Genomic DNA, 118865 nt, shown 5'->3' on the forward strand with positions numbered 1-118865 from the left:
AAAGACAACCTGGAGAGAGCATTAGTTTGTTTATTTATATTGACTGACTGATGGGTTGATCTTTCAAGACAGGGTTTCTCTGTGTAGTTCTGGATATCCTGGAACTCACTCTGTAGACCAGGCTAGCCTTGAACTCAGAGATCCACCTGTCTCTGCCTCACGATGGCTAGAATTAAAGGCCTGAGCTACCACTGCCCAGCTAGCTTATTTTTCATATCTTCCTCAGTGTCAATCCCAAGGCTCACTGGGCCTCGGCATCCCCTGGTTTCCTCTTCAGTGATCCACCTGATGGAGCAGAAGTGATTGATAAGGGGACATTTGTGATCTCTTTGTTCTTATCAGGGCCAACCCTAACTTCCTAGATTCCTGTGTCTTCCAGACACTTAACCCCCAATCTCTCCATATTGTTCTTTTTCTTGTTTTCTTTTTCTTCGTTTCTATTTTTTGAGCCCTCTGCCTATGGAGCCATTCTTTCATTATTTATTTTAAGACAGCATCTCTCTATATAGCTCTGGTGATCTGGGATTTGCTATGTAGACCTCGTTGGCCTTGAACCCTGAGATCTGTCTGCCTCTGCCACTTGTGTAATAGCATGAAATGTATGGCTCCCCCCCTTCCCTTTTAAAATTACATCTATGTGGCTCCAAGTTCATACATGAACATAGAGAAATTAGGGGACAACGTGCAGGAATGAGTTCTCTCCTTCTACTGTGTGAGTCTCAGGGATTGATCTCAGGTCCTTAAGGATTAGCAGCAAGCCCCTTTAACCAATGATCCATCTCACTGACCCATCTCTAGTACCTGTTTTATTTGTCTAAGTTTATTTTATGTGTTATGAGCATTTTACCTACATGTATGTATGTGTGCCACATGTGTGTTTGGGGCCCATGGGTGGTTTAGAAGATGGTGTTAGATCTTCCTGAAGTTATGGATGGTTCTAAAACCACCATGTGGGTTCTGGAAACCCAACCCAGGTCCTCAGCAATAAATGCTTTAGTCATAAGCAATGTCTCCAGTCACTTCTGATGCTTCTCAATTGAGAGAGCATTAAGGGGGAGGAAAAAAATGTTCTGGTTTAGGTTCTCCTGGCTAGTGGTACTTAGTTCCTCTTGCCTTTCCTCTCATCTCAGCTCCACTAAATGGGTCTTTGTCTGCAGACCCAAGATCTGATGGAGACCTCATCCCTTCCTGACGTCACTCAGCAAGCTCCACCTGAGATGCAACAACGAGGTATGTTAGGTGGTAAAGTATGTGCTTCCCCTTTGCAAGCTCTGAGTTTGACCCCCCCAAACAGCAACAATGTAATATAGAATTGCTGAGGCTTGGGCTAGCTAGCTGCAGGGCTGGCTGGCAGATGGGCCTGCTCCCTTGTTCATCACGTTGCTAAGAATCTGCAAGCTTCCCAGCAGAGGTGAAGGATGCTGAGCGGGTTTTGGCTGCCAAGCTTTTGGAGGAAGCTCTGCAGAAAAGATATCTCCTGATTCACAGGGGGTGGAACCCTCAAGAAATCTTGGGGTGCTACCTAGCAACAGCCTTGGAGGAAGGGAGGGAGAGGAGAGAGGGAGGGGCTTGGGCATGTCTGCTCCCACTGGAGCCGAGAGAACAGGCTGTTCCTACTGCCTCCTTGGCAACCAAAATCCAAGCTGGAGGGGAGGGGGCTGGCAGAGAGAGGCCCTTGGAGGGTCTGTAACTATTTCACTTGGGCTGGCCTTCAGGTTTTTCCAGAAGGTGAAGGAGCACCTTGAATCAGAGATAAGGGGATAGGAGGGAACCAGTTAATTGGGGGGCGGGGTAGTAGTACAGGGCAAAGAGAGAACAGGAGTTGGGGATAAACTGAATTTGAGAAGAACTAGAAGCTTCAGGAAACAGGTGGGCAGGAGGAGCAGGTGGTAAGAGGGATAACGCAACACTAGGTCAGGGGCTGTAAGCCCAGACCTGGACTGGATCCTAGCATCTGGTGAGATGCCAGCTCTGGAGGCAGCACGCCCTTCCCTTTGCCCTTGTCCAGGTCTGTTATCAGTCCATATTGGGAACTCAAGGAAAAGTGGAGATGGTGAACTTTTGTCTTTTAAAAGCCCACTGTGCCCCACTCTGTCTCTGGCAGGGGCTGGTTGAAGATGGGCTTGTAAGCGTTTCATTCTCAAGAACTCTCCTAGAATTCAAGGACATGATCTTTGTCTTTAGAGCCTTACTTCAAGACAGATGTGGTAGAGAATGATGGAATGGACTAAGCATGACTTTAATGCCAGAACTCAGCACCCAGGAGGCAGAGGCAGAGGCAGAGGCAGAGGCAGGAGGATCACAGGTTCCAGTCTGACAGGGTTCCATGGTAAGTTAGTAGCAAGACCCTGTCTTTAAAACAGACAGACAAACAAGCAAACAAACAGACATACCAACAAGTAAAATGAAACAAACAACCCTGCAGACCATGAAGAGAGATGTACCACCTTAGTGCCCTGGGTTTTCTCAATCCTTGTCCTAGTCCAAATTACTACTGAACCACAGCCTCCGAGTCCTGCCTAGTTGAGGCTGAATACAATTGTATTTCTCATACCTTGGGATTATCCCTTAGATCCTCTGGTACCCCGATCCCAAGAGACTACTTCTGTGTGAGCATAGACCCTGAACCCGTACCACCGCCTTGCTCCCCAGGGTTTCAACCAAATTTGATTATTGTCGACGTGGCTTCGATTGGCAGACAGCCACCCTGGTTGCCTCTGTGCACTGAGAGCACCCTGCAGCCTCCTGCTCTAAACTACAGCTGTTGCATGCCCACTGGGAGCCGGGACTGAGCAGGTTCATTTACTGTTTGCTGACTCCACACACTGCAGCCTCAATTCCCCACTGCAGCTGCCACTGTACAGTGCAGGCTTCTTTCAACCACGGTGTGTGTCCCTCAGTCTCCCTTCCCATCACCAGGAACCGTAGGCTTCCCCTTCTCTTTCCGTGTGTATCAGGAACCCCACGAGAGGCATTCTCCCTTCTCTTCATCCCTTGCAAACCCTTAAAACCTCTTGTAAGAGAAGTGACTCCGCTGGCTCGGGATGTAGGTGGCCGGGACTAGGATGAGCAAGGGCAGCCCAACTTGGATAGACTGTTGGTCAGCATCCCACTCAGCTAATGATTCTATCCAGTCTGAACTGAACGGTTAGAAGAGCAGCTCCCCTGACACACTCTTTGGCTCCTCCCCAAGAGCAGGCTGTGGAGGCAGGGCTCCGCCCTGGGAGTCGTGGGAAGGCTATGGCCCCCGCTGGTAAAACTGGGCTAATGACAGCGGGGGAACCGGCGGGGCCAGAGGGGGTGCTAGGGTAATTAGACCTCTGCCTGGCGGTAGTAGATCCTGAGATGAAAGGGGCTCTGGCGTCACTGACAGGGTTTAATGTCCATGAATGCAGGTGTGTGTGTGTGTGTGTGTGTGTGTGTGTGCACGCGTGTGTGTGCGTGCGTGCGAGTGTGTGTGTGCGCGCGCTAGTGTGTGTGTGTGTGTGTGTGTGTGTGTGTGTGTGTCTCTCGCACGTGCATGCGCGTGCGCGCGCAGGGGTCCGGAACTGGCATGGAGACCTCTCCTTTGAGAAAACGAGTCCACCTATTTGCAGCCACTGTGCTCCTTAGGTTGGCCCTTGAACCATCTGGATTTTGATGGTACAAACAAGAAAGGAAATACAACCTCAGTGAAGCTGGGAGGGAGATAAGGGGCTGTAGCGAGTCTTGTCCGCCCCCATTCCCTAAGCTTAGCATAGGAGTGTACTGTTGGGGAATGGCTGGTGGGCAGTGAATAGAAAGAGAGCGTCTATGGAGAACAGAGACGTGTGCAAGAGGAGGCAGTGGATCTAGCATTAATGTTAGAAACGAGAGAGGAGGCACAATGTGGAACCAGCCTCCAAAAGGGCTGGAAAACAGGATGATTGAAGTTAGGAGGATTTCAGAAGTAACCTGTGCAACCCTTGGATTTTGAGCTCTTACCCTGGAAGCTGTAATTTGTTCAAGGTCACACAGGAGAGTTGCTCCGAAAGAAGGGACCCGAACTCTGAAACAAACTACCCTTAGCGTTTGGTATCTGGAATTCTGGATTTATAAGGTGCAGAGATATCCTTGGTTCTTCCCCTACCCTAGGGTGCAAACTCAATCCCCCCCCCAATCTCCCCGCGAGTGAAAGCTATTATATTTGAAAATGACATCTTTCTCAAAACGTGTCACCGATCGACGCTCCTGGACTGAGTCGCGGGGAGGGGGAAAAGGGAGGGGGGCGAGTCTGAGCCTGGTAGGGCCCAAGGCTTCGGGGCGGCCGGCCAGGGTCCTCCGAGCGGTGGGGGGCAAGGGGCGGGGACCGGCGGCTGCGAGGCGGCCTGCAGGGAGCAGCCGCGAGCCGGCCGGGCGCGCGGAGCTGGAGCCCCAGCCGGAGCGGGGCGGGGGAGGGAGGAGCCAGAGCGGCCGCCGCCTCTGCCGGAGGAGCCGCGGGGCCGCCACACTCGCCCCCCGCCCCCCCGTGCTCACTCGCACTCACACCCCGGCGCTGGAGGCGGGCGGCCCGGGCCCCACCGGCCCCCCATGGACGCCCCCGGCACGGGGCGCTGAGACCCCCGCGTCGTTGCTCAGCTCGGTCCAGCGCGCCAAGCCGAGGTAAGGAGGAGGGAGCGAGGGGGCATTAATATGCAAATGCATCGCGATTGATTATGCAAAGCCGCGGGTCTCTGGCCAGCTCGGAGGCGGGCTGGGGGCGCCCAAGGGGTTCCCGCCACCGACCTCAGCCTTTCCCGGCGCCCGGGTGACCCTGTCACAGTCCCAGAGCTAGCCACTTACACCCTGGGGAAGGAAGGTGCTGTTAAGTGGTCGGTGGGCCTCGGGGTTCGCCCGCGGAGATGGCGTTTGGGCCTCCCCTTCGAGGGCCCGCCCCGGCCTCTGTCCGGCCGGTCTGCTGCGCATTCCCGGGATGGGCCCCGCTGCCTGCCGAGGCTCCCCCGCCCGCCGCGCCGCGGTTTGTTTACGGTGTGCCAGAAGCCTGTCGTGTTCCCCCCAACTCCCCCCCCCACAGCCAAAGAGACCGAATAGCCTTTGCAAAGCTGCCTCTAGCTACCGAGGGCAATGTGGGTGCGGCAGGGTGTGTGTGGGGGCTTGCATGGGCTGGGGGAGAGAGAAGCCCCCCTCCTCTCCCCACCTCTCCAGTTGAGCATGGCTTTCTGGTTGCAACACTCCTAATTGCAAAAACGCGGCGGGTGGGGTGGGGGGGGGAGTGTGAGCGTGTAGTAGTGGGGGTGTACTTGATGGTCCCTGGATGATTAGGAGAATTGCTGGCCTGTGGTTGAGAAAGAGATAGAAATGGACCCGTGTTGTTGTGTGTGCATGCTCCCCCTGTTTCCCTCCCTTTGCAACGTGTCTCTGGTGCCTCTTTTCTGTCTTGGGCCCTCCCTTGTCCAGTGTGAAAAAGGCCTGGGAAGATGTCAGAGGCAATGGAGAGAGCCACCCATTTTAGGGACTGGAGGGGGAGCACACAGAAGGAAAGCCAGGGAGACGGGAGCCTGCCCCTGAATGCTGGCTCTGGACCCAGGAGGGGGAGGGGATGAAGGGGGCCATTGTCCAAGATGAAGGGGGAGGCAAAGGTGACATGCAGACACAGATATGCCTACACAGACAGCCACATGCACACCCGGGGACAACCAGGCAGATTCAAGGACAGGAGCTGCTGGACACACCCACATGGGGACAAGGGAAGAGGCAGGCCGCCACTGCATAGTGGAGCTCCTGGGGTGGGACACACCCACGGGAGACCAAGAGCAGAGCAGAGAGACGGCCTGTGCACATACCCACGCAAAGGTTCACAGGGAGATGCTGTCACACACAGGGGTAAGGAGGAGTCGCTGTCACCCACACGGAGAAAGTCACTATCGAATGCATGCATGCATGCACACACAGCAATTGCACACAGCCTCACAATCATAAAAGACTTTTATCATTCAGAAGCACACACATGTTCACGTGTGCCCAGTCATGCAGCCATCATTGCTTGCCACGACAGTCACCGTCACCCAGGCAAACAGAAAAAAAAAAAAAAAAAAAAAAACGCAGCTACACATCAGCACGTTTGTACACAACTTGGCAACAAGTCTTTTCCTGGATTCGGCTGTGGGGCTGAGGTTCTGTACACAATAAAATCTCTGCTACCGAGAAAATCAAATCCATCTGTATTAAAAGACTTTTCTGCACAATGGTGCAGAGCATGCATTCCTGATAAAATAGCCTCATTACTGTCACTTGCCATACCCACCCAGTTACTAGATGGCAAGCTCCTTAAGACATGGGAGAATCTCTAGAAGAGCCTGGATCCCACCCAGAGCCTAGCACAGTATGTGCTCTGTAAACACTTGCTAATTGATTGACTGTGGGAACTCTAGGCGCAGGTGCACTTTTTTTACACCTAGTCTCACAGGTGCAGGGGACACTCACAGGGTGCCTTCTGAAGTCACAGGTCCCACCTGGCAGTGTCCAGATGACCCTGGAGAAAAGACACACTTTGGCTGGGGCAGGAATGTTCTTAAATGCACGTAATCACAGACTTTTCTCTTTGACTTCTTTTCTATCTTTTAGGCTCAGGCACTGTGTAGCAATGGGCTCCCCCCCCTTAGAGGGACAGAGAAAGGGGAGCAAAGTGGATGTAAGGGGGTTCCAGAGGGCCGAGTCATGGGTCTGCAGCAGTGACTTCTAGCAGCTGGGTTTGTCCTGGTTGCTCGGGAGGGGTGTCTGGGGAAGAGTTGGGAGTGGCTCTCTGGCCCTCTCCTTCCTAGCCTATAAGCCAGCCTGGACCTGGCTGCCTCTGCTTGGGGTTATTTGGCTGGGCCTTTCTTGGGGACCCTTAGTTGTCCCCAGCTGAGTGCTTGCCTCCCACTGCGAATCCGCCCCTTTTCTCACCTCTGGCCCTCCTGTCCAAACTTGGAAGCTTTCCTTAGGAGGCTGGCGAGTGGCTGAGTGAGTGAGGTGTATTTTTGACTTGGAATCTCTCTCTAACTCTGTCTCTCTCTGTCGCTGTCTTGGGGTGTCTGGCTCTTGTTGTTTCTCTGCCAGTTTGTAAAGCTCCTTCCTGCCCTGTGCTCATCTCCGTTGTTACCACAGCCTCTTTTCTCAGAGCTGGCAGCAACATTCTTCATACTTTTCCAGTTGTTAATACTCAAATTCAGGCCCTCTGGCCCGCCCAGCCTTCCTCTGGGGTCAATGGGAGGCTGGGGGGGTGGAGGTGCTCAGCTGGCTGCTCAGGACATCCTGCGCTTCCTCAACACTGCAGCTGTGGCTGGCTAGCAAATTTTGGGGGCTGGGAATGGAGAGGGAAGGGGACTAGGCTACTTCATTCAGGAGACCTTAGTCAATTCAGTGGGAGCACCTTAGGTTCAAGCTACTGTTCTTTAAGGAGCCTGTGAAGAGGCTCCTCCCCTAACTGGAAAACCATGCCCCCCACCTAGTGCAGTGGCAGGAGCTGGCAGAACCTAGCTGTGTCTGGATTAGAACTCGGGGCCTTTCTTCACATCCTTAGCAGCTGAGACCCACCTCAGAGATGTCCCAACAGCTGTATCTTCATGCTTGGTTCTGAGGGTTTAGACTGTGCTAATTTTTTTGGGGGGGAGACCGTAGCCCACACATGAGAACAGAAAGGGTAGCTCTTTCAGGGAGGGACGTTGAACAGAGGCTATTGGCACAGGAGACCCAAAGCCTGTGGGACAATGCATGGGGGGAGGGGAGGGACTAACATGCCTGGCTATGCTTCTAGCCTTGGCCGGCTTGGATAAGGATGTCTTAGTAATGATTCTCTCATAGACCTCAACAGAAAGATAAACTGGGGTTTGTCACAGGGGCTACATAACCAGATGAAAGGACAAGGAATCCTTATTCTAGCAGGACATATTGCAGGGTTTATGTCGTCACGGTTAAAAGTGGGGTTTTGTTGTTCAATTTGGAGTTCAACAGCCTAGGCTTGAACCCTAAATGCCTCCTGCTAATTGTGAAACCTTGGGAAGACTTTAATTTCCTTCTTGCCTTATCTGTAAACTAGAGATGATAACTATCTACCTCATTTAGCTTTTGACATTTATTGATGTTAAAATGTATTAAATGCTTGGGATGCTGAGTCAGGAGGATCAAGGCCAGTCTCACCTACATAGAGAACTGAAGGCTAGCCTGGGCTACATGATGCATTGTCTGGAACAGACACGTATACACTGCTTTAAAAGTGCCCCGTTCCTAACGGGGGTGTAGCTTTCTAGCACTGGCTGGAAAGGCTGGGGAAGACTAGGAGTTCTCAGCCAGCCTCAGATCTAAAGTGAGACTTCCCAACCCCCACAAAGCCTATGTTATTCATGCCTGGAGACCCTGGGGTTTCTGATAGAAGTTGGGTAGAGGTGTAGGTCTCTGGGAATAGTGAGGGTCCAGCCACCTCACCTTCTGGATCACCTCTCTTGTTCACAGGTTTTTTTTTTTTTTTCCTCTCTGCCCCCACCTCCTCTGACCCCTCACCTTTTAACTTAAAAGGAGCCCTTGGCATCTCAGCCCAGGACACACCTCCTCTGATAAGGGCACGTGCATCACATCTCTCTTGGGACAAACCTCATGCAATGAGAGACACAGAGAGAAAGAGAAAGAGAGCACAAACATGAACAAAGGCAGGGTGGGCTCCGTCAGCCTAGGAACTTGAGGAAGAGTGCAGCTCCCTTCTTCCTCCTTGGAGTCCCATCACCCCAGCTACCTACCAGGACCTAATCCTGGCTCACAGATGCCAGATTCCTCTGTATACAGTGTCCACTAGTAAAAGGTAGTGGCAGAGAGGAAACTGACCAACATGTAGCACCTGGAGATCCTGGATCTGTTCTGGTGTCCTTTACTTGGCTGTGGGTCTAAGGATCAGGATCCTCTTTCCCACAAGCCCCATTTATTCAGCCCCTGCTCTTCAAGGTTAAGTAAGGACAATGAACGGGCAGTGTCTGTTAGTAGATTTACTTGGAGCCTTTGGTGTAAGAGAGGATCTCAATTCCAGATCTCATGGCTACCGAGGCACTTAGGGGAACTTCGGAGCCTCCTGAGAGGAGGCAGGTGTGGTGTGTGGACAGAATACTGGCTGGGAGTTGGGGGCTGGGTTCCTGCCATTTACCAGTTGTATAACTTGGGGCCTGGCTTTTTTATTATGTATTACCTGCTTAGGGTAAGGATCAAGAACATACTATTGGACATAAGGCTATAGGTTGCTAGCACAACACTTGCCTGGCATGCATGAGATCCTAAGCCTGATTCCCTAGCACCACAGGAAGAAAAGACAAGACAAATAAGGCAAGATGTTAGTTAGCATGTTCAATCTGTATCGCTGCCTGGCATGGTAAGCTGTTCCTCTGGATTTCTCTCTCTCCTCCCCAGGCTGAGGATGCACGTGCCACCAGGAACCAGAGACAGTTCCGTCTCTCACTGAGACATCTGTGGCTCTCGTGCAACAGGACACGTGTCATGTCCTTTTGCCTGCCGGGCAAGAGCCGAGGGTACCAATAGGGACCTCCTTCCTGTTTGTTAGAGAGGTCAGAAGTTCACAGGTAGACTGGGAGACAAAATGGATATTATTGTACACAGAAATACTGCCCTGTCCCTTTGCTTTGGAGGTGGGCATTCGACCTGGAGAGCAGGGAGTTGGGGTTTACAGTTAGTGCCAGGGGCGCAGCCACACCCACTCAGCAATGGCAAAGAGTGGTGGTTTGAGCCAAGCAGCCACCCACCTTCTCCTTTTCCTCCCCCTCCCCTTCCTCCTGTGAGGAATTGATGAGCTCCTGGCTCTGAAGCCCTGGCTGCCTCTTTCATTTTCTCTTTTACCAGGCATGGGGAGGAGGAGGGGATAAGCTTTGGTGACTATCTGCATTTTCATACACATCAGTGAGTGGGCGTGTTGTGCATGCATCCATGTGAGAGTGTTTTGTGCATGTGTGGGCTGGGTAGGGCTCTGAATATCTCCTGGAACGGGTACTGGAGCCCTGCAGTTCTGCGCATGCGGGGTGAATGTGTGAGCCTGCACGTGTCCATGTGTGTGCCTGAGACTCAGCTGCATTTGCTGTTCTCTCTCTCTCTCTCCACCCCTTCCATTCTCTCCTTTCTTCCTTTTCCATTCTTTTCTTCCCCTCTGTGTCTCCTATCCTGCTCTCTGCCTCCCTCCCTCTGTCTCTGCCAGTTCTGACTGGGTGGGGGCTAGCTCTTGCCTCCCTGGGGTGCCTAGAAGAACATCCTGTCTTTTTTTTTCCCCCTACACCATTCTTTCCCTTCCGAGGTGACACTTTCTGTGGCTGGCAGACAATTTCTTCTGCTTTAGAGGAGTAGAGGGCAGGAGCACACCCAAGCCCTGTGCCCATGATGCCATCTGCTGCAAGTGCCTTGGCCCCATGACACCCATGCCTCCAGCGTTCAGCTGCCCCAGCTCCCAGCTCCAATTACCCTGTCTGCTGGGGGTAGAGTGGGGAGCATATGCTATGCCCAGTTTTATTGATGGGGGGGAGTTGCTTCTAACTCTGCTTTCTTGGAGACTTGGATCTCTGGCCGCTTTTTCTGAGTGGAAGGGGTTGGGGAAGGGGTCTGAAAAATCTGTGGAGGCTGGGTATACACACCCATCCATCACTTAAGAGTGTGGAGGCTGGGCATGACCAGGGAGGTGACTCTAGACTTAGCACCCTTGATACTTTATAGAGTTAGCCTGGGCTAGGGGAAGGGAGAAGAAGCAGGTGGGTAAGGCTATAAGAGAGTGGATGGGAAGCAGTGTCTTTGATGTTAATACTGGGCATCTGGCCCAAGACAGGCTACTGTTTATGTCTTTCTGTCTTTGACCTGCAGGGGGGAATTTCCTGTTATATTCTTTGTGGTGGTGGCGGTGGTGGTGGTGGGGGGGGGGGCAGGGAGGATCCTTTGTTTAAGCAACCAGTCTTCCCGGCATGCACATCCCCCATCCAATCTCCCACTCCCTGGCATTAAGGCCTCCAGCAGCTAGGAAATCTGACTTCTGGGTTATTGCTCTGAAGGTCTAGAATCCCAGACAAGATCTTGCTGCATCTCTGGGTCCCCTCCCCCACACCTATCTATAAAGCTGTGCCTAAGTCTGTGTGTTCTCTGACACATCACACCTGCCAAATAATCCCTGCCTTCCCTCCTTCAGTCTCTCCTGGCACTGGGATAGCTGAGAATTGGGTGGGGCAATCCTGCCCAGTCATTACCTGAGAACAGAGCAGGATAGAGGGTCTGTGAAGGAGGGATAGGCCCCAGCCCCGGGAGGCATCTGTCTCAAAGCATAGGGTGTGTGTTGCTACCACAGGTCCTCGATGTTCATAGATGCCCCCTAACCACTTTTAAGCTTGGTGGCTACTTGTGGGAACCCACGTTGGCACGGGGCACGTCTGCACACAGATGCCTATTTGCCTGTGCATGCCCGTGTATGTTTAGGGCTATAGTGGCTGCCCCGGCCTCTCCACATTACCCTTGATGATTCCATTGTATGGAGTCAGGACATCTATGTAGGATGATTGGGTCTGGGGGGGGGTTCTTCCACCCGCCCATCCTAGTAGCAAGCAGAGGGGAAGGGGAGAGGGGGGGTGTGAACCTACCCACAGCACTATTAATAGCCCACATGCCAGGCCACCAAGAACCAGCTGTCACCGTGGAAACCATTTCTACTCCTCCCCCAGCCTCCATTGGGTGGGACTTAGGCAGGGCAGAAGCACCCCCCCACCCATCTTTCTTTGTTGTTTCCCATTCTCCCTTTGTCTCTCTCTTCCATCGGCCTCTCCTTCCTCTGTTCTTCCCATCTCACTCCTTCCTCTCCCATCTTCCTTCTCCTTGCTCTCTTCTTTCTTGCCCCCTACTTCCTTGACACCCCTGGCTCTACCCACATCCTCCCTTGCCTCTTCTCTTTGTTCTTCCCTCTGCATTTTTCTTTCCCTCTTTGCCCATCATTCCCATTGCCTATCTCTTCCTCCCTTTTCTCCCCTCTTTATAGTAAGCACCCTACTATGTAAGTGTGTGTGTGTGTGTGTGTGTGTGTGTGTGGTGTGGGGTGTGTGTGTGTGTGTGCACGTGAAGGATGGCTGTGCTTTCTTCAAAGCCTTAAGGACAAAGTTCAGGGGCCCCGGGAAGGTAGAGCCAAAGCCAGGTACAGACACTCAGAGGTGTGCATACTACTTGCTAGACGGCTAGGGGACAGGCCCTGCTGGCAGCCTCAGGATTCCTTTGGGGGTATCCCAGGGATCCATAGACCTACAGAGTAGGACAGGCAGCAGTGGGAACCTGGCACGGTGCCCATGGATGCCGCATTGGCTTCTTGTCCCCATCCCCTCATTGCAGAATCACTTAAACTTAATGAAATGCTTCCCCCTCTATGGGCAGCTTGCCCGCGCTGCCACCCAATGGCTCTTATCTAACTAAGAAAGAGTGGGTTGCTAGGCCAACGGGCAGGTGGGGCTTGCTGTCCAGTTGTCCATCTGAGTGCCTGAACCCCGTAGCTCTGCCCCCTCTGTCTCTTTGGGTCTGAGCTCTCCACCTCCCCCTGCAAAAGAGGTACCAGACATGAGGGGGGGTGTTAAGCTGGACTCCAGAAAGGGGAGAGAGGCTGCTCTTCAGGGTCGTTATCTTTGACTTAACATGGACTAACATGGTTCATGCCTTCCTCTATACTGGGCCTCTGCCTGGGCTCTGTGTAGCCTCAGAGGTCCACTATGTCCTTAGAGAGGTTTTCAGGTGTCCCCAGGGGTTCTAGACTCTTGCTAGGGGCCAAGCAAATGCCTTAAGAAGTGAAGCTAGCACCTTGACTCTCTTCTGATGCCAGGAGATAACCATAACCTGGGCTACACCACCTGGCACTGGGGCACATTCAGCTCAGCACAGAGGTAGGGCAGACAAGGACCCTGCCCCTCCCACTGTGGGCACGTGCAAGCCGTTGGCAGTGCCCAGACACATTTGGAGTTAAGGCTGGGCCAGGGAGGAGAGAGGGGAAATAAACAGGGTGGCTTAGATTGGCACTGCCCCAAGTCTGCCTTGTAGCAACTGGTAGCGGTGGGATACGGGGGGTGGGGGGAGGAGGGCACTTCCAGAGCTATGGCCTGAGGCAGGAGCGTCCCATGCCACTGGCTCTTGCTGGGGTTCCCTGCCAGGCCCTGCCCACAGCTGCTAATACCCATTCCTACACACCCCACACCCCAGCATTCTTTGCCTGCCCCCAAGGCCTGTTCCCCAGGGCTGCCCCTCTCTCTGCTTGCCCACTCCTGGGTCTGCCTCCTCCCTTCCCTGGGGGCGCTTGGGCCTCCGGCTGGCGAGTGGATTTTTCCAGCTTCTGTAAACAAGAGATGGCAGTGTGCCAGGCGGGCAGGAGACAGGCGGGGGCAGCACCGCAGCCAGGGTGTGCCAAGCACTGAGGTACGGTGGGGAGAGGGGGTGCAGGGAGGGAGACACCCAGACCCAAAGCAAGAGAGAAAGAGAAAGATTCAGACAGATTGACTAAAGGAAGCTTTACTAGGCAGAGAGAGCAATGGGAGACAGAACAGTCTCTATTGTCCAGCCCCCAGAATGTTCCTTACTGTTGCCCCTCTGTATTAGCTAAGAGCAGTAGGCCTCAGTGCCCAGCCCTGGGCATCCCCACCCACTTCTTCTCCTCCCCCACCTCCACCCCTTAGGGCTGGCTATGCCATTATAAATTTATAACAGGAATTTCTCCACAAGCCAAGAAAAACTTGACCTACTTTCTTGCCGGCTCCCTGGGCTAAGTCTCCCCGCTCAACCCCCCCCCCGACTCCTGTCCAGCCCCCAGTGCCCAGTCCTAGCCTGGGGGTGTCAGAGACAGAATGGGCCCCTTTCCTGTGCTCCTCCTATTTTCTCCACCCAGGGGTTGCCTGAGTGCAGAGGCCTGTCCTGCTGCCCTGCCTCTACCCAATGCCCTGCCTTATCTCCACCTTCTCCTCTCGCCCCAACTCCTTATCAACTCAAGGGGGTGGGGCAGGGGGCCCAAGGCAAGGTCTCTGGTACAGCAGCCACGTGATGGAGTTGTACGTGGGAGCTGTACCCTTTGTCCCCCTCCCTTATGCTGGCACCTGCCTATGTGCATACATACAACCTAGGCCTGTAACAGGGTCACAGTGGGCAGCTCAGAGGAACTGGAGGTGGGGGCTTGGTCTAGCACTACCTTAGCTCCTTGTAGCAGAGTAAGGCTTGCTTTAGAGACAGGCTGTGACGTTTGTTATCCCCAAGCCACCTGCTTCGTAGCTGCATGAACTTGAGGGAATCGCCAAACTTTCTGAGATTCAGTTTCCCCATCTGGAAAGCTCATTTTATTATTTATTTTAATGTTATACTATTTTGTTTTTGAGACAGAGGGTCACTGTATAGCCCAGACTTGCCTTGGATTTGTAACAGTCCTCCTGTCTTGGCCTCCTGAGTACTGGGACCATAGGCATACATCATTAAATCTGGGTCTATCTGGGGGAAGAAGGTTTTTGTTTTTTTTTAAAGACAGGGTCCTAGCTCAGACTGGTCTTAAACTTACTCTGTGGCTGAAAATGACCCTGAATTTCTAATCCTCCTGTCTCCAGCTCTTAATGGCATAGAAACAGGAGGGCACAGGCCTGCAACAGGATTACAGTGGGCAGAGGAATTGAGGAGGAGGCTTGATCTAGCACTTGGTTTAATGACACACATGCCTGGCCCTTCCGTCCGCAGAGTTCCTGTGTCCCCTTCAGAAGGCACAAATCTGTTCATTCAACATCTGCACGTGATATTTCCTTTCTCTTTCTCCCGTCCTGGTGAATGGCAGCTGATCAGCTAAGTCAGCTAATTCTGATCCTTAAACTGGACAGTGGGATTTGGGACTTGGTGTGAGAGATTTAAAAAACCCTTAAAGGGGCAAGGCATGGTGGTACAGTAGTCCAGAAGCAGAAGCAGGTGGATTTCTGTGAGTTCTACAACAGCCTGGTCTATATAGTGAGTTCCAGGTCGACTAGAGCTATGTAGTAAGGCCTAGACTCAAAAAACAAAAAAAAAAAAAAAAAAAAAAACCAAAAAACAAAACAAAACACCCCAAATCTTCAAAGGGGCAGGAACTGGGGTTTCATTAATGCATAGGAAGCTGAGAGTCAGTTCCCATTTGCTTCTGTTGCTCCTTCAAGACACTAGCGTGGGGCAGAGAATAAGCTAGAGGGAGAGCTCTGGCCCAGCGTGCACAGCTCTGGCCCAGCATGGACAATTCCCAGACTGCCCGTCCCCAAAAGACACTAACGTGAACTTTCATAATTCCTATATGCTGTGCCTCTGCCCCACCTTGCCTTTGTGGGGACTCCTAAGCCTGTGAGGCAAACTACCTGTCTCTGCTCCCCTCTTGCCCTATAACACTGATGAATCCTAAGGGATCCTGGTTAAAGGGTGCTAACAATGGCTAATGTTTAATAGGCGCTCGTAAAGGGCCAGGCATTTGTTTGAATGTGAGAATCCAGACTTGTTGCCTGCTGCATAGATGACCTCATTCTCTCCCTTATCCCTCCCTGTGTCTGGGGCCTACCTTGTAGCTCTCCAGCTGCACCTTCGATATGAGGTTACTCTCGTCCTGTTTCTATAACTCCCCTCCGTCCCCGCTGTCTCCTTGCTACAGGCCCTGAAAGCTACTAAATACCTCCACAAACCTTACTCCCTGACGTACCTTTCTTACCCCACCTCTCTCTTCTCTCCACAGGTATCTCCAGGCAGGACAAGTCTCTGAAGACTTCCCAGCCCCTCACCCAGTACCATTTACCAAGCCAGCTGGCCCCCAGCTCTCCCACCTGCCACTCCCCGGCCCCTCCCACCACCAGCCCTCCCGTCTTTTTGGGGCGCAGGGCATGGTGTGAAAGGCCGAGTACTGAGGGGATAATATGGGTGCTGTCCCCTAGGGCCTGGGTGGCGGGGGGTGGGTGGCCTGTGGGCGTGGGGGGGGCACTGTGCCCACCCCAGTCTCTTGGCGTGCTGGAGGTCATCCTGGATGGAATTGAAGTGAATGGAACAGAAGCCAAGCAAGGTGGAGTGTGGGTCAGACCCAGAGGAGAACAGGTAACGAGGGGGCCTGACAACCTGGTAGTACCTACTCATAGCAACAGACACGGATAGCTCTCTCTGGGTAAAAGAGGGCTGGTCTCTGTTTTAGACACTGACTTTTAGGCACCCCTGGAAATGGACATGAGGCCAACAAGCCTGCTGCCTGCCTTAGTGTAGGGGTCGAGGGCAAGTTCATATGTCGCTGGGAATTAGGCACTCAGGTTGAGGGATGCTCATTTCGAAGGAGGAAGTGGTAGGAAACAGTTATGACAGGCAGCAGACATGCGGCCCCTTCCTTGGCAGTGCTGGACCGTCTTAATGACCCCCCCCACGTTGTCTCCTCCCCACTGTTACTCTCACTTGAGCATGTGTGATCTCAATGGCCTTGCCGTTTTGTCCTTCCCAGTCCACTCACCGCCTTACCACAAATAAGCGTGTCTTCCACAAGCCATGGTGCATGTAACATAACATTTCCGGGTACAGGCACCAATAACTATTGGTCACAGCCCACACTTATTTTTGGAATCTATCGGAAACCCCACACACTCTTCCTTGTTCATGGTCAAAGGCGGGTACTACCATTCAGCTCCTCCCAGGAAGTGGAAGTACACATCGGCTATGAAAGCTCTGCTTCCACACGGACGAGGCGGTGTCTCCTTGTTCACACAGCCAGGGAGAGGTTACTGCCCGTTTGCACTGCCTTACATCAGTTTAGGGGGTCTCTGCTTTCCCTGTCTGCTCCAAGTGGCACAGAGCTCTGTTCCATTTGGCATGGTATCCCAAGATCAGGGTACATCCTGTGCCTATGGCCAGGGAAATAATGGGGGTGGGGTGCTCTGGGGAGCAGTGTAGCTAACCGTTGTCTAGGAGATCAGATCCTGAGCCAGAAGGCCCGGAGGCTTGGCCAAGCAAAGCCCTTGTGCCCAAGACCGGTACCCAAGACTTTTGGAGGGTCAGAAATAGTAGATGGGATTTTGTGGTTGTGTAAGTGGGGCACTGGGTAAGAAAGCCCCTTCCCCCAAAGCCCTTGTTTATGCTTAGACTTATGGGACTGTTCTCACTGTAACTGCCACTTGGCTGTCCTGTATTTCCCTGCTCACACTTTTGGGAGAGCCTGCTCTTAGGTCTTGTAAAAAGGTAGAAATGAAGTTCCTAGTCCCTCAGAGCTGAGGCACCTCTTCTCCTAGCCCTCCCCTCCCCCATGGCTATGTGCCACCTTGTGGCTGTGAGTGGCACTGCACCCAAAGGCTCTGAGGCTGGTGATAGCCAAAGCCTCCTGCTCAACTTGAACCGAAGTGGTCTGAATTTCCCCGCCCTCAACACTACCAGAAGGCCTGAGGCAAGCCTGACCTTCCAGCCTTGTAGGAACCAGACAGGGGTAATCCCCAGGGTGTGTGAAGCACTAGGCTGTCTGTGACCATGACCCTGGCCAAGGTCACTGTGTCAGTGTATTGGGAACTGTATCAGGCCTTAGGAGGAGGGGCCCTGGAACATGGCACACACGGGCGGTTGTAGAAGGTTATACAATCATTGCATGAGTAGAGGCTTATGTAACCCATGTGTACTGAGGTTACGTAACACATATGTGGAAAACCTGGCAACATATATGTGCAGTGGCTGAGAGTCACTAAAAATATCTAGCATGGAGAAGCTCAGGGCCCTTTTCCTGCTGATTCCAGCATGGCACCCCAGTGTATGAAAGGCCTCTCGGCTGATTTGTTAAACAGAGGCTGTGAACAGGGCCATTCTAATATTTTCAGTCAGCATGGGTTATTTAGCATGTGCACATGACCTAAAAATTGAGCAACATATTCACATGGGAAGAGAGGGGCGGTGCCACTAGATGCCTGTCCAGAGCCTTCTATAGCACATGGGCACGTACCAGAAGTCATAGGATACATGTGAGAATGCCCAGAAAATTGCATGAGATTGTAGCTCCCGGAGCTTATTACCATACTTGGGTTTATACTGAAGGCTGCATAGTTATTCACATGCGTGGGTGCCGTTTCACGCATATATATGTTTGAAAGGTTACATAGCTTTAAGAATATTCTAAGGAGTGGAGCACATCAGCATATTTGGCATATATTAAAGGCTTAACTGTGTGAACGCCCCATAGATTGTGGCTGGAATGTATATGTGTGTATGTGTGCCTTACAGCAGTGCCTTCATGTGAGGGGTATCTGTGTGTTAGGAGACTTTGAATATTGCTTGTATCTGAGGTGTTTGTGTGTATGTGTGTGTGTGTGTTTATGTGTGTGTGTGTGTTTTGGGGTCTTATAGCAATACTTTGTCTGTGAGGGTGCTGGGGCTCGCTCTCAAATATGGTTTTGGCCCCATCAAAGCCCCTTATCTCTCCCATGCAGCTACCAGATAGCTAGACCCTTTCCGAGCTTTGTCAGCTGATATGGGGTGGGAGGTAGAATAAGAGCATAAGATGGGGAGAGCCAGGCCTGCAGGGGAAGGGTGGAATTCTCTTAGGTGAGAAGGGACTGCCCAGAGGCTACTCTGTGACTCTGCCCACTTTGCCCCATGCAGTGCCAGGTCACCAGATGGAAAGCGAAAAAGAAAGAACGGCCAATGTCCCCTGAAAAGCAGCATGTCAGGTGAGCCTGTCTACGCATGCCCCTCCGCCCACCTCACCCCCAAAGGAGCACACTTGGCCTCCTCCAAGCCTAGGCCCGGACCTCCAGTGTCTCTGGAGGGAACAGCCTACAGAACCTGGGTTGGATTTGTTTGGGGGCAGAGTGAGATTGGTGATTCAAAATCTATTCTAGTCTTTGAGGAGGACATAGGTCAGGAAGGGCCTCTTTGACCCTCTCTCATGGCCTTCTTCTCATCAAAGGTTCCACCAGCCTCAGAGCATCTGTTCTCCAAAGATGGGGTGCTTATTCCCCCAATCCCTTCTGCTATTCTAGCACTTAGATGTAACATAGAAGAAAAAAAAAAAACAAACAAACAAAAAAAAAAAAAAAAGGACCCCACCTTGGCCAAGTACAAGGTACCTACCTGCAGTTAGGCTGTTTAGGATACTGACATAGAAGGGTAGCTTGAACAGGAGTTTAAGTCCTGCCTGAGCAACATAGTAAGATCCAGGCTCAAAAATAACCACATGGAAGTGGGCCGGGTCCCTGAATGGACAGTCAGAAGAACAACTTCCATTATATATATGGAAAGAGATGGACAATCCCCACCCCTTCCTTTCTGGACCCTTAGAGTTTTTCCTTTCTACTTTGAGATAAGGAACCACGGTGCCAGGCTGGGAGATGAAGGAGAAAGGTAAAGTTGGGTGGGTACAGTATAAAAGCTTCTCCACTGGGCTCCACCCCATGCCCACTGCCTCCACCTTTTCCCCCTCCCAGGGTATATCCCTAGTTACCTGGACAAAGACGAGCAGTGTGTCGTGTGTGGGGACAAGGCCACCGGTTATCACTACCGCTGTATCACTTGTGAGGGCTGCAAGGTATGGACGAGCCATCTCCTGTCCCTCTCCCATTGCCCGACTTCCTCTGAGTCTCACACCTGGCGTAATTCAGTCTCTATAAGCATGGAACCCCGGGAGTGCCTGTTATATCCTTTTTCTTTTGCATTTCTCCGGTCACTTGTCCATTCCTAACCCTTGCTGTGACACACTCATATGCCATGTGTCTAACCTCTCTGAGCCTCCATTTCTTCGTTGATAAGACGGGGGTGATTGTGCTGCCTTCAGCATAGAGTTAACAAGCAAATTAAACGAGCTAATTTACCTGGCACGGCTTTAGATAACTGCAGAGGGGTGGGGAAAGGGTACCGCAGAGGTAAGAATCACGGATGACTATGGTTGCCTTTAACACAGTGCTGAACACTTAAGAGCACAAAGGGTCAGACATCATTCATCCTTAGTGTGTTAGGAATAAGGGGTGTGAAGCTAAGTGTACTGCACACCTGGGAGACTGAGGCATGAAGATCATGAGTTCAAGGTCACCCTGGGATATATGGTTGGTTCTAGACCAGCCTCAGCCACACATGAAGACCTTGTATCAAGAAAAGAATGCCCACCACAGTAGCACACACCTTTAATCCCAGCACCCTCCGAGGCGTAGGCAGCCTGAGGCCAGTGGGCTGAAGCCAACCTGATCTACATAGTGAATTCCAAGCAATCCAAGAGTACACAGTGAGCCCCAGTCTCAAAAATAACTAAAAAAGAGTGGGGGACACAGTGTGCATTGTACTCTCAAACTACTTGCAGTCTTCCAAACAATGTGCAAACAGGATCAGTGTTGTTCAGAACATAAGTGATGGAGGTTGGGGAGTTGGCCCTATGGGGAAAGTGCTTGCTGCACAAGCATGAAGTTGAAAGTTCTAACCCCCCAGCTTCCACATAAAAAGCCAAGCATGGCAGCATACCTGTCTGTAATCCAAAACTGTGAGGCAGAAACAGGAAAATGACCCGGGCCTCCTGGCTAGCCAGTCTACCTTGTCAGTAAGCCCCATAGAGAGACTCTGTGTCACATACAAAATGAGAAAGGTCCAAAAGGTGGGGAACTGTCGAAGGGGATCCTAGGTGTTGACCTCTGGCCTCCGCATGCACATGTACACACACTTGTGTTCATGCACAAGCACATATACTATATACTGAAAATTCCTGAGCCACCTGCAGTAGGAATTATACTACAGATTCCCAAACTGCATGCATACCCTACTTAATCCAAACCTTACTGTGCCAGAGCCCAGGAATCTGCTTTTTACAGGAGTCTCCCAGGTGCTCCCAATGTATCTGAAAAGGTTGAACCGTGCTGAAGGGTCATGATGGGGAAATAGAAGAGAAGATGGCCAAAGGTTCTTTTTAGCAGAGGATCAAAGGCCACAGACTTGGAAAAGCCTATTAAATTCAACCTGTTTCAACCTGTATGGTTTTTCCAGGACCACCACCTTCTGTAGGTACAGGTCTTTCCAGAAATAGATAATTTAAAAGTGAGACCAGGCATGGTGGTGCATGCCTACAGTCCCAGATTCAGAAGATGGAGCAAAAGGGTTAGAAGTTCAAGGCCATCCTAAACCAAACAGTGATCTTAAGGCTAGCCTGGATTAGGTAAAACCCAGGGGTCATGGCACACACTTTTAATTCCAGCATTTGGGAGGTAGTGGTAGGCAGTTTGAGTTTGAGGTTAGACTGGGCTACAGAGTGAGTTCTGGACAGCCAAGGCTACACAGAAAAACCCTGTCTCAGAAACCAAAACCAAAACAAATCCAAAAAATCTTTCAAACTAACACACAAAGGCGCGCGCGCGTGCGCGCACACACACACACACACACACACAGTGTAGAAGCTTAAAGTTTCTCTCAATGCCAGCCAAACCAAAAACCAGTCGAGATCCCAAGTTTCATGTCTGTGTTCCTGGAAATAATAGTAGCAGCGTAGCAAAGAGCAAAAGAGCAAGGCTCCCCAGCTTCAAGAAGATCTAGGTCCCGGGGAAACAGGCTCCAAAGACAGAGGTGCCTTTCTCCACTTCGAGAGCTTGCTTTCGGAAGTTTAGAATGAAGTCCGGCAGTCTGTATCTTGGCCCAATAACTTTAATTCACCCCAGATCTGGACTCTCAGACCTCAGTGTCTTCTAGAGAAGGCCCAGTTTTGACATCGAGGTAAAATGTAACATGCACGAAAGGCACATGCCATGTGCCCATCCTAAAGTAAGGTTCAGCAGGTATTAGAACTCACCTTGCAATCATCCTGATTCCTCCAGTGTTTCCTTTAAGACAAAGACTAAAGCAGCAGGAGGTGGGGGGTGGGCAGTTTACAACCTATACTAATGTCCCCACTCAATGCATTCTTTTGAATACTGATCTTCCTATTTTATAAATTGCATCTGCACAGATAACAGGCAAAATAGCATCTTTGAGAATGCTTTTGGGATCAGCATTGCCTTTAGAGTCATTAAGCAAAACAGGCAAGGTATTAATTGGACTTTCTAGGGCTGGCAATGTAATGTTGTTGGTTGACTGCTTCCTTCAAGTTCACAAAGCCTGGGTCCCATCCCCAGTACCACACAGACCAGCTGTGGTAGCACATGCCTGCAATCCTGCCATTCCAGAGGTCAGAAGCTCAAGGTCATACTTGGCTACAGATCGAGTCTGAACTCAGCCTAGGCTGTGTGAGGCTGTCTGTCTTGAAAAAATATATAATACTTTTTCTTTGGCTGGTTGGTTTTGGTTTTCTCTGTATTGTTTTGGCTGTCCTGGAACTTGCTTTGTAGACCAGGCTGGCTTCAAACTCACAAGAGATTCACCTGCCTCTGCCTCCTGAGTGCTGAGATTAAAGGCCTGTGCCACCACCACCCTGCATAATACATGTAAAAAAATTATTTAAAGTAGACTTCTAAGGCCTCATCACACCCAGGGAAGCCCAATGCTGGCTACCACACTCACTGTTCTTACTTCTGCCGCTACAGACTTTCTTCATCCCTCTGCAGCCTGAGGGTAAGGACATGGGTTTTTCAGGTCTTTTGGCCTGGCAGGGTCCAGCAATCCTGGGCCCACAGTGACATGAGGATGCCAGGTGACACTTGCTTCCCTTGCCCCACCCCCACTCAGTAAACTGTGTAGTTGGCTCAGGAGAGGAAGTCTTAATGATGAACCCTGCTCTACATGCCTCCGCCCTAGGGCTTCTTCCGCCGCACAATCCAGAAGAATCTCCATCCCACCTATTCCTGCAAATATGACAGCTGCTGTGTCATCGACAAGATCACCCGGAATCAGTGTCAGCTGTGCCGATTCAAGAAGTGCATCGCCGTGGGCATGGCCATGGACTGTAAGAGGCACCCATGGGGTAGCGGAGTTGGGCAGCTATGACAGGGTTGAGTGCAGGGCAGAGTGGTAGCCAGTCCAGGTCAAAATGATTCTAAAGTCTTGATCCCAAATCCTTTGGGATCATTCATTCCAAAGGAGATAGAAATCCTGTGTAATTTTTTTTTTTTTAAGATTAATTTATTTGATGTATGTGAGTACTCTATATGTACACCTGCAAACCAGCAGAGGGCATCAGATCCCATTACAGATGGTTGTGGGTCACCATGTGGTTGCTGGGATTCGAACTCAGGACCTCTAGAAGAACAGACAGTGCTCCTGACCACTGAGCCATCTCTCCAGCCTCTCCTCTGTTGTCTTGATGCATCTTGCCATTTAAAGACTTTAGAGAGGGAGTTGTTGTGTAAAAAGTCCTGTGTACCCAACTTAGCAGGGTTCCTGCTTCCCAGGGAAGGCACATGCAAATGAGGAGGGGCTCTTTCCTCAACTGTAGTTGGTTAGCAGGGTCAGCTAACAAGTCCCCATAGCTCAAACCAGCACCTTTTATTCCTTGGATCAGCCTAGAGTTGACTTGGTCCCAGTGATTAAACATGGTTTATATTGTGCCACTCTATTGCTAAGTGATTTGGGAAGTCACTTGACCTTTGATTTAGGATGAGTAATTTCAGAGCATTGGAAGGGGTTTGCCATGCAAAGTGTTTTTTTTTTTTTTTTTTTTTTTTTCCGTTATCAGTGGTTCTAGATGATTCAAAGCGGGTGGCCAAACGCAAGCTGATTGAGCAGAACCGGGAGAGGCGGCGAAAGGAAGAGATGATCCGCTCGCTGCAGCAGCGACCAGAACCCACTCCTGAAGAGTGGGATCTGATCCATGTTGCTACAGAGGCCCATCGCAGCACCAACGCCCAGGGCAGCCATTGGAAACAGAGGCGAAAATTCCTGGTAAGAAGGCATGCCTATTGAGAACCCAGAGGCTCGCCTCTCTTGGAAACCTCCTTGGTTTACTCCAGCCCAAAGCTGGTACTCTGTACTTGTTGGAAGTTCAGATTTTGTATATCTATACATATGCCTTTGCTTTCTGGGGCCTGCCTGTTCCATCTAATGGGATGCTCCATGAGAACTGGGTCTAATCCTCTGAATTCCAGGGCAGAGCTAATCCACAGGGACTGAGATACATAGTCATATAACAGTATTTTGGGACACCTGCAGGGCTCCAGGTGTTGTGTTCAACCCTCACCAAACTGACTGCCAAGCGGATGATCAGTTTGGAAGGAGATGGACCAACAGGGCCTAGTTCCCTGGTTGAAGATGCTAAGGGATGGAAAATGTGCTAATCCGTTACCCAACACTGGGCAGATGTGTTTGCAAAGGACTAGGTGTGTGACTCTGGCCATACCACTCAGCTGTGGGAGGCCTCTGAGAAGTGCTGCTGCTTCTGTTTTTCCATGAGATTTGTGCCAAGGACTGAAAGGAGCTATGCGGAGCGGGCAGCCTGGTGTCATTCTTTCTGTCATTATGGCTGTGTTTTGTTATAATTTAGTAACTAACTGTTCACACCCTTATCAACATTAGTAAGTCTGAAACGCTGGCTCTGGTCTGTCCTCTCTCCCCAAAGTTGAAGCCTTGAGGCAGAGACAGCTATACTGCAGGCCCTGCTAGGATTACCCCCACCCCCCAAGCTACCTTGGAGCTCCCCCTGGTGGGGAGGGAGTCTCCGTGAGGGGTTAAAAGGGGTCTGCAGCCCCAGCTGACCCTCATCTTTCCCTCTAGCCGGATGACATTGGCCAGTCCCCCATTGTCTCCATGCCAGACGGAGACAAGGTAGACCTAGAGGCCTTCAGCGAGTTTACCAAGATCATCACCCCGGCCATCACCCGCGTGGTGGACTTTGCCAAAAAACTGCCCATGTTCTCCGAGGTGAGTGTCAGATGGGAAGAGAGACTTGCTAGAGGAAACCTAGGGTCACTCCCCAGGTCACAGAGCCTCACTGAGTATTCCTCCGATGCTCTTTGGACAGGAGGGGTGATTCTTGTAGACCTTGAGATTCAGCACATGAGAGTGCGCGCACACGAGCACACACTCACACACACACACACACACACTCCTAGAGTGACCATTCTGCCTCCAGGCAGCATGACTCATCTCTTCATTCTGCTAACTAGAAACAGGCTGCTGTAGTAACTGCAGGACCTTGGCCAAGTTACCTTCGAGCTCTGTACCTCAGTTTCTGAAGGGGGTTGGGAGAATGATGGGCCACGCCCTTAGGCATAGCTGTGAGGTTTAAGTGCACTGGCACATGGGCAGGCAGAGCCCAGCACAAGGTGGGGGAGGTCGTGGGGCACCGGGAGGATGTACTGAAGTGGTCTGTGGTCCTGCTGTTCCACAGCTGCCTTGCGAAGACCAGATCATCCTCCTGAAGGGCTGCTGCATGGAGATCATGTCCCTGCGGGCAGCTGTCCGCTATGACCCTGAGAGCGATACCCTGACCCTGAGTGGGGAGATGGCGGTTAAGCGGGAGCAGCTCAAGAATGGTGGCTTGGGTGTAGTCTCTGACGCCATCTTTGAACTGGGCAAGTCACTCTCTGCCTTTAACCTGGATGACACGGAAGTGGCTCTACTGCAGGCTGTGCTGCTAATGTCAACAGGTATCTTGCTGCGGCTGAGAGAGGTGCCGGAGGTTCACAGGGCTCTTGCTTGCCTCTCTCTTTAATTTTGCATAGGTTTGGTCTCGTCCCTTCCCTCCCAGGCTCACTCCCTGTAACCCAGACCATCCTCTGCCCTGCTAGCCTATTTTATTTTCTTTGCCCTCATGTTTGGTCTCCAGACTTACTTATTGCCTCTGACTACCAACCCTTTCTCAGCCCGTTCCTCCTGTTTCTAGCTTCCCTTTCCTCTCTGCCATTCCTCAGTTTCTCTATCTTCCTTATGGACTGTTTCATATCTCCAGTCTAGGCCCTCAGTGTCCCCCCCTGAGCCTCAGTCACCCCCTCCTGCTAGGTGGTTGCTACTACCCACAACCCTAAGTGTCACTTTCTTCCCCTCGTCCCTCCCAGTGTCTTTGCCTCCATTCCTTCATGCCATCCCCCTGTTTTCCCCTGCAACTGTCCTAGACCCTCTTGCGCTCACGCCTCATGCCTTTTCTCCCCGTAGACCGCTCCGGCCTGCTGTGTGTGGACAAGATCGAGAAGAGTCAGGAGGCCTACCTGCTGGCATTTGAGCACTACGTCAACCACCGCAAACACAACATTCCGCACTTCTGGCCCAAGCTGCTGATGAAGGTGACTGACCTCCGCATGATCGGGGCCTGCCACGCCAGCCGCTTCCTCCACATGAAAGTCGAGTGCCCCACCGAACTCTTCCCCCCACTCTTCCTGGAGGTCTTTGAGGATCAGGAAGTCTAAAGCCTCAGGCGGCCAGAGGGTGTGCGGAGCTGGTGGGGAGGAGCCTGGAGAGAAGGGACAGAGCTGGGGGCTGAGGGAAAACCCCCATCTCTTCTCTCCTTCCTCCCATCTTTGGATAGATGCAGCTCCCATACACCCCTGCACTGCCCAGTTCCCCTCAGAACCTCTGGTCCTTGGACAGGGCGACAAATGAACTTGCTATGAAAGGTTGAGTGGGAGGCTGGGACCCAAGTTCTAGAGTCTCTGGGGCCCCAACCTCTAAGAAAGTAGGGGAAGGGAAAAAAGACTGAGAGGGACAAGTCATCTTGACTATAGGGTCAGGAGGAATGAGGAATAGGGGCAGGTGTCCTTACCCCTATACACACAGGAGAGCCCTGCCAAGTTCCTTGGCCTAGATTTCCCTTCAGGCCACAGGTCTCTACTTCCCCAATTACCTGGGTCCTGGGTGCAAAGAACAGCTTGGCTTGGCTTGGCTTGGCTTAGCTCCTCCCCTGGAGGCTAAACATGGTAGTCATCCTAACTGCACTTTGGAAACCAAGCAAGGGGAGAATATAAATGAAGAAAAACTAGACAGAAAAAAAAAAAAAAAACAAAAGCAAAAAGACAAAAAAGAGCGTTAGAGAGAGAGAGCGAGAGAGCGAGAGAGAAGATATTAAGTTATTAGCTGAGGCTGGCCCAAGGGGAAGGATCCCCCCACACCCTTCCCACGCCCATGCACTTTGAGAGCTGCCCTTCAGACCCCCAGAGAGAAATGCCCCCAGCAGACCTACACAGGTAGGGCTGCTGCTCAGAGCTGTGAGAGGACACAACAGGGTCCCAGCACCCCACCCCACCCCTACCCTCGTGCCCCTTTGGCACCGCACCCCAGTACTTCTGCTCTCTGCCACTTGTGCCCGCTGAGTTCCATCTACCTCTCACGCTGGATGCCAGCTGGCCCCTCACCAGCCTGCCCTGTTGCCCACACAGCTCCCCTTTCAAGTGCCCAGCCCCAGGGGCCTCCTGTCCCCCTCCTCCTAGACCTTGGCACCCACACAGGAAAAAACTGTGGCCTGGGCTCCTTCCCTCTTCATAGCCTGCAGTATTAGCTACAATCCAGATGCTGCTGTGTGGGGGGTGGGGTGGACATGTGTGTCTCCCAGAACCTCCACCCCTGTGGGACTCTTGTTTCCTGTCTGTCTTGGGGCTCCCTTTGCTCTCCTTACTGACTCCCACTTGATGCACTAGCCCAGACGTAGGGCAGGCAGGCATGCAGTGGGGGTGTTTCTGTCAGTGGCACTTAGTTGGGGCCCAGGGGAGGAAGCAGTTGGCTCTCCTCCCGTTTTCTTTAAAGCTCTTTAGGCCAGCCACCCCTCTGCCCCTGGGAACCCTCTTCCCTCTTCTTTTCTAATTCAGGGACTTTGGCTTGAGCCACCTCCCACCCTCTGGTGAGGAGTGCTCTGTTGGTCTGCACTTGGGTGAGCTGCCCCCCCTCCTGCTCCTCCTCCCTTTGGCTAACAGCCCACTCCTCTGCAGAGACAGGGAGGGAGGAGGTGGCCCTCCCATCGTGGAAGGGAAGGGAGGAGAAGGAGGAACAGAGCAGACCAGTGGCCCTGGGCTCAGGGCTGCATGTCGGCAGGGATGGATGGGTGGACATAGATGCCCCCCGGAAGCCATGGGGAATGGGGCAGGGGGCGGGGGAGGGGTGCCAGGGCTTCCTGCGCTTTGCACTATTGGGGCAAAAATGTCTTAAGCAGTGGGGAACCTGCCACCCCACTCTGTCCCTCAGCCTGCCACAGCCCCTACACACACACACACACACACACACACACACACACACACACACACACAGAGAAGGCAATGCTTTGCTGTTCCCAGGGCAGCGTCCTCTGCCACTGTTCAGGTATTCCAACTGGGCAGAGGGCCTGGAGGAGCTTCTCCTGTCACCTGTGCATGTGCCTGCCCCACCCCTTGGGGGCCCCTGGGCCACTTGTGCTATCTTTGTCTCTATCTTTTTTCTCTCTCCTGGGGTACTGATTTCTGTATTCCTCCAGTCCCATGATAATACTCTTATACCCCCCCCCATACCTGGGGGCTCCATGGAGTTCCTGACCTGCCTGCTGTTTCCCTCCTTCCCCTGACCACCTTTCCCCTCCCCCTCCGTTCCCATTCTCAGCCTTAGGCATGGCCTTTTACAGGCACTTGGGAATTCCCCTTTCCCCCAATCATATGAGCTGTGAGCCCCTTGCCCTCAACCCTTCCCCTTCCCCTCAGTGATGTGGAGTGTATGTGTGTGTTCCTACGTGTGAATGTATGAATGAGTACACGTTGTGGGCGGAGCCAGAGAGACTCAGGAGTGCCACGCACCTGCTCTAGAGAGGCAGCTGTCCCAGTCCCTGCTGTGGAAGTGGGGGACAGGGCCCTCTCCTGGGGGCCATTGGTGCTAATGGGGGGATGGCCTTGGCATGGGTGCTTAGCATGCCTTCCCCCAATGTTGGCCCGGGGCACTAGGGCAGGCCGGGTGGGGCAGCAGGTGCAGTATTGATGGGAGGGATGGGTTACTGGGAGAAGGTTGGGGGGGGCCAGGCCAGGACAAGGGGGTGCCAGAGCCATGACCACTACCCTGCCCTACCACTGCCTCTCCATCTCAGTATTCCCCCCACCCCCATCATTTATAACACACATACCTCATCCAGCCTCCTCCCTGCTCAGACTTGGGGAGGGTGGGGGAGGAGCCCCTACCCCTTCCCCGGGTGGTGGGTCTACAGGGCTGGGAGAGGGCAGGGCGTGTGACACAGACACCGTCCATAAGGGGGAAATTACTTCCTGCCCTAGGAACTCCAGGGTGGAGGAGGGGGACACTACCCAGAGGCGCTACTGAATGTATGAGAAGCTGGTGCTGGGGTGGGGGGAGGGGGTTGTGGCTAGAAACAGGGAAGGAGATAGGTCCTTTCCCCAGAGATGGGTGGGACTGGTAGGGGTGACTTGAGGGGTTCCTACTCCTGCCCCACAGTTGACAATCAGTATGTCTGCTATGTGCGATTTTTCACCCCGTTGTGTTTTGGGTCAGGATTTTAAAGAAAGATATTTTTATGGTAATTGTTGCTCGTCTATTTTACTATATATTTATGTAATAAATATATGATGAAAATAACCCCCTTGGACACCCCCCTTTAGACTTGCGTGCTGTTTCCCCATATTCTCCCATCTGCTGGCAGAGTACCCACCCCACAAGCTGACCAGATGGAGAGGTGTCCCCCCCCCCAGCCTTGGCAGTAGTCCCCCCACCCCCATTCCCCAAACGAGCACACATCACAGAAGCCAGCTCAGCTGTGAACTATTGGATTTGAGACAGGAACAGAACAAATCGAGGGGCCAGAGGAGGGTGGGAGAGCAAGAGTGGTTTAAATAGGGGAGGAAGGGAGCATGGGGGTGGAGGGAAGAGTTATTTACAAGAAGGCTCAGGGGGCCAGAGGCTCATCTTGGAATATTTTATAACAATATAAATAAGATTCTGGTTTGCTTTTCCTTTTCGTCTCGTAAAGGAGAGAGAAGTGCAGAGTTCGATTCTGTACAAGGGGGCAGCGGCAGAAGGCCGGCCGGGCGGGTCACTGGGCGTCCACCCGGAAGGACAGCAGCTTCTCGGAATGCATGTTGTTCAGGGTCCGCAGGTCCGGCAGCTTGAGCAGCAGCTTGGTGAAGCGGGAAGTCTCCGAGGGCCGGTTCTTCAGCACCAGAGCCCGAAGAGCCCGCAGCAGCGTCTCCTGGAGCTGCTCCACCGAAGCGGAATTCTCCATTCCCGAGCGGTCTGTGGGGAAGACGACTGCAGTGAGGCAGGCTCCCTGAGCTCCTCTTCCTCTGACGAGGACACGGAGGTCTGCGAGGACCTGGCAGGCAAGGCAGCCTCTCCCTGAGGCCCCTTGGAGGGCGACGGGGAAGGAGAAGGGGGGCGCTACTCCTCCCCGGGCCTCTGCCCAAGAGCAGGGCACGCCCACATGCTGGGAGCAAGGCCACAGGCTGGCCACCTCCCACTCAAGACCACCCTCCTACCCTGAGCATGCCACACGTGGCCAAGCTCCCTTGTTATTTGCTCTGTAGTTCCCTCTGCCTGGGATGCCCTTCCCCGCCCCCCATGCCTGGCAAATATCTTGTCCCTCTGAGGCCCCACTCAAGTGTCACCTCCTTCCCCAGCTCTCCCAGGCAGAAATAGTTGTCTGTGCTTACTTGATTCATGATTCTTCTGTGACACTTCTCGCTGTTTTATAATTAGTCGGGCATGAGTCTGTTTCCCAAGCTAGACTGTGTCTGAATCATGTCTGTAGCCCAGTGCCCAGTACCGGGCCTGGCATAGAGTAGGTACTCCATAAAAGGTATGTTGAATTGAACTGCGTGTGCCTCCTCCAGGGTCAGGTGAGAGCTTGGCTTACCTGCAGAGACAAGTACCACTGCCGTGAAAAGGCCTAGCTCCTCCTCGGTAAGCGCCAGGGAGTTGAGCTTCTCGCTGAAATCAAACATGGCATTGAGCAGGTCGCCCATGCCCATTGCACCGAGCTCCTGCAGACTGTAGGTTGTGCGGCTCAGGAACATCACTGTCTGGTCCTTCACGTTAAACAAGGACGCAAAGCGCACCATCAGCACCTGAAGTGAGGACAGTCATTTTGAGTGAGGTGGGAGGGGCGTTTTGCCAAAAGACCCCTAGAGCCTGCTGACAACTTTGAGGGGTGTTTCCTTAGATGGCTGGTAAGGAGGTCAGTCTCTGAATGGTCAGTGAGGCATTCAGGTGAAAGTACCCCCTACTTCTGGAGTGTATTTAACCAAGGGTCATTAGCTCCCGTCTAGAGGAGAGTGTTGTCTTAGGTTACTCCGATGCTGTGAGTTTGGAGTCACCAGTTTAGAAGATAGAAGTCCCGGAGATGGTGGTGGTAAGAGTTCCACCTCTTCAGTCAGAGAAATAATACAGTGCCAAGGACTCTGGGAACCCCTTCCTTCCCACCCTAGTCACACTATTCTACTGGGGCCTTCCCATAGTCAAGGACAGAGAACATAAAGTACCGCTCACCTCAAAGGTGCCAGCCTTAAGCAGGGTCACCTGGTCATGCTGAGAAAGGTCACGGAAGCCGGGGATGTGTTTGGCAAATTCTACCACCTCCCTCACGGCAGGTGTGAAGCTCATGGAGAAGTCTTCCCAGATCTCCTGCACAGTCCTGCCACTGCGCCCATGCGGATACATGTTCATGGGACATGCCTAGGGGGAAAATGGAGTAAGGAGGGGCATGTTAGCCAGGTGGGCTCCCCAGTGGGACTGGCTCCAAGTACTGTCTGGGCTAAGAGCTATGGCCCTTGAGAACGGGTCTCTCACTTAAAACAGTAATCAGGTGCCAATTGGTGATTAAGGATTCCCAAGCAGAACCCAGACTTCAAGATAGAATGTCCTTTCCTGGGCAGAAGGTAACCCCACCCTCAGCCTCCAGGAACACTGGCTGTCTTTCTCTAGGCCCAACTTCCCAGGCCCCCTCCCTCTCTCCACACTGGTCCTCACCAGCAGAACATTCTTGGTGCTGCCTTGCCGTAGACTGTTGGCAGGTGCCTCGCCTTCTGGGGCAGAGTATACATGGGTGGGGCACAGGCGATGCCCATTGCTGTTAGGTTGGTGGCAACTGTGGTGGGCAGGGCCAGAAGCCCAGGTAGGAGGGTAGGAGGAGGGACTCTGGCGTAGACCATTCAATGCTTCATTGTGACGCTGAGCCGCCAAAAGGTTGTTGTCGTTGGGGGTAGACGGGCATTCCTGACTCTCCCAGCGGTGTGGGGTAGTAGCGGATGGGCTACCTGATGCATGATTGGCATTGAAGTTGCCAGGTGAGGTGCCTAACTTGTCGTGAGCATAGGTGAAGATTTCTCGATGGGCCCTGGCCACCTGGGATATCACATCCTCCACGGTAGGCTCAGGGCTGGGGGATCGGGGTGGTGTCAACTGTTGTGGGAACTGAGAGAAGCCCACCAAAGGTGTGGGGGCTGGTGCAGGAGGTGGTGAGGGACCCATGGAGCCTGAGGTGGGGTGCGGGGTAGGTGAGGTCTCTAGAGGGCACAGGCTGCTCAGCTGGTTGTTGGCCAAGTTCATGGCGCTCTGCATCTCGGCAAGCATCCGTTGCTTCTCTCTCTTGGGGATGCGCCCAAAACGTACAGCTGCAACAGGGTGAGAACAGTGTCAGGAAGTTCTGACATACTCACGTGCCTCCCTTCCTTCCTCCTGAAAGGGCAAGACCCTAAAAGCCCGTGGTTCCACTTGAAAACTGAAACCAGCAAGGCCACACCCATTCAGAGGGTTATGAGAGGAGGTTGACCAGGGGGGTGAATGGGAGAAGAGTGTGTGTCTGCCTAAGAGGTTAACACCTGAGCATCCTCTATGTAAATGACATCCACAGCACCATATGTCTCAACTTAAGGCTTTTCTTACATGGAGAGATTAAGGCAGAAGCTGGGTGGAAGGAACTGGGGTGAGGAGACATGGGATACTGCCTTACCGTCTCTAGACATGCCAACGGAGAGACATTTCTTGAAACGACATTGCTGGCAGCGGTTTCGATTGATGCGAACAATGGAGCAGTTCTCATTTTTCAAACACCGTTTGTACTGGATATTCTGTTGGATGCTCCGGCGAAAAAAGCCCTGGAAGACAGGCGCGACTAGTGAACGTCTTCATCTAAGCTGAGCCTGTACATCACCTGCCCAGGTCCTCGACCCCAAGCCGCCTCACCTTGCAGCCCTCACAGGCATGCACGCCATAGTGGAAGCCCGAGGCCACGTCCCCACACACTTTACACAGCAGTACCATGCCGTTCAACTCTGTGGGAAGAGACAGGCAGGGGGTAAGCAGAGAGGCCAGAGTCGCCTGAGATATGCACTTTGTCCAGGCTGAAGATTCTAGGAGGGGAAAGCTGAGGGGCTCTCATGTCTACGCAACTGGTCTGGACTGGACTGGAGCTAGTACAACTCTTAAGAGAAATCCCAAAGGCCAGAACAGACCCCAAGAGTAACTGTCAGATGGAAACCAACTGAGTCCCAGCTCACTTCCTTTCCCCTATATCAGCTGGGCATTTACTTACTGGTAATGTTGCTGGTGCCCTTGCTGGGGGACACTCGGCTACTGTCTTCCATGGCCACTTGTAGACTTCCTGGGGGGCTCCCATTATAGAAGGAGGAGGAGGAAGAGGATGACGATGATGCAGAAGAAGGGGAGCTATCATCACTGAGGCTGGGTGGCACATTGCCAAAAGAGCGGGCAGGGTCCTGGGTGAGGGAGCCAGTGGGTGACGGTGGGAAGTATGTGGGACATCCTTGAGTCAGGGACTGGAAGCTGCCATTGGAGCTGTCACTATAGAGGGACTCTGGGCTGGTCCGGCTGGGGGAGGAGCCACTGGAGCCAATGTAGGTGATAACACCACCTAACAAGAGATCACAAAGGGAGGGTATCAACCATCATGTCTGCCCTTCAAGAATACCATGTGACCATCTCCAAAACACTATTAGACCCCCCCCCCAGCCTTGGAGTAATATGCAATTCTCCCACATATACTTAATATATAGCATGGTTGGTCAACCTAGTCATCATAAGAAACTCTCCCTCACATACTAATGATAACCCAAGGGCATTTCTTTACACAGTACATTCAGATTCTGGTTTTGGTGGGAGGTGTAACTCCGTCTGGCATCTCATACTCGGGAACCGCTGGCCTAGCTGCTTTCTGGGGGAACAGCAGCAGCAGCTAGGGACGTAGGGATGAGAGGGGCAGCTGACAGCCACTCATAAGCAAAAACAAACAAAACTCGCCACTAGTTCTACACCAAGACCTGGTGATGGAGCCCCACAGCATGAAGGGTAGCTAGCCCAGAGTAAAGGAAAGAGAGGTGTAAAAACATAAGACAGTCACCTTCCTGTCAAACCCAGACATATTCTCATAGAATACTGAAGGGAAGGACTCTGTTCAGCCTGGTTCTGGCCTCCCAAGAGATGAGTCACAATGACTCTGACTGAGTCCAAGAGACTTAGAAATATGATACAGAGATAAGACTTAGATGAGTTCCAGGAGGTGGGAGGGAAAAACCAACTGTCCAGCCTGGGGATTTAGGAATTCCCCTTTCAGGTCTCAGCCAGGTGATAACTTTAGCTCTGTAGCCACTGGGTGACTTTGTCCCTCTGGTTACACTGCTGGCCAGGGGATTCTGCTCCCATGGTATTCGCAGGAGCAAACGGCGACTTGTCTGCCACACCTCTGCTAGCCTGCCATGGGTGGGGTGGGGGTAAGGGGAGGAACCCAGACACGTGTGTGAGCTGACACATGCCATGCCACCAAGTCTACAGAAGCACATGTCTTGCTCACCCACTGACACACACTAAACTAGGCAGGGCAACCTTAAAATAGATCAAGGTTGGTCAGGGTGAACCCTGCCTGTTAAATAGTTGCAGAATGGCTAAGGTTTCACAGCTGGGTTGGAGGATGGGTTATTTATGCCGACCTAAATGAACTTGACCTAGTTTATCCTGGAAGAGGGCATGAGAAAGTCACTCAAGAAGTCTTCCAACTTTGAAGTAAGGGGCACTGCTCAAAAGACCCAAGTTCTACATCTAGATCTGTAATCACCACCAAATGGCTTTCCAACATGGAGTAAATCAACCCTTCTCTCTTGGTCTCAGTTTTCCTATGAGGGTAAAAACAAACAAACAAACAAAAACAAACAAACAAACAAACAAAAAAAACCGGAGCCATGCAAAGTAATATTGGTGTCAACTTTGATTCCAAGGTGTTCATGTTTTTTGGGTGTTGGGAGAAGACATTCACAGCAGGCAAAGAGAAACTTGGGTAACAGTAAAACTTTGGGCATGGACATGGGTTAGTTGGGTCTGAATGCAGAAATTTGATGTAGATACGGTTAGAATAAAGGGGAATAAGAATGATCTGGTGTGAGGTTTCGCTGGGACACAAACTTGAGGTCAAACAAGTCAGGGGTGCCCCATCTTACTCAAGTCTCGGTCATAGAGGGTAAAAGGGCCAGGCAGTCTGAGAGGAAAAGAAGCCAGGCGGGGGCGGTGAGTCAGCCCAGCTTCACCCAGATCTAGGCAGAGAAGGGCGGGGCGGGAGCCTGGCCCTCAGCTGGCCTCACGTCCCCGCTCCACGTGTGCCCCTCGCACGTGGCACCCCAACGAGGAACCCCGGAACTCGAAGCACCGCCTTCTCCGCTTCCCTTGGGCTCCAGCAAGACCCCGCCCTCGCCCCGCCCCTCCCAGGCGTCCAGGGTCGAAGGCTGGCCCTAAAACCAAGCTGGGCTGGGACAACAGAGGGGAGGAGAGAAAGCAACACGCGTTGCTCGGGCAACTTGAGGGGCGGAGCTCATTATGTAACCAGGCCGGGAGGCAAAGACCAATGGGATAGCGGCCACGGCTTCTACTGAATGAAAACAAATGCAGCACGTGGGCCCGGCTCTGCAGCCATGTGAGCCCTCCCCAGGCTAAGTCGCTGTGGGTGCCCTGCCTAGAGATGAGTCCCAAGCACCCGACTCCTCAGATGGAGCTCCCCACTGCCACTGAGGATTCCCCTGCAAGGTCTGACCCATTCCCTCAAACCCACCAGCCGGGATCACCCCGCTGCTTCCCAGACTCCCTGGCAGTAGGCTAGAACTGGAGGAAAAGGAAAAGAGACAGGCAGGCATACTACAGCTGCAAGAAGTGGGCAAATGGGGCCGTTTCCGGAGATTGCTTCAAAACGCTGAGTCTCCCTAAACTCTTCCACTTGCCACTGGTATCCACCCTCCATTTCATCTGTCCTCGGACTCGGAAGAACCCAGAGGGGTGGTAGTGATTCGTTCTAGGCACATTGTACTGGCCAGAATAACCCTCTCTAGAGATCTTACCTAGTGGCTTTCATCTCAGCACAGTAATAAACACCGGCCAGAGGGAATCCCCAATCCCTAACAAAGTTCTTCATAAGCCATGGATGGAAATGGAGACAGTGACAGAGCAAAGATAAGAATCTCAGTACCTGTGTTGTTGTTGGAGTCCAGGGTCGTCATGTCTTCACCAGCTGAAAGCGGTCATTCAAACTGGACCTTGACACAAACTGGAGGTTGTGATGACCGCTCTCGCCCCCTGGGCAATGGCTGAAGGAGACGAGGGAAACCCGCAGTACACAATCAGGATTCCAGGCACCGAGCAGTAAGGTCTTGGGGTGGCTATACTGCAGCCCTCCAGAAGGGTAGGACGCTGAGGCAACCGAGATCTGATTTGCATGGGAAGAGCAGACAGAGTGTTTGTGAAGAATCAGCCTGCAGTAGTTCTGGCTATAGGGTAGCAAGGAGAGTCGGGTCTCTGCAGTGCACCGGATGCCACTCCTGAAGGCTCCGCAGCGAAGCAGGGTAATGAATCTGGAGCTCCGGGTGCAAACGTCCCAAAGGAAGATAAGCTGCAACCAGGAAGTAAGTAGATGATGGAGAAATGAGGCACCCAGACGCAAAGAGAGACGTGTGCCCTGCTACGTTTCCTCAGCAGTAATATTTCACTCTGCCAATCTCAACCGCCTTTTGCCCGAGCCTTTCCCTGGGACAGAGGGCTCTGCGCAGGCGCCAGCAGCCCAGGGTTCCCGGGCCGCACGCGGCACTGGAGCAGGTACCATGTGATTCCAGGGAGCGCCTCGTGCCCCAGTGACACACTTTTCCAGCAGCGGGCACGTTGAACTCTATGCGTCTGCGCACCGCCAAGATTGTTGGGATTTGTAGTCTACTGACAATGTAGGCGGAGTGTGCATGGTCCCCTTCTCTGCTTTGCAAAAGCGGGGAGGAGCTGAAAAGTGGACAGGGGTGGGGTTTTCTGAAGAGTCAGGGTGGCGTGTGTGGAAAGCCTTGTATGGCAAGGGCATGTGAATTCCTGGGGAGGGCCTGGCAAGCTTTACTGCTCCGTGGAAGATCAAAGCGAAAAGGCCCTTTCTGCAAACCTAACAAACGTGAGAGCTTCACGTGATTGCAGAACTGACCTCATCCAGAGGTTATTGGTGACAAGGGGAAGAAAGACAAGCTGGGGTGGGAGATTTCCCTTAAGTCAAGAACTTAAGCAGGTTTTTGCTATGGTGACAAGGTGGGCGACAAACAGTGTGAAGACCTTTCCCTTCTACACCCTAACCTCACCCCACCCCCGCAGGTGGCACAGCACCGGGGATATCCCTAGGGACTCCCTGTTTGCTTATGTGACACCACACTGCCCACTCAAGTGACTTTGGGGTGAGTCATTTCCCTTTGTCGGAGAAATAAAAAGGCGAACAGAGGGAAAGTGCTTTGAGGTCCTAATGTAGAGAGGGGTCTTCTCCCTGAAGGGCTTTATGACAGCAGCAGAAGTCCACAGTTTAGAAAGGACATGAGGATTATTTAAATCCCCCTCCCACTGGCAGGGTGTGGTGGCTCAGGCCAGCAATCACCGTACTTGAAAGACTGAGGCAGGAGGACTGCTATGAATTTAAGACAGGCTTGAGCTGCATAGCAAGACCCTACTAAGCGAGGAGGGGTGAGAATCTTCCCTCCTCTTACTGAAGAAGAAAAGGAACTGCTTGTTTCTTATGAACGTCCCAGAGACTACGATAGATGAACAGATGAGATACTTTGCATCTCTTTCATAGCAGCGGTTGTCTCAGGAGGGAAACACTAGGGTCTGGGGAAGAGGTCTGTCCTCCAGGGCTTGGGTTGTGAAGAGAGATGAAAGCCTCTTCAAGCAGTCACGCGAGCCTTAGCCACCTGCTTCTCTCTCCGAGTCCTTCGTAATCCTAGCGCTTGGGGCTTGGGGGTGTCTTTTTTATTTCCTCTTACCTGAAGCCTTTCTCTATTTGCTCTTAGGAAGCTCCAGAGAAATACTGAAATCCTGGGAAGCAAGGCAGCTCCCTGGGAAGCAGAGAAAAGCATATAGGACACTGGCTACTTGGGAAAACTGAGCCAGGAGGACCACTTTGGGGCCAGGGATTTGAGACTTAAACAACGAGACCCTCACCTCAAAGCTGAAGTGAGGGCCACCAAGGGAAAAGAAAGCTGAAAGTTAAACCCAGTGATCTTGACTGGGTAGTACGCTTTACCACTGACCATCTGAAGGTTAGACTTTGACTCTGTTCCCTCGTACCTAACAGGCTTGGAATAGAGAGGAAGCAAGCTTTTCTCTGGCTGCCCTGGCCCTTGGGTCCAAAGCTAGGAAGCTGTTGCGGAGCATCATGGGAGGAACTAGGCGGAGCTAGGACAAACAAGACCAGAGGCTTTTCAGGAAAAACTTGGTTTTAAAGTCAGCCTCCGCTCCCTCTCCCTCCTCCTAGCCAACTGTGTGGAGGGAGAGCTGGAAGGTGAGCTGCTCTGTCCTTGGCTGCCTGCTCTTTGAGACCTTTCTGATTGGCTCAGAGCCAGAGGACTCCCACCTAGGGAAGACTGCTCAAAATTCAAAATCGGTGCCTTGGTGCTGTCCACCCCGCCTAGGCCCAGTATTCCCTCTAACGTAGCTCTCTCCCCTGCTTTCTTTAGTTGCTCTGGGTCTCCCCAAGGCCCACAGCTCTGTTTGCAACGGTGGTGGTCCTGCCCACGTCCTCTTGCTTGGTATGTTTTTATACCAGGGAAGGGCCAGAGATCAAGACTCCCTCCTGGAGTTCGCAGCCAGTGAAAAGTGGGAACCAGAGCCAAAATTCATTCAGCCTGACCCTGCTCTTGGCAAGGAGCAAGGTTGTTTTGTAGTCTGTGTGAGGTATGAAGGCAGAGGCTGGGAGGAAGGGAAGGAGGGGCCATTACATCGGACCCCTGTTTCCTCTCCACTTCATATAGAGCTCCTCCTTTTGTTCCTGACAAAAAGGGTTGGTTTGCTTGTTTTTTTTTTTTTTAATCTTATTTTTGAAATAAGGTTTACTTCTGTTGGCTGGCCTTGCATTCTTAATCTTTCTGCTTTCTAGCCCCCCAAGTGCTGGAGTTACAGACGTGTTACATATATACCGAGTCAAAGATGTGTCTTTGGAGACTCCTTTTGTAGTAGGTACAGCGATATGAGCCCACTTCCCACTCTCTGTCTTTTTTGTTGTGTTCCAGGGAGTAAAATGGAAAGGTAAGGGCTTTTCTTAGCTCTAGAAAGTTCTAATCTGTAAACTGTGTTTCTTTCTCTATCAGGAGCTTCTGGAAGAAGAGCAGAGGAACCAGGGAACCATGGCCACTGAAGGAATGTGTCAAAGGGGGTTGGAGGATGGTGACTAGAGTAGCTGTGTGCCCTCTCTTTGACTTAAAACGTGGCTTAAGACAACAGGTGTAGGGGCTCGGGAGATGGTTCAGCAGTTAAGAGCCATTGCTGCTCCAGTTTCCAACACTCACATGGCATCCGTAACACCAGCTCCCAAGAGAATCTGGTAGATTTTTCTGGCCTCTATGAGCGCCAGGGTCACACATGCATGCAGGCGAAATACCCATACACATAAGATAAAAATTAAGTTAAATAAAAAGAAAACAAGACGACAGATGTAGTTCAACATACCTTATATCCAGTATGATGGTGGCTGACCATGCCTGGGGAAGGAGGATTACTGTGCGTTCAAAGTGAGCCTGGGTTAGAATTAGAGTTCCAGGCCACCAATTCTTGGAGATAGCATGAGACTTGTCTCAATCAATCGATTAATCATCAATCTCTACAAAAACAACCACGCGGCATCCTTCCCCTCCCACTAGCCAGACATTCTAGTTTAACACACATATACACATATACAAACTCATAGAGACACACACACACATACAGACACACAAGAGATCAGCTTCAAATCCTAGCACTTGGTAAAGCACACCCCTGCATCCATATTGTGAGCAATTCCCCTTGGTTTTCTTTGAAAAGTCTGGGATTCTGAGAAGTGACCTCACTGTTTAGAGGCTTTGTTGTATCCCCTGTGTGTTTGTGTTTTCAACTGTGTCCTTAGTTTTCCCAGGAAGCTTTGAACTGGAAAAGACATCAGATGGAAAAGCAGGGGTGGGGATAATAGCTCAGCGGTTAGGAACACTAGCTGCTCTCCCAGAGCACCTGGTTTCAGTCCCCAGCACTCACACGGTGACTCACAACTGAGTGTAACTCCAGTTCCTGAGGACCTGATGCTCCCGTTCTGCTTTCCTCGGTCACCAGACATGTATTTGCTGCACAAACAGACAGACAAAACACACACCTAAAATAAAAATTTAAAAATGAAATAGAAACTGGGTGGCGATGGCACATATCTTTAATCCCAGCACTTGGGAGGCAGAGGCAGGGGGATCTCTGAGTTGGATGCCAGAGTGAGTTCCAGGACAGCCAGGGCTACCCAGAGAAATCGTGTCTTGAAAAAAAAAAGTTTTTAAAAAAGAAAAATAGAAAAAGGAAAGATCAAGGACTCTAAGCTCTGGCTAGTGCTCCTCTGTATACGTCTGAGGGGCTAGGGCCTTATGGTCATGAATATAAACACTTTTACATGTGCATGTGTGCACTGAGAGTGCATGGCCGGGTGGGTGTATGATCCAGGATCTATTCTCTTTGACAGTAGGTTGTTCTGGGTAACAGGACAACACCCAGTGCAGATCTCCAGTGGCCTAAATCACAGACTGTTTGACTGAGTGACTGAGGGTGGGTCCTGAATGAAAATAGGTCAGGCTTCAGTAGGTGCCTTCCCATCCCCCTCCTTTCTCACCAAGGACTCAGTGCCCAGGGTAAAAACCTGTTGGCCCAGGTGATGCAAACCTGGAATGCCCCTGAATCAGGGAACCAGCCATTTACCTACAAGAGAGGCTAATTTCCTGCCTTTCTGGATCATTTTTCTAGTTCTAAAAAGCTAGCTAGTTTTTCCTAACCCACCCAAAATCTTACCATTGGGGAAGGACCTTAAGACCTGAGGGACAAAGTCTGAATTAATTCGTTACTATGAAAACATAAGGAAAGAGAAGATAAGGCAAGAGCCAGACCTGACTGAGTTCAATGGATGGATTTGTCCACCCGTACCCGATCACAATTCTTTCCACGAAAATCAGACAGTAAATTTCATATTAAGTACCAACTGTATGTATGTCATGCACTAAGAGCCTTATAAACATGATCTCTGTTGGTTTTCACAGCTTTCCAGGGCAGTAGGTCACGTTCTTATATACTGGAGATCAGGAAACCGAGACATGGAGATATTTATTAACCTGGCCAGGGTGCCAGAAGGAACTCTGTTTTGAAGCTGTATTTACAGCACACTACCAAAGAAGGACACAGTTAACAGGTTATTGGAAGCGTGAAGTTCCCTAGCCTCAGTTGGAACAGCCACTCTGTGTCACTGTCAGTAAGCAAGGTGACATTCAGTGCCAGGCCTGAAGAAGAAATTCAACTAGCAAGATCTCCCGTCCCAGGGAGAACGGATGCTGAAGGGGATGTATCCCAAACAAAGACGGTGCTTCCCAGAACCTTTCCTCTGACTCCAGCATTTCCTCCTTCCCTTTAACTCTTTCTTCATCCTGCATCTCCATCCTCTGATTGTACAGGGTAGGAACTGCCCAGAGTAGGATGCAAAAACCAAACCAACCAGCAATTAAAAACATACAAAAATTTTTTTTTTTCTTGTGGGCTGCTCCAGAAGTGAGGGACTCAAGCTCTGAGTTATGACGTCCACCTCTGGTGATGAATGGAAACAAAGGCTGATAGGCCAGCGCCCTCAGAGACCTTTGCTGCTTCCTTCCAGGGATGTGTTAAAACTGGGCTTAGCTCCAGGCGTGGTTGCCTTTGATCCTAGCTTGGGAGGTAGAGGTAGGTGGGGTTGTGTGAGTTCCAGCCCATCGAGGTCTGTACAGTGAGTTCTAAGCCAGTCAATGAGACCCTTTCCTAATGAATTAAATAAACAAATATATATGTAAATGAGTGAATGAGCTGGGGTTTGCTGGAAGTCTGGAAGGCCATTTAAGACAGAAGTTGTGACATGACCCTAAAGGAAAGATAATCTAGCTTTCCCATTTATCTGCCTGAGACATGTGTACCTTTAAAGCCACCATCCAGGATCAATGATTCCTTACTGCTCTGGGAACTCAAAAGAGGGTCACCTTCTCTGAGCCCAGGATCTAAGTCACAACACAGGATCATGGAAGTGGCATGGAGTGTCCTTGGCAGTGTAAGAGAAACCCCAGCTGACCCTTTATCTGGTAAAGAGTCTGTCTTTCCAGCTGGGGAGACCATTGTATCTAGCATAGGTTCTGCTGTTGTCTCCTAACCTGCTGTTCCATTGCTGTAGCCCACTGGGATACAATCTTCTAAGCCCCTGCTCCCTGGCAATCCTTGAGTTGAGCCACTGTGGACTGAGGTGCAGAGAAACCTGTGAGGTGTATATGTGTGAGGAGGCAGGGTGCCTCTGTGCCTTCCTCATCTCAGTTCTAAGCTGCACCTCAAACCCTCTGTGGATCCAGTGTCTCCTATTCTTTGGGCCTCTGCAGATCTCTGTGCAGCTGCTTAGGGGAGCCAGACACTCATGACAGTCCTCGTGAGAAGGATGGACTTCGGAGAAACTGGGGCCTGGGCAAGCATTGGGGGCCATGTGTAGCTTCTGGGAGGCTTACATAAACACTGGCTGGGATGAGGAGGGAAAGGAGGGTGCAGTGGGCTGCGCGCGGGGGGGGGGGGGCGGTGGTGAAAAAAAAGCAACCCCTGCCCTGCCAGCTCAGCTTGTGTGGAAGGAAAGAGTAAGGCTCACGTTCCCCGTCCTCCTCCCCTGGTTGCAGCTGTTGGTTGGAAGGTCTTCAGTATGGTGGGGGAGGGAGTCAGGGGAAGGAGGGAGAGGATGCTACTCAACAAATTTAGGATCCTTCCCACTCTTCTAAATGGGGGGAGGGGACAGGGTTTGATGAGATTTTCAATGCGGCAGGAAGGAGCTTTGGCTCATTAGAATGCACAGTTTGCACCCTGGGGGAAAAAAAATCTGTGCTGGTTGCAAAAATGCAGACGTGTGTAGGGGCCCAGTGGAGAGATTTGAAAAATGAAAAAAAATAAATAAATAAAAATAAATAAAAAATAAAAAGCGCCAGCTCTGCAATGCAGAAGCTGCAAAGTTTTTTGGTGTGGGAGGAAATGTGGGTCGCTCTCATTTCATTTGCTTGTTCCTGCTAACCTACTGTCCGCCTGACTCCAGGAGTCTTACACTGCAGTGCAGAAACAGGGTCACCGGTGGGCAGGGGGCAGGAGCTGTGGGCTGGAAGTAGGGGCTCTGGGGTTACAGTGCTTGTGAGTTGTGAACGGGGATGGGGGGTGGGAGGAGGGGGGTGGGGGGATGTTTTAGTGAGGGATGAAAGCTAAACTTGTCTTTTACCCCGTTGTTGCTTGCTCTTCTGGAGACCGGTGTGACAGCCTTTCTAGTTCTCCAGCTCCTCACCACAGACTAGCAAAGGGACTTCCCCTTCCAATCCACCAGACCCACAGACCCCCGCTGCAAACACATTCCGGTCCCCGGCTCGTAAATCGCTGAATTCTCCTTGTTCTAATCTTGGAATGGGCACAAGCTGCACGAATGTGTGACATCGTCCTTCCTAGAAAGAGGGGACAGGGAAACCTAGTTGGGGGAGCCCAGGCTGCAGAAAAAAAGCAAGTCTCAGCTTGAAGGCTGGGATGAGAGATGCTGTGCTCCCGATTTAGAGAGACCCTTTATCATTTAGGGGATTTGGGCTCTGGTAGGGTGTAAATGCCATAGGGCTGTTTGGGTGGTGAGCATGCTGGAGTAACCGGGCTTACTAGCTGTTGACTGGAGTACCGGTGGCTCAGGAAAGAGACAAAAAGGACATAAACTGAAAACAGGGCGGCAGATAACAAGGCGGCCCAGTGGCCTTTCCCTTCTTCCCCCTTCCTTCCCTCCTGTTCCTCCGGCCACTGGAGGACAGGGCCGAGAGTGTTTGTGCTGTCTTGAAGCTCACGCGGGCTGCCCGGGTCACATGGCCCGGGCATGTGCAGCCTGCTCCATTTCTACCACAACAACTCGCTCATAAACAGCCCGGCTGTTGCGGCGGTGGCGGCGGAGACATGTGCAAGCGAGGGGGTGGGGCACGTGGCCCTGCCCGAGCCAAGGGAAGGACTGGATTGCTCAGCGCTGCCTCCACCCCTGCCGGCACTGGGCTGCCTAGCCACAGGAAATTCCTAGTGCTCCCTCGCGGTAGCAAAACATGTTTTGGGGGAAGTGACTTTCAGTAAGTATGGAGTCCATGGACTGAATAAAAAGAGCACGGATAATGAGTGGGAGATTGACCTGCCTGCCCTTGGCTCGTGTGGTGGAAGGTCTGCGCTCAGGATCCTCCCCGCTTCCTTCCTCGTGTATAAAATTGAGGCCAATCAGGTCTTCAAGGTGAACACTGAGGTGAGCGACTGGGATTCGCCGAGGTGATGATTCTCAGACCAGTAATGGAGATTGTCTGCATTACACGGGACCCTATGGGAAATGCAAATTCTTAGGCTCACCTGAGCCTCACTGAGGCAAACTGGGGACAGCTCTGGAAACCGGTTTAGGACACCCACCAGAGGGGTGGAGAGAATGGAAGGGAAACACAGCTTGACGTCCGAGTTCTCTCCAGGAGATACAGCCATGGTCTGGGGATATTTTTACCTTTCTTCAATGTGGGGCAACATCTCTGACTTGTCAGAAAGCATATCAGATTTAGTTAGACTCTGTGCAGAACCCATTTAACAGAGTGCCTCCTGGGTGCCCGGATTCTGCTAATGAGGGCAAATGGCCACTAGTAGTAGGATGCTACTGTTTCTGTCTTCTCGGGAGTTAAAAGTACTCTCAGGGGAAGAATGAAGCAAAGAGAAGACTCGCTCCTTCCACCATTTTCCCTCCCCCACCTCCTCACATCCTTGTTCCCCATTAAAACAACTAATTTGGGGACTGAAGATGCCCCTCAGCGTAGACATAGCTGTGGGTTAAAGTCTCAACACTGAGACCAGATGAGGTGGCAGATACCATAGGACCAGTCTTGGTGGAGCACATCTTTAACCCCTGCACTCAGCAGTGAAGGTCCGTGGATCTCTGAATCTGAGGCCAGCCCACTCCACACAGTGGGACTTTATCTCAAAAACAAACACAAAACAAACAAACAAACAAAATGAACACCCCCACCCCCACCCCAAAGAAAAGCCTATCAAGGGCTGGAGAGACGGCTCAGTGGTTAAGAGCACTGACTGCTCTTCCAGAGGTCCTGAGTTCAATCCCCAGCAACCACATGGTGGCTCACAACCATCTGTAATGGGATCTGATGCCCTCTTCTGGTGTGTCTGAAGACAGTTATAGTGTACTTATAAAATAAATAAATAAATAAATCTTTTTTAAAAAATCTGCATGTCTGATAATTAAAAGAGGAAAACGTATCATGACTGTGACTAATCAGTATTTTTTGAAACTAGAAATAGAAATTGGTCCCACATTTATTTCTATTATTTTATGTCTATGGGTGCTTGGGCTGCTTGTCTATCTAATGGCTGGTGTTTGTAAAGTCAGAAAAGCACTGGATCTCCTAGAAATGTAGGAATTAGAGGTGGGTGGGAATTGAATCCCAGTCCTCTGGAAGAGCAACAAGTACTTATAACTGCTGAGCCATCTCTCTAACCCTTGCCGCAGCCCCCTCCCCTTCCATCTTCATCATTATCATCTTCTTCCTCCTCTGCCTGGGGACTCAGAGGTAGTTATAGCCATAGGCCCTTGATTCCTCTGTGTAACACTAGAATAATGAGCTTACATTTACCCAAATTCATATTACTTAGATCTGCAGGGTAAGGGCGGGAAGAAGGCAAGGAAAGGGATAAGAGTGTTGGACGTTCCCTGGGTAAAATGAGTTTAACAGATAACAAGCAGGAAAGGGTTTTCAATAGGACAGGGTGGGGGCAGAGGCGGTCGACTCCAGTTTCCCTCCATGACCCCAACCCTGTGGCCGGAGGAAGTAGAGGGTCTCTAAGATAAATCCCAGAGGCTCCTGAGGACTGAAGGCTGAGCCTGCCAACTGACTGAAGAATAGAGGACAGGCACCAGAACCAGAGTCCCCTTACATAGGCAAGGAAAGCAAGAAGGTAGCCAAGAACGGGAGTGTGCCCAAGCCTCTTCTGGCTCTCCCCCCAGCATGGCTAGCTCACAGGCTCCAGCTCCTGTTACAGTCTCAGCTCTGACCAAGTGCCTCCTGCTTTCTCCCTTTCTTTTCTTCTTTAGATTTCTTTTAGCGGGAAGGGGGTGAGACAGGGTTTCTCTGTGCAGCTTTGACTGCCCTGGAACTTACTCTGTAGTTCAAGCTGACCTTACTCTCAGAAATCCACCTGCTCCTGCCTCCCAAATTCTTGGAATAAAGGCATGCACCAAAACCACCACCACTACCCGGCTTTGCTTTATTTTCTGCGCGATATATTTTTGTCTGAATCTCACGGAGCTCTTCCTTTGGCTTCTCTGCAAGACTTCCTCTGGGCCTGAAAGGCTCTCAGCCCAAGGAGCAGACAGCCCTGCAGGCTCAGCTGCAGTGACCTACATTGGCTCTCCCCTAGGCCCAGGGTGTGGGGGCTGAAGTTTCCAGAGAGGAACTTGGGAATCTGGCACAGGTCTATAAATGATGACGTCAGGCAGACTGGCTGCAAAAGCCGCACTGGCCATCTGTGAGGCAGGGGGCGCCACCAGACTGCATTATCAGAAGATTCTCCACCCACAAATGCAAAAGCATTTTGAGCGGTTAGCCCCTTTAGTAGGACAGAGAGGTCCTTGTCAGGCTTGGACGCTCTCCACGATATCTGAAAGTGGTTTTTGGGGACTCCTCATTCTTGCTGAACACATCCCAGTCAGCTACATCGGGCTGCAAAGATTTCCTTGGTCTTGATCTGGATGTGTGAGTTCAGATTTCAGCTGATTTATTTCAGGGAAATGAAGGCCGAGTCAAGGTCAGGTACTCAGAAATCGGCTTACTCCTGTGTTTAACTATATAGAGACTTTAGACTCAAGGTTCCGAGAAGAAACTTGAGGGGATGAATTGCCATTAATAACTGCTGGCGTGAGACCCTGACAACTGAATCCCTCCTTCCAGCAACGCGTTCCTGGGGCAGGGAAGGCAGGTCCCGAAATAGGTGCCTCGCCTACCACTGTGAGCCACAGTGCACCCGCCCCCAGATTGTAGATGTTTTTACCCAGGCTAGGAAATCCTATTGAGGTGGGGGAAGGAAATTAGATTGTGGTCACAAAGAGAGACTTCAGAGCCTTTTACTTAGCAGCGAGAGGGGGTGGGGGTGGGAGGAAGGCAGACTCTGCAAGACTGGGTGGCTCTGTGTCCAAAGGGCTACCCCTTGCCAAGCTCCACCCCAAAGCCCAGGAAGTCCACGGCTTGGCACCTAGCCGAGGCAGAGCATTCCTCAACCTTCTGACCAGCTGTGGGATGGTTCCCACAGGAGGATGGGGGAGGGGAAGGGAACTAGCCAAGGAAGAAGTGACCGTAGTGTGGAGGGGAGAGGGAAGAAGGTCGAGAGTGAGTCTCCAGTGCCACGGGTTCCCTCCAGCAGCGAAGGGTCTGCAGCCTAAGAGCAGAGGTCTTATTCAGGGTCATCCCTGACGTTCTAAGTTGTCCTCCACCAGCTACTTTAGGTTGCTTGTGTTCTCTCCCTTACTCTAGTTGAGCTTGGGCGCCCCCGAGTGGTTAACAGCAGAACTGCAGCTGGGCTGGCGGGGAGGAGCTCACTGGGTCTCCCTTTGCCCTGACCTCTTTACCCTCCCTTTTCCTCATCCCAAACTCTGGTCTCTGGAAATAGCACCCGGTAACTGGAGCGTTGACAGATGCTGAGTTATAGGAGAGCAAGTGGCACAGCCAGAGTTTTCAGTCTTCTGACTTGATCGATTTGATGCTCCAGACACCTACTTGTAGCTCTTGGGCTATGAGTCCTGTGACCTTCGAACCACAAACAGCCTCACAAACACGTTTGTTTGTTTATTGGGGGGGGGGGAGAAAAATAGGGAGAGAGGGGGAGGGGAGCGCGAGAGTTAGTGGTACCTGCAGAGGCCAGAAGAAGGCATTGGATCCCCCTGGAACTGGTGTTACAGATGGTCATTAGCCACCATGTGGGACTCGTCCTCTGGAAGATCAACCAATTTTTGGGTCCTCTCTGCCCCCAAACTTTCTTTCTTTCTTTTTAAAGATTTACACACCAGAAGAGAGCATCAGATCCCATGACACATGGCTGTGAGTCACCATGTGGTTGCTGGGAATTGAACTCAGCACCTCTGGAAGAGCAGTCAGTGCTCTTAACCGCTGAGCCATCTCTCCAGCCCTGCTCCCAAACTTTCTACTTTAACTTCTCCCCGAGCTGGGATTGGAGTAGGCGGTACCACTACGTCAGTCTGCTGAATTCAAGAGAGAGAGACCTCAAATCAGGTTCAAGAATCCCATTCCACTATTTTAAATTTTATTAACTTATTTTTTGAGACAGTTTCTCTCTCCAGTTCTGGCTGTCCTGGAACTCCATAAGCAGGCCAGGCTGTCCTCAAACAGATGTGTATGCCTTTCCAGTGTTGGAATTAAAAGCAATGGTCCAGGGGCTGGAGAGATGGCTTAGTGGTTAAGAGCACTGACTGCTCTTCCAGAGGTTCTGAGTTCAAATCCCAGCAACCACATGGTGGCTCACAACCATCTGTAATGGGATCTGATGCCCTCTTCTAGTGTGTCTGAAGACAGCTACAGTATACTTATAAATAAATCTTTAAAAAAAAAAAAAAAAAAAAAAAAAGCAATGGTTCACACTGCTGAGCCATGGGCTAATTTTTGCTGCTTACCTTCTCCTCCTCCTTCCAACACCGTCTTCTGGGGCTCTCTCCATTCAGTGTGCTCCTAATGCTGAACAAGGGATACTGTTTTAGAAACCTGTTAGCTTGACCAGTCTAACTAAAGCTCACATAGAGAGAATTACTTAGAGTGTTGTCGTGGAAGGCCATTTTGGAACAGTTCACCCAATACAGAGAGGTGCTGTGCCCATGACCCAACACCATGAAGTCTAAGGAAAGTTGGGGTAAAAGTTTGCATCCAGAAAAAGAAAAGTAACTACCTCCACACCAAGACAGTTTCATTGATGCTAGCTCTCTCTTGGATTTGTCCCTTAAAGATTGAATGTAGGGACTGGAAAGATGGTTCAGTGATGTAACGGGAGAGAAGAGCACTGGCTGCTCTTCCAGAGGTCCTAAGTTCGATTCCCAGCAACCACATGGTGGCTCACAACCATCTGCCAAGGGATCTGATGCCCTCTTCTGGTGTGTAGGAAGACAGTGTACTCACATGAAATAAATAAATCTTTAAAAAAAAAATTGAATGTAGGGGCTCTGGCTATGTTACCACTGATCTACGTTCCTAGCCCTTTTACTATTTTTAAATAGTGTGGTGGCTACATGACCCAGACAGCCCTGTATGTTGCTACCCTCTTCAGCCTCTCGAGCTGGGATTACAAGTGTTACTATACCTGAAAATAAAGTTATTTTTGGTTTTGTTATTTTGGTTGGTCTGGAACTTGCTAAGTAAACCAAGCTGGCGTCGAACTCAGAAGATTCCCCTGCCTTTGCCCTCTGACCGCTCTGCAACGCGGGCCCCAATCCTTCAGGTCATTAACCAGAGAACTGTGCGGTATAAAGTCATTTTAAGATGAAGCAGCGACATTATCACAGAGCGCCTAGCTCAATAATTCCCCCGAGCCCAGGCTGCTGTCCCAAAGTCACCCTCAAGGGGGCACTTTTGTTCAGGGGCTAACGGATGCTAGCTAAGTGGGAGCCTGAGGAAGGAAACACAACAATTGACCACGTGTTAGAGGTTGCTCTCGCAGGGGTTGCTGGGACAGGGAAGGGAGGTCCACGTGGAGTGGGAGGGACACACTGAAAGTTTTGGCGGGGCGGTCTGAAAGTGTGTGTATGGGGGGAGGGGGGAGTGTAGAAAACACACACACCACAAAAATTTGAGTTGTGATCTTATTGTAAAAGGAACTGAAAAAAGCAGGTGGGTGTACCCGTCCTTGCTTGGAGAGGCCCAGAACATGCCGGAACGGATGGCAGGGCTGCTGGCAGAAAGTGCCCTGAACCCCGCAGACCTCAGGCGGAAACTTCTAGCTCCGTACTGGTTGGTGGCCTAGCCTTCAAGGTAGCGAGCACGGCCGTGTGGGACTAGGCTAATGTCATCCACGGAACTCCGGTTTTTATTTACCTTTCTGAGCGCCTCGGAAAGCCGCCCAGGAGAATCCTCTCCCTGGAGAGAAGCCAAGACAGACGGCCGCTTTTTTAAACTACCAAGTTCTGCCCCTTGTTAGCAGCCTCGCTGTCAAAAAATGGAAGAGACCGGAAAGATGAGCTGCTCTAGTTTTCCTTATTTGGGGGCTGTGGTGGAGGTGGGTGTGGCAACTAGGAAAACCAAGCCGCGGGCAGGTAAAATGGTTTGCCAAATGCTTTTTTCACGCCACGGGGATGCCCTTCAAAAAATGGAGAGAATAGGAACGGAATCCAGCAACTCCATAAACCTGCGCGGGACGGTGAGAGACTGGTATTAATTAACCCTCTCCAAACTTGCAGCTACTAGGCAAAGTGCTTAGCATCCCACTACTGATAAAATAGTTTGGGGATTCGACTTAATGGGTATTAAGCACTGTTTCTTGTAAGTTTCCTCACAACGGACTCCACCTAGTTTTTTGTTGTTTTGGGACAGGGTTTGAAATTGTAGCCCAGGCTGGCCTAGAACCCATTTTGTTCTAGGACGAACTCATTCCTTCTCTGGCCCTAGCCTCCTGGGGCTGAGATTAGGGGCATGCCCTACCACACTTCTCCTGACCTTTACACTTTGAAACCTACTTCCTTATGTTTTTTGGTTCAGGAGACACCACAGCTTAAAAGTTGGTTTAGAAGCAAGAGTTTGAATGAAAGGACTTCTTTGCCTGGCCTGGAGGCTCATCCTGTAGCCCTTTGGGAGGCTGAGGAAGGTCACAAAGAATTTGAGGTTAGTCTGGGCCACAGAATCACACCCTTTCTCAAAAAAGGTCCAAAAGTCAAAATCCAAAAATAAAGACCTCAGTTTCTGGTGTTTTATGTCTTGGAGTTGAACTTAGATGAGAAAACCAATCCAAAGATTTCCAGTCTTGGCTTTGAGGGGGGAAGGTATGTATATCTACACTGAATTTGTAGATTTTGGATTTTAGAGCTGAAGTCTCCAGAAAGGGGGCAAAAAAAGAAGTTAGGGACTGATGTAGGATTACAAGCCTGTTATTCTGCTGATAATGTCATTTAGAAGGCACTAACATCAGTTAGTTTACTGGCCTACTTCACTTGTTTAGGGTGGTGGATTGGAAGTTCACTGTCAGGGTCAGTGTAAGCTACACACTAGTTAGACTATCTTGAAAGAGTAAAAATCAGTAAGGCACACAGCTGAGTAGTAAAGCATGAAGTCCTGGATTCAATGTCTAGTACCACCATGAAAAGTACTTTTTAACAAGCACAAAATAGCTCTCACACACTTCGGACCTATGATTTGGGTACTAGACAGCACTTACATTCATATTTTATCCTAGATTGACTCCAGGTCAGGCTATGTGCCTCAGATCAGGAGTGGACAGCTAGAAGAAATCTAACTCAGCATTTTTTTGTCTGTTTGGGTTTTTGTTTGTTTGTTTTAAAGGTTTATTTTATGTGAGTACACTGTCACTGTCTTCAGACACGCCAGAAGAGGGGCATCGGGTCCCATTACATAGGGTTGTGAGCCACCATGTGGTTGGTGCTCTTAACCACTGAGCCATCTCTCCAGCCCCCATTTTGTTTTTTTTTTTTTTTTAATTAACAGACTTACTATGTACCCTAGCTGGCTTAGTGCCCTTGCTTCCACCTCCTGTGTTAGGAATATATGTACTTTCAGGCCTGGTGACCCAACACCTTTTGGTATGTCTCACAAACTAAGAATTGTTTCCAGGACTCTGGAGATAGAGACAGGCAGATAGATCACTGTGAGTTACTATTCTGATCTAACTGGTTTCAGGACAGGCTAGATTGTGAGGCACTGTCACAACCAAATAAAAAACATGTAATAGTTGCACTTCTTTACATATTTTCTGTGTGTGGGTATTTCCCTGCATGCATATATGCGTGTGCCTTGTGCATGCCTGGTATCATGGATCCCCAGGAACTGGAGTTACAGTTATAAGCACCATGTGGGTGATAGGAATTGAACCCTGGCCTTTGAAGGAGCAGCCAGTGCTCTTAAGTGCTGAGCCATCTCCTCAGCCCATTTTAAAGATAAGATTGAAAATTGTTAGAAATGGGGCTGGGGAGTAGCTGGGTTGGTGAGTATTTGCCTAGCAACAGTGAAACCCTGGGTAAGAATTTCAACACTGATTCTATTTGGCCAGTGGTGAATGCACACAATGGTAAATGTCTATAATCCAGCACCCTAGAGATAGATGCTGGTAAAAGTTCAAGGTCCTTCCCCGCTGCACTGTAATTAGAGGCAACCAGGAAGAGATAAATATACATGAGAGACCTCATCTTAAAACTCCAAACAAAATTATTAGGAATACAAATTTCATACAATAAAGTTATATTGGAAAATGACCACGTACACATCATTCACTGGGGCTGCTTATGCACCGCAGTAGTAGCACCAAAGCTGGAGGGGTGGGGGAACCTTAAAGTCATTCAAGCCTAAAATAGTCACTGGCCCTTTAAGAGTGGGTAGGAAGTAGGCTTAGCCTAGGAGGATAGTGCACTGCCTGTAATCTCAGCACTCAGGAGGTGGCAGCAGGAAGATTAGGAGTTCAAAGCCAGCTTGTATACTCAAGACCTAGTCTCAAGAAAAAACAGAGACGAACCCCCACCTCCCAGGAAGGAGGGAACCCACAAAACCAAAGCAGAGCTTGTCAATCATTAGGTCTAGGGTGGGACCTGGAAATCTTGCGCATCCAAGTTTTCAAGTGATGCTAATAATGCTGGTTTAGGTTGGTGTGCACGTGGGGGGGGGGGGCTGTCACAGCATTCTGTGGTAGTCACATATTTTGGTGGAGTTGCTTCCCTCTTTCCACCTGTCCCTGTGTCCTGAGAATTTACCTCAGGTGGCCAGGCTTGCTTGACAAGCACCTGTGTCTGTTGAGCCAGCCCCATGACATCCTCTATGGTCAGTTCAGGCTACAGCCTTGGCTTCTCTTTTTCCATATTTACATTCATTTTACTTATGTCTGGCTTGCATACCTTCACAGTGAGAGGGAAGGTCAGGAGACAGGGCTGCTATCTCCCTCTATCATGTCCTGGTCCTCAGGCTTCTTCACATTTCCCTTAGCCTCTGAGGACCTCGAAGCAGTCCTTTTGTTATGTGACACTGAAGGTTGAACCTAGGATTTTGTGGATGCTTAGGTACACTAAAGCACTAACCACTACAATGTCCTATCATTCTGTAACCCGGGAAGTCTCCCAAAATAGCTGGGATTACTTGCTTTTCAGACACAGGCCTTTGACCTCTGCTTACTCTCTCCTTCCTGTAGTTTCTCTCTACATCCCTAGGGCACTGGTACCTTACATTAACCCATTCATGGACTCACACCTCAACTAACAGCCTTCAAGACGGCACTTTGTAACAGGTATGGGTGTCGACACAGAGAACATTAAGTGATCTATAGAATTCACTGTGGTAGTTGAGGATAATGCAGGACAAAGTATGTATCTGATGATGATTAAATCCTGCAGAGAAAATAAGAGGCCAGCAGAGGAGGTGTTTAAAAGATGACATTTGGTAAAAAGAGCCAAAGGCGTGAGGCAGTCCTGTGGGTGGCTGATGAAGAGCCATTTACATAGAGAACAGCAAATGTAGGGACCTGGACAGACAGGCACAGGAGGCAAGTATGGCCGGAGACAGAAGGAAAGCAAGAGTTCTGAAGTCCACAGCACTGGGAAGGGCCAGATCCTTCAGGCCATTGCAATGGCTGCCTTTAATCCACGTGATCTTCTATTATCTTAAATCTATCAGAATCACTAGAGATGCCCAGGGAAGACCTAGGCAGGGGTCAAACCTGAGACTAATGACAAGCTTTTCATAATTAAAACAGTAAATAGAAAAGGAGAGGTTGCAGCTTACATTAAGGTGGAGTTACGGAGAAGATACAAAGTGTATTACTTTTGGATTTTTATTTTTTGTTTTTTAATCTTATGTGCTCTGCTGCATATGTATCTGCCTTCCTGAAGAGGGCATCAGATCTCCTTATAGATGGTTGTGAGCCACCAAGTGGCTGCTGGGAATTGAACTCATGACCTTTGGAAGAGCAGCCAGTGCTCTTAACTGCTGAGCCCACTTTGGATTTTTAAAGCAAGGTAGTCTTCCTGGATACAGGGAAGTAGGATTTAGGCACCGAGTCAAAAGCTTGAGTTTGAAATGCATATCAGACATCCAGTTGGACATATTACAGATAGTTGGAAATAGGATTTTAGGTAAGAGTTCAACAAGCCACAAATCTGGGAGGTTTCGGTGTATGTCAACTGGTAGTGAGGTGGTTGTCTTCACACTGAAAAAGACCACATTCTTACTGCCTTCCAGTGCAGCTCTGAGGCTGGCCTGAAGGACAGGAGCTAGGACTGGGACTCCCACACCCATTAAGCTTTTTAGTGTTTTATGTTTAGAGTCCACAAGGCAGAAGCAGTTCCTAATGCAGATTTCACATTGGGCCTGGTGTTCTACGTGTACAATTTATTACTTACTTATACAGACAAGATCTGCTTGCTTGCTTATTATTTATTTATTTAGACAAGGTATATGAATCCTGGTCCTGGAACTTGCTATATGGACCAGGAACTCACAAATTCTCCTGTCTCTGCCTCACAAGTACTGGGATGAAATTAAAGGTGTGCACCACTATCGCTATAAAATCTTTAAAAAAAACACTTCAAACAGATAAACAACTAATTGATCTACAACAATGTCCATGTTTTTCCATAGGGAATTATGACACACAGGCACCATGAACCTAATGAAATGGCAAAGTGCTCAAACTGTAGGCCCTAAAGAACGCTTAGTCCTAATACAAACATACATCTCTCCGTAGATTTCCTGAACCTTCTTCCAGAAGATGCTAGTAGCCTTAGAAGGCTGGAGACATGGCCGCTGGGAAACAACTGCCAGTAGTTGGCAGTCCTTCACCCCAAGGTTGTGGTTACAACTCCCTGGGCAGCAGACATCATGGATTTTGCTGCTTCTGGGAACCAGAGGTTCCTCCACTTATTTCTGTGCTGGATCCCTTAGAGACAAAGAACTTCATTTGTTTCCCAAATCATGTGGGACCCGCCAGGGAGCTTAGAGGGTGGAAGCTTTGACTTCGACTCCATGAAACAGCCGCATGCTCCGTGGGGGCCTGGGTCCGAGCTGGTCCCGAAGGCGCGCGGGGCTCCGGCGTGGGCCAGGCGCGTTGCCAGGTTGCCCGGGAAGGGCCACCCAACGAAGGCCGGCTCAGCAGAGCGGTCGGTGCGCGACCGCGAGGGGCGGGCGCATCTACCTCCTTCCTTCCTCCCCAACCCCGTTCTCTCGCACTTGGTTTGTCCGGGGATCCTCTGCATTTCCCAGCCATCGGCGGCCGCCCTCGCTCTTCTTCCCTCCCCAGCCCGCCCCTGCCTCGGCAGCCCACCTTCGCCCGCTCCAGCGTCCGCGCCCTCGTCCCGGACCTCCCCTCGCGGGCCCCCGCGCCTCGGTCCCCTCCCCCTCGTGGCGGCCCCTTTCACAATAGCGCTACCCGCCTCCCTCCACTCGGCTCCCGGTTCGCTCCCGCCCGCTGCCCGCTCGGCGCATGCGCGCTCCGGTCGGCGGCGGCTGCGGCGGCTCCGTTTTTTTTTAAAGGGAAACGCAGAGGAGCTGAGGGTGACTGTGGGGGAGGGGGACCCGGAGCCGCGGAGACCCCCGGGGGAGGCGGCAGACCCCCCCTCCCGGAGTAGGAGGGCTCTGGGCGGACCGGTCCCTCCCACCCCCTCCCGAGGAGGAGCAAGGGGGGGTGGAAATGGAGGCTCGGGGCGGCTGAGGCGAGCTCCGGGGCGGGGGGCCGGGGCGGGGAAGGGGGGTGCGGGGTGGGGAGACGAGGCGGGCCCGGCCGGGCCAGGGGGGGCCGAAGCGAGCTCCGGGGATGAGCTCGGGGGCGGCTGGGTGCGAGCTCCTGCCTCTGCGGCGAAGGAGACGGTGGCGGCAGCAGAGGCGGCGGCGAGGCCACCATGGGTCGGCGGCGGGCCTCAGTCGCGGCCTCCACTTCTCCGCTCGCCGGCGGGATGGCGCCCGGGCCTCGGAGAAGCCGCGTTAGCGGAGGCCTGCGGCCGCTCTGCTAAGACGAGCCCGCCAAACTCCCCTCCCCCTCCTCCGTCCTCGACCCCCCGCACCTCGCCCCTTCCCCACCCCCTCCTCCGTCTCGGTCCCCCGCGCCGCTCCGGACCACTATGACCATGAGATCCGCAGTGTTCAAGGCGGCCGCGGCCCCTGCCGGCGGCAACCCCGAGCAGCGACTGGACTACGAGCGGGCTGCGGCGCTGGGCGGGCCTGAGGACGAGTCCGGGGCGGCCGAAGCCCACTTCCTCCCCCGGCATCGTAAGCTCAAGGAGCCGGGGCCCCCGCTGGCTTCTTCCCAGGGCGGGAGCCCCGCGCCCTCTCCAGCCGGCTGCGGCGGCGGCAAGGGTCGGGGCTTGTTACTCCCGGCCGGCGCGGCCCCCGGGCAGCAGGAAGAGAGCTGGGGCGGTTCGGTGCCCTTGCCCTGTCCGCCCCCAGCTACCAAACAAGCCGGCATCGGCGGGGAGCCAGTCGCAGCCGGCGCTGGCTGCAGCCCCCGGCCCAAGTATCAGGCGGTGCTGCCCATTCAGACGGGCTCTCTCGTGGCGGCGGCCAAAGAGCCTACGCCCTGGGCTGGGGACAAGGGTGGGGCGGCTCCCCCAGCTGCCACCGCTTCGGACCCGGCGGGACCCCCACCACTACCTCTGCCCGGGCCGCCACCCCTCGCGCCCACCGCCACTGCCGGGACCCTGGCGGCCAGTGAGGGCAGATGGAAGAGTATAAGGAAGAGCCCTCTCGGGGGTGGCGGCGGCTCGGGAGCCTCCAGTCAGGCCGCCTGCCTCAAACAGATCCTTCTGCTGCAATTGGACCTCATCGAACAGCAGCAGCAGCAGTTGCAGGCCAAGGAAAAGGAGATCGAGGAGCTGAAGTCCGAGAGAGACACGGTACGGGAGGGGTTAATCTGCATTAGGGACGGGGAGTGAGCTCTGCGCATGCTCGGGGGAAGGGGACTGTAGGAGGCAGAGGTCCCCGCTCGGTTAGGGTTAGAGGAAGCTGGCCACCAGCGAAGGAGTGCCTTAGATGTTGGGTCGTTAGGAGCCTGGCGTCACTGACACGTTGGGTCGGAGGGACGGGTTAAAGGGCAACCTGTGTGTGTGTGTGTGGGGGGGGTGGTGATGGGAGGCTTCGGTTGCCAAAGGGTTAATTTAAAATGACAGCCCCATACTTGTGGGAAAGACGTTTAGAGTGGGAAAAGACCTGATTTATGAGGGGTTAAAAATGATAGGGTGGGGTACAGATCTGGTGGCTCTGTGAAAAGGGCTGTATTAAAGCACTGTTGGATTGGCAGTGCATAGTAGAGGACATAACAGCTGTTGCCTTTACCACCTCTGCAGCATCTTTAGACAGGAGGGTTGTCACAGGTCCTTTGGTTGGTAGAGGGTAAAGATGGTTTACATGGAGTCCTATTTCAGCTTTCCTAAAGGAGAATCACTGCTCTTGATTTCAGAGAGTTTGTAGTAGGAAATCTGAGTTATAAAACACTACCCACTGACCAAGTCTCTTGAATAAGCTGGCAGGTTTTGAGACATAAGCTTATTCGATGTATTCTGTAAATCCCTCCACCTCCCAAACCTGTTTTTGAACCTAGAAGTCGTTTGTTATTTCTTTGTACTTGTGGGGAACATGACTACATAGCTTGTTTGCACTGCAGCAGCAGCCTCAGGCACATCCATGTTAAGCATACTCCCTCACACATCAGGACACCAGGGTGGTGGGATTACAGTGCTAACGTACCTTTTAGCTACCTAAAAATAAACATGGTGTCTCCGGTTGTGCTCAGGCTCTGATCTCTCTTTCACTCTCTGCTGTCCTGGCTCCTCACTGTGGTGCTCAGTGCACCAAAGGCCGAGCACGGGAGCAGAAGAGCTATTCATTTTGTTTGCTTTCGGAATGAGTCGCCATCAGGCGCCCGTTTCACTGGAGACTGCCTTCTGCAAGGTGGACTGAGAGCTGGGACAGGTCTTGTTGAAATACCTCAGTGTTGATTTGTGGAAGTTTGAACATAGAGGTAGCACTGCTCAGCACTGTGCTGCAGTCTGGGGTGCGATGGTACTGTAATTACAACACAACATAGCCTTCCTTTGATGGGAGGGGGTGGGAAGAGAAAGACCAGTAAAGGAGAAGAAATGAAGACTGTGTCACCCACAGAGCATGGTTAAGTAATGCTAAGGCTGTGAATCAGAGCAAAGATGAAGTGAGTGGCTGAGGGGATGCTGCTGCTGCTGGAGGGTTTTGCTGAGTTCCTGTGGTGATAACTCCATAGGCTTTTCAAGGTAGGGAAAAGTGGAGTTATGTACTACAGTTCCAGCTGCTTAAGCTCTGTTCCAGTTAGTGCTCAGCTCTGCTCAGATCTATGCAGCGGATGTAATGAGAACAGCAGTGACATCAGTAACCAAGGCAAAGTCCTTGTGGTGTGGTGTAAGTAGCACAGTTGTCACCTTTTTATCAGTTTCTGATGACAATAGACATCCATTGTTTGATTTCTGTGGTTCTCTTTAATTAGAATTAATATAATTTTAATAAATACCCAAATAAGACATTTTCCTGTTATCTCCAACACAAAGCAGACTATATATGTCATATGTGTTGGGATTATATTACTGATGTCAATTATAATTATTCCAGTGTAGTATGTTTTAGAAGTATTCCCTCAAATAGGCACACAAAACATTTTGATGTGATACTGCTATCCCTAGGGACACTGTGAGCTTTTGATTCGTCACTGTGCTGTTTAAACATTCCACTGTATCTAGAGTTTTGGAGTGAACATAGAGCAGATAGAATTTGGACAACCGCAGGACACCTTAAAAGAACCCAGGGCTGAGAATGTAGCTCAGTGGTGCTTAAGAGTGATTGCCAGGCATACTCGGGAGGCTCTGGCTCTATTCCTAGCACCCATACAACAGTGAGGAACAGATTAAAAGTTAAATTGAGGGACTCCCAAGAGACTTGGAGCCACATGGCTGGCTATAGCAGAGGCCTTGTCTTTAAAAGGCACTCTGACCCCACCCAGTGGGGAGGATCTTTTTTCAGAAGAATGATCTTCAAATTGCCCCACCCCTTTTACCATCCAGACTAACTCCTACAATTAATTGTCTTTTGTCTTTATTGGGTTTAAGGGAAGCTATTCAGAGTCATGCCTGCCAATCCAGAGTAAAAGTTGAATTGGTAGGCCCATAGCAACATGCAGAAGACTGCTGATTCCTGGATGGGGCTAAGTACCAACTTCTGTGTATAAGTCTGCATCTTGTCACTTCCTTTTAGCTCCTTGCTCGGATTGAACGTATGGAAAGGCGGATGCAGCTGGTAAAGAGGGATAATGAGAAGGAAAGGCACAAGCTGTTTCAGGGCTATGAAACTGAAGAGAGAGAGGAAACAGAGTTGTCTGAGAAAATTAAACTGGAGCGCCAGCCGGAGCTTTGCGAGACATCCCAGGCTCTGCCTTCCAAGCCTTTCTCATGTGGCCGGAGTGGAAAGGGACACAAAAGGTGTGCTGATGACTTTTTTAACTGAACAAGATAAGGAACTACTAATGGTGACAGAATATGGGCCTGGGATTCATGGGTTGGCTTTATAGCAACCATAGCCTGAGTTGAGAAGTCAGTCTGTTGTATTGGGGCATAGGCACTCACCCTGTAATCACAGCACTTCGGATGCTGAGGCAAGAGGTTTGTTGTGTGTTCAAGGCCAGCCTAGCAATAGAGAACCTGATTTTTACTTGTCTTGAAACATTTTTCTGGCCACAGTACTAAAAACAGAATGCTCGGTATATCTTAAAGAGAATAGAATATTCTTAAGCATGAATGCTTCTTGCTTCTTTACCAAGGCTTGTTCTGCATACTTTCAAGCATGGCACTTGCTGCCCATGGCTTTCAGATGAACAGTAGATATTTAAGTACCTGGCTACCTCTCTTGCCCTCAAATATATTCAAATCAAATTTTATTTGAAATCAATTAATTTTTATAACGTTTTCTTTCCTACCTAATAGGAAAACCCCATTTGGAAATACAGAAAGAAAGACTCCTGTTAAAAAGCTGGCTCCTGAATTTTCAAAAGTCAAAACAAAAACTCCTAAGCACTCTCCCATTAAAGAGGAACCCTGTGGTTCCATATCAGAAACTGTTTGTAAACGTGAATTGAGGAGCCAAGAAACCCCAGAAAAGCCCCGGTCTTCAGTGGATACCCCACCAAGACTCTCGACTCCCCAAAAGGGACCCAGCACCCATCCCAAGGAGAAAGCCTTCTCAAGTGAGATGGAAGATTTGCCGTACCTTTCCACCACAGAAATGTATTTGTGTCGTTGGCACCAGCCTCCCCCATCACCGTTACCATTACGGGAATCCTCTCCAAAGAAGGAGGAGACTGTAGCAAGTAAGGCATAGAGAACACTTGCTCTTATACCCTAGTGGTGGCGGTCAAGCTAACAAGTGTCAAATGCCTTTGGCATTTTTTAAAAAGTGCAATCAATAAAGCAGAGTTCTGTCAAGAATGAGTAAGTTAACAGCCAGAGACAGACACTGTGCAGGCATTGCAAATAGATGGAATTACAGCAAAATGTGCTCAATGTATGTGTCTGCTTACAACACTGGGAGATGTGTTTGCCAGTAAGTTGCTCATCACAAGAGCACCAGACTTGGGGGTGTAATCTCCGGCAGCTCGCATGCCCTCTGAAAGAAGGGTTTTCTGTGCTGTGAAATGCACAGAACTTACACTGTGCCGTGCACGACTGTTCCTGCAATTGATATTGTGTGAAACCTGGGAGGGTGGTCTTTGGGTGCTCTCAGGGGCCAATGGTTATTTTTGGTTGGGAGCCAGCTTGGGGTGGGGAATTTCACCTGGGCCTCCGCTCTCTAACTACATAAACATTTATCTGTATCTCTCTGTCCCGGTCTGGGGGCAGGAGGAATCTGCCAAAGACCAACAGTCTTCCTTTACTGCACCTCACTTGGTTCTGAGATGTGGAGAGTTCACTTGGATTGCAGTAGCCCATTGGTTGTTCATATATTTAAATAAAATGGTCTACAAACTATTTTTCAAACAATAAGGACTATCTTGGGATATCTGAGCTGCTTGGGGAGGGTGTGGGGTTTGGGGACTTGGTCTTTATTTCTGTTTATTTCTTAATGGCTTCCACAGAGATGATCCCCATCTTCCATATGAACCAGTAACTATGTGTGTTCAATTGTGTTATATTAGTCTATGACAGACATTGTGGGTGCTCTTGGGTAATGGTGGGGAGAGCTTTCTTAGCTAGAGCCATAGACCTAAGTTTCTACCCCTATGCCTTCCTATAGCAGGTGTGGGAATGGGAATCCACTCCAATAAGATATGAGCATTCTCCAGGCTTTGTCTGGCTGTTGTGACAAATCCAAGTGGGGAAGATGGATAAACGATCTAACCTTTAGGTCTCACACGTGAGGACACAAGACAGATCAGGGTCCTGATCTAGATTGAGATACTTACTGTTGTTTCAGTCAGTTGAACAGGTTCATCTTAATAGTTAATTTTTGCTGTTCTAGCAATGCTGTGTAACAATTTAGGAGAAACCATGAAGCAACTTCCCATCCGGAATTAGGAAATGGCTTGGTCTGGAGTTATTTTTTTGTGACTGGCTGTTTTTGAAAACCCTGTCTACTCTAGTAGAGCAAGTTCCAAACACATCTGAGATTGTGGGCATAACACCATGAGGGGGTGTGACTGGGAGATCCCAGTCTCTTGAGCCTGAGTTATGCATAAGTGTGTGAGTCCTTCTGTTACTGATGCTCCTATCTCAAGAAGAAGTCTCAATGACTGATTCTAAGGAAGCCAAAGTCTTTGTGCATGTTGTTCAGGGTGGACCAGCAAGGTAGTTTGTTTGGAGGGAGGAGGAAACTGTTTAAGAAGACTACATATGTAAGTTCTGAGAACACTGATCTATTTATTTGAAAAATAGGGTCAACTTTTACTCACCTGCCATGTTCTGAGTTTAAGGTTTGATATCCTTGGCCATCAACTGTTGCAGGGAAACCACCCTAAATAATGAAGAAAAGAAGTCGTCTCAGTGTAAAAAAAAAAAAGTGGTGGGCTTATTTTCTTTTCTTTTGTCCGTTGTTCCCTCTTCCCCTTCCCCAGAGAATTTCTCAAAAGAACAACTCAGAAAGCAAAATGGCTTCCCAGTGAGCGCATCAGAGAGGATCCTCTCCTCCATTTTGGGTGTGGGCTTTTTTTCTTTTTACACTGAGATGATTCTTCTTTCCTACATTATTTAGGGTGTCTGATGCCATCAAGTGTTGCAGGAGAAACTTCAGTCTTGGCTGGTGAGTAGATTAGGAATTGCTGGCTGGGCCTGGGGTGGGTATTGGTGGGATGGTGGCTGGTTGGGAGCTGCATTCTTGTCTGTTGGATGTGGAACAGTGAGATTCCTTGGCGTCTGATAACACTACTGTAGACATCAAAGCGACAACGCATCCCAGTTGCTTTTCAGGAACCTGAGTAGCATCCATTATATGAATTGTCAGGTGTTGGCTTAGGGTTTTTTTGCGACCCTGAGTTTGGCAGACTGCTGTGGCACTTTAGGTTCTTGTATATCATAGGACATATAACATAGGACTGACTGACCTGTGGCCTTGGGTGAGGCCATAACTTGGATTCCTATCACTTGATAACTGTCTTATCTGGGGAGAGACCTCTTGTCCTTGTGGATAGTTGGACAGTAGTATGACTTTGAATTTAAGGGTGGTTCCACCCCTCCTCTTTTTCTTCTTCTTCTTCTTTATTTTTTCAGTTCCTTCTTGGAGGGACCACTCAGTAGAGCCTCTAAGGGACCCAAATCCTTCAGACATTTTGGAGGTGAGTACCCAGAACTGTTAAGGGGATTGGAAACAATAGAATATGGGGGTGTACAACTGGCCGTTGTTAGCACCTGGGGTCCCAGGTACTCAGGGGACTAGGCAAGAGAATTACTTGAATTTAAGATGTTGAGGGTTATGTAGGCAACACGGAGATCTTGTCTCAAAGAACATGGAGAGGAGGGAACATGGTGGAGAGGCTGGCGTGAATATTTCTTATGGATGGATTAAAAAGAACTCTTAAGACTAGAAAGGAACTTGGGGTTATTGAGTCTGTATTTTTTTTTTTTTTATCTTCTGGATGAGAAAAGCCTGATCTAGAATAGTTAGGTTATTTTTCAAAATCAGTATTGTGGGGCTGTTCCAAACTAAGGCAGATTCTATGCTGCCACTCAGCAACTTAATCCTATGTTCCAAACTTACTGATTATTTTTTAAAAAATGGATGTTTTGAACTCGATTCGTACAAAGTATAGAGAGGGGGGAAGAACTTACAGCCCTCTCAGAGATGAAGTTTGGGATTTTGGGACAGATGGGAGTAAGGACAGGAGTGTACTTACTATTTTACTAGGAGGTTTACAAGATACCTACATTTTTAGAACCTGAGATGAACGATGTTGTGCTCCTGAAAACGGTTATTCCAACGTGCTCATAAGTAACTTGTCCCTGTTGTCCCTCTTCCAGAACCTGGATGATAGTGTGTTTTCAAAGAGGCATGCGAAACTGGAGCTAGATGAGAAGAGGAGAAAACGGTAAGGCCCCCATCCCAGGAGCATTTGAGCCCTAGGACTGTGACTCCCTCTTTTATACCGGGAGAGTCCTGGGGCAATAGTGTCATAGTTAGCTGAGTGTCTTAGCTGGGGGTGGTTGTCCTTACAGGCACACATGTTGGCCTTTTCACGGATGCCCTCCCTCAGTACTACTTTCTGTGGAACACCAACACATAATCTAGAGTGCTACACCCAAAGAGCTCTTCCTCAGCCAGGTAGTCAGTTCCCTTTACCCCATCTAGAGGGGTTAAACAAGGATCTTATAGCCTCTGGAAAGTGTGAACTGCTTTTCTAGGACAACTTTTAGGTGAGTAGTAATGCTTGGTTTGTTTGTTTGTTTGTGTTTGTCTGGTTTTTCCCAGATGGGATATTCAGAGGATCAGGGAACAAAGAATTTTACAACGACTGCAGCTCAGAATGTATAAAAAGAAAGGAATTCAGGAATCTGAGCCTGAGGTTACCTCATTTTTCCCTGAGCCAGATGATGGTAAGTTGTATCTATCTAAAAATGTAGACTTTGGGGCTGGAGAAGTCTGGCTCAGTGATTAAGAGTTTGGTTTTCAGCACCCACCGTGGGCAGCTCAGAACTGCATGTTACCCTAGTGTCAGGGTAATACCCGATGCCCTTTTCTGACCTCAGTGGGCACTCACTGCACTCATGTACAAATCCACACACAGAGACATAAACACCTAATAGTATAAAATACAGCGAATAAAAAATTTACAGTTGCAGACTTTTCAAGGGGAAATAAGAGTGCAGGTCTCCACAGCACAGCTTGCTGTGACGAGTGAGCTGTGTTGTAGAGGTGGTGGTTGTTAGACATTTCTTACCTCTTGCTAACAAGGTCCTATATGATTTTCTTCCATAGTTGAAAGTTTGATGATTACCCCCTTCTTGCCTGTTGTAGCATTTGGACGGCCATTACCAAAACTAACTCCACAGTAAGTAGAACAGATTGTTCTCTCTTTGTTCAGGTAGTTTATACCTCCTTTTCAGTCTCCATGGAAGTCTAGATAGGATGGAGACCCACATGACTTAGGGGATAGCCATGATTGTCTGATGACAAGCCAGGAAGTATGAATGCTCTTTAATCAGAGGTAGATAGATGACTTTGCCACTTGGATGGTGATTGTGTCAGCTGACTCTTGGCTTTGAAGTAGCCTTGTCACTTTGCCTTTTTTCTTTTTTTTGCCAGGAACTTTGAACTACCCTGGTTGGATGAGCGAAGCCGTTGCAGGTTGGAGATCCAGAAGAAGCAAACACCTCACCGGACTTGTAGGAAGTAGCTGTGCTGGCAATAGCCTGTCTTCAGATAGTTGTAGCATGCTGTTCCAAGAGAATAGCAGAGACCTGTGTGACCCATGTCCTCGTGTATGTTATCATTCACTGGTAATGCCTTTTCATACTCCCTTTATATTAGTTTTGTTTTCTTTACTCTGATTTCACAAAACAAGAAACCTCTTGCATTGGGCTAATTGTGAATTATGGAGTTATTGAAACTTCTTTTCCCGTTTTGGGGAAATGAGCTCTTGAGCTCATCCTATAGGATGGTAGATTTGGGAGTTTCAGGAGCCTCTGTGCTCATTTGCCTACCTAAAAGGGGTAAAGGGCTCTTCATTAGCTGTGTCTAAGATGGAGCAACCCTTCATGTAAGAGCTGTGCCTGCCCTGACCCCATGCTTGGTGCGCCTTCTGAATAGTGTGGGTGTCGTAGGTTTCACACTAAAATGAAACAAAGAGACCTTACCGTAAGCTTTAGGGCCCAAGGAATAACGCTTAGTGATGAAGCAAGACAATCCTCATAGAGGAAAACTGCAAAGTTTTATGAAAGTTTGTTCTCTTTAAACCGTTCTGTGACAATGGCCTGTGGGAAGAGACTTGTGGCTGGTTCACTGTCTTAGTTGATGGGTAACTGAAGTTCCTTCCCACCCCCAACAAAGAAAATGTGTAGAAAAGAGATTGGGGGATGTGAGTTTCCAACTAGTTAACAGTTCTAAACCGATGCAGTTGTCGTTTGCGGATGGCATGCCAGAGTCTGTAGAGATACCCCTGTGGTATGTCATTTCTCAAGTGTTCCTTGGTGGGGCTTCATCCTATTAGCCAAACTTTTGGTGGTAAGGTAGAAATTTGGGGCAGAGGATAGGGTATGGAAGGATGTGCTTCCTCTGCCTGGTAGATGTCTACATCTTGAAACAAAAAGTTGTACCTAATGAACTTTATTCGTTTAGTGAAAATAGATTTATACATGTACCACCTTGTTTCCTATCTCCTGCCTTTGTTTTGTTACCAGAAAAAAAGAAAAAAGAAAAAAAAAAATCAGGACAGCACTCCAGGCCACTTTGGTCTCAGTGTAAGATCCCTGTTAACTATCTGGAAGAAAAATGGAGCCGAGGCCTGTGGGCTTCTGTATAGGAATTGCCTTTCACTAGCCTTCAGGACTATTGTATAAAAAACAAGTAGGGGTCTAATCTCTAGAAGGGTAGGGCTCTTACCCTAGAAGAGAACATGTCCCCAGATTATTAGCACTTTTAGAGGAGAAGCCAAGGTATGTAGGGTGTGTGGTTGGCCCATCTGCTGAGCATGCAAGAATGGCATCGCTACTGTGGGAAGAGAAGTTCCTCGGGGGCTCCCACTGCTAAAGCTTTCTGAGATTTATCTGTGCTCCCTGGGTTTGATTTGAAAGGAATTGTTCCAGCAGTACATGTAGTGTTCTTGGATGATCCTGCTGCTCTTAATTCTCTTTGTGTGTGTTTGTGTGTGGCTCTGGGTTTTCACTTGTGACTCCATCTGCTTAGGAGCATGGTCTCTCTGTGACGGAAGCTGCTGTAAACTTTACAGCAGTGAGGATGTAGAGAGAAAGAGGACTTCCTCCACTAGGGGCTTTCATCTCACACCTTAAGGATGGGGATATATCTAGAAATACTGGGCCAGGTTTTTTTTTTTTTTTTAATGTGGCCAACTGTTTAGTGCTCCTACTCTGATCTGTGTTATATTTCTTTATAACATGCTCAGAAATGATCACCTCAGTCAGTTGTCTCTTTACTTCGTTCTTGATCCCTCTCAGTTTCTTCTTGACAGTGAGATTTGTCAGATTCCTAATTTGGGTATGGGTTAACAAGACTTAGCCGCCAGGTTTCTGCCCTACACAGAGGAGTCCTTAGATCCTGTTTTTGCTAGACTGAGAGGAATCCATGAGGTGCTATCTGGCAGGACTGAAGTGGATTCTTATTGCTTTGGTTCTCCTTCCCTTGAGGACTTAATATTTGATTATGTCCTTTCCTAGATGTCCTTTGGTTTGGGGATGCTGAGGTTTGTTGAGAAGGAGGTTGAAGCAAAGTTCCAGAAGTGAGCGCAGTGTGTGGAGAGTGTGGGGAATTAATTTTATTTTCCCCTACATGGGATACAACACTGTGAAATTCAGTCTTCAACAGAAAGAGAGGCCCTGCAGTTCTCCTAAAACATAGGAGACATTCCTTATTCTTTCTTTAACAAAGTTTAAGCTAGTGTTAATAAATTAAAGAGAAATTGCTTGTCTCTCCACCTCAGCTTTGTTTTATGCTCGTTTCATATCGTTGTCTGTGCTGTAATTCATACTTTTGATACCATTTCTGATGTGTAAAGTCAGCTGTCTTGTAAATATCTTATAAAGAGTTCAACTGTAAATAAACTACTGTGGCCGTTAACTTTTGAACTTTTGCCTCAATTTATTAGATTTGTTGGGAAACATTAAATCTGCTTGTATATATGAAAGATTGGAAGAGAATCTTTATATTAACCCAAGTAAAATAGGGTAACACATCAATCCCCCTTTTATAAGGGGCTCGTCCACTATGTCAGAGTACAGTGTATGTATATTATTTGTATATGTATATTCCTTTATCCTGAGTCCTTCCTTATACATATATGGCACATTACAAAGTTCATAAGCAAGACTTTATAGGTCATCTACTCAACCTTTGACACATGATTTTTCCTGGATAACAGTCCAGATAAGTGGAGTACAGATCTGCTTGAACCCAGTGTCTTCCTACATAAATTTTCTGCATGTTTGAAAGCCCTCATTGTAACTTAAAAGCACTGGCTCTTGTTTTGCGACTACAGAGATATAGAAGATCAGTCTCTTAGCTCCCTCTTACTTCTCTAATAACACCCATGTTGGACCCTAGCACCCACACAGCCAGGATAGCCCCAAATTCAAGTTCAGCCTAGCTTCCATGAGAGACTATCTCAAAAATGAAAGTAGGACTCAGAGTAGGTTATGCTGGGGCACACCTGTAGTCCTAGCATCTGGGGAGGCTAAAGCTGGTGGACTGGTGGATTCTGAGTGACAAGACTAGCCCGAGGTCTTAGACTTCTAAAAAAAATCCCAAACTGGACTCTGACCAAACAACTAAAGGACAAAGTGGCAGAGTATCCTTTTCCTTATTTAGACACTCAACTTGGCAGTCACACTGCACCATTTTAGCTTGTGATGGGTAAGATTCTTACTCCTTTCACACTTAAGTCCTGCATCCTCCATTTTGAATTCAGGCAGTTGTTTTTGGAGCTGAACTCCATTATACATTTGACCACCTGTCACTAGTTGAATCAGTCCCTGCAGACATTCATGATTCCTTCTAGTCTCATACTGTTTATAGATCTGGTAAGCAGTGAGGTCTTTATTTATGAAAGCAGCTCAGAATCCTGTCACTCAGCAATTTGATGTATATTAACAATAAACTATGCAGTAATAAAGTTAGCTCACAAACTATGTTGTTACAAGGTAGTTGTGCTGAGTTCTCATTGTTGATAAGTGCATACCCAAAGCGTTCTCTGTGGAGTAACGCACCAGGTTTCTACTAACACCTCTAAACATAGGAGAGGAGGTCGGTCCAAAACTGGCCTATTAACTAGTCGAGGATGATCCAGCCCTAAGTTTTAAAATCGTGTAAGACTAGTGTCCTCCCAACCTGCAGTTCTCAAAATGTAATAACTAGGTTGGGAAGAAACACGGAGAAAGGGAATTTTGAATACACATAGGAAACACCGCAATATTAAGTCCTGTCTCCACTGCAGTTTCTCCTTCCCCCTAAATTTAGACTGGAAACTGACGCGAGTCTAAAGGCTTTTTCACCTGGATTCGTGATTTTTACCACGAGAATACAGGAAAATGTTCCGTCTAGAATTCATGGAAAACGAAAATCACGCATTAGCTCCAACGTCGCACTGGAGCTATAGCAGGTCGAAACCTTCCCCAAGGAAAAGTCCAAGATGGCCGAGCTAAGAACCCGCAGAGGATGCAAGAGCCCGGTCCCCCGCGCCCTCCTCCCGCCCAGGGGAAATAAAGCGCTCAGCCACGCCTCCTTACATCACCGACAGACGTAATCTCGCTCTCCAGAAAACGTGCCGCAGCGCGCAGGCCCCGCCCCACAGAAAGAAGGGCGGTCCGTCCTGGAAGTGAAGCACGCCGGGACTCCCCTCGAGCTTCCCAGCAGCCTCTGCGACGGGCGTGGTGCGTAAGGAGCTGACCAGCGGTGGCCGTTCTCCGTAAGATGGCGGACCGGCGGCGGCAGCGCGCTTCCCAGGACACTGAGGACGAAGAATCTGGTGCTTCGGGTTCCGACAGCGGCTCTCCGGCACGGGGCGGCGGTAGCTGCAGCGGGAGCGCCGGAGGCGGCGGCAGTGGCTCGCTGCCTTCTCAGCGCGGCGGCCGCGGCGGGGGCCTTCATCTGCGGCGGGTGGAGAGCGGGGGCGCCAAGAGCGCAGAGGAGTCTGAGTGTGTGAGTGAGCGCCTGCCCGGCGGCGACCCGGCAGGGGGCGGGGTGTAGGTGCTGAGACGCTGGACCTCCGGTTTGAGGGAAAGGTTATCCCGCTGCAAATTTGCATCCACCCAGAGCCTCAGGGTAGAAGGACTGGGTGGTTTCTGAGCTCAGGACGTGTAGTGTTTACACGGAAACTGGGGCTAGGGATGTAGAGAAACGCCGTTCTTGATTTGACTTCTGAAGATTTTACCTTTCCTCATATTCCTATCCAACCATTTGTGTTGATTCTTCACTGTCCCTTACGTTTATTTTCGGGTGGGCCCCGTATGTCTGGAAATCACTGCTCTAACCTGTGTTATCTTCTTCCTCTCAGGAGAGTGAGGATGGCATGGAAGGAGATGGTGAGTGATTTTACTTCATTGTGAATAGGGGCCCGTATATCTTTATTGGGGGGGCTGGGTATTTAGCTCAGTGGTAGAGCACAAGGCCCTGGGTTCAGTCCTCAGCTCTGAAAAAAAAAAAAACAGACAAAATATCTTTTTTTTTTAAGACAAAATATCTTACATTGGGTTTCTCTCAAATTGTTAGGGAGTTTTGGAGAGTGTGCCAGGGAGTGGTGTTTGTGTCATAGCGATTATGAGCATACTTGTTTTGTTTGGTTCCTTTTTGGAAGGTGACAGATTGGGCACATTGTGGTGTCTTAAGAGTACCACCTGACAACAGCACAGACTTCTCCATTTGTAAACAGAAACTATAATTATATCTGCCTCAAAAGTTGCTGCATCCAAATTAAGTGAGAATGTTTGCCTGGCCCAAAGCGAGCTGTCAGAAATGTAGTAATAAACGTTTATATATATTTTTTTCTTCTGTCACATAATTTGTCTTTTCCTTTCAGCTGTTCTTTCGGATTATGAAAGTGCAGAAGATTCAGAAGTGAGTATGATAGATTTTTTTTTTTCCTTGTGGCATAAGTCATAAAATGTCTTTTAAAAACCTGCATCTGTGTGGTACAAAAATTCCCTGACTTGTTTCTCTGCTTGTACATTCTTCGTGTGTGCTTTTTTTTTTAATTAGGTACTCTCTGTATTTACATTTGAAATGTTATCCCCTGTCCCCTTCGTATGTGCTTTTAAAAGTCTTTTAGAGGCCAGGTGATGGTGGTGCATGTCTTTAATCCCAGTCTTGCCCAATTAATGACAGCAACTTGAAGCAACAGGTTACACATAGTTGATTTATTCTTAGTGAAGAAAGTGAGTTTCTGAATCAGAGAATACAATGCTGAAATCCTCTACAGGGTATTTGACAGTGTACTGTCTAGGTTGAGAAGACAGCCATTTGACTAACTCCCCATCCTTGTATTTCAAGTATTTGAATACTTGAAAGGACGGAGTTCTGAGTAGTTTGTGCAAAAATGCATCCCTTATTTCATAGATGGAGCTTTTTGATGTTTGTGGATTGTTTTCCAAGGTAGACAACATGTTATAAACTTTGTTTAATAGGATATAAAATTGTAGATACTGTCAGAATAAAATAGTTGTTGAATTTTTTGGTCCAGGCAATGTTAAACAGACTCCTGAGTTTTGTGTTTTGTAGATAGGGTTATATTCAGGAAGAACTAGATTGTGGATCTAGGATTTGGTGTATGGATATGTTTGTTGCATTATTTAGGTTTTGGGATTCCTTTGTTTTGTTATGCTGTGTGGTGAGCCTGCGGGTCAGTACATGCAAGAAGAGTACCTTATCACTGAGTGTTCCACCTCGGCCCTTATCCTATAAATATTGTAGAATTTTGACTGTCTTACCCTGTTACACTTTAGGAGATAACAGTAAGCATTATTTCAGAATTCCTATTTTAGGAAGTTGCACAAAAGAAAATAATACACTAGAAAAGCTGAGGAAACAAAAGCATGTGGCACAGAAACCAACTCAGCTAAATAGAAATTTAAGTAAGGGCTCGGGAGATGGCTCAGTTGATAAAGAGGGTCTGAATTCAGTCCCTAGAATTGTGATGGTATGTGTGATTCCAGTGCTGGGGAAAGCAGAAACAGCTATGGAGCTTGCCGGCCAAACAGTCTTGCCTTCGCAGTGAGCTCCAAACCACGGAGAGACTTAGAAACTGCAATAGACACCTTTCTTGGGGAAGAATATCTGATTCTCTGAGTTCCATGAGTGTTTACACATGTGCACATTTCTGCACAGCGATACTGTTCAAAATCTAGCCTTTAGGAGTCAGGCAGGAAGATTCTTTCAAGTTCAAGGCCATCCTGGGAAATGAAACTTTAGAATTTTTTATTTTGTTTTATGTTTTACCTGCAAAAACATGTTTGTGTGTGTGTGTGTGTGTGTGTGTATATATATATACACACAGCCTGAGGATCCTCTCCTAAAAGCTTTGAAGGGATTCTACTCAAATGCTCCAGAATCCTTGATAGCAAAGAGTTTTGGACAAATCAGAATGGGGCAAAGTAAGTTGAGGTTATTGATGAAAAGAAGGATGAAGCTGGGCATGGTGGCATACAACTTCTGTTCCAGTAGAAGGCAGAGACAGGTGAATCTCTCAGAATTTGATGCCAGACTAATTTATAGAGCTAGTTCCAGGATAGCCAGAGCCACACAGAGAAACCCTGTCAAGAAAGGAAGGAAGGGAAAAAAAAGAAAAGAAAAAGGGAAAGAAAGGGAACAGCAAAACAACTAAAAATTATCCCAAACGGATAAAAATCAATTAAGGAGAGTACAAGGTAAAAGGTGTAAGAGAAGAGCATGCTCACTGCCTTTACTCAGTAGTTTGTCTGTGTTTTGTTTGAGACAGGATCTCCCAGCTGGCCTTGTGCAGGGGCCATGCTAATCTTCTTTGTATCGTTCCAATTTTAGTATATGTGAGCATGGATCTATTTTTCTTAATGGTAAGATTCTTGTCAGTGAATGGGAGACCTTTTATTCATGTAGTTATTGAGGGCTTTCAAGTAGAGTGTTAGAGTGTTCCTAAAGACAAACCGTTCACCAAAGGGTCCCTATGTATGCAGAGATCACAAAGAGGCAGACTTAAGGCATAATTATTTTTGTGTTTGTTTGTTCATTTGTTTGTTTGTTTTTAAACAGGGTTTCTCTAGCCCTTCCTGTCCTGGAAATCGCTTTGAAGACCAAACTGGCCTCAAACTCAGAGATCTGCCTGCCTCTGCTTCCTGAGTGCTGGGGTTAAATGGGCCACCACTGCCTTGCTTTTATAATTGTTATTTAAGATTTATTTACTTTGTATGTATGAATGTTTTACCTACATGTATGTATGTGTATCACATGTATAACTAGTGTACTCGAAGTTCCCCTAGAACTTGAGGTATTGAAAATTGTGAGTTTCCAGGTGAGTGTTAGGACTTGAACCTGGATCCTCTGCAAGAACAACTTTTAGTTGCTGAAATGTCTCTTCAGCCATTACCTATCCATCTTAGTATAAGTTTGTTTTCATAACTAAGCCTCTAAGAGAAAGTGTGCTTCAGGATGCCTCGTTCTAACTTCACAGAGTTTCCTCTTTGAATTCTCCTGTGACATGTGAAAGATAAGGGATGCAAAAAAAAGAAAAAAAAAAAAGAAAGAAAGAAAAGAAAAATAAGGGAAGCTTTCTGAGGTTTCTTGCTTTTGTTCCTCTCCCCAGCTTGTTCAGGAACTTCCCATGCTGTTTAGTTTGATTTTCTTTTCAGTAGTATTTCCTCCATGTTTGTTATGTTCTAGAAGGGAGCCTTGACGGCTGAGTTAGTTTGACCCTTTCAGCTTGTAAAGTAAGCACTTCTAGTTTCATGGTAGTCTCTCCTGTTCTCAGCAGTCAGCAACTGTTGGCTATTTCAGGGTCTTCCCGTTCTTGTGTCTATTTAGATCTCTGCTTTCTCCTAAACCAGTGTTTAACACTATACACATCCTTATGGTGTTGGTGCTTTTGTTTATTTGGTTAGAGTTGGAAGTTTAAGATACACCTTATTAACACAGTTTTGTTATAAATCTCTAAAGGTTTGGGGTTTGCTGTCCAGAAGCTGTCATTCCTTGCAGAGGTCTAAAAAGAAATAAACTATGTTGCTGAGCCAGATATGGTGGACCTCACCTGTGATCTCAGATACTTAGGAGGTCGAAGCAGGAGGATTGAAAAGGCCAGCCAAGCAGTGCAGAATGATCTTGTTTCAGATTCTTTTTTTTATTTTGAGACAGAATCTCACTATGTATACTGGCCTAGTACTTGCTTTGTAGATCAAGCTGTCCCTGAACTCACAGACATCCACCTGCTTCTGCCTTAGCATATCCTTCCACACCAGGCTTCAGAATTAAAATTTGAAAAAATGGTTGGAGTTATAGCTCAGTGATAGAATGCTCAGTATTTACTTGCCAGTATTGCAAAACAACCAAAAAGATTATTCAGAATCCTCCAAGAAACCTTTTTTTTTTATAAAGATATCATTAAGACCAGGCATGGTGGTGCATACATTTAATCTCAGCACGTAAGAGGCAGATACAAGATTAAAGGGGATCTCTTGAGTTTGAGGCTATCCTGATCTACACAGCTGTTTCCAGGACAGCCATCGTTTACATATACATCTTAGACAAAACAAACAAAAATAAATGAATAAAGAAAATACAAAAGGGCAGGGGAATGTAGCTCAATAGGGGGGAAGGGGTACCTGCCTAGCACGTGATAGTCTGTGGGTATAATCAGTACTGAGTATAAGAAAAGAACATTTTGACTGAAAGGAAAGCTAGGTCAAAAGGTAATTTAGGCCAGGTGCTATACACCATTAATCCTAGAACTTAATATGTGTACCAGGCTGGCCTCAAACTTACCTCTGCCTACCAAGTGCTGGGATTAAAGGTCTTTGCCACCATCACCTGTTTAGAAAGACCTGTTTTAACCAATGACTACTTAGAGGTGAGAAGGGAAGGTATGTGCAAAGACAGTTCTTCGTTTTTACTTTGTAAGATAGGAAAAAAAGCCTTCTGTTTTAAGAAGAGTTGGTCAGATAAGGATTCACCAGAAGCTTGTACTAAGTTAGGTTCAAGAAAGCCACTGAAGCCAGATTCCCTACATTGAAGCCTTGGAAGACGAGTGCTTGCTGCTGCAAAGGCCTCAGTTGTAGTGAAGACCCTAGTGTATTGGAGATGTCAGGCATTTACTGAGGAAAACTGCAGAATTCTTGGCTCTAATCAAACTATTCTGTCTTTGGATTACTATTGCTATGATGAAACACCGTGGCCAAAAGCAACTTGGGGAGGAAAGAGGCTTTTTGCTCACATATCCCCAGTCACAGTTCACTGAGGAAAGCTAAGGCAGGAACTCAAAACTGATGCAGAAAGACTTGCTCCTCATGGCTTGCTTAGCCTTCTTTCCGGGTTTAGTTTTGTTTTGTTTTTTGTTTTCTTTCTTAGTGTTTCACATACAAGGGTTAAGATTTATTTATTTTATTTATGTGAGTACACTGTAGCTGTCTTCAGACACACCAGAAGAGGGCATTACAGATGGTTGAGCCACCGTGTGATTGCTGGGAATTGAACTCAGAACCTCTGGAAGAGCTGCTAGTTGTCTTAACTGACAAGTCATCTCTCCATCCCACCTTCTTTCTTATGGAACCCAGGACCACCAGCCCAATGATGGTACCACCTACAATGGACTGGGCCCTCCCCCATTGGTCACTAATTAAGAAAATGCCTTACAGCCTACCAATCTTATGGATGTACTTTCTCAATTGAGGTTCTCTTTTCTTAGATTATTACCAGTTGATATAAAACTAGCCAGCACATCTCCCCTAAAATGAAAGCCTGGGACTAGATGGATTCACTGCTGAATTCTTTCAAACTTTTAAGGAAGATCTACCAATCCTTAAGTCATCCCATAAATAGAAAGAGAAGGAACACTGCCAAATTCAGTCTATAAAACCAGTATAATAATCCTGGTATCAGAACCAGATAAAGACATAATTTAAAACAACAGATCACTTTCTCAGATGAATATAAAAGCAGAAAATCTCAAACTTGCAAACCAAATTCAGGAACATGTGAAGATTATACATCATGAAAAATGGCTTCATCCCAGAGGTGCAATGTTGGAGTGAAATAGGTAAATTTAAAAATATAATATTCCATATAAATAAGCTAAAGGACAGGGAACTCTAAACAAAGTTAGGGAAAGAATCTCATAATAGAATTGTTGGCCAAATTTATGACCTCTCTCTCTCTCTCTCTCTCTCTCTCTCTCTCTCTCTCTCTCTCTCTCTCTCTCAGAAAAAAAAAGCTTCTTATTACTGTCTTTAAATAAGAAAGCACCATCTGTCATCATATACTACTTAAAGTCTATGGAAAAGTAAAGTGAACTTAGGAATGGTGGCACTGGGGAAACAAAAAGAAACAAGCTGAGCTGATCCAGTATGGAAGTGTCTGGAGGCTAGAAAAGGTGTAGAGCCCATGGAGCTAAAGTTACAGATGGTTGTGAGCAGCCCAAAGTGGGTCCTAGGAACTGCTAACTGAACTTGGGCTCTCTCCACCTAGGCTTTTCTGAATAGTACATAGGAATATAAGTCTCCTTTCATAAAGCTGCAAGTAGAGCCGTATGTGTGCCTCCATATCCATGACTTTCTCAGAGACTGTGGGCACCGACTGAGAGGACACATCTAGAGCACTTGGTCTGGCTGTGAGTTAGTCATAACCTGTTGAAGAAAGTGTGCTTCATTTCCTAGTGTATTAGTAATAAACGCATTCTTTAAGATATGGAGCTTGAGAGATGGCTCAGCAGTTAAGAGGCAGAGAACCTGAGTTCAGTTCACAGTTCCTAGGACCCACTTTGGGTGGCTCATAACCACTGTAACTTTAGCTCTAGGGACTCTCATACCCTTTTCTAGCCTCCAGAAACGTGCACACATCTTTGACATTTATTATTGTGGGTGGGTAGGATATATAGCAGGCTTTGAGTCTATTTTGGAGTCTCCTCAACACTACACTGTTTTGTTTTGCTCAGTAAACAAAATTAGTTTATTTGTGTTTGTGTGTAAGATTAGATTTTACTTTATAGTTTTGGTTGGCCTGGAACTCACTATGTATAGACATGGTTAGCTCCAGATTGACATGTGTACCTGCTTCTGCCTCCTAAACTCTAAATCAAAGGTGTGCATCATTATACCCAGCAAAATTAGTTTCTCAATAGGAATGTACAAGTTTTCTCATTGACATTCCATTACAGCCTAAAGAGAATGCTGTATAAAACAAAGTTCCCTCATTAATAGTTCTATTTGTAACAGTTAGGCTTTTTTTTTTTTTTTTTTTTTTTTTGGTGCCCACCCCAGTTCCAGAGTAATGAATGACACAGAGGTTTATTTATTTGTTAATGCCTAGACCTTAAGCTATGCTTATTCCTAATTAGCTCGTAACTTATTTCATTTATACTAATCTATGTTCTGTCACATGGCTGGTTAACTCTCTTCAGTTTCATATATCCAACTCTCTGAGTCTAGGTGACAACTTCCCTCCACCCCCTTTTCCCTTGAGTTCTTTCCTCCAACTCATGTTTGATCTTACTATTCTGCCTTTTGCTATATAGGCCATAGGTTTTCTCTTTTAACCAATCAAAAGATGCCTTGGGCAGGCAAGGAAAGACTGAGACATAACATCTTCACAAAGTGTACAGAAACATCACTCAAACAGCAAAGTCTTTTTAAATCTTTAAATTACCTAGATATGGTCATGTGTCTGTAAATTCAGCTCTTGGATTCAAAGCTGGCCTCAGCTATATAGTTAGACCCTGCTGAGAGAGTGAGAGAGAGAAAGAAAAAGGAGGGTGGGGGCAGAGGGTTGGGTAGGAAACTCAGTGGTTTAAAGGTTAAAAACCCCATAGGGCTGGGGAGATGGTTCAGCGGTTAAGAGCACTGGCTGCTCTTCCAGAGATCCTGAGTTCAGTTCCCACCAACCACATGGTAGCTCACAGCCATCTGCAATGAGATCTGATGCCCACTTCTGGAGTGTGTCTGAAGACAACTACAGTGTACTCCTATACATACATACATACATACATACATACATACATACACACACACACACACAAACAAATAAATAAATAATGATAATAAATCTTAAAGAACAAAACAAAAAAACCCACTCACTACATCCAGGTAGTGGTGTACGCCTTTAATCCCAGTACTTAGGAGGCAGCAGCAGGCAGATCTTTGTGAGTTCAAGGCCAGCCTGATCTACAGAGCTAGTTCCAGTTGAGGCTACACAGAAAAACTGCCATGAAAAAACCAAGGAAAAGCAATTACTGTTTTCCTAGAGGTCCTTGGTTCTGTTGCAAGCACCCCACCCACATGGCAGCTCATGTCCACCTTCAGGTCCAAGGGATTTTATGACTTCTTATAGCCACAGGTTTCTGCATGCATGTGGTACATTCAGGTGTGCACATATATGTATAGAATAAAAGCAAATATTTTTTAAGTTAAAATTCAGAGAGCATATGAGTAGAATAGCATAATGAAGTAGCATCGTGTATAGTCAGCAAGCAAGTTTTTATCTTGTCTGCTCCACACCCTGGGATTGAGGAAAGTTGTGAATGATTAAGGTCCTCTCATCCTGCACAGGGAAACAATGTAACTACAGAGGATGGAAAAAGTCATGGTGCTTGTTAACCCTAATAAAAATTAGATTGTTGTGGTTAAGCTCCTTTAGTTCTCCATCACTTTTCTGAGAATTCTCACTCTAAACACCTTGGACAAAATATCCAGATGTTGAGTGGTTTGGAATGTAAGCAGAAATGAAAGAATGGGAAGAGAGAGTAATTGGCTTGTTTGTCTAGGTCACTTAGGCAAGTTTAACTTTATTTGGATTAAGTGCAGAACACTGAAAGCTTCTAACCCAGTCAGGACTATTTCTGACCAGATTCCTGGGACTAGACTGAGCCTGAAGTGAGAGGGAGGTCAGGTTTGGGCTAGGTGCCAGACACAGTAGGAGAACAAGAGACCAGTGTACACACTGGTAGAGGGAACACATGACTGGTAACTAAACCACCTTCCCTTCAGCCCATTACTTTCCATTCTTATAGCTCTTTAAACCTCCCTATGTAATCTACTGTTCTGTCTCCTTAGCACCAAATCTAGAGAGAATGGGGGAGAGGGTATGACCCTATCTATTTAAAAACTATCACTTTTTTCTGTGTGGACCTAGCCATAACTTCATTTCTTGTCACATTGTAGTGTCCTAATGATACCTTTTTTTCCTTTTTTAAATGGAGAGATCTAATATTCTTTGTCAGGAACTGAACCATTCAAACTTAATCTGTTAAAGAAAAAAAGCCAGGTGTGGTGACTCATGCATTTAATCCTAGCACCAGGAGGCAGAGGCAGGTTTGACGCCAGCCTGGACTACATAGCAAGTTCACGGACAGCCAAGACAAAAGGGGGGAGGGGCACATATGGTTCAGAAAGAGTATTCAGACATTTTTCATTCCACAGCAGTTGTTCTCTTAAGATTTTCCAGATAAAAATCTCATAATTTTATGATGTTACTTGGATTGTTTTCTCTAGGAATCTTGTACTGTAGGAAATTCAGTACGGGTGTCATAACATAAAGAGTACAGTCTTGGAAGATGGGTGTGGTAGAAGTTTGGTTAGGACTGTTGGGTTAGGGTTAAATGTGCATGCTGCCTTGCCACAGAGATAATAACCCCAGCCTTTGTAATGTTTGTTTTATTTTTTATTTAGTTTATGTAGAGGCCAGAGGACAAGCTCTGGTGTCATTCCTTAGGAGCTTTGTTTTTTTTCAGCAGGGTCTCTCAGAACCAGAGGCTCCTCTGTTAAGGCAGGTTAGCTAACCAACAAAACCCAAGAATCCCTCTGAGTCTCTTGAGCTCTAGGATTGCAGGTGTGTACCACCATGCTTGGCTTTGTATGTGGGTACTAGACCTAGGTCTTCAAGGTTGTGTGGCAAGCACTTTATCAACTGAACTATCTCCTCAGCCCATGTTTTTTGTTGTGTGACAGGGTCACGTATAGCACAGGTTGGTCTCACTTAATATGAAAAATGACCTTGTACGCTGGTCTTGTCTCTACATCCCAAGTGCTAGAATTATAAGCATGAGCCACCATACTTGCTGTGCTTGTTTTTATTCTAATCCTCTAGTAAAGTCTGTCAGGAAATATTTCTCAAAATAATAGAAAATAAAAATGTACTATTAAGATCTTATCTCTATAATTAACAAGGATCCCTTTTCAGGGTGAAGAAGAATACAGTGAAGAGGAGAATTCCAAAGTGGAGCTGAAATCGGAAGCTAATGATGCTGCTGATTCCTCTGCAAAAGAGAAGGGAGAAGAAAAGCCTGAGTCTAAAGGCGCTGTGACTGGAGAGAGACAAAGTGGGGATGGCCAGGTCAGCACACAGCACAGCCCTTCCCTTGGGGGCAGGCACAGGGCCTCTCAACTCCTTGGAAGAGTAAGGAGGCCCTTATCTTCCAGGAGAGCACAGAGCCTGTGGAGAACAAAGTGGGTAAAAAAGGCCCTAAGCATTTAGATGATGATGAAGATCGGAAAAATCCAGCATATATTCCCAGGAAAGGGCTCTTCTTTGAGCATGATCTTCGAGGACAAACTCAGGAAGAGGAAGTCCGGTAACAGCCATTTTCTGCTTTCCTGCTGCTGGCTACTGTGCTTAGTCTTACTGTATGTCATCCTTTGCTGACCTCTTTGCCTGCACTGCTTTCTTTACTACTCAGAGCATTTTAAGATGAGTACTACTGATTAGGAAATGAAGCTCACAGTGCTCAGTAGCTCGGTGCTAGGCATGCTGCCCACACCTGCAGTTCCCACACTCAGGAGTCGGAAGCGGGATGGTTGTGAGCTTTTGGCCAGTTGGTTCCCTAATGAGACCTTGTCTCACAGAGCGAAAAGAGGTGGGTGTGGTGCTGTGCAGCCCAATCCCAGCTCTCAGGATGAAGAGGCAGGAGGGATCTGGAGAGGTGAGTTCCAGGCCAGCCAAAGTTACATGGTGAGACCATGTCTTTAAAAAAGGAAGGATTTGGTGACTGTTGATGGTAGATGAGCTAGGATCCAGATTTAGACCAGGTGTCCCCAGAGCCTTGGTCATTACACTTCAACCGCGTTCATCTGTGCCTCCTGAGATAGGAAGCTTTTATAGGCTACATTCTAATAGAGAGATCGTTTCTAAGTATTAATTGTTTCAAAACACCTCTGCTTGGTTTGGTCCAGACCCAAGGGACGACAGCGAAAGCTATGGAAAGATGAGGGTCGCTGGGAGCATGATAAGTTCCGTGAGGATGAACAGGCTCCAAAATCTCGACAGGAGCTAATTGCACTTTATGGCTATGACATTCGGTCTGCTCACAATCCTGATGACATCAAACCCCGAAGAATCCGGAAACCTCGGTAAGAAAGTTCAGGAGCCTTTCTAATCTTTTAAGTAACTGACTATGGGATATGAAACATTTCCCTGACTGCTTTTTTGTTGTGTTTGTTTGTGGAGGTCTCTTTTTTGTTTGTTTTTCTTAATAATTTTACTGTTTCAGATTTGGAAGTCCCCCACAAAGAGATCCAAACTGGATTGGTGATCGATCAAGCAAATCCCATCGCCACCAGGGTCCTGGGGGCAACCTACCACCTAGGACATTTATTAACAGGAATGCAGCAGGTACTGGCCGCATGTCTGCATCCAGGAATTATTCTCGATCTGGGGGCTTCAAGGAAGGTCGTACTAGTTTTAGGCCTGTGGAGGTTGGTGGGCAGCATGGTGGCCGGTCTGGTGAGACTCTTAAGCATGAAGCTAATTACCGGTCACGGCGTCTGGAGCAGACTCCTATGAGAGATCCATCTCCAGAACCAGATGCTCCATTGCTTGGAAGTCCTGAGAAAGAAGAGGTGGCCTCAGAGACACCAGCTGCTGTACCTGACATCACACCACCAGCTCCTGACAGGCCTATTGAGAAGAAATCCTATTCCCGGGCAAGAAGAACCCGGACCAAAGTTGGGGATGCAGTCAAAGCTGCTGAGGAGGCCCCTGCTCCATCTGAAGGGCTCAATTCAGCTGCCACAGTCCCAGAATCTACTCCTCCAGCTGCCAAGACTGGGAACTGGGAGACTCCAGTAGATTCCACCACCGGTGGACTTGAACAGGATGTGGCACAGCTAAATATAGCAGAACAAAATTGGAGTCCAGGACAGCCTTCATTCCTGCAGCCACGGGAACTTCGAGGTAGGAATTCCAGGCTGGGGACTAGATCTTACTGTGTCACTAGAACTTACCTCTCAGGAATGCAATGTGTGACAGCCCCTTACTCCTTAATAGAACAAACAGGATAGATTGATAGGTTTGTGTGCTTGTCTTCAGAGCCGTTTCTGTGGTCCCCAAATCTGTATGGCTTTATATAGACTGCTGACGGTCAATACTTTGCTCCTCAGTATTGGATGAATTTCCTCTTCTCTGTACAAAAAGTGAGCATCTTCGGACTGTCTCAGCCAGTGGTTAAATGTTTGAAGGCAGAAATGTATTTGAATTTGAATCTGGATATTTTGTTCTAAAAGGAAATCCTTTTTAATATCCTTTCTTCTAGAGACAGATTTCTTACTGGAACTATATATCATACTGGTGCTTTTTGGTATGTTTTGAAATGTGGCTAGAAGAAAGAATTGAACTCTTACTTAATTAATTTTATAAATACATGTAGAGTGGTGGTGCCACATACCTTTAAGCCCAGCACTGGGGAGGCAGAGACGAGTAGATTTCTATATTCAAGGCCAGGCTAGTCTACAGAGTGAGTTCCAGGACAGCTAAGGCCAATCAGAGAAACCCTGTCTCAAAAACAAACAAACAAAATAAACACATGTAGCTAGCAGATATTATTTATTTTTTAAAAGCTCCCCCTTTTTTTGGAGATTTTATTTTTTATTTTTATAATTTATTTTTATTTCATGTGCATTCATATTTTGTCTGTATGTATGTCTCTGAAGGTCACAGATCCCCTGAAAGTTAACAGGCAGTTATGGGCTGCCATGTGGGTTCTGAGACTTGAACTCTGGTTCTCTGGAAGAGCAGTCAGTGCTCTTAACCTCTGAGCCATCTCTCCAGCCTAAAACTTTATTTTTATATATGTAAGTGTTTTTCCTGCACCTATGTCTGTGCAGCATGTGTGTACAGTGTTTATTAGAGGCCAGAAAAAGATATCAGATCTCTTGGGAATAAAATTAGAGATGTTTGAGTTGCCATGTGGGTGCTGGGAATTGAACCAAGGTCTTCTGGAAGATCAGCCAGTGTTCCTCACCACTGAGCCATCTCTCCAGCACTTTAGGCCAGGTTTAAAGACTGGAAATTCTCATGAGCACTGGGAATTTTGCCACTCTATTTTGGTACAGGTGACTTTATTTTTAATTATTATTTCTTTTGGTTTTTGAGATTACAATTACATGATTTTTCCTTATTTTTCCTCCTTCCAAATCCTTCCCTGTATTCTTCCTTGCTTTCTTTGAAATTTCTGGCTTTTCATTAACTGCTTCATTAATTGTTATATGTATGTGTGTGTATATATTTGTGTGTGTGTGTGTGTGTGTGTGTGTGTGTGTGTGTGTGTGTGTGTGTATTCCCTTTTAAGATTTATTTATTTATTTATTATAAGTACACTGTAGCTGTCTTCAGACACACCAGAAGAGGGCATCAGATCTCATTACAGATGGTTGTGAGCTACCATGTGGTTGCTAAGAATTGAACTCAGGACCTGTGAAAGAGCAGTCAGTACATTTATCCACTAAGCCATCTCTCCAGCCCTATATTTATATTCATAAAGACATAATTATTCGCCTTACTCAGTCTGTAAAAATGTTACTTGTGTGTATGTTTTCAGGACTGACAGTCTTTGGTACTGAATAACCAATTGGTGTGCTCTTCCTAGAGGAAGACTTACCTGCTCCCAGCATCCCGTAGTTGTCTATAGGTCTTTGTATAGGGTTAACGACCGATAGGCTTTTCACTCTCCACTTTGGCAAGTCTGTTGTTGTCCTTGTTCAGCTCATGTTTGGGAGAATTTATGGGTGTAGTTTCTGATGGTACTAAGAAACAGTCTCTCAGCAAACTCCCTGATCCTGTGGCTCTTAAAATCTTTTCATATCATCTTCTTCAGTGATCCCTGAGCCTTATGTGTAGAAATTGTTCTCTGGGTGTGTCTTTTGGGACTGAGTTCTAAAACTGCATTTTGATTGGTTGTGTTTTGGTTTTCTGTAATGGTCTTCATCTATTGCAAAGCCAAATGTCCTTAATTGGTGGTCAAGACTACATTGATCTGTGGTATAAGGACAAATATGTAGAATGTAGTTAGGGATTATGCTGGTTTAGTAAAATGGTGGTTGTATATTCTCCAAGATGCATGACTTCACTACCTTGAGTAGTTGGCTAGATTTCCCTCTTATTGAGTGGGTCTTAAGTCCAATTAGAAAGTACTGACCCTTGGTTTATCCTTTCCATGCTGGTCATTCTTGTGGTTAATAGGTGCCTTAGCTGGGTATTGTTGCTTGCTTCTTTCCTTTAGAAAGAACCTTGTGTGTTGCTTTCTGGTACCATAAGAGCTAGTTGTCAGAAAAGGGACTTTCAGGTCAGTTCCAGTTCAGGAGCAACAAAAATAGTGTAAACTATTGATCCTAGAGTTGACAGAGAAGTATACTTTTCATACTAATACTTTACTCATATATTTGAGAGACTGTCTATAAAACATATTTTAAACTAAAACCAATTATTTTATTTTTATTTTTGTAAGATTTATTTGCTTGAGAGCTGGAGAAATGGCTCAGTAATTAAAAGCCCATATTCTTTCAAACAACCAAGTCAATTCATAGCACCCGCATCAAGCAGCTCATAACTGCCTGGAACTCCAGCTTTATGGAGTCAACACCTGTCTTAGTTAGGGTTTTACTGCTGTGAACAGACACCTTGACCAAGCAACTCTCATAAGGACAATATTTAATTGGACTTGGCTTATAGGTTCAGAGGTACAGTCCATTATCATCAAGATGGGAGCAGGGCAGCATCCAGGCAGGCATGGTGCAGGAGAAGCCGAGAGTTCTACATCTTCATCTGAAGGGGGCTAGGAGAAGACTGGCTTCTAGGCAGCGAGAAGAGGGTCTTAATACCCACAGCCACAGTGGCACACCTACTCCAACAAGGCCATACCTACTCCAACAAGGCCACACTTTCTAAATGTGCCACTCCCTGGGCCAAGCATAAACAAACCATTGAATTATCTCTTTGACCTCCTTAAAAGCACATATACAGATGGGCATATACACAAATTTATTTTAGGGGGATTTATTTACTTTATGTATATGAATATTTTTGCCTGCATGTATATTTGTGCACCACATATGTGTCTAGTGCTCCCATAGGCCAGAAGAGGGGATAGAATTCCATGAACTAGAGTTACTGGTGGTTCTAAGCCACCACCACACCACCACATAGGTGCTGGGAATCAAACCTGGTCCTTTGCAAGAGCCATGAGTGCTCTTAACCACGTAGCCATGTCTTAATTCTAAATAATTTTTATCCAGAGAGAATATAATCTCTTTTTCATATCTAGTGTTGTTAGGAAACAGCATTTTCTAGTATGTGTTATAATATGTTACAGTCTCCCCAAGTTTCTATTTAGGGAAATACCTTACTTAGTAGGGAAAATTTCAGTTTTAGTTTATTTGCTAGTCTTTTTTAAGGGCTTTGTTGCTGTAATAAAGATCTTAGGTAATTTTCAAATGCTACCATTGACAGCAAATAGTTTAAAACATTTATTTACTTTGTGTCTGTGTGTGCAGGGGTGTGCATGCACACGTACCTGAGTAGATATGTGTACATTACATGTGAGGGTATTGGATACCCTAGAACTTGAGTTCGAGTCCAGCCTGGTCTACAGAGTGAGTTCCAGGACAATGAAGACTACAGAGAATAACAAGTTAAGCAGACAGTTTTAAAGGATGGATGATACACTTGTTCTTTTCTTGATGGTACCTTTGAATCCTATTCACATTTATCTGTTCTCAACCAGTGACTTTTTGGTATATTACAGGTATGCCTAACCACATCCATATGGGATCAGGACCTCCACCTCAGTTTAACCGGATGGAAGAAATGGTACAGGAGTGGGAAGGAGGAGGACTGGGGCTGTACTCCTTGGTGGTAGAGAATACTTGATACCCTGATTTAGCCTCCAGTGCTGTAAGAAAAAGTGCTGAGATAGAGTCTCACTATTTAGCTCTGGCTGGCCTAGAGCTTCCTATGTAAACTAGGCACCCTTGGACTCAAAAAAATCCGTCTGTCTCTGCCTTCCAACTGCAAGTACTAAAGATGTACACCACCACACCTGGACCTTAGTTAGTGTGGCAACACCATGACCAAAGCAGCTTATAAAAGAAAGCATTTAGTTGGGCTTACAGGTCCAGAGGGTTAGAGGGCATAATGACAGAGCAAAGATGTGGCAGTGGTTACATCTGAGAGTTTACATCTTGATCCAAAAGTAGGAGGCAGAGATAGCACACCTAGACTGGCCCAGTCTTTTGAAATCCCAAAGCATACCTAAGTGACCTACCTCCTAATCTTTCTCAAACAGTTCTCTTTTTTCTAATTAATTTATTTCATGTATGTGAGTACACTGTCATTGTCTTCAGACACACCAGAAGAGGGCATTGATCTCATTACAGATGGTTGTAAGCTACCATGTGGTTGCTGGGAATTGAACTCAGGACCACTGGAAGAGCAGTCAGTGCTCTTAACCACTAAGCCATCTCTCCAGCCCTCCAAAACAGTTCTGCTATCTGGGGGCCTAGTATTCAGATCTGGATCATCTTCATTCAGACTGCCATGCTTGTTGTCTGTTAGAGCCAAAATCATCTCTTGATAACAGTTTTTTCATTGGTTACTCTTGGGGTTTTGTTTTATTTGTTTTGTTTTATTTTGTTCTGTTTTGGACCTCAAAAGTGTAGAGCATTTAGGTTCAAATGCTGGTATTTTTTATCAAAATTTTCATTGCATTTTATACATACTTACTAAAAACTGCCATGTACTAAGTAATACAGCACAAAGCAGGTCGGAGCTGATATGAGAATCACCCTTTGGATCTTTCTATTTCAGGGTGTCCAGAGTGGTCGAGCTAAACGTTATTCATCCCAGCGGCAGAGGCCTGTGCCAGAGCCCCCTGCTCCTCCTGTGCACATCAGTATCATGGAGGGACATTACTATGATCCATGTGAGTCCTTTCTTCATTCTAAAGGGAGTTTAGTGCCAAGTCTTCCACCTTTTTATTTCCCCTCTGGCTTCACAGTGGTCACCCTTCATTTTCTAGTTTCTTTTCTCTTCATATGAAAAACTTAGAACCTTAAAGGTCTACAGGGGGTCAGGGTTTATAAGAATCTTGATATATCTTGCAGTGCAGTTCCAGGGACCAATCTATACCCATGGTGACAGCCCTGCCCCACTGCCCCCACAGGGCATGATTGTACAGCCAGAAATGCACCTTCCTCACCCAGGTAAGCTTGCACTCCTCTTGTGTGGTATAGCATGCAAGGATTTGGGTTAGGACTCTACAAACCCTGCCTTTTCAATATTGTCATGTTGTTGGATGCTGACTGCCCTGGCTGCTTATGCGGCAAACTCAGTTTTAAGTCCCATGTTAAGGATTGCCGTCTAGCCTGTTGTGCTTTGTAGTCTGAGTTAAGCCATCTCAAAATAAAAGTGGTGTTCTCTACAGTTTTCGTTTTCCTTTTTTGCCCAGGTTTACACCCCCATCAATCACCAGCACCTCTACCCAATCCGGGTCTCTACCCACCACCAGTGTCCATGTCCCCAGGACAGCCACCACCCCAGCAGTTGCTTGCTCCTACCTACTTTTCTGCTCCAGGTGTCATGAATTTTGGTAACCCCAGTTACCCTTATGCTCCGGGAGCACTGCCTCCTCCTCCACCTCCTCATCTGTATCCTAACACACAGGTAAAGTACCTAATGTTTCTAGGCTTGCATTCTTTAAATCAGACAGGACTGTGATAAGGGAGAATAGAATGTTAAAAGAATTTTTTCAGAGCATTTCAATGCCTGATTCTCCTTCATGGCACTAGGATGCCCCTTGGTGGTCAGGAACTGAAAATACACCTTATGTAATGTCTGTTACTACTTATTTTCAGAGCTGTTTCTTGGTTTTTTTCTTGTTTTGACACAGGGTATCTTACTTGTAGCCCTCACTGACCTGCAACTTGCTATATAGTCCAGGCTGGCCTCAAATTTACAGAGATCCACCAGCCTTTCTCCTGAGTGATGGGATTAAGGGCGTGTGCCATCAAACATGACCCTGTTTGGATTTTTGTTTTGTTTTGGTTTTTTTTGGAGGAGGTTGTTTTGTTCTGTTTTAAGGTAGAATCTTCCCGTAGCCCTGTTTGGCCTAGAATATATGACTTTTGGCTTCTTGACTCTGAAGGACTTGATAAAACCATGCTTGGCTTTCTCTTCAGTTTCTTTAAGGATCAGTATCTTGCATTATATTTTGGGGTGTCCCCATGTGTTACTTATTTGACTATAGTATGAAGGAATGTATTCTCCTGGACAACATATCTTATCCCTGTCCTGAGTCAGGCACTTGATATCATCTGGCATCTAGAATGCCAAGACTAAGCTCAGCCTTTCTGTTGTCAGGTAATGGAATGATTGCAGAGTTGGACACTAAAGAATGAAATCAGGGACTGCAAAGATAGCTCAGTGGTTAAGAGCACTTGCTGCTTTTGCAGAAGACCTAGGCTCAGTCCTGTCACCCATGGCAGGCTGCTCATACTGGCAGTAGCACCAGCGTGAGGGGATCTGTTAACTTTTTCGTGACCCCTGAAGGCACGAACATCCACTCACACAGACACTGCCTTAGTTAGGGTTACTATTGCTGTGAAACAAAACCAATAGTATGACCAAAAGCAACTTAGGAAGGAAAGGGTTTGTTCTACTTTTTTTACACTACTGAGTCACTGTTTCTCACTGAAGGAAGTCAGGCCAAAAACCTGGAGGCAGGAGCTGATGCAAAGGCCATGGAGGAGTTCTGTTCTCTGGCTTGCTTAGCTTTTTTTTTTCCTTCACCACCTTCTTTTTTGTTTGTTTTTATAATTAGGAAAAACTGACTTGTAGTATTTGACAGAGAAAACACTGCTATTTGACAGGTGCTCTTTCATTCAGATAGCACTTTCATTATACATGGTCCAAGAACACTCAAATAAGAACACATAAAATCAGAAGTTAAAGATTGGTCTTCAAACATCATAGCCAGCAGTGCCAGGTTTGCCTGTGATCTCTCCGATATAAAGCCACATTCACATCAGCCACCAAACCATTCAGCACAGCTTCCCTAACTGTGAGCTGTTTGAAGCTACCAGTCTTAGCACTGGGAATTTTTTTTTTTCACACTGTGGATAGCTGTAGGAAGTTCAGCAGGAGTTGGGGGAACCAGTTCAACCTTGGTGTGGTGCCAAAATGTGGCCAATCAAGGCTTCAAGTAAGTAATCAGCACTGGGGCTTTCTCCAAGCTACAGATGAACTTGGCTGTGGTCTAAGGTAGAAGGACTATCTCGCTGAACCATTGGCTCTTGGTTTTGTTTGTTGGTTGGTTGGTTGTTTTTTTGTTTTGATTAGGGAGTCACTACATACTTCCACCCCTGCCCCCCTTCCTTCCAAATATATATTTTTAAAAATGAAAGTTCTTCAGTGCTTTTTGCTTTTACAGTTAGCTAACATTTTCTGTTTTTCATAATTTGGGTTAATTTTTTTTATCCTGGCTTGCTGGGTCCCAGGCTCCATCACAGGTGTATGGAGGAGTGACTTACTATAACCCTGCCCAGCAGCAGGTGCAGCCAAAGCCATCTCCACCCCGGAGGACTCCCCAGCCAGTCTCCATCAAGCCCCCTCCACCTGAGGTATGGCTCCCTCCCACACTCCGAGCATATGCTTTCTCCAGTGGGTTTCTCTTCTCTTCCTTGTTCGATGTGTTTCTGTGGAAGTCCTTCTTTTCTTTTCTTTTGTATGACATGATATGATAACAACTTCCAACTTTATTATTTCAGGTTGTGAGCAGGGGTTCCAGTTAGTAAGAGTTTTCAACTATTTTAAGTATAACATCATGTGAATGTAAGTACCCAATGCACTGTGACTCTTAGTCTAAGACTAATGCTCACACCTAGGTGCTTAATAAAACCACCTCATTAATGCTATTTCAGGGAACTTGTTTTATGAATGCACTGGGCAGAATTAAAGAGAAGTCTTTCCTACCTTCATCTTTTCACTTGGGAAACTGCAGAATGAAAATACAGGAGCCCAATCTAAACTAGATAAAGAAAAGAAAAAAATATGAGTTTAATTTGTAACAGCCAAAAAAGGCAATTGTAAGGACTGTAGAAGAGAGTGGCTGTGGGGCTGCCACAGGGCTTCGAGGGAGTGTGTGGGTTTAGGAGGTAAGCGAAGCCTGAGCCAGCCTCAAACTTTCCTTCCTCCTGCTCAAATTACAGGTGTGGGCTACCACACCTGACTCTGGGATATTTTTATTGCTGTTGTTTTGTTTTGTGGTCATTAAAGCACATTATTTAGAAGCTTAGGGTGTAGCATGTTCAAGGTCTTAAGACTTGATCCTTGGCGCCAAATAAACCACATTATTTAGAAATGGGCCCCTGAGAAGGTTTATATAAATAGTCATAGGTCCAACTGACACACAGTTCTTCTTTCAACTCTCAATAGAACAGGAAAGGTGGAAACTCAGGAGAGAAGAGAAATACAGCTGGCTGTCTACTACTCAGAGGGCTTCAAAGATGTGGGGTGGCCCTGCCAGCAGACGGAGGATGAGGCCCTCTTTCTCTGAGGACTGGTCTGCTGGAGAGAGAAGAAACAGGTGGCTGCCTTCCACCTCCACTCCTCCCTTGAGCTGCCTGGACTCAGGGAGCAAAGACTGGACAACCCAGGCTTCAGAAGCCTGTTTTTTACTTTCTCCCCAGAAATTCAAGTGTCTTCTGCTCCCAAAAAAAGTTCCTTCCTGCTTGTTTGTTTGAATGTTTATTTTTTAAAGCTTGATTTACCCTTCTTAAGTTAATATTTTTAGTTTTTTCTTCTTTTCCCTGCTCTGCCCTAACTTTACGTGAAACAAGTTCATTTTAGTTTACTAGCCTTCTGGGTTCCCTTGTGACTCCTCCCTCAATGCCACATAATTGAGAATGTTTCAACCAAGTGTAAAAGTAGCTGGCCTTTTCCTTGTGATTGGACTTCATTAGTCTCTAACTCCTCTAACCCTGTGGAAGCTATCTGCACACAGTATCCCACTGTAGAGGAGAGCTCAGAGTGAGTGAGCAGGACCCCTTGTTTGGGATCTAGATTTTATAAATCTGAGCCTTCAAAAGTACCTCTCTTCTGATGGGCTTCAGTCCTCCACTGAGGCAGAATCTCTACTGTGGGGAGAGAGAACAAACTGGACACTTTTGTGAGAAGGGAGGGTGGAGTGAGACCCTCTGCACTGTTAGGGGAATGCACTGCTGAGTCCTCAGAGCTGTCTTTGAGGTAAGTGGAATTTAATGGGCCCTGCTTCTTTTCTTTGTAGCCCTCCTGCTACATCTCCTTCCCAGTTGTGGACCAATGAATCTCTAAAGACAACAGTATCCTGCAGTCTGTCTGCCTTGTCTTTTGCAGTTCTTCTCCATGCCTTCCCTGCTACAAGTGTTTTTAGATGTTATTGCTGTACCTTCCCCAAATTCTGCCTCTGTACTTGCAAACTGAAGGTAACTATACCTAGTCTTAAGTCCTAAGGAAGCAAGTCACCTTCTGGGCAAAGACTGTCCCTTTTTTTCCTCTCATGGCACCATACTACATCCCTTTCCCCTGTGGAAGTCTGTTACTACAGCGCTGTGCCTGCCAGAGTTCCTACAGCACCTGAGGCGATGGCTGTCTCTCTCTAGTAATGTCACTGTTTTTATTCTTCCCTCCTACAGCTGGCCTAACCACTCTTGAGTCGGGGTGGGGGGGTAACCCTCAAAGAGGAGATAGCTAAGAGGTTCTTCTAGGGGTAGCTGGTGGTTGTGCCTTTTATAGGCTTCCCTTTGCCTTAAACCTGAAGATGTCTCCTCAAGCCTGTGGGCAGCAGCATGCCCAGATTCCCAGACTAAGACACTGTGACAGTTGTCTCTTGGTCCACTGTGTTTAGTTGCAAAGATTTCACCATGTGTGTTGTTTTTTGTTACTGTTTTAAAGGGTGCACATTTGTGATCAGCATTGTGACTTGGAGATAATAAAATGTAGACTGTACACCTGACTCTGTTGCCAGTTATTGTGTGTCCTGATTTGGGAGGGAAGAAAGACTTTAAATTTCACTAAAGAATTACAGTCATAATTTGAGCCAGACTGGTAAAGTGGAAGGTCAGAGAGGTAAGGAGCCCTTCAAGGCCCCAAGTTTGAAACCACCATATCTCATCCTCTTTGTTTTTCATGTAGTTCAGGCTGACCTTTTTTTTTCTTTTTTAAGATTTATTTATTTCATATATGTGAGTTCACCATTGCTATCTTCAGACACACCAGAAGTGGGCATTAGATTCCATTACAGATGGCTGTGAGCCACCATATGGTTGCTGGGAACTGAACTCAGGAACTCTGGAAGAGCAGTCAGTGCTCTAACCACTGAGCCATCTCCCCAGCCCCCAGGCTGACCTCTTAACTCACCTTTAGCTAAGGATCAGCTTCCCAAGTGCTAGGATTTCAGGCATGCTCTGCCACATAACAATTTCTGACTGATTTGTGTATTTATATTTGTTGGGGGTTTTTTGTTTTGTTTTTGAGATGGCCTCACTGTGTACCACTATGCCCAGCTGTACATAGCTATCTTTTATTGGGAAGTAAAGGTGACACTAAAATACCAAGGCCCACAATCTGAAGGACAGCTACCAGTCCAGTAGCACAAGGAAAACAAAGACCTACAACTGGTTCATGCTGCCTTTTGTTTGAGACTCTGGAACACATACAGTAATTCCCAGTTTTGAATTAACTTTCCTTGGGTGGAAGTTTACAATAACACAAAGGCCACTCAGTGTGGACAACCTGTAGGTTTTGTGGGGCTGAAAACATTTATTCTTTGTTCCACAAAGCTTTACCTTCATGGTGTAGGGATGCCCCACAAGTTGGGACATATTCCCTCTGTTCCCCCAAGATGATGGATAACTATAGACCTGGTCTCCCTGTTCAAAGAATGTCAACCAAACTTGTGGGTAGGTTACTGGCAGGAGAAAGGAATGTTGGGGTGCCTTCTCACCCCTGCCTCTTCCCCAGTCCTATGTTAGATCCCATTGCTCTCTCTGTTGCCCTGGTAACCAGCCCAGCAAGAAGAAACTCAGGCTCAGCAAAGCCCTCAGGTTCTCTCTACCCTCCCTGCCTGCTTCTCGGTGGGCAGAGATAATGGGTGTTTAAGGGGCAGAAAGCTTCTGCCTTAGGTAGCCCTGTCCAGTATATTTGTCGACATGCTCAGTTATGCTTGTTGGCCTCCATTTCCACAGTTAAGTAACTGAATACCATCTACCTTTCTCTTTCTCATGGTAATGTAGATGCCCTATCAGTCCCCCCCCCACCCCTCCCGTGAGTCAGTCCATGGACCTACCTGTAGGTGACTCAAAACATCAAGGATTTGCAATTCCCAGATCCTTTTACTACTGCAGTTAACCTAGAACAGTGATTTTTAACACTGGCTGTTTGAATCACCTGGGCAGCTTTCTAAACTAATGGAGACCTTGGGTCTGCCACAGAGGATCCCATAATTGATCTAGGTTGTGACCCAGGTGGGCATCAGCAATTCTGAAAAGCTCCCATGTGGTTTCAGTGTGTAGCCAGAGCAGAAGCCACTGCTGTTCGAGGAGGCCCACAACTTAATGATTCCCTTGCTTCTGTTGGAAGGTCTTGAATATAGTGACTGCCACTTTCTGTAACTGGAAGGGTCTGGAGTCCTGTTCTCCAAGCGTTTAGTTTCTAGAAGTCTCTCAGTCCCTTTTATTCCAGCTCCCACACCCTTCACACTCCCCAATTTTCCACCCTTTCTAACAGACAATCCCAAATCCTGCCCAGAGAGGTTACCAAGGCAACCAGCTTAATCTGGTAACTGTGGCATGTGCAGAAGTGAAGCCCTCCCCTCTTCTTACTCGTTCCTAAAAGGTTACCTGGGGAGCTCTAAGCCACTCTAGCCAGTTTCTACTTCCAACCCTAAGAGAGACTGAGTGTCCGATTAAGGCTGTCCAGGAAGCCAATACTCAGACCTAGTTTCTTAGCAAAATGGGAGCTTCCTTTTTTTGTTGTTGTTCCCTCTCCAAATCCCCAGATGGGTGTACAGAGCTTTATTTCTGTGAACACATGCTCTAGCACACATGGAGCTGGGTTTGCAGAGACAGCAATACAAGTGTACTACACACCCTGTCAGTTTCGCCACTCCCAGCTATTAGCATTCCTGTCCATCCATGCCTTGCCCTGCCGATGCACAGTAAACAGGGATGGGGCTTTGCCCAAGGAGCACCATCCCACCAGGAACCTGGTGCCACCCTCTCACTGTATATCAAGCCTGGATGTGTTCACATGGTGTCTCTACAGCCCCATCCTCCTAGTGCAGTGTACCCTTGGAGACCGAATGCTCTGGCGTGGCCATTAGGAGTAAGGCGAATATTTCTCCAATTCTATGGCCATATGCATTAGACTTAACGTGCTTAATGACGATAGTTGTCAGTTTGGGGACTTCCACATTTCTTCAGTCTTGCTTCCTTTTGCTGCCACCTGGGCTAAGATGCCCTTGTACTTTTTGGTCGTCTCTTGCAAAGACTACAATCTCTTTTTCACCCCAATTAGACCTGCCACAACCTGCTGGCCTCTGCCTGGCTCTTTCCTACTTGCCAGTACCTGCCTTACTGAGCAGCCCTGCACACCACCTTCTTCTATACCCTATCAGAAAAGGATATGGGTACCGCCCCCAGTGCCAATGCCAGTTTACCCAAGACGCCGTCCCAGCCCCTCTCAACAGGTGGAAGATAATGACCAAATAAAATTGTAAGAAAGATGCAAAGACTGGGGCAGTTTTTATAAGCCTCACTTGTGCACAGGTAGACGTGCCAAGGTCAAAGATCTGCCCTGCTTATTTGAAATGCTCGTAAGAGACTCGGTAATCGAGAGCCAGGAGTCCTCTGCTTTGGTAGATCTCTCCCTCGCTTTTGCCCTTCAGCAACCAAGACTCGATTTTCCTCCCGGTCAGCACCAGCGCCCAAGTTCAAGCCTCGCGCGGACGGGTGGGGGCGGGCCTAGGCAGGGTAGGGGCGGGGACTGGAGGAGGGGGCGCGGTCTCAATTCTGCCACCTTCCCCGGGGCCAGGAGCGCAGCCGCCGCCGCGTCCTCAGCCTTGCGCTCCGCCCGCTGCCTCTGTCGCCTCAGCCCGGCCCCGGAGCGCTGAGACGGGGACACCAGCCCCTCAGCTGCCAACCCTTCGGCCTCAGCCAGCATGGGGGGCCGCTGAGAGCGAGCTCCTCTTCCCTCTGGTACCTCCCCCGGCCACTGGCCACTGGACTCTGGCCAGCGAGGCTCGTCCACCTCTCGCTCGCAGTCCGACGCCGGGCACGGCCCTCGGCTCTGCTCCCCCGGCTCTGAGCATCGTGTCCCCGCCTCCCCCCGCCCGCGCCTGGGACACCTGGGTCCCCCGGCGGCCCCTAGGAGAGGGGCGGGGGGGGGGCATGAAGCCACTGGAGAAATTTTTGAAGAAACAGACGTCGCAGCTGGCGGGGCGAGCGGTGGCTGGAGGTCCCGGCGGGGGTCCGGGTTGCTGCGGAGGGCCTGGAGGGGGTGGGGGCCCTGGTGGGGGCGGCGGTCCTGCTGGGGGACTGCGGCCACTGCAGCGGCGTCAGAGCGTGTCTCGCCTGCTGCTCCCAGCTTTCCTCCGAGAGCCCCCAACCGAGCCCGGGCTGGAGCCACCGGTTGAGGAGGAAGGGGGAGAGCCTTTAGGGGTCTCTGAGGAGCCGGGCAGTGGGGGGCCCTGTTGGCTACAGCTAGAGGAGGTTCCGGGGCCTGGGCCTATAGGATCTGGGGTTCCCCTGCGCTCTCCTTCCTCGTACTCCTCAGATGAGCTATCCCCTGGCGAACCCCTGGCTTCACCACCCTGGGCCCCCCTGGGCGCCCCCGAGCGGCCAGAGCATCTTCTGAACCGGGTTCTGGAGCGCCTGGCTGGAGGGACCACCAAGGACAGCAGCGCCTCAGGTAAGCCTGCTCATACATCCCAGAGCAAGACAAGACGGTGTGGGGGGTGAGGGGTTAGCCCGGGGGATGCGCGCGCGCTCTCTCCCTCCCTCCCTCCCTCCCTCCCTTTCTCTCTCTCTCTCTCTATTTTCTTGTCCTTAGTGCTGGTGTAGAGGATGAGGGGAACCCCGAAGTAATGTAGGGGAAGGGACATGGTAGTGCCCACCCACCTTCCTCCCTACATTAGCGTCATTCTCAGGGAAGAAGGGAAACCATCTATCTCCTTTAACCACCCTCCCACTCCCCTGGACATTTAAGCCAGTCTCTCATGAGCCCTTGATACCGCCTGTCTCCTCCCATGGCCCCAGATTATTATTCCTGATACCCTAAGGTGGAAGCTTTCAAGCTGAGGTTATATGCCGCCCTCCAGACCATAGCTGAGGCCTGGAAACCGCTGACAGGAGTCTCTGGCTGTGTAGAAGCATCCAGAGCACAAGCTGGCTCACTTGGTGGAGCCGTGTGGATAGTCACAGGACCCAGCTGCCTTTAGGGAAAGTCCTCCTTGGGGGTGAATTCGAAGGTCTCTAAAGGAAGGTACTGGGAGACCGCAGCATCCAAAAGATTTGGGCCTCTGTGGCTCCCACCCTTCCTATGTCATGCTTCAGCAGAGGGCCTTTTTAAAAAATAATAACCACACCCTGAGAAGCCTAAGGTTATGCCATTTCACCCCCTATTAGGATGCCAGCACCCTATTAAAGGACTTTTGAGGAACTTAGGCCCCCACATTGCTAGCTGGAATGGATGTAGAAGACATCAGGGTCTTTAGCTCTAACTAGGCACCCCACTAAACCCAGAAGGGTCTTAGAATTGAGAGCCCAAGCTTGAGACCCTAAAGCCAGGGGTGTTGTGTGTTACCCTTCCTCGTCTGAAAGGTGTTCTGGCTTTAGGAGTGGAGTGTCACTCCCCTATTCCATTTTTGTCCTGAAAAGGTCGGGGTCTTCTCTTTTGGCTCAGGCTGCAGTTGCCCTGGAGAGCTGACACCTTTTGGATTTAATTAGAAAAATATCAGACACACACAGCTCTCTTAACCATAACTTCCCGCCTACACCACACACCCTGTGTCTCTGTGACACATTCCCCAGGGAGGCTGTGCGTTGGACCGGAGCCTGCTTTGGAAGAAACAGATGCCAAACTGGAGCCCCCGTATCAGCATCTCTCTACCCTGCCCGCGTTCCTTGTCCTTTACTCCGGTTTTAACATTCACACTCTAGTTAAATGAGAAAGATGCAAGGAAGGATGTCAGGCCTCCTTATGCCGAGGCTCCAAACCTGGAGCTGGCCATGAGGCCTGGGGGCCCTTCTGACTGACCTTCAGAATGTAGCAGGGTAGCTGGGTAAAGAGAGAAAGAGAGGCTGTCCAGTTTGGACAATAGATTGTCCGGTTCTCCCTGGGTTAATTATACTCCCAATTCGTCACCTATATTATCTGGCTTGGCAGGCTAGATTTTCAGAGTAACTAGTTTGGGAGACCTCCACGTTTAAACTGCCACCCCAATATTTTTAATATAAGCCACATTCTTAAGCCACTTGATTTCTGCCCAGCCTGTGTAGGAGGAGATTACTGTTCATTGAAGGCTTTCCACACCTAGCCAGAGCTCCTCCAAAGGTCTAGGCAGCAGCCCCTTGTGGCCACCAAGTTCTAGACTCTGATGCTGTGCTTCACCCCTAGATTCTACCCTGACACTCTGCTGGCCCTTATATGGAGGAGAGAACAAAGCCTTAACACTCTAGGTCAAGGCTAGTTCTTCTGGCTCTGGGCAAGTGCACTCTAGCTCTGGGCCTTAGTTTCTCATCTGTGAAACAAAATAAATTAAAGTAGACAATCTTGTGTTGCTTCTCCACCTCCGCCTTCGTAGCTGGCACTGGCAACCAGGCATGACAACCAAGGGTTGTCAGAAGCCTTGGTTTTGTCCTGGAGCAGTGCCTGGGGACCTGGCCCTAACCTGTCCTGGTGAGGACACCTGGCTCCCTCCCTGTGCCCTGCCCTTCTCTTGTGTGCCAAGCAGCCCTGCCCCACCCCAAGGCTGGCAGCAAGTCAGGGCGACCTTGTACCTGGCTGACTGGCTGAGCCAGGCCTAGATAGGGGTGTGGAGAGAAAAGAGTGGTGAGAGAAGCCCCTCCCCTCTCCTTTCCATCATTAACCCTTCCACCTCTGGGCACCCTGTGGACCTAGGACTTCTATTTAAAGACTGAGATGGCAGCCTGTCTCCTCTACCAGTTTTATTGAGGATAGTCCCACCTGCCCTGTGGAAACCCAAAGCCATGAGGTAGGGAGTGGTACCACACATCCCACACATCTACATCTCTTTGACAGGAACCTCTGTTTGCTAGTTCTCTGTTAAGGGTGCCTTCTGTGAATTCCCCTTTCTCCTGAGCAAGTCTCAGGCATGGTGTATTATCTGACCAACTTCCCCCACACTGAAGAGAAGTGTGCCTGGCCTTCCAAGGCACCCCCCTCCCTCCCTCCAGCTGCCTTGGCAGCTGCCAGCCCCACCCCCGCAGCGGCTGCCCAGAACCTTCACACATGTGTGTGCTCACACGTGTGCAGAGCATGACGGGGCAGGTGGCTGGGGCTCCAGGCTGACTAAAAGAGGCAAGAGATGAGGGCTCAGGGTTTCCAGACGGGTTCTCGGAGCCCCCTTCTGACCTCTGTGACACCCATTGATCTCCACAGATATTCTACTCGATGACATAGTTCTCACCCATTCCCTCTTCCTGCCAACAGAAAAGTTTCTACAAGAGTTACACCAGTAATATCCTTTTCTGGCGCCTCTGAAAGGACAGAGCAGGAGGGAGCCATGTCTTCTACTCTTACAAAGGACATCTCAGCCCAAATGCTCCCTTAGAAGACACATCCAGCCTTTTAGCTCACCAGCTGTGTGACCTTGGGCAGATCACTTTACAACCTGGAGCCTCCGTTTGCCCAGTGAGTCAAATGGAGAGAAATAGTTGCTCTGCTCTGGGCTGCTGTGAGGACCAGCCTTGCTGCGGGTGTGGTGGTGCTCTAAACCACCGACCAATCCAGCGTAGGCTGCTGACTGGCCGGAGGTAGGGAGTTATCAGTACTGATTTGAGGTGTCAACCACATGAACATATATATATATATATATATATATATATATATATATATATATATATGGTGTTACTGTTCTACTAAGGGGAGGGGGGACTTCATCCTCACTGAAGATCCCTGCTAGAAACCAAGCATAGTGGCACATGCTTTTAATCCCAGCACTCTAGAGGCAGAAGTAGATAGATCCCTGAGTTTGAAAGCAACCTGGTATACAGAGCAAGTTCCAGGACAGCCAGGGCTACGCAGAGAAATCCCTGTCTGGGGACTGGGAGAGCCTTCCTCTAAGCATCGGGTGTGATGTCAGTATTGGGTCATATCTGTGCTTCAGTAAGGTTAGCTAGAGACGAGCTACTGCTGGCCTATTTATTGGGTCTCTTGGCAGCATATAGCATTTACTTGGTTGTTTTGTTTTGCTTTGTTTTTAGATACAGGTCTTACTATGTAACCTCTAGGTAGCTTGGAACTTCTTATGTAGACTAGGCTATCATTGATTTGTGGTGGTCCTCCTGCCTCCGCCTCCTGAATGCTGGGATTCTAGGAATGCGCCACCACACCTGGATTCACTGAATTATTTTAGTACCTAATTGTTAATGTCAAGCCCTTGGGTAAAATGTCATGATGAAGCTCTCTGAGAAAAATCAGGCCTCACTATGAGATCAAGGCAGGTTTGTGGGCTAGCCAGAGAGTAGCTGGGTCCTGGCAATCATCTTAAGTGAAACTTCTTTGATAGGCAAGAGCTGAATGTGGTCAAATTGAAGCTCTTAATAAGTTCTGTTCTGAGAAAAATTGCGGCTGGTATGTGTGAGAGTTGGCTTCAGGGCACTGAAAACCTTTCCTCCTGGTACCCTGGCCCAGAACATTGGGGAACAGTTTGCATTTCCCAATTTCCTTGGCTATCCAGAACTTTTACTTAACTTAGGGGTCAGCTTTGTTCAGTCAAGGAATGTGGAGGGTCCAGAGGGGCTGGGCCGGAAGCAAGCCTGTCTGGCTCTACTACTCCATTTCTTGGATACCTACCAAGGACTACTGCAAGAAGAAGAAGGGGCCGGCCACATTATCAAGGTGGGCCTGGGAGGGGAAAGTGGGTGAGCAGGATATTAGCCCTGCAAGGGGCCCCTGTGAAGGACTCACACTCCTCAAGCTGAGGACCTGGAAGCAAAAGATACCCTGGGGCTTTGTCTATGGATTCCCAAGTGCTTAAGGCATGGAGACCCTGCCTCAGCCCTTGTAGAGAGTGGTCTTTGGAGTGAGACATCGGCTCTCATCTCATCCTTTGCCCTCTTCCCTAGGAACTGTACCTACTAATTATGAAGGATGAGTCCCTTTACCAAGACCTCCGAGAGGACACACTAAGGCTGCACCAGCTGGTGGAGACAGTGGAGCTAAAGTGAGGGGGAAGGGGACCCCTGAGTTCCTCTAGTATAGGGGCTGCCTCTGGTCTTGTGACTTCAGCATATTAGTTGTTGGCTTCTTTGCTTGCTTGCTTTCTAAGATATTTACTTATTTGTACTGCTTGGCCTGCATGTATGTCTGTGGACCACCTGCATGCTTGGGTATGCCAAGATCAGAAGAGGACACTGGAATTTAAGTCATAGATGGCTATAAGCTACAACGTGGGTGCTAGGAACAGAAATGGGGTCCTCTGCAAGAGCAGCCAGTGCTCTAAATCCCTGAGCCATTTCTCCAGCCCCTTTAACTGTTCAATATGGGTTTCTTTCAGCTCCTTTCTCTTACTGGAGAGTAACATAAAAACCACAGAACGATGTCTCTAATCCTGTCTGTTTTTTTTTTTTTTTTTTTTTTTTAAGAGGGGCAAGGGGAAAGCTGGGCAATGTCTTACTATATAGCTGAAGCTAACCTCCAACTCACTGTATAGCCCAAGATGGCTTCCACTGGCAATTCTCCTGTCTCAAGAGTTCTAAGTGGGTCTGTGCCACCAGGTCCAGCTCCGTTCTTTTTTAGTTTTTGGCCCATTTTTCCTATTAATCTGGTAGTGTTCCAGCAGGTATTTAATAGCCCCTGCTTTCTGGGGAAGATCCCTAGTTTATAGCTCTAATGCCCACGGTGTAAATGTCCTCACCATGGTTTGTTTCAAGCTATCAATATGGAGTCACTGAGTGTGGCACTGGGAAGAGATTTGCCGTAGTTATGTAGTTACGTAGTATTCCGTGGAGTTGGGAAGAGATCTGCTGTAGTTACGTATTTCCACCACACTCATACGGAGATATAAATGAGCTGAAACATCGAACTTGGAAAAACTACCTTTTATTTCTTTATTTTTTCTCTTCTTATTTATTCACTTACTTTTCAGATGGAGTCCTTGAAACTTGCCCTAGTCTTTTTACATTTGCCTCCCAAAGTCAGATTATAGGTTTGTGCCACAATGCCTGGCACAGATTTTGCTACGTTTTATTTTGTTTTGTTTTCTGGGACAGGGTTTCTTTGTGTAGTCTTGGCTGTCTTGGAACTCATTCTAGAGATCAAGCTGGTCTCAGACTCACAGAGACCCATCTGTCTTCTGCCTTTACAGTGCTGGGTTAAAGGCGTGTGCCACTACTGCCTGGTGAACTGTTGTTGTTGTTTTTTTTTTTTAATATATTTTATTTATATTTCAAATGTTATTCCCTTTCCCCTCATATAAACCCCTTATCCTATCCCTCCTCCCCCTGTTTCTATGGGAGTGCCCCCCTACCCACCCACCCCCTCCTGCCTCCCTGCCCTGACATTTCCCTACACTGGGGTGTCAAACCTTGGCAGGACCAAGGGCTTCTCTTCCCATTGATGCCTAACAAGGCCTCCTCTGCTACATATGCAGCTGGAAACTGTCTTTTTGATAACAACTCATTTGACCTGAAGTTTACAACATGTGTGTGTGTGTGAAATGAGCACCCATCTAATGATTGTCCTTAAAAATTATTTAACAGGGATGGCTCAGCGGTTAAGAGCACTTATTGCTCTTCCAGAGGACCCAGGTTGGAGTCCCAGTACCCACATGGCAGCTCACATCCAGCTGTAATTTTAGTTCCAGAGGATCCGGTGTCCTCTTATGCACCCTATATGTACTGCTTGCATAGGGCAAGTGCCTAGGGCACATGCAGGCAAAATACCCATATGCATTAAAAATATGAACAAACCTTAAAAAGATGTATCAGTTGATAGCTGCACATGGTGGTATACCCCTGCGATCCCAGGTATTTAGGATGCTAAAGTAGAGAAGAATCATCAGTTCAAGGTCAGCTTGGACAACTTAACGTCTCATGATTTAAAAAAAAATACTAAAGGCTTGGGATATAGCTCAGTGTTGGAAGGTTTGTCCAACATGTGTGTTGTCCTAGGTTTAATCCCCACTATCACTGAAACAAAGTTGGCAAAAATCCCCAAAGTTGACCTCCCTAGCTTTAGGACATGAGTACATCTGGTCGCACCTCAGTTTTCTCTTCTTCATTCCTGCTGGTACAGGGTTCATTAGCTCCCCTAGATTGTTGCCACAGCCTTTTCAGGACTTCAGCCTTTAGCTTGCCTCTTTTTCCCTTTTGACACCAAAGATATCTTCTAGATTTTCCTAAATGATTCCTTCACCTCCCTGTTCCCAAAGCTTCCTTGTTCCCTAATGTCTCCGAGCCTAGCATTAGCATTTTCCCTTCCCACCACTCGATGATCTAAATATCCTAGCCCAACATCAGCATCCTTCCCTTCCCACCACCCACTGATCTAAATATCCTAGCCCAGCATTAGCATCCTTCCCTTCCAGCCATCTCCCAATCTTCCCTGTTTCCTCTTCATGTGCATTGGTGTTTTGCCTGCTTGTGTGTTGGATCCCCTGGAGCTGGAGTTGCAGACAGTTGTGAGGTGCCAGGTGGGTGATGGGAATTGAACCCAGGTCCCCTGGAAGAGTGGCTGATGCTCTTAACCGCTGAACCATCTCTCCAGCCCCCCTCGTCATCTTTTTTTTTTTTTTTTTTTTTTTTTCTGGCAACTTTGGTGCATTCCTACTTTTTCTTCCTGAGATCATTCAGGGCCTGGGTCAAATGCCATCTCTTTTATGGAAACATGTCAGATTTCCCCCTTTCAGGATGTTTCCTTCCTCTCCCACAAACATCACCCTCCTGCACCTTTAACACCTCACCAACACTTCTTGGCTGGTGTTAGAAGTAGCTGCACACATGTCTGTCTCCTTCCCAGACTGTGAAGTTCTTCTCAGCAAAATTCAGGCATCTGATGTCCTATTACCTACCATGTGGCAAGAGGGTGGCAGGACATGAGGGATGAAGGACTGTAAAAAACTCATCCCAGCCCCCAGGAGCTGCCAGTCCGGTAGAAAAGATGACATGAACATAAACAATATTGTTCCATTGTTTTATGGCTTTTGAGACAAGAGAGTGATCTTTCCCCATGGGTGCGTGGACCAGAGAAGAGCCCCCCTGAAAGAGGTGGAATTTGATTTGGGTCACTTGGATGATTGTCCTATGCTTGTCATTGTCCCATCCCTGCCTGGTGCCCCATATGCCTGGCAGGGCTTGCTGATGCCCAGCAATGTTTATGCCAGACTTCCAGAGGAGAGCCACCCACCCAGCAAGCAGGTTAAGCCGCTCTTCCGACACTTCCGCCGGATAGATTCCTGTCTGCAGACCCGAGTGGCATTCAGGGGCTCCGATGAGAGTGAGTGTGGCCATTAGGAAGAGCAAAGCTTCTGGAGAGGCTCTGGGAGGTGGTTGGGTCCCTGGGCCTTGTGCACCAGCAGTGGAGTCCCGGAAGGCTCTTTCACGTGTCTTTGCTGTCTCTGTTCAGTCTTCTGCCGAGTCTACATGCCTGATCACTCTTACGTGACCATACGCAGTCGCCTCTCAGCATCTGTGCAAGACATTCTGGGCTCTGTGACGGAGAAGCTGCAGTACTCAGAGGAGCCTGCAGAGCGAGAGGATGCCCTCATCCTCGTGGCTGTGGCTTCCTCTGGAGGTGAGAGACAGCACACTAGGCAGGGGTAAAAACTTAAAATCTAGATCCTTGATGCTCAAAGTGTCATCCTGGGTCCAGCCTTGGTGAATACATCACCTGGGAGCCCCTACCCCAAACCTACAGGATTAAAATCTACATTTGGACCAGCCTTCCCTGGAGATTCCTATACACGTTTAAATTTGGGACACACTGGTGCAGAACCCTACTTGGAGATTGTGTTCTGGGTCCTTCACAGACACCTCTCCCTGGCATTGTCTTACGTGTTCCATTTTCTTTTTCTCGAACTGAAGCCATAGGGGAGGCTCCAATCCTGTGTGGAGGCAGAGAGAGCCAGTGATGTAGCATAGCACTGGCGCCCATGTGTGCATGCGTGCGTGTGTGCATGTGTGTGTGTGTGTGTGTGTGTGTGTGTGTATGTGTGTGTGTGTGTGTGTGTGTATGTGTGTAAGAAAGACAAGATCTTATATGTAAGCCCAAGCTGGTCTGGAATTTGCAGGCTTTTCTGCCTCCGATTCCCAGTGCTAAGGTTTCAGGCATGCTCCTGCCTCCGATTTCCAGTGCTAAGGTTTCAGGCATGCTCCATCACACTCATCTTATCCTCATTTTTCATAAAGAAAAAGTATTCCGGCCTGTCTGATGTCACAGGGATGAAGGTTGAGAGATGAGCTATGTATGGGGTGGAATCTATAAAGGCAAAAGAAATCATTTGACAAATTTCAGATAAATACTGTCTCAGCTGGTGACAATGCTGGTCCCACCAGTCCAGAATGTGTCAGCAGTGTTGTGGGCTCCTGGACAGGAAAGGGGGAAGGGGATTCAGGTATGTGAAGGGTGTGGGAGGCCAAAGCTGATCAACCTGTTCCTCTGCAGAGAAGGTCCTCCTCCAGCCAACAGAGGACTGCGTCTTCACCACCCTGGGCATCAACAGCCACCTCTTTGCCTGTACCCGGGACAGCTATGAGGCCCTAGTAAGAATTCCTTTACCTGTCTCTGCTGATGAGAGATACCTGAGGAGGGCTGAGTCTCTCACCTAACCACAGGAAGCCAAGTTCCTCTGACCCCACCTGCCACCAGGTACCCCTTCCTGAGGAGATCCAGGTCTCCCCGGGAGACACGGAGATCCACCGGGTGGAGCCTGAAGATGTGGCCAATCATCTGACTGCTTTCCACTGGGAGCTGTTCCGATGTGTGCACGAGGTGAGGCTGAAGCCAGCACTGGGCGGGAAAGCGCTCCTGGGAGTCTGCATTTGCAGCAGACAGTCCTAGCTAGAAGGCTCCCCCATGGGCAGTACACAGCCACAACTTTCATGGGCCTTTGTTCCCTCATCTGGGGAAAAGGTAGAGATCCTCTTCAGCAGAATGTTTTGGGACCCAAGTACTACTTATGTAGCCTGAATCAGAGCTCGTGTCAAGATTCATAAAAAATGATGAATATTAAGCTGAGGGTGTAGTTCAGTTGGTGGAGTGCTTGCCTATCATGTACAAAACCCTGGGCTTGGTTCTCACCACTGAATGAACCAGGTGTGGTGCGTACTTGTCATCTCAGCACTTGGGAGTAGAGGCAGAAGGATCCAGATTATCCTGAGCTACATATAAATAATATATAATACATGACAATAATAAAATCTTTTAAAAAAATCAACTAACAAAAAAATGAGGGCCGGAAAGTTGGCTGAGAGGTTAAGAGTGCTGGTGTTTCAGAGGATCAGTTTGATCCCCAGCTCCTGATCCAGCGGCTCACATTCACCTATAAATCCAGCTTCAGGGGCTCTAATGCCCTCTTCTGGCCTCTGCAGAAATGTGCACATACACATGCACACAGAGACAGAGACCACAGAGAGAGAGAGAGAGACCACACACACACACATGCACGCACGCACGCACGTATATAAATATAAAAATCTTAATTTGTTGTTGTTTTTGAAACAGAGTCTCAGTATGTAGCCCTGGCTATCTTGCAACTCACTCTGTAGACCAGGATGGCCTCGAACTCAGAGGTCCACCTGCGTCCTTCTCTTAAGTGCTGGGATTAAAAGTGTTTACCACTACACCTGGAAAATGTATTCTAAGATTTATTTAATTTTTAATTGTATGTGCATGAGTGTGTACACATGCATACAGGTGCCCACAGAGGTCAGAAACATCAGATTCCCCTGGCCCTGGAGTTCCAGATAGTTGTGAGCTGTCTGCTATGGGTGCTGGGAACCGAATTTAGGTTCCCTGAAAGATCAGTACATATTTTTAACCATTGAACAACAGCTCCAGCCCTCCCCCCACAGCTAAAATCCTTATTATTATTATTATTATTATTATTATTTCTGATTATATTTTTATAAGGTCACAGAGGTGTCAGACTCCCCAGAGTGACAGTTGTGAGCTGCCTGATGTAGGTGCTGGGACTTGAACTTGGGTCCTCTGCACTATCAGTATATGCTCTCAATATGCTGAGCCATCTTTTCAGCTCTCAAAGTAAAATCCCTTAGAAAAGAAGGAAGGAAGGGAGAAGGAAAGAAAAAGAGGAAGAATAACATAGACTTGAGCAAGTGTCTGGTGCCCACGTGCTCACTAGGTGGTGAATAGTATTAATGTCCCCTGTTGCATCTTGTCCTGTCTCCATTTTTCTACCTCCCTGCCCACTCACCTCTCTCTCTCCCCCTCCATGTGCTCCGTGCTGCCATCTTTCTACCCACATCCCGTTGCCTTGGCCTCTCCTCTGCCACCCCGGATGCAGTTGGAGTTCGTGGACTACGTGTTCCACGGGGAGCGTGGCCGCCGAGAGACAGCCAACCTGGAGCTGCTGCTGCAGCGCTGCAGCGAGGTCACTCACTGGGTAGCCACCGAGGTGCTGCTGTGTGAGGCCCCGGGCAAGCGTGTGCAACTGCTCAAGAAGTTCATCAAGATCGCGGCCATGTGAGTGCAGCCGGCGCAGGCTGGGAAGGGCACAGTTACCCGATGACCCCCTAACCCCGCGTCCCTCCCCCGCACAGCTGCAAACAGAACCAGGACCTGCTGTCCTTCTACGCTGTGGTCATGGGGCTGGACAATGCCGCTGTCAGCCGCCTGCGGCTCACCTGGGAGGTGAGGCAGCCTCGCCCTTCTCGGCCCACAGTTGTCCCACCCCAGGATCTGTGCATCTCCGGCTCTTCCAGTGCAGCCTCCTGATAATACTGCATGCTCTGTGGGGAATCTTTGTGCCACTGGGAAGCAAGTGCCCTCTCCTGGCCTCTGCTACTCAGGACATACAGCTTTGCCTGTGTGTTTGCAAGTTAGTAAAAAGCTAGAATCCCAACCCAGTAGCCTTGCTATGAACCTCACCCGGGTCTCAGCTAGCATGTGGAGGGAGCACTTCTGCGCTGTGTCAAATTTCCGGATTCTATGTCCTCACCTTCTAGTCCCCCCCACCCACTGGAAATGTTTCTATAACTCTTTCAGGAAGGCTAGTCATACACTCCCATGAAATTCAGGGAGCTTCACACTGACATTTCTTTTCTTCTTTCTTTCTTTCTTTCTTTCTTTCTTTCTTTCTTTCTTTCTTTCTTTCTTTCTCTCTCTCTCTCTCTCTCCCTCCCTCCCTCCCTCCCTCCCTCCCCCCCCCCCCTCTCTCTCTCTCTTTCCTTCAAACTCTCTATAGAAGTTACCAGGGAAATTCAAGAACCTGTTCCGTAAATTTGAGAGCTTGACGGTGAGTGGAGTTGCATTTCCTCAGCCCCTAGGAAACGGGAGCCGTCTTTGGGGGTGGGGGACACTGGGCCCATTTGTCTCTGAATCTTGTGTGGAATGCTAGGACCCCTGCCGGAACCATAAAAGCTACAGAGAAGTCATCTCCAAAATGAAGCCCCCTCTGATTCCGTTCGTGCCCCTGATCCTCAAAGGTCAGTCCTCCTAGGCTGTGCTATTCCTACCCTGCATTCCCTTCACCCATACCCCCCACCTCTTAGTCCCCTCTCAACTCAGCTGTGGGCACCCACTTGCAGAGAAGCTCCGGGGACGGAGGGGGCTGCACATATTGTGGCGAATGGGCTGGGTTCGCTCTCTTGCTGTCTTCACATGTAGTTGTCTTCCTGCTTCCTAGACCTGACCTTCCTACATGAGGGGAGCAAGACCCTCGTGGATGGTCTGGTGAACATCGAGAAGCTGGTGAGTGGAACTACCAACCCCTGTCCAGTGTGTGTGGGGGGCTGCGTCCTCCCCCTCCCTCCTGTCACTTCCCCCCAAATAGCAGCCTTCTTCTCTGCTGCCCAGCTTGCCTAACAGACTCCAGCCTGTCTCCGTGGTGGCATCACTGTGGCAACCCACCCACAAGAGGCAAAACTGACAGGCAGCTTGGGGGAAATTCAACCTCCTTCTCTTGGAAACTTGTTATTACCCGCCCTTTGGCCCTTCAGAGGCCCCATCACTGGAGACTGGATAGTAGTACTCTATCAGTAGAGTGAAGGGGAGAAACCTCCGTATGCGCCCTTTTCAGAGCTAATTCCTTGTCATCTCCCAGCATTCAGTGGCTGAGAAAGTGAGGACAATCCGAAAATACCGGAGCCAGCCCCTCTGTGAGTACCCTGAGCTCGGTGAGCTTCCCAGTAGAACTGTGGCAGAGAAGGGGTTGGGAGAGCACCATAGTTAAGTGTGTATTTCCTCAGACTGGTCAGTTCTCCATTCTTGCCTTGGGCTTCCATCCCCATTCAGATCCCTTTGCCCTGCCCTGCCTGACATCCATGTAGGGGATGAAGGGAGACTGGGAGACTGACCACCTCTCCCTCCCTGCACCCCAGGCCTAGACATGGAGGCCTCCCCGCATCACCTGCAGACCAAGGCGTATGTGCGCCAGTTCCAGGTCATCGACAACCAGAACCACCTCTTTGAGCTCTCCTACAAGTTGGAGGCTAATAGTCAGTGAGAGGGGGCCCCGGCTGCCCCCACCTCAGTCCCTGGCACCTGGCACTCAAGCACTTTGCACGATGCCCTCAACAACCTGCATCGGACACCTTCTCCCTGGAGCCATTTTCTATCCTACAAGGAGGAACTGGGTTGGCCTACCAGTGCACATAAGCCTGTCATCCTGCTAAGGTCTTACTTTGCTCCTTCCCACTCAAGCTACTCCCTGGGCAAGGGACAGAGCACTCTCTGCTCTCTAAACGAGGTCAGTTCCAGAGATGAAGTTTCTAGCCTCTGCTTCCCCTGCAGGAAGTACCTGCTCCCAGATCACAGCTGTGGAATGAGGCTCTGGAAGTCTTCTTTCCTGGCAACGGTTTCACTGATCCCTGGATATACACCCCCTAGGATAGTGTGTGTGTGCGTGTGATGTATGATGTACGTGTCCCCTTTTAGGGCAAAGGAGTGCATCTGATAATGTAGGGAGAGTGTCACAAGCGGGTATTGAGAGTCCCTTCTGTTTGGTGCTACCCCTGTTGGCTGTCTCCAATCACTCCCTGCCCAACCCTACCCACTGTCCTACATAGAAAGACTGTGGGCCAACCTGTTCCTTAAGGCAGGAAGTATCAGTAGGCAGAAGAGTTACCCATCAGTCCCTACAAATCCCCCATCCAAGATCTCTGGATATGTGTCAGTGAGAGGCTAAAAGATGCTCAGGGAAATGCAGGCCTAAGCTGTTATCTGGGACCCTGTCTCTGCCTTATACTGGGTGGGATGAGTGGTATCCAGAGCTAGGGGTGCCTGTTCCCCATACCTCTCTGCTTTGGGGGATTTCTCACTGTTAAGGAGGGAGTTGTCATCCTCCTTCTGGTTCTGTGTCTGCCACCAACCATAATCTGTCTGTCTAACTGCCTGCCTGCCTGTCTGTCTGTCTGCCTGTGTTCATCCCCCTTTGTCTTTCCATAGAGTCTAGGGTGGATCTCAGTACCTAGGGCAGATAGCCCCTCCCTGCATGGGGAGAGAAGAGACAGCTATGAAGATGGAGCTGAGCTCTGGCAGGGCCTTTATTACCTCTCCCATTACTTCCCCCACGTCTGAGGTGTTGCAGGGGCTCCTGGCAGCTACTGGGTGCAGTTTTCGGACACAGCCTTGCACCATCCTTCCTGGCCCTTCCCGAAGAGGTAGCAGTGGCCGAGGCAGCCGTGAGCTGCAGCTCCTGCTCTGGGAGTGTATATATTTTTTACCCAAAGCTCTGGAATTGTACATTTATTTTTTAAAACCCAAAGAGGGAAAGAACCTTGTATCATATGTAAACACTGTATTATAGGTTATGTTGTACAGTCCCTTTGATACAGCAGTCCCTGCGAGAATATCCACAGACATGCCATGTGACTTCTCCACCCCACAGTGGTGACGGTGTCCATGCCTCCCCCTGGCCCATAATGCTGATCGTGACCATTCCTCTCCCATATTCTGCTGCTTCCCTGCAATTGCTGGCTGCTTCCCGGCAGCAGCCCAGGCTTCCTGCCCCTCTCTGTGGCCCTTCATTAGCCTTTTCTGGTTTCCCAGCCCTCCACAAATACCGCCTCCCCCAGCCCTTGGCTGCTGCTTGCCTCTGGTCGTGATGCTTGTCCCGCTGATTCTCAGGGGCCCCATCCCCAACCCTGCAGCTTTAACAGAGTGAACCATAGATGTTGTACAGGCCTAGTTGTCATTGCAGAAACGGCTTGATAGAAAAAAAAATACACTAAAGTCTATGAACCAACCTCCTGATGTTCTTCACTGTTTCTCGGAAGCTGGGGAAGGGCTGGGGTTGAGAGAGGGAACAGGAGACAACCTCCCAGCACTCAAGGCCCCTCGGGGCTACCCAGAGTGACCTGGAAAATGTGAGTGGAGGTGGGGGTGCCAGTCTCACAAGATCACTCAGATGTTTCTGTTCTCACTTGATCCAGGTAACATAGATGTGTGATCACACTCCTAACCCTGCAAGGCCTGAAGCTGAGGATGAGCAGGCCCAGCACAAAGTCCAAGTTACAGGGCTTGATGGGGCAGGCAGCACAAGCTACTCATGTAGCCAAGTAGTTTCCAGTCCTACCAAGCTAGAGGCACACAGGTTGAATTAGCTCTCGGGGTGGCCTGAACTCCAGGAGACTTGCCTGAGCCTCCTCAACCTTGATATCAGAAAATGGTCCTCTCATTCACCCTCCTTTGGTTTTCTGATTTGATTGTGTTTCTGCCCAGCTTTTCAAGAGAAAAATCTAGAAAGTAGGGGTCCATGAGATGGCTGACTAAGTACTTGTCCTGCAAGTCTGAGGGCAACCTGTGTTTGATATCTGGAACCCATGTAAAAGGGGAAGGACAGAAAGGACATCACAGATTGTCCTCTGGCCTTTTACACCTGCTATGGCTGTGTATGCAAAGAGACACCCCCCCCACACACATACCACATACACACACCATATAAACACACACACACTACACACATCACACACACCATATACACACACATACCATACACACACACCATACACATATATACACTACACACACCCCCACATACATACATACACATACCATACACACACACACACACACTACACACACACACTACACACACACACACACCACATACACACCACATACACACTCACACACATATACACCACACACATACACATACAACACATACACCATATACACACATACACACACCACACACACACTACACACACATACATACCCCATACACATATACACACACATACACACCCCACACATATACACACACCCCACACACATACACACACCTCACACACATACACACACCACACACATACACACTATATACACACACCATATATACACACACCATACACACCACATACCACACCACACACACACCACACACCACCCACCCACCACCCACACACACACACCACATACATACATACATAAACCACACATACACACACACACAAATCTAGCACTAAGCCAGCTATGGTAGTACACTCCTGTAATCCCAGCCCCTCTTTATTTTGACTCATGCTTACTCATTTTTCGTTTTACCTGATGACTTGTTTTTGAGAGAGGATCTCACTGTGCAGCTCTGGATGGCCTGCAGCTTGCTTTGGAGTCTTATAGCAATCCTTCTGCTTTTATGCCCGAGTGCTGAGATTAAAATGCAGCCCTACCATGGCCTAGCCTCACTCATTTGACTAGCCAGTCTCATCGGGTACGGCTCCAGAATCTGGATTTCACTTTCCTTGAGTGACCAGTGACTTCTCTAACCCATGCCACCTGCAGGACAACCCCAACCTCCTGCTGGTACAGCAGCATCTTGTCTGCAGACCATCCCTACTTGGCTGCTGGTCAGGACCCTACACAGCAGCCCACATTTTCTTTCTTCTCTTCTTTTCTTTTTCCCTTTATTTTTTAATTTATGCATGAGTGCTCAGGGACACCTGGGTGCCAGAAGAGGACATCAGAAGCCTTTTATAGATGGTTGTGAGTCACCTTGTAGGTGCCAGGATTGAACTCAGGACCTCTGGAAGAGTGGCCAGTGCTCTTAACCACTGAACCATCTTTCTAACCCCCATATATTCCTTCCAAAACCTCAACTTCATTGCACATAGATGGATGAAAGAGGCTGGAAGTGCCAGGCCCAGTGAGGATGGGGAACTTTTTCCCCAAGACAAGGTCTCACTATGTAGCTCAGGCTGGCCTGTGGTTTTCAGTGCTAGTCCTTCAGCTCCTCAAGCGCTGGGATCACAGGTGTGCACTTGCCTCAGTACCACTGCGGCTTTTGTATGCGGCTGATGGGAGGGTAAACTGGTACTACCACTTAGGGGAACTGGCAATACCTATTAAAAGTAGGTTGCATAACTAACTAATGCATAGCACATGGTCTATCATTTCCACTCGTGAGGGTCCACCCAAGAGAAATTAGTCCAAGATGTATATAATAATAATCACAGAAGTTTTTTTTTTCTGGTTTGCTTTGTGGTTGTATTTTCTTCTCTTTTTCCCACCCTGAGACAGAAAGTCTCACAATTTTGCTCTATCTACCTTTTATTTTATTTTTTATATTTATTTGTTTATGTATATGAGCACTCTATTTGCATGTATGCCCTCTTGATAGAAGAGAATATCAGACAGAAGAGGACATCCGGTTTCATTATGATGGTTGTGAGCCACCGTGTGGTTGCCGGGATTTGAACTCAGAACCCATGGATGAGCAGTCAGTGCTCTTAACCTCTGGGCCATCTCTTCAGCCCTATTCTTCATCTTTCAGTCATCTAACTTCCCACTTCCTGAATTCTGGCATCACCGATTAGGTGACTGCAGCAGTTTATGGTAGGTGATGAATTAATCAGCACCTGAGAAGCTGAGACAGGAGGACTGCTGCACATTGAGGCTAGCCTCAGCTACACATTAAGTTCCAGAGGGGTTGAGGGCATGGGCAGCTTGATAGTAGAATATGTGTACTTACTGGTTTCCTCAGTGCTGGTGGGGAGTAGGAAGGAAAAAGAACAGGAACAGAGGACAGGGCTGGAGAGGGGGCTCAGCAGGTGAGAGCACTGGTTACTCTTCAGGAGCACCCAGGATCGAATCCCACGTGACAGCTCACAACCATTTGTAACTCAGTTCTGGGGAATCCAGTGCCCTCTTCTACCCTCTGCAGATACCAGATGTTACACAGATGTGCATGTTAACAAAATATTCATATTTATAAAATAATAAAATAACCTGCTTAAAAGGCACATACTCCTCTTGCAAAGGAGCACAGTTGAGTTCCCGGCACCCACTTTAAGTAGCTCACAACTGCTTGTAACCCCAGCTCCAGGGGACCAGCGATCCTCCCTGGACACCTGTACTTTTATACACGTACTTGTTTGTGTGCACACGATTAGAAATCCTAAGGAAAAGGAAGGCTAGGAGTGCTGGTGGCTCGTGCCTGTAATCAGAGTACTTAGGAGATCGTGACGGAAGGATTTGCCACAAAGGTGAGGCCAGTCTCAGCCACATAGTGAGCGCTGTCCTAGTCTAGGCCAAAGCCTGAAACTCTATTGCAAAACAACAAAGATAGAAAAGCAAGCAAGGAGGCTGCGTGTGAGGCTGAGGAGACAGCTCAGAGGGTAGGTCACTTACTAGGCCAGCTTGAGGGTCTGAGTTTAAATTCCTAACATCCACATAAAAGCTGCACATGACTCCACATACCTACAGTGCCAATGTTGGGGAGCAGAGACAGGAGCTTGCTGGCCAGCCATCCTATCTGAACTTCAGGTTTACTGAGACGCCCTGTCTCAAGGGAATAAGGTAGAGAGCAAAGAGGGCATGTGACAGTCTCCTCTGGTCTCTGTATTCATGTGCATGTACTAACACACCCGGATACACATCTGCACATACCCCACAAAAAAAAAAGCTGGCCACAAAGGCAGACCTGCACAATCCCAGCTCTCTAGGAAATTGAGGCAGGAAGATCATTAATTCAGGTGAACCTAAAGGATGGAACAAGAACTTATCTTAGAACAAAGTAAACATACATACACACATATAACATGCACACACATACACACACACACTCCACAGACCACACACACTACAAACACTTCCCACACCCCCCACACACAGTTAAACACACACAATCTCCCACAATCACACATAACACATTAGCATAAAAATGCACCAAAACGAAATGTTCTTCAGGACTGGAGAGATGGTTCAGCAGTTAAGAGCTCTGACTGCTCTTCCAGAGGTCCTGAGTTCAATTCCCAGCAACCACATGGTGGCTCACAACCATCTGTAATGGGATCTGATGCCCTCTTCTGGTGTGTCTAAAGACAGGGACAGTGCACTCACATACATGAAATAAATAAAATATTTTTAAAAATGTTCTTCAATGAACAAACAAGTTGTGATATATTCATACAACAGAATAGTACATGATAATAAAAGGAAAAAATGGCATCTAGATGCATGGATGAATCTCAAACAATAGCAAATAACAGAAGTGGGCACATAAGACCACACTTCCATTTAAGAGAACTGTCGACACATGTGTTTAATCCTAGCACTTAGGAGGCCCAGGCAGGTGATCAAAGCTAACCCACTGTACCCAGAAAGCTCTAGGCTAGCTAAGGATGCATAGCGAGACCCCTATCTTTAAATAAACGCATCTCTCTATCCCTCCTCTCTGGCCATCCTGACCATTTCTTGTCCTTGCTACAGTCGTTGTTGGCTTGGAGATTTTGCCTTTTCCGTTCCCTAAGCCAAACAGACCACTTGGATAAAACCTACCCCCATACCCTGCTCCTCCAGTCTCTGTTTTGCTCAAGGCACTCTTGGCTTATGACATCATATATGTTTCTTTGTGTATTTGCTTAATGGTTACCTCCCACACCAGAATGGCTCAGCCCCATGACTGGATCTTGCTCACTGGCCAGTATCTGTAACAGTAGCTGACACAGAGCAGACACTCAATGCATATTTGTTGAATGAATAAATTAAGTTGGTTGTAATAAGATCCAAAGGATCAGGACGCAATGCAAGATGATAAGTATAAGACCTGTAGGAACTAAGCCAAGGAGAGTCACTGTTGGCCTGGGAACAGGGAGCAGAGAAAATAAGGAAACACTCCTTTGAGGAGATGAGCCCAAAACAGGGACCGGGTTGGCGGTTTTTGTTTTTCTTTTTTTTCTTTTGCTTTGTTTTTGTTTGTTTGTTTGTTTTTTGTTTTTCTTGTTGGTTTGTTCGAATGTTTGGTTTTTGGAGATAGGGTCTTTTCATGGAGCACAAGCTGCTCTCTAACTCTCAATCCTCCTGCCTCAGCCTCTGAGTGCTGGATTACATGCATGTGCCACCAGTCTGAGCAAGGAAACAGTTCAACAGCCAGAAAATGGGACTGAACAGCTAGAGAATCACCACTAAGGGTCACTCAGGAATTAGGGTTTGTTTAGTATAGAGGGCTACCCCTGTTCCATGGGACCAGTTCAGGACATCAAGGGAGACATAAGTGTGGATGCTGAGCCATTCCTGCCCTGGTACTGAGGATACTGACTAGCCCACGCCCCCATCGCAGAGCGGGCAGAAGAGGTGACCTAGTTACTCCTGCACCTCTCATCCTCATTTTGGCCACTTTCAGAACTGTCTGTCATGACTTACAAGGTGACATTCCAGGGTGTGTCCCCTGAGGGTGTGCCCTCTGCCACTGCCTGTACCCAGCTTTGTGTTTTTTCTTTTTTTCCCTAGCCTGGCCTCTCTCTCTCTTCCCTGCCTCATCGCCCTGAGTATGAAGATTGCAAAGTTTGTTCATATTCTCTTGTTTAATCTTTTCAGCAAATCCAAAGAGCTGGTTCTGTCTGCTACACTTTCTATGTGGAAAACTGAGATCCTGAGAGACTTTGTTCTCACCTGGAATTCTCTATAAAACAGAGGATGACCTTGAACTTCTGATCCAACTGCTTCTACTTCCCACGTGTGGGCATTATATACATAAACCATCATCTCTGGCCAGAGACATTTAAAAAAAAACACAGAGGCAACGAGAGGGCAAGTTGTCATCCTGAGTCTCAAATCCACTCTTTCTAATTCTGGATCCCAGATCCAAGGAGTCTAAATTACTGAAAAACATGCACCCGTTAAGCTGCAGGCCACCTTTTTGGTGGCTGGTGTGACAGTGTTTCTTCCTCTGCCTAGCCTGTGTTGAATGGATGGTCCAAAGATCAAAATGGTAGCAATGGGCTGGGAATGATGAAGAAAACTGAACAGAAGCATCAGGTCTTCTGGGCTGGTAATTTGAAGAAACTATCCCTAATTGACGGGCAGGAGAGAGCAAGGAATACAGGCAGTGACGTTTTCAGCCACCAGGGAGCAGTATAGAAACTGCTTTCACAGGGTGCCTAAGAGTGGGAATAATAGGGTACAGAACATCCCCCCTCCTTAAGACAGGGTCTCACAGAGTAGCTCTGGCTGGCCTGAAACTCCCCATGTAGACCAGGCTGGGGTCAAAACTCACAGAGACCTGCTTGCCACTACCTCTGTGCCAGAATTAAAGGTGTGGGTACCATACATCCTCAACCTTAATTTTTGAGACAGGGTCTCTCACTAAGCCTGAAGCTTGATGATTTAAGTAGACTGACTGGCTTGCCCTATGGTCCACTTGTCTTTGTTTTGCCTCCAGGTTTGGTGTCATAAGCACACCACACAGTTTTTATATAGGTGCTAAGGATCCAAACTTTGGTCCTCTTGCTTGAACAACAAGTACTTTACCCATTTAGCTATCATCCCAGCTCTGTTATTATTAATTTTAAAAATCAGGTCTCATAAGCTGGGTATGATAATGTATGCCTTTAATCCCAGCACTCCGGAAACAGAAGCAAGAGGATCTTTGTGAGTTTGAGGCCAGCCTGGTCTACACAGTAAGTTCCAGAAGAACCAGGACCACATAATATAATAGAGACTGTGTCTTAAAGAAAAAACAAGGCTGGAGAGATGGCTCAGTGGTTAAGAGCACTGACTGTTCTCCCAGAGGTCCTGAGTTCAAATCCCAGCAACCACATGGTGGCTCCCAACCATCTGTGATGGGATTCTGGTATGTTATCACTGAATGATCTCTCCAGCCCTGAACACTTATTTCTATTATAGAAGATACTGGTTTAATTCCTAGCACCAACACAGTGGCTTTCAGCCATCTGCAACTCCAATTCTAGGGGATCCAATGCCTTCCTCTGGTTTCCAAGGGTACCAGGCCCACATGAGGTACACATACTTATGTGCAGGCAAAACATTCATACACATATAAACAACTCATTTACAAAAAGAAGAAGAAAAGGAGGGGGAGAAGGAAGAGAAGGGGGAAGGAGAAAGAGGAAGGGGAAGAAGAAGAGGAGGAGGAGGGTACAGAGCCTCCAAGTATTGAAAACACAAAATCTGAAGACCCTGGTCCATTCCTATAGACTTTATGTAGAAAATGGGAGATAGAGTCTTGGTTTCTTTCTTCTTGAAGCTTATTATTGATATTTCCCAAGTAAGATGTCCCTGTATTCACCCAAGTGGCTGCTATTTGACACAGAGCAGTGGAACAGCAGAGCAGGGGCTTACTTTAGCTACACTGGGCAGAGAATACCCTCAGGAGAGGGGACACTGAAGCAGGGGCTTGGACAATGAGCATGAGACAAAGAAAACCATTTCAAAGGCTTTGACAGGGGTTTGGGGATGGGACTTCACAGTATGAAGGAATTCAAAGTGGGTCCCCTGCAGTGAAGAACTGTGGGAGACAGAGGGGTCAAGGACACCACAAAAAGGCCTACAGAGTACCTCACCTGGGCCCATGGGGGCTCACAGAGACTGAAGCAGCAACCAAAGAGCATGTGTGGGCTGGACCTAAGCCCTACACACATATATACAGCAGTTGTGCAGCCTGGTCTTCATGTGGGTTCCCTAGCAATTGGCACACGGGGGGGGGGGGGGGGGTCTAGAGACTCTGTCGTCTGAGTCTGACTCTGGGTTCCTTTCCCCTAACTAGGTTGCCTAGTCTGGCCTCAGTGGGAGAGGATGCGCTTAGTCCTGCTGGGACTTGGTGTCCCAGGGAGGGTTGGTACCTCAATTTCTCTGAGGAGAAGGGAAGGGGGAGGGTCTGGGAGTGTGGGACTGGGAGGTGAGGAGGGAAGGGGCTGCAATCAGGGTGTAAAACAAGTAAACGAATGAAAAAAGGTAAATAAAAAAATTAAAAAAAAAAAGAAAGAGAGAAAGTAGGTCTACATGTTCTTGAGCCACTGAAGACAGGATAGGTAAGGAGCTGAAGCAGGCTGGAGAGATAGTTCA

General features: G+C 48.5%; 5 protein-coding genes across 7 annotated transcripts; 4 read left to right on the top strand and 1 right to left on the bottom strand.

Moving 5' to 3' along the window:
- Positions 1-4415: 4415 nt before the first annotated feature.
- On the top strand, positions 4416-27878 carry THRA (thyroid hormone receptor alpha). The gene is made up of 9 exons (XM_080924562.1): positions 4416-4620; positions 15707-16059; positions 18583-18650; positions 19407-19507; positions 22684-22831; positions 23561-23766; positions 24595-24741; positions 25211-25469; positions 25975-27878. The coding sequence occupies exons 2-9, from the start codon at positions 16007-16009 to the stop codon at positions 26223-26225; spliced, it is 1233 nt and encodes a 410-aa protein (XP_080780688.1). The 5' UTR covers positions 4416-4620; positions 15707-16006; the 3' UTR covers positions 26226-27878.
- A 1649-nt stretch (positions 27879-29527) lies between these two features.
- NR1D1 (nuclear receptor subfamily 1 group D member 1) lies at positions 29528-36788 on the bottom strand. The gene is made up of 8 exons (XM_080924561.1): positions 36236-36788; positions 33305-33643; positions 32956-33044; positions 32723-32867; positions 31741-32384; positions 31261-31446; positions 30629-30839; positions 29528-30009 (listed from the first exon to the last, which is right to left on the bottom strand). The coding sequence occupies exons 1-8, from the start codon at positions 36264-36266 to the stop codon at positions 29810-29812; spliced, it is 1845 nt and encodes a 614-aa protein (XP_080780687.1). The 5' UTR covers positions 36267-36788; the 3' UTR covers positions 29528-29809.
- Positions 36789-56292: 19504 nt separating this feature from the next.
- MSL1 (MSL complex subunit 1) lies at positions 56293-67786 on the top strand. 2 transcript variants are annotated; one of them, XM_080923577.1, is made up of 9 exons: positions 56293-57403; positions 59784-60007; positions 60509-60891; positions 62769-62816; positions 63284-63348; positions 64031-64098; positions 64479-64603; positions 64986-65058; positions 65313-67786. In XM_080923577.1, the coding sequence occupies exons 1-9, from the start codon at positions 56633-56635 to the stop codon at positions 65401-65403; spliced, it is 1848 nt and encodes a 615-aa protein (XP_080779703.1). In that variant the 5' UTR covers positions 56293-56632; the 3' UTR covers positions 65404-67786. The 2 variants fall into 2 exon arrangements, with proteins under 2 accessions (XP_080779703.1, XP_080779704.1); XM_080923578.1 differs by lacking the exon at positions 62769-62816.
- Positions 67787-69604: 1818 nt separating this feature from the next.
- On the top strand, positions 69605-92150 carry CASC3 (CASC3 exon junction complex subunit). 2 transcript variants are annotated; one of them, XM_080922638.1, is made up of 15 exons: positions 69624-69875; positions 70231-70258; positions 70753-70790; positions 80082-80234; positions 80321-80472; positions 81071-81247; positions 81388-81509; positions 81696-82070; positions 85915-85979; positions 86976-87090; positions 87272-87370; positions 87616-87830; positions 89663-89785; positions 89933-89996; positions 90600-92150. In XM_080922638.1, the coding sequence occupies exons 1-14, from the start codon at positions 69648-69650 to the stop codon at positions 89954-89956; spliced, it is 1914 nt and encodes a 637-aa protein (XP_080778764.1). In that variant the 5' UTR covers positions 69624-69647; the 3' UTR covers positions 89957-89996; positions 90600-92150. The 2 variants fall into 2 exon arrangements, with proteins under 2 accessions (XP_080778765.1, XP_080778764.1); XM_080922639.1 differs by having other exon boundaries at positions 69605-69875; positions 81388-82070.
- A 3440-nt stretch (positions 92151-95590) lies between these two features.
- On the top strand, positions 95591-109068 carry RAPGEFL1 (Rap guanine nucleotide exchange factor like 1; the record flags this gene model as incomplete). Its single annotated transcript, XM_080923402.1, has 15 exons — positions 95591-96110; positions 98823-98898; positions 100148-100283; positions 100511-100608; positions 103768-103880; positions 104010-104177; positions 105048-105145; positions 105252-105374; positions 106909-107087; positions 107165-107255; positions 107809-107859; positions 107962-108049; positions 108250-108314; positions 108667-108721; positions 108944-109068. The coding sequence occupies 15 exons, from the start codon at positions 95591-95593 to the stop codon at positions 109066-109068; spliced, it is 1986 nt and encodes a 661-aa protein (XP_080779528.1).
- Positions 109069-118865: the final 9797 nt, after the last annotated feature.

The sequence above is a fragment of the Micromys minutus genome (assembly GCF_963924665.1).
Source record: "Micromys minutus genome assembly, chromosome: 10".
Lineage (NCBI taxonomy): Eukaryota > Metazoa > Chordata > Mammalia > Rodentia > Muridae > Micromys > Micromys minutus.

Excerpts from the sequence above, each read along its gene's own strand:
- MSL1 (XM_080923577.1), top strand. The coding sequence starts at position 56,633 with ATGACCATGAGATCCGCAGTGTTCAAGGCGGCCGCGGCCCCTGCCGGC. Across the intron at positions 60,008-60,508 it reads AGTGGAAAGGGACACAAAAG|GAAAACCCCATTTGGAAATA; the intron begins GTGTGCTGATGA and ends CCTACCTAATAG. Across the intron at positions 63,349-64,030 it reads ATCCTTCAGACATTTTGGAG|AACCTGGATGATAGTGTGTT; the intron begins GTGAGTACCCAG and ends TCCCTCTTCCAG.
- CASC3 (XM_080922639.1), top strand. The coding sequence starts at position 69,648 with ATGGCGGACCGGCGGCGGCAGCGCGCTTCCCAGGACACTGAGGACGAA. Across the intron at positions 70,259-70,752 it reads GGATGGCATGGAAGGAGATG|CTGTTCTTTCGGATTATGAA; the intron begins GTGAGTGATTTT and ends TTTTCCTTTCAG. Across the intron at positions 87,371-87,615 it reads AATGCACCTTCCTCACCCAG|GTTTACACCCCCATCAATCA; the intron begins GTAAGCTTGCAC and ends TTTTTTGCCCAG.
- THRA (XM_080924562.1), top strand. The coding sequence starts at position 16,007 with ATGGAACAGAAGCCAAGCAAGGTGGAGTGTGGGTCAGACCCAGAGGAG. Across the intron at positions 22,832-23,560 it reads CGTGGGCATGGCCATGGACT|TGGTTCTAGATGATTCAAAG; the intron begins GTAAGAGGCACC and ends TTCCGTTATCAG. Across the intron at positions 23,767-24,594 it reads AACAGAGGCGAAAATTCCTG|CCGGATGACATTGGCCAGTC; the intron begins GTAAGAAGGCAT and ends CTTTCCCTCTAG.
- NR1D1 (XM_080924561.1), bottom strand. The coding sequence starts at position 36,266 with ATGACGACCCTGGACTCCAACAACAACACAG. Across the intron at positions 33,644-36,235 it reads GGACTCCAACAACAACACAG|GTGGTGTTATCACCTACATT; the intron begins GTACTGAGATTC and ends ATCTCTTGTTAG. Across the intron at positions 32,385-32,722 it reads CGTTGGCATGTCTAGAGACG|CTGTACGTTTTGGGCGCATC; the intron begins GTAAGGCAGTAT and ends ACCCTGTTGCAG.